Source organism: Sparus aurata, chromosome 17 (genome assembly GCF_900880675.1).
Source record: "Sparus aurata chromosome 17, fSpaAur1.1, whole genome shotgun sequence".
NCBI classification, from domain to species: Eukaryota; Metazoa; Chordata; class Actinopteri; order Spariformes; family Sparidae; genus Sparus; species Sparus aurata.
This window is the reverse complement of record NC_044203.1, coordinates 29,456,886-29,567,405: the sequence shown is the minus strand read 5'-3', so window position 1 is coordinate 29,567,405 and position 110,520 is coordinate 29,456,886. Positions and strand designations below refer to the sequence as shown.

Below are 110,520 nucleotides of genomic sequence, written 5' to 3'. Positions count from 1 at the left end.
GGAGAGTCGGAGCAGCGGCCAATCTTCGTTCCTACCCTCACCTATGGTCATGAGCAATGGGTCATGACCAAAAAAACAAGATCGCGGGTACAAGCGACTGGAATGGGTTTTCTCTGCAGGGTGGCTGGGGTCTCCCTCAGAGATCGAGTGAGAAGCTCAGCCATCCGGGAGGGACTCGGAGCAGAGCCGCGGCTCCTCTGCCTGGAAAGGAGCCCATTGAGGTGGTTCGGGCATCTGACGAGGAGTCCACCAGGGCGCCTTCCTAGGTAGGTGTTCCTGGCACGTACAACTGGGAGGAGACCTAGGGGTAGACCCAGGACCAGGTGGAGGAATAATATCTCTTCTCTGGCCTGGGAGCACCTGGGGATTCCCCAGTCAGAGTAAGCCGACGTGGCCGGGGAAAGGGAAGTCTGGGGCTCGCTGCGGAAGCTGCTGCCCCCGCGACCAGACTATGCATAAGCGATTGACGATGGATGGATGGATGGATGGAAATTACTTCCCTTTTTAATGTGCAGCAGGAATCGAACTGACTCAGTGCTCATTTACTCTTATTGTAACAGGAAACACACTTGTTTGTGTCTGTCAGTTACAACAAAGCCTTTATTTTTTTAGGTACATTCTAATTCTATGTTTGCTGGTTCTGTAGTGAGTGTCTGATATTTAGACACATAGTAACTTGAAAGGATGTCGTCATTGCTGGTTTGTAGATAAAAATAGTTCTAATCTAGCACAATAAAGTGTGAACAGGAAGTTATTAAAAATAATACAGTTTACGCATTTGAGGCAATGTTTCACGGAATAATCAACACAGGGACGTTTCTGAGAAGACTGGATGGAGCCAAAATAGAAAATTAGTATTAAAACAAAGACTTTATTTTTCAATCTGTAGATATTAAATGCACTTGTCTTTTGCATACATGAATAAACTGATCCTTCAACTAATACCTATCTCTGACAAATATTATTTATCTGGCAATGATTGTATGAATAAATAATACAGACTGTTTACATTCATGCACTTCTCAATATACACATAATCAAGTTTAGTTAGTAGATAGAATAGAGACACAAACGGTACTTCCCCTTTCTCAAAGTTTCTCAGTTTCACAGTCATGAAGATAATCTAAACAAAAAAAAAAAAAAAAAAAAAAATCAAGACTTGTTGGATTTTATTATTCGGTGTTAAAGTTGCACATTCTCAACTTGATTTATTGTATAATATACATACTTTACTTGGAGACTTTAGCTCTAAGTTTGGCAGTTTAAGGAGGGCCAGCAGTTTGCAGATAAATGTCCTGGAGGCTTGTTGTAGTGCAAAGAGGTACAAAGAAGAAGTACAAAAAGAGAAGAGAGGAAGAGTCAGTTCAGAGCTGAGACACTCAGCAGAGATCACTGGGGTGAGAAGAGAGCAGGAGAACGAGACACAAAAAGGTACAACACAATACAACTCATTTTTATAATGTCTTGAAACTTAATTTAAATGTAGAAGTCATTCTTATCTAATTTACGTCATTAAGCACTATTTAAAATGATTGGATTTACATTTGATAAGGTGTGCAGTAAATTGGGAAAAGTTTGAGGTTGTGGGACTGAGGGATTTATTGAGAAGCACTTCTAAAAAAAACATTTCAAGGGGACATGAGCATGTTAGCAACACTGAATAATGTGATAACAGAAAAGGTGCAACTTCAGTCTGAGCTGTCAACAACTGAGGTAATTCTGGTCCCTAAACTAAAACCTTTTTAATGTGAAATATGTCTGTGCCTCTGAAAGGACATCTTGGTCCCGTGCACGGACACCGACTGTCTCAAACACTGAATCAGAATGTTTGTTCTCATCTGGGCAGCTCTTCTCTTCTCTGTTAGAGGCAGCAATGCTGGCACAGGTATGCATCTTTATTTCAGTGACATGTTTTCTAACATGCTTCATAGAATTTACCTGCTCACCTGTGGTATTCTTCACATAACCTCTTAACTTTCAGCCTTTAAAATTTGGGTATAGTTATTTAAATGACCTTTTGTAGCCCTTTCCCAGGCTACCGTGAGTTCCTTATACACGAACCACCCGCCTACACACACGCACACATACACCGTGCTGGGGTTTAGGGCTCTTTTATTATTTTAACCCACACAATTATACAGTTACGGGGCCGAACGCGGCTCTTCCTCCTGCCTACCTCTGCCACACTGATGTCAGACTGCTCTCCAGCACATCTCCCACTCCTCTGCCATCCGAGGTCCAGCCGCTACTGCATTTAAAGGGAGTGAGTGATTAGTAACTGGGTGCCAGCTCTGTCAATCACTCACCTGGCTCTGCTCTCCTGAGCGCTCTCCACCTCTCTCTCCCCCTGCAGCCCTGCCCCAACCACGCTCACCTCCACACCTTTTTTTTTTAAACCAAAGATATTTTAGATAAATTAAAAAATTATGTAATTATACAATTCTGTTGCTTCAACGATGCCAGAGTTGACATTGGAAGTTATATAAAACAAATTGTATACATACTGTCTCTCAGGAGTACTGCCTTTCATAATTGATCAATTATGGTATATTGTCAAATGCAAATGTTCTCTCTTGCTGTTTCTGTCATTGTTTGTATTAACAGGTGCCTCAGCAGGAGGGAAAACCTGTCCAAATGGATCCTGTTTCAATCTTTATGGAGGAGAAAAACCAGCAGTGGCCGGACTCTGCGTTGTGATACCGTGTTCTTTCAACCTGACGTCAGACTATAAAACCCAAAATATGACTTGGTTCAAATGTGTTTCATCTAAACCAGGAAAGTGTGATTCAGAAGTGATATTCCACACTAATGAGAAGGAAACAGTTCAGCCTGAGTTTAAAGGACGAGTGTCACTGTTGGAGCCTGATTTGGGTCAGAACAACTGCAGCATCATCATCAATGACCTCACTCAGTCAGACTCTGGACCATATCAACTCAGAGTTGAAGGTTTAGTGGTCAACAAATCAAAGGGATTTACAAGTCGAAGAGTGAAAGTATCTGTTACAGGTATGAAACGCTACAACAAATACATACAATGAAGATGTTCATTGTTGTGCCTTTGGACTGATGGTGTATTTATAGTGTTGATGAAGTATGAAGTAAATGTTTGTGATCTGTCAACCTCTGTGGGCAGACAGTAGGAACTGCAGCAGTTCATGATATAACTTCTTCTTATTGGCCCATTGAAATGTTATACAATACTTTTTGCTTATTTTATCAAAAATGTAAGTAAATGATGACCTTTAGGCAACTCACCTGATTCCACTCATGGACTTTCTACATGTAGATGTGATCCAGAAGCCCACAGTGATGATTCCTCCTCTGACAGAGGGACAGCAGACCACACTGACCTGCACTGCTCCTGGTCTCTGCTCTGGATCTGATCCTACAATCACCTGGACGTGGAGTGGACGCAGAAAAAAGGGTGTTCACATCACAGGACACATCACTGAGTTCAAGAATGTGACTACTGTCACACAGAGGCACAGCTCAACTTTGACCTTTGGCGCTTCAGCTGAACACAACGGCACCAATGTTACCTGTAAGGTCAGCTTCATTAACAACATCACTACAGAGGAGACGGTGACTCTGAATGTGACCTGTGAGTATACTTTACATCATTGCCTTTTATTTTTTGTTTGTTTAGAAAAATGTTGAAAAGTATTCTCTCTTAGCTTCATGTGGATACCCTCAAACTTAACTGTGAATGTCTCAAGTTCATAACATGAAAAGTGAGGTGAAACATTTGGCCGGTGTCTTTTAATTGTTTAGAAATTGCTCACCTAGTCCTGAGATTTTTTTCTAGTGAACAGCTTCTCTTAAATTGAGTGTTGTTATGTCACTGTTGAATATCTCGTCTGTGTGTAGAGGTTTGTGGTTTAGTGCGTGAATGCATTAATCTCAAATCTGAATTGGATCTAAAGCTCTTATTTAAAGAAAATGCTTGCATATCTTCTTTCCCGATGAATTAGCATTTCTGTCGTGGCATACTTTCTCTGATGTTAAGGAACAGAAAAGCAGTGCAGTTACAGCTCTGAAGAAGTGGGATGTTCTGAAATGTACTTGAAAAAACATTTATAGTTCATCATTGCCGTGCGCCTCCTCAAGTTCAATTCCGTTTATCTAGTTTGTTATTGATAGAGATAGATATTGATTTTTTTTTCTTACACATTGTGGTCTTAGCAACATAATCTTTTGATAAAAAGGTCTATTATCTACTGAGATTATTTTTAAGGTTTTTTGGTGTTTTGTGTAATAAATTGTTTTCTAAGACAAAATTCTAATAGTTTGTCTAAAATGTTGTGTTTTAAAGCTTTGAGTAGACCTGAAATCACTGGAGTGACAGAAGTAAAAGAGGGTGATGTTCTAAATCTGACCTGCAGCGTTGAAAGTTTCCGTCCATCTGTTATCACATGGACTAAACCTGGTTCCAACAAAAACCTGCAAAGTGAAACCACGATCCACCTGCAGAACAAGTCTGGAACAGCCACTCTTGTCATCCTTAATGTGACGTCAGAACATTCTGGGCGGTACATCTGTACAGCAGGACACCAGAACGCTACTCTGGCTAAACATGCTGACGTAAATGTGACATGTAAGTAGACTGAATTTATTACTTTGAAAGAAAATCTGTGTTCATATCAGCTTACTGCATGTTTGTTGTGATGTTGGGATTCATTTTGTGTCCCCACAGTTTCTCCAAGGATCTTGGAAAGCTCTTCATGTGAGGTTGAGTCAGAGGTCCTGACCTGTACGTGTATCAGTGAGGGGTTTCCTCCACCCACCATCAAATTCCCAATGTTGGACAATTATAGTGAATACACTGAATATTCTGTCTGTACCACTGTGTCAAGCCACACAGTCAGGGTGACTGTATCTTTAAAACATCACAACTACGCCACTGTTGAGTGTGTCAGCATCAGTGGCCAGGAAGCAAGAAAGAACCTCACGGTCAATATAAAGGAGTTCCAACTAAAGGGTAAGTCTTTTAATGACTAAACCTCTAACGACTCAATTACCTTCTTGACTTAAAGGTGCACTGTTAATAAATATTGAAATGGTTAAAATGACTTGTAAAAACATGTTTTCCTGCTTGTGTGTTGACAGTGTTTTCGAGGATCTTAAAAACTCTGACCTTTTCAGTATTAGTATTAAGACACTTATGTATAATATTTTCCTCTTTAAAAATGAATTATTCATGTAAATTTGTATGTCATTTATTCTAAGTTGTGTCTTTTATCTGGATCCTGAGTCAGTTATAAAATTCAAATTAAATGTATATAAAATTGACAATTTGTTAAGCTGATTCTACAAAATTGTACATGTGGCAAAAGCTGTTTCTCCTTGGCCTTCAGATCTTAATACAAACCCCACCATCAACTATCATTTTAAGATTTCTGGAGAATTTCACACTTGAACAGTTGTACAATCTGAGTTATGTTATTTCTAACAGCAGATCAGCCTGGACCAGGTGCAGTGCTCCCCTGGGTCGTCGCTGCGTTGTCTCTCATTGTCAATGTCATCTTCACAATCTACCTAGTGTTCCTTTGGTACGTTTAGTATCACCATTTATATTATATTATATGGTTATTATTACAGTATATGATTCAATTCTGTGTGAATATAGTGGAGAATTTTAGAAATACACTTTGTCTCACTGTTTCTTCTCTTTAAAGGAACACAAGAAAAAAAGTGAAACCAAATCAAGAGGAGAGAACCTACATGTCGCTGAGGAAAAAGGATCTCTCACCAGAGTATGATGTCATTGGACAACCTCTGAACTGACCGATCGGAACGAGTCAGCTTTAATGAAGTGTAGTGGAAGACTCCATACTCTGATCCATTACATCATGTTTTCAACATGTTTTAAGATTATAAGTGTAGAAATCAGGGATTAAAATAAGTTAGTTCCTGAATAAGAGCAGTAATACATCAGTAAGACATCTAAACTAAAAGTAATTTGGTTTAATAAAGAGGAAAAATGGTTAACTCCGACATTAAGGCTAATTAATCATAAATGAGTGATTGTAAATATGTGGAAGATAAGTCAAAAGGAACAGTAAGGTAAACTGGTTTTACCACGCAGAAGAAGAAAGAGCTTATCAGCTGCATCGCACCCGAGCCACCCACAGGCCTGTCGCCTTTTTGTTGTGTGTGTGGGCCCACTGTGTTTAAAGTGTAGCTAATTAATGTGTCTGAGACGTTGCTATTGTTGTGATTAATGTCTTGAGGATAAAGAAAAGGAAGAAATACCTTTTTCTGAAGTCATATAAACCCATAATTTAAGCTATATTTTGATATCAGCTAATTCATTTTTCGTACTGTTTATTATTTTCTACTTTAGGTAAACAATATTTGTGTTTCCAACTGTTTACCAAGCTAATTTTCTTTTAACGGTATATATTTGGTTTATTTGTGTTTGTATTATGTGAAGAAGGGGTGAATATTATTTGCACACTCATTTCTTACATCTAATCTAAACAAAGCAGCAGTACAATATTTTATTTGACTTAATAAAGGTTCAGGGTCAGTCATTTTAAATGTGTATTTGAGGTAAAGAGATTCAAATGCTAATCTGGTGTCTGCTTATATTAATAGGGCATTGCATCACCCAACATAGGTAAACCTTTGGGTAGCTACTTTTAAAACAACCCGAACCCAAAACACCACATCATCCAAGTCGAAACTGATCCCAGGCACTTAGGCATTTTTGTACAGGGTGGTGGGGAGCTACGTAAGTTATTTGTATTGAACTGTTACATTTTGCTCATACTGTATTCTTTTTTCAGATTTTCACATCATGAACCTTATTGGATTTATGGGGTATGGAAGCAAATCTGTACCATAATCCAAATTGAAATGGATTAAGATATCACGACCAGGACAAACACAACAAGGGTTTGGACTCAATAGTACGACAGACACAGGATGTAGGCCAAGCAATAGTCTTTACGTAAAAAGAACCAACAAGTACAGTTGATCAGTCAAGGCCGGCAAACAATTCCGACAGGGGGCAGGCAGGACAAAGAGTTCGGTACACGTGTAGGCAGTCAGCGGAGGCAAACAAAACAGGCAGGGATCAGGCAGAGGCAGGTCGAAGAGTAAACAGGCGGAGGTCGGTAACAATGATCACTAGAAGGCTTCTTGAAATGAAAGGCTGGGATGCTCATTCTGTGACTTAATTAAAATAAAAAAGAAAAGGACATTTAAGATTTAATTTTCAAAAGATCCTCTAGCAAATAGTAACCGTAATTCAATTTGAAATGTCAAATTTGAAAATTGAAATGCATTAGCAGAAAGGCTTTTTTATTTCAAGGTCATAGCTGCGTTATTTGACTCATAAATGAATTAATAATAGATCATCCAAACTGCATTTTCATTTTCTTCTTCAAGACTGCTCATTTTATGACACGACTAAAAGGAAAACAAAGAGGACATTGCTTTTTCGTTTTCATGCCCACTGCACAAAAAAAGAGTACATAATTCAATTTGAATTGCCAATCCCAAGCGGTGCAGGAGAGTGACATCAGTGGCCTCTCTAACATTTATGGTAATTGTAATGAAACCGCTCTGAAGGGCTGCTGGTAGTAACTGTGGGGCAGTCTGCAGTCTCACAATCAGACCCATGAAACATACGATACTCGTCGATGCGATAACTAGTCATAAGTAAGGGATAACGTATAGAACGGTGGTCACTACCGGGAAAATAAGCCCCGACAGGATGAACTGGATCCAGGCACTTATTACGCGGTTACTTGCCAACACGAAAAAAAAACTTGACACAGTGTGTCTTTTTACAATTTATTTGTTACCATTCATAGTATTTTTCAGTAGAGAAATATAGTTCGCCAAACCGACACCATTTCGCTTCTCCCTCTTTGATGCTTTCCTCTCTTTTTCTTTTCTTGACCGGTGACGACAACTCAGCCTTTTGCCAAGAGTTGAAATCACCGTATTTTCCAAGAATATTAAAGTTTATGTGAAACTCATCCATACTAGTGGCCTACGTTTTTCCGATATGAAGTAGACTCCAGATCAGCTGATGTCGCTTAGCGACCGAAGACGCTGGGGTGAAAAGTGACAAGACTACTTGCGGAGCAAAGATTTTAGATTGCGGAGGGCTATGAAATACGTGAATCGGAGTCAAAAAGGCCACAACGGTCAAATACGCTTAGCAGCAGTCAATAATACGAAAATAATTGACCGCCGAACGTTTGGAAGGTCCATTCAAGTGAATGGAGCATTCTACAGCATTAAGAAGAGCCGTGTAATAATTCCCGGTAATAAACTGAAGGTATCACACATAGACGCATCATTGAACGCTGGACCGCACGTCAACGTCGCCGCCATATTGGATGTGGCAGCTCAGACCCGTGAACTAATACAAGTCAATGGAGTGAACTTTATAAAGTGCCTTCTACAAAGTGCTATAAGTTAATGCCTCTAATTTACAAATTCACACATGTATGGATATAATCAGGAAACAGATAGGAAACAAATACTATGTCTGTAACGTTCTCTGATGATTATAAATGTTAACTACTCCTTATATGTTCAGTATACAGGTCGGCGCCAAACCCACAGATGTTTTTTTCTGATGTTTTTATGAGTGTTTACAGCTACCAATGTATGTAACGATGTTACTGTGATGACACATGACAGCTAGATATTTAATCTGTGTATAATAACCAGATCCTGACATGTAAATGTTACATCTGTCTACCAAACTGTCAACTTCTTTCATTTAATTATCTTTAAATATGGACAACTGACAACATAATATGTTATTCAGAATCAGAAATACTTTATTGATCCCCGACGGGATATTGCAGTGTTACAGCTGCTCTCATTCAAAGTCAAGAATATGCTGAAATAGTAATGATAGTAATGATGACGATGATGATGATGTTAATGATAACTAAATATGGTGCTTATTTATGATAGTAGCCCACTACAACTTTTATTTATTAACATTTTTTAGATGAAATGTTATTGTAAACATTATCATATTTTATAATGTTCTGTCATGGAGTTTATCACTTCACTGCTAAAAGAAAAGAAAGCAGCTCACTGCCAGTTGCAGTTTTGATCTGCAGACTTTGTTAATTTTTTGTCTCCATGATTGTTATTATTAGTACTTATATTATCAAAAATCACTGTATTTATAAAAACAACGTTGGTGCTTTTTATTCACACAGATGTCACATTTACATGTCAGGATCTAGTTATTACAGACAGAGATTCAATATTTAACTGTCATTTATCACCACAGTTACAGCATTAAATGAATTAGCAGCTGTCAAACAACATTAGAAAAAAACATCCGTGGATTTGGTCCCTACCTATATACTGAACAAATAAGGAGTAGTTAACGTTTATAATCATCAGAGAACATTACAGACGTTGTTTTTGGTTCCTATCTGTTTCCTGAATATATATGTACATGTGTGAATGTGTAAATTAGAGACATTTACTTATAGCACTTTGTAGAAGGGCGCTTTATAAAGTTCACTCTATTGACTTGTATTAGTTCACGGGGCAGAGCTGCCACATCCAATTTGGTGGCGACATCAACGTATCGCAGCAGGCCAACCTGCTCAATGAGGCGGCTACGTATGTCTATGCGTAGCATGGTCGGACTGGGGGCTGAAGAAGAAGAGAGGCCACTGGCGTCACTCTCCTGCGCTGCTTGGGATTACGAATTCAAATTGAATGATGGACTTTTTTTGCGCGGTGGGCATGAAAATGAAAAAGCAATGTCCTTGTTTTCTTTTTAGTTGTGTCATAAAATGAGCAGTCTTGAAGAAGAAAATGAAAATGTAGTTTGGATGATCTATTATTAATTTATTTATGAGTCAAATAACGCAGCTATGACCTTGAAATAAAAAAAGTCTTTCTGCTAATGCATTTTAATTTTCACATTTGACATTTCAAATTTTACATACAGATGAGATGAGACACTTCAAATTGACTTTTGGTAACTATTTGCTAGAGGATCTTTTAAAAAATGAAATGTTAAATGTCCTTTTCTTTATCATTTTAATTAAGTCACAGAATGAGCAGTCTTGAAGAAGAAAATGAAAACGCAGTTTGGATGATTTTTTTTTTTCATTTTATTTATGAGTCAAAAAATGCAGCTATATTCTGAGTATGAAAAAGCATTTCTCTTAATCCATTTTAATTTGGATTATGGTACAGATTTGCTTCCATACAAGGGAAGTCTACTGAGCTCGCATCATTTGCAATCATGTGTTCACATTGTCCCACCACACACCTTCACACCTTTGTATAATACACACAAGAGTAATCACAGTCATCCACTGGAACCAGGATTGAAGTGCTTTGCAGATTTCCCATCTAGTCTGATGGTCTGAAGTGGTCACATGCAAGTCGTGTTAGTTTTCAGAATTTGATCACTGTCTGGTTTTTTTTACTTTAATTATTTGAATGCTTTATTTATCCTAGCAAATACAAATTAAGATTTGACACATTAAAAAAAACATTTTTCATTGTATTAAATAGGGATAGATTATCTGCCTGGAAGATTACTTTATAAATATTATTATTATTATTATTTCTTTATTTGAACAGGGACAGTGCACAATAAAACATTAACCCTGTATAAACAAGGAGAGATGCATTGCACCGGTTTCTAGCAGGTTGCTATTTTCCACCCGTAGTCCCTGGGCAGGTAGATGGAACATACAATAAATTAGAAACAATTTATTGTATGTTCATCAAATACACACACACACACACACACACACACACACACACACACACACACACACCTACACACACTCACTCACTCACTCACTGACGCTGATATTTACCATTTTTCTGATTATACGTATCCTGAGCAATGGAACTGTCATCCAAGTTGGAATTCCAAGTCAGGAATTCTATCTGGCCGGTCTTGGTGCAAAATCTGAAAATCTTCCACCTGGAAAGAATTTTCCAAAAGGTCTATTTTCAGTGGCCTAAAACTTCAATTGCGTATGTATAAAAGGTCAAACACATAGAAACAGTTATGTTTTAGGACCTTAAACAATGGTCATTTGATCGTCTTCACTCAACAGTCACATGTACCATAAACTGCATGTGGTGCATTGTTAAAGTGATTGAGGAGCTCATATATATGTCATACAGTCATTTAATTTACTGAAACAAACATACAAAAAACACTTAAGGAGAAGTCAGTGCTTGTACTGGTTTGTCAGTTTGTCAAGACAAAAATAATACCACACATTTATAACTTCCCTTTTCAAAAAGTTTTACACTACTTCACTGTCATGGAGAGGCTCTAAAAACCAAATAGTATGAGCCAACATTAAATTTTTTTTACAATGTCAAAGGTGCAAATTAGATACAAACAGTGGTGTCATGAGATTATAAGTATAGATAATTGGATAAAAACGTGCCAGGTTTAGTAAAAGACAAATAAAGCTTAAAGCTGTTTGGGGAAACTTCCTCAAACCTTGTTTCGCTCAGAGTTAAGAAATAGAAAAGTGAAGGGAGGAAGGGACAGTTCAGAGCAGAAACGCTGTGAAGAGGAAGCAAGCAGGCAAACAAGGCATAAAGAGGTAAAACACGACATTTGATTTTTGATTAAAATGTCTTCCAGTGCTGTAAATGGAAGTTAGTTAATGATTCATGATTATTTTGATTAATGCTTTTTCAACAATCTTGATTTGGTGGTAATGACGGGGTGAACAGATTTAAAGATGTTGGTGTATTCACTAAATGATTTTGGGAGCACAACACTGTAATTGTTAAGTTAATTTGTTGTGCAGCTGATTTAATACAGAACAGAGCTCACAAAGTTCTTTACTCGGGCTGCACAATATGAAAAAACATCAATTTTTTTGACAGATATTTTGATTTCCTTTTGGTCAGTTCCTCGTTGTTTACTTTACTTTCACTGTTAAATGTGTCCTTTAGAAGGAGAGACTCACTGTGTCAGTCATCCAATCAGGATGTTTTTTCTCCTCTGGGTGGCTCTGCTTTTCTCTGTGAGTGGCAGCAGTGCTGACACAGGTATGCATCTTCATTGTAATCTCGTTATGATGCAAAAAGAGATGAATACAATTGTTAGCAATCATTTTTAAAGATAAATGTACTCATTGTTTTTTCTACAAGTTTTTAGTTTTTCCACCTTGAATTTATCAGCTCATTAGTGACCTCCCTTGCAGCATCTACCGTACTGTATTTACCGACCAATTAAATAGTTATTTGAATGACTTTCTTGATTATATGATTGATTAAGAAATATGTTAATGGAATGAGTTAAATGAAAATCTGCCATCTGCTCAAAAAACGGTATATGTGTATATGTGGTTTATCTGTCAGCAGAAGTAGCCTTTCTTTATTTTAAATGTGGTGCGTTGTCACAATTGAAACCTTGAAACCTTGTTGTGTTTCTCCTACTTGTCATAGGTGGATCAGAGAAAAGGCAAACACACTGTTACCATGGATTCTGTATCATTCTTTATGAAGCAGAAATAACAGCAGAGGCTGGACTCTGTGTTGTGATACCATGTTCCTTCAATACTAGTTCTGGCTTTACAACTGAACATATGGTTTGGTACAAATGTGAACGTAAACGAAGATGTGGTGATTCAGACGTGATATTCCACACTAACAAGAACAACAAAAAAGTTCGGCCTCAGTTCGAAGGACGAGTGTCACTGCTGCAGCCTGACGTGAGTCAGAACAACTGCAGCATCATCATCAATGACCTCACTGTGTCAGACTCTGGATCATATCAGCTCAGAGTTAATGGTTTCCGGTATAAGGAGTCAGGTGGTTCCTGGAATGAGGTGCCTGAGGGATTTACATTCTCTCTAAGACCAACTGTCTCTGTTAAAGGTAATGTGGAGTTACAGTAAATATAATCAGTGACATTGTGCATTGTTGTGCCTTTGAACTGCACTAACATGTATTTATAGTCCTTGTTTAGCTTTTGTTGATGTGTGTGGGTAACCAGTCTGATCTGTAGCATTAAATGATGCAAATCCTCCTTATTGTCCCATAAAAAGTCTTAACAGATATCTGTATCTGATTGTTTTAGCTGACATTTAAGTAAATGATGAGCTTCAGGCTCCTCACCTGATTCTACTCATGGACTCTCTCTCCCATTAGATCTGATCCAGAAGCCCACAGTGCTGATTCCTCCTCTGACAGAGGGACAGCAGACCACACTGACCTGCACTGCTCCTGGTCTCTGCTCTGGATCTGATCCTACAATCACCTGGAGGTGGAAAGGGACTGAAGTGAACAACTCTCACATCACAGGAAACATCACTGCTCAGAATCACAGCTCAACTTTGACCTTTAACCCTTCAGCTGAACTCCACGGCACCAATGTTACCTGTAAGGTCAGCTTCACAGGTGACACAACTACAGAGGAGACAGTGACTCTGAATGTAACCTGTGAGTAGAACATCCTGTATTTCATTCTTACATATGGTCTTTTTGTCTAAAATGTTTGCTAAGAAATTTGCTCTGTCATCCCTGATGGTTTTCTGAACTGTGCTGACTTTTAAATCATTAATACACTGTAACATTGTCTATAATGCAGTAAATAATTTGTCTCATAGATTCGAAGGAAATTAAAGTCACTGGACATACAAGTGTGATGGAGGGTGAGACTCTGAATCTGACCTGCAGTGTTGAAAGTTTCCCTCCATCTCTCATCACATGGACTAAATTATCTGAAAAAAACTTGCAAAATGGAACAGAAATTAATATGCAAAATGAGACTTTATCCGACCTGCAGAACGACACTGAAACCTACTTGCAGGCCGACAGAGGGATGAGCACTTTCTCCATCTATAACATGACAGTGGAAGATTCTGGAGAATACATCTGTACAGCAAAACATCTAAACAACACCCTGATGAAAAGAGTTGATGTAACAGTAAAATGTAAGTACACTGTATAATTGTTGATAGAGCACTTCAGTAATAGTTTAATCAGTCATGTGCTTCTATGCACATATTTAGAATAATAAAAACGTGTTGTCTGTTAAAACCACAATGTAGAGTTTGAACCATTGTACTGTGTCGCCCTCTAGTGGTAGCAACAAATGACTCTATACATAAATGTAACGCTTTACTACTCTATGCATGAATACACAAATGTGTACACGCTTAATTTGGATGTATTACGTATATATTATATTAATCATACACTATATCACATTGATATAGATTTTAATTTATTTGTGTGTATGTAATATATATTTAGACACCAATATGCATATATTTTTACAGGCTTAGGGAAACCACATGCACAATGAATGCCTCTGTTTTTTTTATTATCTCAAGAAGTCTAACTTATCTGGACCAATAATATTTTAATGCATGTATATATTTGACAGACATTCCCTCAATTTATTTATATGTTTGATAAATATTGTGATATGAATATTTTAGTGGAAAGTATATAATGACTTCAGGTTATAGATATTAAAGTCATTTAATTTGAGAAATCTTTTTTCATCAGTTTTTTGCTGCTATCCTATTTCAATGTATTTTGTGTAAAATGTGCTTCACAGATATGAAGAAACCTGTAATCACTGGTAATACAACTGTCGAGGTGGGACGAGCTCTGAATCTGACCTGCAGTGTTGAAAGTTTCCCCCCCTCTCATATTACATGGACTAAACTTGGTTCCACCACAGACCTGCACAATGAGCCCAATACTGACCTGCAGGACGATGCTGGCTCTGCAACACTCGTCATCCATAGTGTGACAGCAGAACATTCTGGACAGTACATCTGTACCGCAAAACACCTGGAAACAACTGTGACTGTATTTGCTGATGTAACTGTGATGTGTAAGTAGATTGTACTAATCTTGTTGAAAAGGAAGTTTATGCTCATATTTTACACTAGTAGCATTTTCTTAGTATCTTGTGATTCTGCTTGTGTCTTTACAGCTTTTCCAAAGATCTCAAACTTTGAATGCAAGATTCAAACCGAGGTGCTGACCTGTGTGTGTATCAGCGACGGGCTTCCTGTACCCACCATTAAATGGCCACTGTTGAGGAACTACACTGACTACACTGTTATTAACACCGTCTCAAACCACACAGTGAACTGCACGGTCACCCTAACTGTTAAAGACCACAGCAACACTGCTGCTGAGTGTGTCAGCAGCAATGCAAATGGGGAAGTAAAAAAAAACTTGACCATCCAAAAAGTTGAGACAAAACCAGAACCAGAAGGTACGTGTTTGCAGCTACAGTACTTCTGCTACTGTACACCACTTTATGATATTTTAAGTACCTCTTTTTTTCTTTTCTTTTTTTTTAAATACTGTGACCTCTGCATTTGGACATTGGTTAAGCTGTTTAAAGGAAGTAAGCTATAATTTATTTTTAGTGCTGAGAAGAACATTAACATTGTTGTTCTCCTTGATTGCAGAATGGTTCGAGGACCTATTTAAAACTGTGTCATGGCTGCAACTCATACTTGCCTTTTTGGTTGGGGTATTTCTGTCAGCTGTCATTTGCTGTTTAGCAATGAAATGTCGAAGGTACTCCATTTAATAATTGACTACTGGTAGTGTTTGTTGATAATCTTCATGCATGTATTTTAATCAGTTACAATTTGTTTTTCCCAGAAGAAAACAGAACAAGAGTTCTGGAAAACGGGATGAAACTCTGGAGATGGTGACCAGTCAGGAGGATCCACTGGTAATATAAGTAATATTATATACATCAGTTCAGCCTTTTCCAGACTTGAGAATGATGAAGCCCAATTTGACATTGTAAAATCTTTTGGGGCCCACTCAAACTTTTAATAACAACTCTAGTCCCGTCATTGACTTGTTAAAGAATATGTTTTTATTTTTTCATCATAAATGAACTCTGCAGTACCTTCACGACCCACCAGGGGCTACACCCCCCCAATGGGAATCACTGCATTATTTAAACATCAGTTTTCTTCAGAATTTTTTAATTAGCACTTGAGATGTGTGAAGATGGCTTTCATTGCTCAACATTTTAGTCAGACACTTTTTTCAAGGAAATTACCAAAGCAAATGGTTACACAGTTAGATTTGGCATGAAATATTCTGCTATTTTAGGAAACACTCAAAGAATCTGAGCATCAACAACGAAACTGCTAACGAACATGTGCATGGACATTACAGTTTTTTCATTTCATCAATACTGAAAATGCAACAAATAAAAAGAAGGTTTGGAGCTTCAGCATCAGCGAAGTAATTGCTGAAAGAGTCAGATATTTCTAGACTGCCTTTTCCGTTTGCATGAATGGGACTGGACATCACCAGTTAGCTCGTAGCTACAATAATTTAGCCACCAGTGGTGAATTATGTATGCAGACGTTGTTTTAAGTAAATTTAAGCAAGCACAACTTGTGCGATTTACCCAAACTAAACTCTTTGCTCCCTTTATGTAAATCATCTTGCAAAAAGTTGACACTTTGCCTTCTATGCCTGCTTTAATAGCCAGGCCCTTCTTTGTTACCTTGCAGTGTAGGTGCACTACATGTAACAATACCACATATAACAATGTTCCAATAAGTACAGGAGATGCACTTTGTGATGGATACCAGTATCTGAAATAAGTACAGAACAGTACAGAAATGGAATCTACAATTTTTAAGATGATGGTATAACTTAATTATATATATATAAAAAAATGTTGGTAGTAGTAATGTAGGTAAAACAGACAGTATTCATTCAAATTTGGTACTTGTTTCAGCTGAATGAGTCATATAATTTGCATTGTACCCAACAGATAGATGCTAGTCATGCAGAAACTGAAAAAGGAGAAGCTGTGGCAGCAGAGAATGCAGCCCCTGATCTTAATGTTGGACCAAAAGATGTTGAGTATGCCAGCATTGATTTCTCCGTGTTGAAAAGAAAGAGCCCAAGGAAGACGCACGAGACCACGGAGACGGAGTATGCTGAAATCATGAAAAAAGCTAAAGAGGAAAAAGAAGATAATGGTGGAGAGGAAGGTGAAGCGTTGGAGGGCAAAGAGGAGGAGGAAGTGATAGGGGAAGATGGGGAGACAAAACATAGTGTCCCAGAGGAGGAGGAAGGAGAGGAGGTGGCAGTGTACTCCAATGTGAAGGATATAATGGCTGAGAATTAAGGAATATGTTACATTGTGGAGCTGCTTGAGGATGAATTTTCCTTGTTCATCAGATGTGACAGCTTGAAATAATGGACTGATGATGGATATTCTGTTCAACGGCTGACGGACCTGTTTACCACAGAGCTGTGATCAAACTCCGTTTTCAGCCTGTGGTAAACTTAAATGACTCAGACACTTTACTCGTCTACATGGTGTGGAATGAGCAAACCCATTAATGCAACTCAGGGTGGACTGGAAACTGGACATATTTCCTTCTTCAAGCTCATGAGTTTTCCACTTATGTTAACCTACATCCATGTAAGAGTTGACACCACCATTAGGGCGATGGGTTGCAAAATCAGGGGCCAGAAGTGAAACCACCTGCATCCTCTCTGCTCTGAGAGCCTAAGTGTACTTTTGTTTGATACCTTTATGATAAGCATCGACCCTGAGTGACGTTCCTGGCTCGCCCAAGCGTTTTTGAATGGTCCACATTTCGCCGCGAAAAATGACGTTCGCTGTAACCCTGTTCATGGATGAGGTGTCTCTTTTTTCAGCTTGGCTGTAGGGATGCAGCAGAAGTCTGTACGCTGGTCGGTTTGTCAGATATATGAAAATATCTAACAATGTTTTACTGATGTTATCTCTTCTTCTTCCTGTTTTTATTATTTTTCTTGTCATTATCATCAGTAGTAGCAGCTGTAATAGTAGTTAAGATGACCCTTATAGGAATGAAAAAAATGATTTTTTTTTTTTATTTAAGCTCAATTATAATATTATGTGTATATATGTATTTATATATGTGTGCTAAATAAAACTTCATATAAACTTTATTTTTTTTTTTTTTTAAATACCAGTAATATGGTAGAATTAAATTCTGTAAAGAAGCAAATATACTACGGTTCATACAATGGAATACCTTTAAACCGCTAAGGCCTCTCTACCAGTGAAGCCCAATCCATACAATACACAATGGTGTGTACCATGATTTATGTTCAAAAACCCACAACTTTCTTTTTTGAACCATCAGCTGCACTACTTGCTTCAACTAAAATGGTGAACATGGTAAACATTAAAAAAAATCAGCATGTTAGTGTCATTGTGAGCCTGTGACCACACTGACATTAACAGTTTGCTCAAAGCACAGCAGCAGTTTCACAGAGCTGCCAGTATGTGTGGCTGCTCACAGTCTTGTTCCTTTTTCATTTACTGTGTCAAGTTTTTGTCAGTACAGGTACGACATGGTCATTTGTATTTGGATGAAAGATGGGGGACAACATGTACAGACCAAACTGCATTCTACAGATCGGCCGAGGTTAATAAGATGCTTTAGCAGGACTCAGATAAAATCTTTCGAAGTTACAGTTTGAGTAGTATTCTCTCCTTGTGTTTCCATGGACAATGTTTTCTTGCAGTGGTGGGGCAGCAACACATAGAACAAATTTCACACTCAGAACAGTATTTTCTGTCCTAGATGAATATCCAGAGGATCTCAGAAAGCAAGAACAATTGTGTTAATTGTATAAATAATGTTAAAGAATTGAAGCAACCAACCTGGTGTGGCCAGGTTAGTCTCTGAAGGCCCTAGATTACAAGCCATAGATTACTTCCCTTTTTAATGTGCAGCAGGAATCGAACTGACTCAGTGCTCATTTACTGTTATTGTAACAGGAAACACACTTGTTTGTGTCTGTCAGTTACAACAAAGCCTTTATTTCTTTAGGTACATTCTGCAACGTTTGCCGGTTCTGTAGTGAGTGTCTGATATTTAGACACATAGTAACTTGTAAGGACATCGTTGTTGCTGGTTTGTAGATAAAAATAGTTATAATCTAGCACAATAAAGTGTGAACAGGAAGCTATTCAAAATAATACAGTTTACGCATTTGAGGCAATGTTTCACGGAAGATTCAACACAGGGATGTTTCTGAGAAGACTGGATGGAGCCAAAATTAAAAACTAGGATTAAAACAAAGACTTTATTTTTCAATCTGTAGATATTAAATGCACTTGTCTTTTGCATACATGAGTAAACTGATCCTTCAACTAATACCCATCTCTGAGAAATATCATTTATCTGGTAATGATTGTATGAATAAATAATACAGACTGTTTACATTCATGCACTTCTCAATATACACATAATCAAGTTTAGTTAGTAGATAGAATAGTTGGTTTCTTGAGATTACATTTTCTCTTTTTAAGACACAAACAGTACTTCCCCTTTCTCAAAGTTTCTCAGTTTCACAGTCATGAAGATAATCAAAAAAAAATCAAGACTTGTTGGATTTTATTATTCAGTGTTGAAGCTGCACATTCTCAACTAGATTTATTGTATATACATATGATATGAGGAGACTTTAGCTCTAAGTTTGGCAGTTTAAGGAGGGCCAGCAGTTTGCAGATAAATGTCCTGGAGGCTTGTTGTAGTGTCAAGAGGTACAAAGAAGAAGTACAAAAAGAGAAGAGAGGAAGAGTCAGTTCAGAGCCGAGACACTCAGCAGAGATCACTGGGGTGACAAGAGAGCAGGAGAACGAGACACAAAGAGGTAAAACACAATACAACTCATTTTTAAAATGTCTTTTGAAGCTGTTAATTTAAACGTAAAAGTCATTCTTACCTAATTAATGTAATGAAGCACTATTTAACTAAATGATTAGATTTAATTGTTAAGGTGTGCAGTAAATTAGGAAGAGTTTCAGGTTGTCGGACTGAGGGATTTATTGAGAGGCACTTCATTGCGAAACACACCGATGGACATGAACATGTTAGCAACACTGAATAATGTGACTACAGAAAAGGTGCGACTTCAGTCTGTGCTGCCAGCAACGGAGGTGTTTCTGGTCCCTAAACTGAAACCTTTTAATGAAAAAAATGTCTGTGCTTCTGAAAGGACATGTTGGTCCTGTGCAGCACGGACACCGACTGTCTCAAACACCGAACCAGGATGTTTGTTTTCATCTGGGCAGCTCTTCTCTTCTCTGTTAGAGGCAGAAATGATGGCACAGGTATGCATCTTTATTTCAGTGGTGTAATAATGTAATGATGTAAAAATATCAACAGACTACAAAGCAATAATTTGCCACGATGAATGTCCTTTAAAATGTTTCCCTAACATGCTTCCTCTAATTTCACATCACTTCATAACTTTCTATTTTTAAAATGTTGGTATATTTATTTAAATTATCTTTTTTTTTTTTACCAAAGATATTTTAGATAAATAAGAATTTTTTGTAATTACATAATTTTGTTGCTTCATCTACTGCCGCAGCTGACATTGGAAGTTATATAAAACAAATTGTATACATACTGTCTCTCAGGAGTACTGCCTTTCATAATTGATCAATTATGGTATATTGTCAAATTTAAATGTTCTCTCTTGCTGTTTCTGTTATTGTTTGCATTAACAGGTGCCTCAGCAGGAGTGAAAACCTGTCCAAATGGATCCTGTTTCAATCTTAATGAAGGAGAAAAACCAGCAGTGGCCGGACTCTGTGTTGTGATACCGTGTTCTTTCAACCTGACGTCAGACTATAAAACCCAAAATATGATTTGGTTCAAATGTAATTCATCTAAACCAGGAAAGTGTGATTCAGAAGTGATATTCCACACTAATGAGAAGGAAACAGTTCAGCCTGAGTTTAAAGGACGAGTGTCACTGTTGGAGCCTGATTTGGGTCAGAACAACTGCAGCATCATCATCAATGACCTCACTCAGTCAGACTCTGGACCATATCAGCTCAGAGTTGAAGGTTTAGTGGTCAACAAATCAAAGGGATTTACAAGTCGAAGAGTGAAAGTCTCTGTTACAGGTATGAAATGCTACAACAAATACATACAATGAAGATGTTCATTGTTGTGCCTTTGGACTGATGGTGTATTTATAGTGTTGATGAAGTATGAAGTAAATGTTTGTGTTCTGTCAACCTCTGTGGGCAGACAGTAGGAACTGCAGCAGTTCATGATATAACTTCTTCTTATTGGCCCATTGAAATGTTATACAATACTTTTTGTTTATTTTATCAAAAATGTAAGTAAATGATGACCTTTAGGCAACTCACCTGATTCCACTCATGGACTTTCTCCATGTAGATGTGATCCAGAAGCCCACAGTGATGATTCCTCCTCTGACAGAGGGACAGCAGACCACACTGACCTGCACTGCTCCTGGTCTCTGCTCTGGATCTGATCCTACAATCACCTGGACGTGGAGTGGACACAGAAAAAAGGGTGCTCACATCACAGGACACACCACTGAGTTCAAGACTGAGAATGTGACTTCTGTCACACAGAGGCACAGCTCAACTTTGAACTTTGACGCTTCAGCTGAACACAACGGCACCAATGTTACCTGTAAGGTCAGATTCATTAACAACATCACTACAGAGGAGACGGTGACTCTGAATGTGACCTGTGAGTATACTTTACATCATTATCTTTTATCTTTTGTTTGTTTAGAAAAATGTAAAAGTATGCTCTCTTAGCTTCATGTGGATACCCTCAAACTTAACTGTGAATGTCTCAAGTTCATGACATGAAAAGTGAGGTGAAACATTTGGCTGGTGTCTTTTAATTGTTTAGAAATTGCTCACCTAGTCCTGAGATTTTTTTTCTAGTGAACAGCTTCTCTTAAATTGAGTGTTGTTATGCCACTGTTGGATATCTTGTCTGTGTGTAGAGGTTTGTGGTTTAGTGCGTGAATGCATTAATCTCAAATCTGAATTGGATCTAAAGCTCTAATTTAAAAAAAATGCTTGCATATCTTCTTTCCCGATGAATTAGCATTTCTGTCGTGGCATACTTTCTCTGATGTTAAGGAACAGAAAAGCAGTGCAGTTACGGCTGTGAAGAAGTGGGATGTTCTGAAATGTACTTGAAAAACATTTATAGTTCATCATTGCCATGCGCCTCCTCAAGTTTAATTCAGTTTATCTAGTTTTTTACTGATAGGCATAGATATTGATATTTTTTTCTTACACATTGTGGTCTTAGCAACATAATCTTTTGAAAAAAAAGTCTATTATCTACTGAGATTATTTTTAAGATTTTTAAGTGTTTTGTGTAATAAATTGTTTTCTAAGACAAAATTCTAATAGTTTGTCTAAAATGTTGTGTTTTAAAGCTTTGAGTAGACCTGAAATCACTGGAGTGACAGAAGTAAAAGAGGGTGATGTTCTAAATCTGACCTGCAGCGTTGAAAGTTTCCGTCCATCTGTTATCACATGGACTAAACCTGGTTCCAACAAAAACCTGCAGAATGAAACCACGATCCACCTGCAGAACGAGACTGGAACAGCCACTCTTGTCATCCTTAATGTGACGTCAGAACATTCTGGACGGTACATCTGTACAGCAGGACTCCAGAACGCTACTCTGGCTAAACATGCTGACGTAAATGTGACATGTAAGTAGACTGAATTTATTACTTTGAAAGAAAATCTGTGTTCATATCAGCTTACTGCATGTTTGTTGTGATGTTGGGATTCATTTTGTGTCCCCACAGTTTCTCCAAGGATCTTGGAAAGCTCTTCATGTGAGGTTGAGTCAGAGGTCCTGACCTGTACGTGTATCAGTGAGGGGTTTCCTCCACCCACCATCAAATTCCCGATGTTGGACAATTATAGTGAATACACTGAATATTCTGTCTGTACCACTGTGTCAAGACACACAGTCAGGGTGACTGTATCTTTAAAACATCACAACTACGCCACTGCTGAGTGTGTCAGCATCAGTGGCCAGGAAGCAAGAAAGAACCTCACGGTCAATATAAAGGAGTTCCAACCAAAGGGTAAGTGTTTTAACGACTAAACCTCTTTTTCAATATACAAACTTGGTTTGATGTCATAGCAAAAAGCAGCAGTGATCACAACTTTTTAATGGTTTTATCCAATTCTTTCCTCTCCATTCCAGATCTGTTCCAGGAATTGTTGATAATTGTTCAACAGCCACAGGTCATCATTTCGTTTCTGATTGGGATTCTTCTCTCATCAACCATCTGCTGTTTGGCCAGAATATGTTGCAGGTATCCTTAAAGATGCATCCTTATCTTGACATCCATTCTTGCAATTTCAGGTAAAATGTGTATAATAATCAGTCATTGATGATTACACAGTTTTTCAGCATACTTAAACCATTTTTTAAAATTTGAACCCTGAACATTGTTGCTGTGATGCGACACTGCTGAGCCACTCTGCTACCTAAATGACCTGTCCTTTACTATAACAAAAAATTAAACCAACTGTTGCCTGATACATGGGAAGAACCATTTTAGAAAACAAAGGTAGCCACGATTACCTAATTGAATAAGGGTTATGATAAGTTTTTTCTATATGGAAGTACACATTACAAATCACAGGAGCGATTAATTTTAACCCAATTTCAAAATTCACTGTAATTCAGTAATACTTTGTTGTTGTTCTTCATAATAATATGTTTCCTGTTTAATTATGTTTCTTTCCCAGAAAAAAACAGAAGAGCCCTGAAAAGATGGAAGAGATGCTGGAGATGGTGACTGCTCAAGTGATTCCACTGGTATTTACATTTTATTCATTTAAATGTTCATTTCATCTTTGGTAACTTTAGCAGCGTCAGATCTCTTACTATATATAGACCGATCTGGACTGCACTGCATGAGGACACAACAAGCAACATTAAACTAGCGATAGACAAGGTTTTTGCTTTAAAGTATTATGAAGTAAATGTTGACTGCCAGGTGATGGCTTTAGAATGAAGACACCATCGGCTTTATATTGATTTCCTGTGTAATCGCGTCTGCAACTGGGCACAAAAACTCCCAAAGAAAATGAAGGCTGACTGTCGATCCAGACAAGCTGGCAGCCCGGCACCACTTCTATGTGCTTTCAAGTCTCCATGACTCATAAATTCTGAATGAAATTAATTCCATCATTGTTTTAACAATGACCATTTGTGTCTTTCTAAATATAGAAAGCATAACATCCATTCCATCACTGTGCAAAGTGAAATACTCCATAGTTAATACTAGTTCACATTGGAGGTTTGCCCGTCACTGTTTCTTCCGGTTCAAATATAAACACTGAAACTAGGTTTCTAAATATCACAAGTTTTCCAAAAAAAGACAGACTTCAGTGACCAAAAAAGTCTTTAAGGCCAAAATGCATGGAAAAGCGTAAGGTTAATGAATGTTAATGTACCTGTGGACAGGGCCTGTGTCAAGTTGAGATTTCGGAACTATTAGCTGGGCGCTGTGAGTTGATCCCAAGCAGCCATCGGACTCAAAGGGAGTTGGCAGATCATTAATATAGGCAGCAGTCTGACAATTCAAGACCTTAAAAACAAGTAGTAGAATCTTAGAGTCAGTTTAAAACTACAGCTTTAATCACCCAAATTATAATTTTGACGTATTACCAACAATATCATCAAGTCTTTTCAAGCTGATTTTCCGACCTTATTGAATAAAGTAGAGAGCTATTGGTAGTGAATGTATGGAATAAATGATTTACAGTTAGCAGGAAAATACCACAGTTTCCAGGGCCCCTTTTTTGTGTAATGAGTGTGTAAAATATTAAATGCCACTGCTGGAGAGATTTTGTGCTTAGTTTTATATACTGTACTGGTGTCTGGCTTGTATCAGCTGGCAAATGACATATCATTTCTTGACTGTACATGACAGATGGATGGTGGTCAAGTGGTGGGAAATGGTGGGACCCATGACCAAGAAGCAGATGGAGCCGAGGCTGCTGCACAATCAGTTCCGGAGTGTGACGCTGAACGAAAAGAGGTGGAATACTCGGCCCTTGACTTCTCCGCATGTAAACAGAAGAGTCCCACTGAGGACACACGGGAGACCACAGAGACAGAGTATGCTGAAATTAAGAAGGAAGAAGCAGAGGAGAGACGAGATGATGCTGCGGAGGATGGCGAAATGTTGGTGGGCAACAGAGAGGAGGAGGGGATGATGGGGGAAGATGAGGAGCAGAAACAGTGCATGTCTGAAAAAGAGGAGAAAGGAGAGGACACGGCAGTGTACTCCACTGTAGATGAAGTCATGGCTAATATTTAAGGACGATGTGACTGTTGGAGTCAGTTTCTTTCTCTTGTTTTATTGCTGAAGATGGAACATGACAGGCAATTTAACATAGGAAGATGTGACATAACATTCACACAGTGAAACATTTAGCAATACATCAAATGAGCTTTGCTGTCTAAAATGATTCATTTAAACAATGTCATGTGGAATTAATAGATTTATGTGCTGTAGTGGTTAATTTTTAGGCAATACATTATTTGATAAGTGCATTGAAATTATATGCGAATAGACTGAGATCTGATGTGTCAAGTACTCAGTTAATTAAGTATAGTTTTGTTTTAGCTTTTTCATGAAGCCACTGTGTGTTGCTGACTCACGATGTACTGTTGAGTAGATCAGGGTCATCCAGGAGTTGAAGGGTTTGGCGGTTGAGCCACAGCAACACAGTGAACCTGAAATAGCTCTGGATGGTTAGGTCAGTGTCTTGCACTGTCAGTCATGCCATCAATGAGCCTGAATGGGTGAATGAGAGACAAAGTGCTTCAGATAAATATACATGCCATATAAATGCAGTCAATTTCTGTAAAAAATTACAAACTTTGTACATTCTTCTGGCTGTTGCCTTGCTTTGAACATAAATAAATGCTAACCCTTTGCTCTGAAGAAATGTCCATAGTATTTATTCTTTTAATTTCAAGAGAGTCGCTGTATACAGCACTTTTGTGAAGAAACTTTAAAAAAATACTCTCCTCGTCAGTTTTTATACAGTACAAGTAGTGGATTCCATGTATATTAGGGATCAACTGGAATAAAAATACAGTGAGCAGGGAGTTTGTTGATCAGAAAAAAACAGTTTAAAAAGCCTCTCAGCCTCTGACACTTTATTTCTCCTGCTGGTTCTGCAGTGTGTTTTTCATATTCAGGTGTATGGCCTCTGATCTTGACAGAACTGCGTGCCATTAGCTGAAGATACTGTCTGCTAGTGCAACAGGAAGTTGTTGGTGACACTGAAAATACTGTACGGGGTGCTGTATAAGGAAATGTGTCTTTGACTACTCAGTGACTGTTGACGACACCACCTACAGATATTTCACAATATGAGAATAGAGAAGTGCTTTTAAGAGACTGAAGCTAAAATGGAGAAACGCGATGAATGTAAAAATTCTGCAGGTATTTAAAACATTTATCTGTGTCAAAAGCACTTTTCCCACACATAAATATTCTTCGACCGTTTCTCAAATGGCACTGCATTAATACACTGCCATGGACATCATGCATTTTGTACAGTATGTATTGTGTTTTATTCTAACAAGGAAAATGAAAAGGAAGTGCTGGACCAGTAAGAACATTTCAAGCTTACTCATAAATGCCTGCACAAAGAAAATATACTATTGGTTGCTTGCTTTGTTTCTCAAGATGACTAGATGGCATATTTTGTGCAACTGCCATAAACTTCCCTTTTCTAAATGTTTTGTATCATTCATAGCCATGAACAAGGTACAAAAAACAAGCAACAATTTCTTTTCCTATTTCTTCATTAGTGTTCAATGTAGAAATTCACAAAATAAATACTGTGACACAACTGCATCACATGGAGGCAGTCCAGTAGGAACAGCAATAGTGAGTCTGCCTTTATTTATTTTTTTGCACAAAGAAGGAAGAGGTGCTTAAGTGATGAGGTGGAGTCAGTTTAAGGTGTAGTCACACAAGAGAGAACACTGTGGAGCCCAGAGAGCAGGAGAACAAACGGGTAAAATACAACATTTATCTTACTTTCTTTCTCAGTGAAATCTATTGCAGTGAATGATTCTGCCCCGACCTAACCTCTGACAGTGTTGTGTCAAGTTATTGGCTTTGTTTGTGCATTATGGCCAGCTGAAGTAGGGAAAGGTCTTGGGCCAGACATGGACAGAGGCCCTGGATATGTTACAGGCATTTATTGTGCAGAGCAGCTGCTGAGCTTTGATCAGGGGCCCAACATGGCACCCCTGGGGAAAGTGGTAGTCAAATGTATTCACAGGGATACAGGTTACGTGAACATGCAACTTCCTGTATAAACGTCTGTGCTGTCAGCTGTGGAGCTGTTTCCCGTCCAGTTTGATCAACCAACCTTTGTGAATGCTTATTGCCCATTCTTCAGAGGCAAGATTTCGTCCTATGCAGGCAGAGACCATCTCAATCATCGGATCAGGATGTTTCCTCTTATCTGGATGACCCTGCTCTTCACTGAGAGAAGCAGCTTTGTTAACACAGGTATAGTGTAAAGCCTCTTTGAAGTTTTGGTATGAGACCTTTTTGCACTGATTATCAATGTTTCCTTTCACGCTCCAAAATGTATTCAGTTTTCCTTTTTGGCTTTCGCAGCTTGTTAAAGCTCTCATCCCTTAGCAAAAAGTAGTATACTTGAAGTTCATTTTATTAAGTATGCTTGAGTATAAGTATAAGTATAGCTAGTATACTATGGACCATGTACTTGTAGCATACTAGAAAGTATACTAATCTAATACTTCTTCGGACTAAATTGGAACATTTTAAGTTTATAAAAGTATACTTTAAGTATACTTTATAAGGACATTTTAAGTTTACAGAAGTACACTTTCAAGTATACATCAAGTACACTCATCTATATACTACTAGTGTACTAAGTATATACTTCTAGTCCACATTTTAGTTTATTAACATGTAAGTTGAGGGGTAATACCTCAAAGCAAATGTGTGTAGTGAAAAACATTTTTATTCTGCTAAATTAAATATAAGCACAACTCAATGACTCAACCTTTTTCTGTACTTACATCAAGATATTGTAAGTATTAGCACTTGTAATGTATATCTCTATCAAGAAATTCACCATTTATTAACATACATGCCCACTGCTTAACGGACGGGAAGTCTCTCCCGGAAAACACCCCTTCACTCACGGTGCCAACATTTTTATCATCTTTGTTAATTCGACACAATTTAACCACAGAACAAGGATGTCAATTAACCCGCAACCGTCTTACACATCATCTTATTCACAAACACATTCAGGAACCATAATTACACTAACAACAACAGAATACCCAAGAGTCTTTGCGCCACAGTCCACAGTATACTGAAGTACAAGTATAAGCTTTAGTATTAAAGTATAAGTATTAATGTACTTAGTCTTAGACTATTCTTTATACTTTTCAGTATAAGCCAAGTATACTTTTCTTAAGTATATAAAATGTAGTATATAAAAAATACACTTCAAGTATACTGCCTCAGTTTTAGTATAAAATAAGTATACTTGTAGTACACTTGAATAAACTACTTTTTGCTAAGGGATGTCCCGCAACCTGTTACTGGTTAACATGAATAACAAACTTAAAATTAAATAATGATTCATGTACCAGAGATAAATCTGGAAAAATGTGTAAAAACCTAAAACGTAATGTTTTTGCAGGCATTATTTTCTGTTTCCTGTTCAGATCAGGGAGGAACTTAACACCATGACTGGCTAAACTATATCAGCCGCGTGCATCAGAGACAGATGAATTGTGCACATGCTGCTCCAAATAGCATCGGCCCAAATAGTCTCTCTTCATCAGTTAAAAAAAGTCTGTGCCTAATTTCCTCTTTTTCACTGTTTGTATCAACAGTCGCATCTCCAGGAGATCCCCCTGAAATATCAGCAGTGGCTGGACTCTGTGTTGTGATACCCTGTAATTTAACTGCTGATTCAGGCTTCACTTTGGAAAGTGCAGCTTGGTACAAATGTGAACAGAACTGTACTGATTCTGAATTAAAACTCAGCATGAACAACACCAACTCCAATGCTCAGCCTGGGTTTAGAGGACGAGTGTCGCTGTTGGAGCCTGATCTGGGCAACTGCAGCATCATCATCAATGACCTCACTAGCTCAGACTCTGGATCTTATCAGCTCATCGTCCTGAATGGAACGACGCAAGGGTTCACATTTCACAGAGCTGTGAAAATCACTGTACAAGGTATACAATGCTGTAATGTTTATTCATAGATCTATGAAAAGGTTGTAAACTCTGGGGGCAATCAGTAGGAACGCTGCCATTATGCCTCCTACTTATTGCCCCTTTGAAATATTTAACAGAGAAGATTTCTATGTTTGTCTATAGTACTTGAGTAGAGTGAGTAATAAAGTTCATGTCTGCTCCCCTGATTCTTCTAATTTTCTACTCTACGTTTGCTCCCTCTATAGATCTGACCCAGAAGCCCACAGTGACGATTCCTCCTCTGACAGAGGGACAGCAGACCACACTGACCTGCACTGCTCCTGGTCTCTGCTCTGGATCTGTTCCTGCAATCACCTGGACGTGGAGTGGACGCAGAGAGAAGAGTTCTCACATCGCAGGAAACATCACTGCTTCCAAGACTGAGAATGTGACTGGTGTCACACAGAGACACAGCTCAACTTTGACCTTTAATTCATCAGCTGAACACCACGGCACCAATGTTACCTGTAAGGTCAGCTTCATTAACAACATCACTACAGAGGAGACGGTGACTCTGAATGTGACCTGTGAGTAGCACTTCCTATATTGCGCTCTCTCACAACAGAAAATATTAACACAACAGTTGTGTACGTTCACTGTGCATGTAGAAAGTTTTATAATTGTCAAGTGGTTGAAAAATGTGATCTAGTAATGAGTCCTAAACCCCAGAAATCAGAAGGCATGTTTGCACTTCCTGTTCCCTCGTCTCAAAGTTTTTTGAATTGGTTTTCAGTTAAATGCCTGAAATAAAGTTTGTGGTCACCACAGGCTAAAGATATATACACGTTTTGTTCTACTGCATAAAATACATAATTAGATTACCCTCAGTTGAATTATGAAGCGCGTATGTGTCTCAAAAATATCAGTTGCTAACAACAAGTGGCTAAATGATATGCCATCACATCGAACACAGAGACTCGCTGACTTACTAGTCAGTCTTACCCGGCCGACTTTAGTCACAAATGAAATAGTGATTTCTGGAAGGCTTGTATTGTAATTGTATAGTGAGACGCTTAGTGGTGGTGATGTTCAAGTCATGTGATCGCAGTGTAGTCTGTTTATAGCCTCACATTAGCTTCTTACGTCTAGCAATTTCATTTACGCTTTGAAAATCACAAAAGTGGTGTTCATGTGTGAGAGTATCATAAACTTGTGTTTGTCATGGAGCTTATTTTCTACAGTGATCCAAATTCCAATTAAAAAATCCTTTTTTGTAGGCTAACTTCCAGGTTAGCCTACAAAAACCTTTTTTTAATCGTATTGAATTCATGGTGACTAAAACATGTATGTGTGGCCCTTTCATGGTTTTTCAGATTATGACTTCTTTACTGCTTACAGAAGAATTTAATTTTATATGTCATGAAACTACAGTATAAATTAAAAACTACAGATCTTGCCGCCACCAACTTAATACCTTTTTCACGGCTTTCAGCGTCCAAGTGGGGCCTTGTGTCTAAACTAGACTAGACTAGACTTGACTAGGCTTGACTAAGCCCCCAGAAAGTGCTACAGTAATATGCAATATTAAAGCAACATTATGTAGAAATTGGCATTTTGTGTGATTTGGCAGACCCCACAGTTTCAGAGTGCAACACCACTGTCGTAAATACTAATACCAGCTCTGTAACAATGTATCAGATGTGATGTTGGTGCTACCTATAAAAAAAAAACTCATGGCGTCATAACAATGTTATGTGTTAAAAACCTTGTATGTAGAAGGAAACGTGTGTAACGTTTTGATCCTACACTCTCACTGAAGTTACATAGTGCAGACACAAGTGATAGAGACACCATTCACCCTGTTAGAAGAAACTGTACCATCAACATGATTTTGAAGCTGTTATTTTGAGCTGAAAAAGTTACATAGTGTTGCTTTAAAAATAGATGTTGAAATGCCTGAAGGTTTCTGAGGCTTTTGGGGGATTTAAGCTTCCGATTGAAGCCACGTGTTGAATACGATCACAAATGGCATTATCTAATAAATCCAAATATTTTGTCTCAAAGACGTCAAGAAGCCTGAAATCACTGGAAGGACAACATTAAATCAGGGTGATACTCTGAAACTGACCTGCAGCGCTGAAAGTTTCCCTCCCGCTTCTGTCATTTGGACTCAAGTCCCCTCCAACAAAGACCTGCACAGTCGAAATGAAACTTACCTGCAGAACAACAATGGGACAGCCACACTTGTGTTCTCTAATGTGACAACAGAACATGCCAGACAGTACACCTGCAAAGCCAAACACCTGAGCACGACTTTGACTGTGAATGCCAATGTCACTGTGACTTGTGAGTAGAAAGGAAAATTACTGTCATGTCCTGCAGATGTTGTAATCAACTTGCTGTACACTTCATTCGATGCTCTGATTCTGTTTTTTGCAGTATATCCAAAGATCCTCAGAAGCTCTGGATGCAATCAGTCAGAGTCTCTGGTCTGTATGTGTATCAGTCAGGGGTTTCCTTTACCCAACATCGAATGGCCACTGTTGCAGAACCACTCCAACTACTTTGTCAGTACTGCCGTCTCAAACGACACGATCAACAGCACCATCGTCCTAACTGTAAAAGATCGAAGTAACACTGGTGTTGAGTGTGTCAGCAGCAATAAAAATGGAGAAGTAAAAGAGATACTCATCATGAACCAAGTAGAAAAAAAAGACGAAGGTAACCGCTCACCATTTGAAGTTTGTTTTTGTCTAACCTCCGATCTAAAGTGCTTTTTGTGTTTGTTTCTCTTTAATTCAGGTCAAATCAAGACATTCCTTAGAATTGTGACGAGTTTGGAAATCATCGTTGCGTTTTTGATCGGCGCTCTTCTTTCTGCAATCACTTGCTGTTTCGTGAGGATATGTCACAGGTACACTATGAATTTGCTATTTATGTGTCGTTATTTTTACTTTTTCTTGTTTGTCTGGATTACATGCTCAGTTTTTTCAAATGTAGTTCATAAAAACACATCTTAAATTGTATAGCATGCTTTGTAAAATGGTTAGCAGTGTGGGACAAATCATGCTTAACTTCTAGAGTGATCCTTTCGAGTGAGATTAAAGGAACCGTGGCCCAGAGTTTTTAAAAGGTCAGTCATTATCTACTCACCCCCATGCTGATGGAAAGAGTGAAGTTTCATAAGTCTTGCTTCACTCTGAAACAGTGATGCAGCATTCTCCTCAACAACTGAAGTAGATGGGGACTTGTTTTAAAAGGTCAAAAAAACACCAGTAAATAAAAACATGAAATGGCTCTATGAAGCGTGTCTCTATAGTCTCTATAAGCCCCAAGATCCCCAAAAAAGATGGAAAAGATTTAAAGTTGAGTGATGGATTACACCTGAAGACCTGGTTGGAGCCATTTTATGTTATTTTTTCAGTTGTTTATTATGCTTTAAAACAAGTCCCCATCCACTTCAGTTGTTTAGAAGAATGCTGCATCCATTGGCATTGAGTGTGAGCAGATGACGACTGAATGTAAGTGTTTGGGTGAACTTGGCCTTTAATAATTTAATGTATGTTAACATTTGTCGCTGTGTATAAACATTTCTCCTCAGAAAAAAACGGAGGAAGTATGAAAATCACGCTGACACTCTGGAGATGGCGACAATTCTCGAGAATCAGATGGTATTTATATCAAAACAACTGGACATATGATCCAATAAAAGACTTTTGTGACACTTAGTGGTAGTAAAGACACTGTTAACAGCAGTGCAGGACTTAATGCTGAAAATAAGACAATTGACATTATTCGAGCATTAGATTATCATTTCCACTTGTTGTTGGTGTTGCAGCAGCTGATGAATGACTCTGTGTTGTATCTGACAGATATCTGGTGCAGCAGCGGAAGTGGATCACGCCATCGACCAAGAGACAGCTGAAGCAGGGCAAGCTGGCGCAGTGGGGAAATCAGACGTGGAGTACTCCCACCTTGATTTCTCCCAGATCAAGAGACAGACTCCAGCAGAGGCAGGGGCGACACAAGGGAAGGCAGAGACAGAGTACGCTGAAATTAAAAGAGAAAAAGTAAAGGCGAGACAAGATGCAGAGGGCAAAGTGGAAGAGGAGATGACAGGGAAGGACGAGGAGGCAGAACATGGTGTACGAGATGAGGAGGAAAGTGAGGATGTGGCGGTTTATTCTACAGTGAAGGATGTGATGGATCAGATTGACGATGAATTGAGTGTTTCTTAGTTCTTAGAGGATGAAGTTGCTTCTTGTTGTGGTGCCATAGCTTCTTGCTGTCATGTGTAACTGTCCCATGTACGGTTTCTGCAGTGGCTTTCTTCTGGTAGCCCTTATATGATTGAGATTATGTTTGAACATCATAATGTAGAGCACAAGTTATTTGGTTAACCAGCTCCGTAGCAGCGTTGACCCCTGAACAGTTGTCTATAAAAGGCTGTTTTAGTATAGAAAGCATTTACTTTTTCCTTTCCTTTCTAACTAACTAATGCAGATCAACAAAGGTGGCTGTCATTCCAGTGACATAATATCTTATTACATATTACATGTACAAATCATACATAATGTGCATAGTTTTAAGGGTAACATACCGCGTTACAGTTTGACATTACACAAGATAACGGCAACACCGCGTGAGAAGACATACCACCCCATTCCACCAGGTGGAGGTAGCATGTATTCATGTACTCACTTGGAAAGGAAAACGGATGACTCCGTAATACAGATACACAAACCGTTGTTACAATAAAGCAGCATTTTTTTTCTCTCTCTCTCTCTAAAATAGCAACCTCTAATTGAGAATTTGTCTGATAAAAACTTGGTGAAGAGGCGAAGGTGAAAAAATAGAGCCACCACCCTTAATGAGTGAAATCATGATTAGTTAGGCGACATGCTCAAGGGGCTTTCCCTTTCTTTTCCATTTTTCTTCTGGTGCTTTGATATGCTGAGCTGCTGAGAAGCCAGTAAGAGTGATTTCTCTTACAGACGGGCTATGCTGGTTACTCCAAACGCTCAATTAGACAGACGCTCACCCGATGTCCTAAACATTGGCCGGTGTGTCAGGGCCTTAACTCCCTGTGACCTGTGGGAACATTCACGCTCAAAAGACTAAAAGAAAAGGGGAAAATCTGTTGCAGAAAATCACTTAAAGGACAAATGTTCACACTTTATCTTACATTTCCGCCTACAGTATTGCTTTTAATACGCAGACAGATTTTGTTTATGTTAACGCTGGATGTGTGTATACTGCATTATGTTGAATTAACTGCTGTACATTGCAATTACGAGTATTATTTTACTCTATATATCAGGAAACCAGTAAGTAGAAAGGTGTTTTGAATAGAATTTTATTGTGTCTTCATTTGTGTATAACTGCACGCAATGTAAATAAAGTTTTAAAGCAATAGCAGTTAAATATTTTAGACTAATCGCTTCCTTCCTCAACCACATGTTTAGGGATTGAAGTATGGAGCTAAAGCCAGCAGACAGTTAAGCTTAGCTTAGCTTAGCTTAGCATAAAGGCTGGGAACAGCAGGGGGAAAGCTAGCGGGGCTCTGTGTAAAGTAAAAAAACTAAAACCAAAGTTCAACTCCAGGTTTTAGGATGGTGTGGTGTGACTGGGTGGAGCCAACTGGTTGCCTGACAACCTCACCGTGGCAACGAGAGTATTGCAGTAACAGCTGATTACAGCTGAGGAACTCTGAATGTTTGAGTGAATGCTTTTGTTGTTTTTAAATTGTGTTTAATAAAACAAATACTTGAAAAAAATGATGCATTGAAACTATAGCTGAGTATCAACACGGTGCTTTCTTTGCTTCTCCCTTGAATCTGTAAATCCATCAGCATTACAGAGAAACTGTGATTTACAGGTGAGGCCAACAAATACTTTTACCACCTTTTGTTTTTCAAGAGAAATGACTTTTTATTTGGATTTAATCACGTATTTATCAGTGCAGACAGAACATAAAACTGTAACTTCGACTATAAAACAAGACAGGAAATCATGGTGTGAGAGGATGTGAGCCTAAAATAACATCTGAAACTTCACCACGTGTCAAATGTTTTTGCATCCTGGGTTCCCCTTCAAAGAAACAGCAGCAAAACTCTGCAGTTTGGCTCATAAGGCTCTGACTTACTGTGTGCACATCTTCCTCAACTTACTTTGTTCCTCTTTACTGGTAATGCCTGTTTTATGGTTCACACAGCAGCTTTCACAGTATGTGAAAAGAAAATGAAACTCTTGCTGCTGATTGTGTTTTTTGTGTCAACATAACACCCACATCCACACAAAAAAACAAGTCTTCATACCTCAGTTATAAACTATGTTGAGTCATTTAATTCAATACAAATGAGCATTTTCAGACCTGCCATTGATATAAAGTATGATTCAGACAATTAACAACAGGCTTTGAATTTCATTTTATTCATGTCACAACTTTTTTGGCACTGTTGTTGACTGTTGAAGGAGTAAAGAGACAGGAAACATGAAACAAGAAAGGTCCCCGGCTGGAATTGAACCGTGGGACGTTGTGTTGATGTGGTACACGCCTGAACCATTCGGAAAACAAGGCACCCAGTGTCTTTAACATCGTGGACAGTGAGGAGAAAGACTTTGCATTGTTAATGAATATATTTTTCATGGCCATACCGGTGTGTTTTGGCCATCTTCTCTTGTCTGGATAGCAGTTTCGCTGTTGTTATTAGTAAAGGTTTGCATTTTAATAACACTGTTGTTACTCAAATATATTAATAATTTAAGCTGTTTTAGAAACAAATGTTAATGGATCGTAAATGATGGATCATTTTAAAACATGTGTGCCTTCTTGTGGGCTTGTGCATGAATGCAACTAGATGCACACACACACACACCCCCCACACACACACACATTATGCCTGTGATTTTGGATTAAGGCTGAGCTAACGGGATTAGAATGTTCTGCTGGCTGGACGGACGCCTTAAATAGCTCAGCCTGACGCTGCTGCTGCTTCAGAGCTGCAGAACAATCAACATTTTACAACTGCGAACAAATATTTCAACCACAGCTGTGCTTTTCCTTCACATCCGCTGGTGAGTGTGTGCAGCATTTTGTTGAAATGAAACTTTGCACGTCCTAAAAAAAGACGCAATATTTGATATGTGTGAGACTGAGACTGATATTTGTGCTGTGGCACATTATGATAACTGGCAGCAATGCATTATTTCATTTTAGGATTTTTATTTTTCTATTACTGTTGACCTTGTTAAACCTTCAGTTTAGGTGTAAACTGATTAATTCTCAGTTTTCTTAATTTGAAACTTAACTTGCCTCAGAGAAGCGAAGGTTTCTTTTAGGCCTATGTCACATGATCAATATTGCAAAGCTTCCAGTTGTATTTATTTGTATTTATATTTCAAATGTCATCATGTCTATTGTTACATTTACCAGAATGTTAAAGGAAGATCAGTTTTAAGGCTTTGTTCGACAATAGTATTCATCTTGTATTAAATGGACTTTTTTATCTTTATCTTTTCACAGAAATGGCTGATGTTTTCAGAGGCCTGAACCTCCTTGAAACCCTCAAAGACTCCATAGAGAACAACAAGTTATCAGATGTCAAGGATGCAGTGGAAGATCTTCTGATCAGCAGGATCAACTTAGCTGTGGTGGGAGACCGTGGTGATGAAAAAGCCACCTTCATAAACTCCCTCCGTGGCCTCGGTCCCGGGGACGAAGGAGCTGCTCCGTCTCCGTCCCCTGCTGCTCCGGAGGAAGTGGCAGGCTACCCTAACCCCAGACACCCAGACTTTCGGCTCTGGGATCTGCCACCCGTTCCATCCACCTCCCCGTTTGCACCTGAGAGGTACATGGAGAAAGTCAAGTTCTCACGCTACAATGCCGTCTTCATGACGTTCACTCAGACACTCCAACCCAACAGTGTGGAGGTGTTCCTGGAGGCCCGCTCACTGCAGCAGCATACAGTTTACTTTATTCTCTTCGCTGTAGCGAAAGACACAGAAAAAAGCCTGGAAGAAAAGAGGAAAGCTAGTGTGGGAGTGCTGACATCACAAGGCGTGGCACAGCCTAAAGTCTACGTGGTGCGACCATCAACCCTGGAGAAGTTTGACTTCCCCGGCCTGTTGGAGGACATGGGGAGAGACCTTCCAGAGATCCGAGCCCACGCTCTTCTCTTGGCTCTCCCGACGCTGACCTCCACCCTGGTCACTCAGAAAAAGGATGCATTCAAAGCACTTGTATGGGCAGCCGCCTCACTATCTGGTGGGGTGTCGGCTATTCCTGTTCCCTTTGTGGCCTCCATGGTGGACTCAAGTGTAGCAGTGCGGATTCTAACCAAAGCACAATTATCTCTGTGCCTGGACAATGAATCGGTCGAGGCACTTGCCCGACAGCGAGGCGTGGAACTCTCTAGACTTAAAGGGCTGCGGACTTGCGTACTGTCACTGGAGGTCACCAAAGGTGAAGTGAAAAAGCGGCTGGCGGCGGCAGAAAAGGACTTGGCCACGACTTCGTCGAAGCTGGTGGAGATGGCGATGCCCAGACACGCCCGCTCTGTCAGCCGCTCCTTCACTGCCATGCTGCAAGCCTTAAACGGCGCCATCGATGAAATGGCGGCTGACGCAGAAAAGATACTGGCTGCTGCTCTCGGCGAGGGGAAGTGAAGTCAAATGTTTTTCTCTTTGTGTGCTGCTGATGTGTGGTTCATCTTTACTTTAATGTTTCGATCTGTTAGAGATGCGACTGTTTATTATCCTAATAAATCTTTTGATACGTTTACACCCTTTTTGATGAGCCTGAAGTACTCAAAGACACTGTAAATACTTTCTAATAAATAAATGTCAAGTAGTGTGAGGTGCTGTGTGGCTGGTTTGCCCACCCTGAAGAAGCTTTCATTTTTGACAAAGCATCGAATAGAGGAAGTGAGAGGGAGCTCATCTGTATATGCGCTGTAGCGGGCCAGTTGAAGAAGGAATTACCGTATCAACTTCATCAGTAAAACTATAAAAGATTCTCTCTGGTTTGCATGATTGAACATGCAAATGCTCGAAGATTTTGTGTCAACCGTGAAGACTTCCTTTTTTTAAAGAGTTATTCAAGGAGAGTCTATTTGTGGTACGGACTTTAATAAACGATTTCTCTGAGGTAAGAAAAAGATTAGTTTTGTGTCTTTCAGTCTAAAATGTTTCCTCTATTGAACTTCCTAATTTAAATAGTCATCTCTGTCTGTGAAGGTTCATCTCAGTCATTGAGATGTTTTGCCGTCTCTCCAGAGAGAGGAGACTTTTGAATTCTAAGACAAGACTTCAAACTGCATTAAGTTGTTTGTGATATTCAACTCAATCCATCAAAAGTGAGGAGTTTGTTGAATCCACAAGTTTAAAGTGGCATTTATAAGTCATGTGTATTCTGTTAATGGAGCTTACAAAAACACTTAATTTTTTTTACAATAATATGTTTTAGATTTTCGAAGGACAAATAACTAGATCGCTAAACAATGCATCATACTGTTTACAAAAATAAATATAAATACATATATATATATATATATATATATAGTATATATATTGTGATTATATATATTTAGTGATTATGGGTGTACTTGCATGGCTGGTGACGCAGACAAAAGGGATGTCAGAATATGTCAAATAAAAATGATGTGCACCCAGGCCACATTCAAGGTATTTAAAGAATTCTAACCTCCAACTGGAAGCCTTGAAATACAACAAATCTGGGCTCTGCAAAGACACAATATGTACGACTACTAAAAAAAGAAAAGAGAAAAAAAATGTAGCGGCAGTATTTTGTTATGATGCATTTTTCCTCGCAATCTCTTTTCACTACAACTCGATGAAAATGTTGCCAGTTGTGAAAAAGATGTCCGTAGTGCTGGAGAATCCCCCACTACCTCAAAATGACGGAGAAAACAGACCAGACAGTCGTCAGAAAAAGAAAAAGAAAAAGAGGAAGAAGAAGAAAAAAATCAGACTGGCTGATTTGCATCCCAAAACATAAAAACAAAAAACAAAAAAAACACTTGGTAACATATAGTTTACACTAAATGTATAAAATGTTATGTACACACGTGTATTGGTTGTTTGTTTCAGATTTCTCGCTTTTGTGCCGCATGAAGATGAAAACTCGAACAGTCGTGTGGTTCGTGTTTCTGGTCCTGATGAAATGTGAGAATTTTATCACCTCACTATGATAACAGTGTTTGCTTTTCACAACATGAAGTAACAAACATTATCTGATGTTTCCACTTGTGTTTTCACAGATACAGATCTTTCTTGGACGGAACCAACTTACTTTAAACTAGAAGGCAGTAACCTGACAGCTCAAGAGGGCTCATGCATTGAAATCAACTGCAAAGTGACAAATACTAACACAGATAATTTTCCTAAAACTATTTCATCCTGGTTTTGGATGAAGGATAGTCATTATAATGATGACATTGGAGACTTTAATGCCACAATCATTTACAGTACGGATAATAACTCACGCCCTGTCAGTCCAGACTTTGCAGGCAGAGTGACATATAAAGGGTCACCGTCTCAAAACTGGAAATTTTCATCTTCATATTCGCCTCAGTCTTGCAGTATTTCAATCTGCAACCTGAACAAAACTGACAATGGAAACTATTCTTTCAGAGTTGTAGAAAAGCCTCGAAGATGGGCAACCAAGGAAGTTAACCTCACAGTTACAGGTGAGTACAGAAATCAGAACACTGACAGACATCTTAAGAAAATAGAAAGCAATGTATGCAGACATTGGGGTCTCCCTAAAAACTTCTCTGTAGCATCTCAGTCCATGCGCTTAGTGCTCGTTATTTTCACCTCACATCTACATGCATGGAAAGTGATAATCAGCCTCATCACAGCCTTTTTATGAGATTTTTTTTCTGCCTGAAAACCTTTTGGAAATGTAGGCCTTGAGGTAATGTAGTATAAAACTGCTTTATTACACCTCGCTCAGTCAGTGCTGCTGGTTGAATGTGAGATCTATGCAGGTGGCGAGAGTCTGCATATCGCTTGAAAATATGTTTTATGTGTTACACAATTGGACTTTGGAGTTGCAGTTTGTATTCAAGAAAGTTAATAGCATGGATTAAAATAATGAGTCAACGTTCACTTGTGGTCTCACATGGGAAGAGAACAGCTATTAGGCTTAGACAATATCCCAAATTTTATATCGCTATTTTGACATTTTCCAGTTCAAATATCAGGATAGACGATATTATAGTTGTAACATAAAATATAAATATTTTACTTGTAAATAAAAGACTGAAAAACAGAGATATGCTGTTCACCTTTTTACTTCTCTCTCTGTAAGTGACATAATAATATTAAATTAGAATTAGAATAGCGGACGATATGAGGGGCAGCCAGTCTGTCCAGGTGAGAAATAACACTCACTCTTAATAAAAATTTGAATACAGTCAGACTAGTTCCTCTCAGGTAAAGAATCACACAGCTGGTCGATATCCAACATTTTAATAGATATTGCATATGACAACAAATATTGTGATATTCGATTATATTTAATATCAGCCGCGAGAAGACGAGAATGCACATCAGGTGCACATCTCTGTGTGAAACAGGATGCAGGGCGGCGTTCTTGGCAAAATACCAAGTTTTTAGTGGGGTGAGCTGTTCCGGAAGTAGATATGATTGAACTGGTTTGAGTCAAGATTCAAGAACATAATGAAAGTATCATATTAAGAATACATTTTATAGATAGAGTTAAGAAGGTATTGTACAGTTACAAAAATTTGTTTTGTCCAAACTGTGAAAAAGTCATACTGTGATTTCTATAATAGAATATCAAACATACAGCAGCAGTTTAAGAGCTCAAGGGTCATATTTCGAGTCTCTTGTAATAATTGTACATCATGATAACACCTATTTTATAAAATATATGAAAAAAGAATCACATCATTACACAGCTCACCTGCTCACCCTCTTCTATTTATCAGTGGGCTTCTTATACCAAATTGATGGCAAGAAAAGAGATCTCACACAGTCCCATCAGATCTAGTACAGCTGATCTTCTGATCTTCACACTTGTTATATGTAAACACTCAGAAAATTTAAGTTACACAATGAAAAGCAAACCAATAGCAGTGAATATTTATCTTCCTGACTAACACAACCACCTAAAACATAAGTTCTTACCGCTATATGAATAAGAAGCTCATAATCTCATAATCACGAGATCTGTATCTTACAGTTATGTGGAAACTATCTCATGATTGAGAGCTTTCTTTTCAATCACGCAAGAAAAAGCGTTTAATATCAATCATGACTCCAGATCCGTTTTGCTGGATCTCCACTCTGTGTAGATTACCAGCCTTTCAAGATATGAGTCAGTAATTCACTCAGTATTCATCTTAGTAACGAGTGCATATAACTATGAGCACAGAGAGTTTAAGGAAGATAAAGTATCTGCAAACTCAATAGAAATGTTTTGTTTATAGAGAAAGTGTGATTATATCAAAGTGGCTATTATGTAAATTCACAATCTCTGCTCATATTCTCATTTTCATATTTTCAGAAAACCCATGCCTGATCACTTTTGAGAAACCAGCTGTCGTAAAGGAAAAGGACACAGTAACTCTCACATGCTCCACTTTGAGTTCATGTCCTTCAGACCCACAAATTGAAGATTCGACAGCTTCACCCCCAAAGCCTCTAAAAGGAGATAACAAGCAGAAAACCACCACTATCAAGTTTGAAGCCAACTGGACGGATGATGGGAAGATGTTTTCATGCCAAACACAAGACAACAAGGACGAGCATTTGATTCGAAAAGTCTCCCTAACTGTTGAATGTAAGTTCTTGAATGCAGAGTTTATTTATGTCGCATCTACCATTTGATTGATGGGTCGTTTAATACAGGATCTAACATTGCAGTCTAAACTATCAATGTTTTGTGATGTTATAGTATGATTTGTAAACCCAGCAGTAGAAACAGACCTACATTTAGAGTTCTATTGAGTCCAAACTTTAGCGAACAGTGCCAGTAGATGAATCTCCTTTTCAGATCAGAATAAGCGAGCAGATTATGCTTTTTCGTGGTATTAATAAGATGAAAAAATAAAGCAGATTTTTGGCAGTTGTTCTTAATCACTTCATCGTAGCAGTACATGGTAGCACCAAAGTGTCACGTTACTCAACGACATCACTTTTACGACACAGTTTTCGCACTCTTTTTTTTTTTATCAAACTTTCTTGAGGGGATATTCCAGTATTTTTAGACCTGGACCTTATATTTACATGTTTTAGTGTGTAAATGATTCATGATAACCAAAAGTTTGGGGATCAGTTAAGTAGATCACCTCAGCTGGTAGCTGCGACACAGCTGCACTGGCTGCATCGTAATCCTTCCAGGCAACGTCAGTCGTGTCCATTAGAAATACTTATTTTTGCCTCTGACTGAGGTTGTTATTGTAAGCGTCTGGCAACGTTACGGAAACAATCCTTACAGAGATAGTCCTTTTTATTGAATAATAAGATCCTTTTTGTTACCAGAAACACAAGTCTCCCCCAAAGAGAAGTCTTACTGTGAAATCTTGCGAGGTGACTTGTTAAAGTTGTCGCCTTATCTAGATTGTTAAAATCCCCCGAGCCCTCAGTAAGCGTGTCAGGCTTTGAAGCCAGTTTTTGTAGTGTGATTACATCATCACCTGACGCACTGTGGCCTTAAAAGACTTCCTCCCATAAGTGAATATTGTGAAAGAAAAACATATTTTCAACATCATAACCCTCACAAGACGACTCGTTTCACTATCACAGGTTGATCCATTCGGAATAATACAATTGGGAAAGTCTAGAAGACCTGCATGATTATATAATTTCTATCTCCATTTAGGTAAACCAGGCGCTAAACTGGATGTTAGCCTGCTCGGATGTCTGAATTCTTAGGTCCACACGCTGTAAAGGGCTGCACAACAGGGCGGTCGAGCTTTTTCGGCTTTATATATCACTGACCTGCTTTCATAGAAATGATTGGGGAGCCGCCTCCTACGCTGTATCCATGGTCCCATTAAATAGCCATTGTCCAGATCAGATCAACAAAACAGCTGTAACTTCGGAAATAAATTCTTGCTGGCTTTAAGTAAACTCCAAACTCCTCTCTCCAACTCTGACTCACAAGACTTCTCCTTGAGGTGAGACTTCTGTTTTTGATGACAAAATCGGATCGTATCAGGTACTGATCGTTTCCATAATGTTGTCAGACACTGAGAATTACAACCTCAGATAGTCAGCAGCAACCAATATTGTTTGAATGGATGTCACTTTGATGGTCAGAGTCACCATTGCAGCCATGTCGTGGCTGCTAGCTGAGGCGATCTAGTGAGTAACCGTAGGGCCCAGGTTTTAACAATTGGGTACTCCCATTCAATAATGTCAGAAAAGAACACACAGTTACATGTTTGATTTGCTCTGAACTCATATTATTTGTCAGACCCCCTTTAGAAATCTTTACAGAGACCAACAAACACAGTATGGCTCCATTTTTAGTTCTATTTCATTTTGCGATAACCGTCCACCTATGTGTTCTGTATGAAGACCGATTCCTCCTTACTTGTGTTCTATCTATTGACAGATGCTCCTAAAGAGACACTGGCTAGTGTAAGCTCTAACTTCATCAAGGAGGGAGACACTGTGATTTTCACTTGCTCTGCCAAAGGACGTCCTGATCCTGAATTCACCTGGTTTAGAGATAAACAGAAAGTGGAGCCATGGCCAGGGCCTGGGCCAGAACTGAAGATTGACTCAATTAAAGAATCCGAGGGTGGGAATTACAGTTGTGTAGCTCAAAACGAACATGGAAATGCTACATCGAAACCAGTGAATGTAGATGTTGCATGTGAGTAGTTCCTGAAGTTTACTTGAATTAATTTGGTGATTTGTTTTATTCTTAGCAGTTTTTCCTCCTGACACTGTTGTACTGTTTTGACATTTTGCTGTAACACTTTCATTTAAAGGTCCTGTTTGTAAGAAAAGTTGATTTTTGAGTCTCATTCCCGACTCATCAAAAACTGTTGCTTTGGCGTTGTAGGTTGGGTCGGCTGGCATCCCAAAGCATCAAAGTTGGATGAATTGGAAATGAGACTCAACAATCAACTTTTCTCACAACTCAGATCTTTAATCAGCACTGCTGTATTCTTAACTATTCATTTGTGGATCAAACTTAAGAAATATTTAAATCTTTTGTTACAGATAAGCCTCAAGTTGAGTTAAAGATGTCACAAGACTCTGAAGTTAACGAAGGCACTTATATGACTTTTACTTGTAATGTGATGAAAAGCCGTCCAGAACCTCACACCTACTCTTGGTACAAAGATGAAAAACTGATTCCAGAAAGACAGCAGAAAGTTTGGTCTGTTCAGGAAATCCAGCCTGATGACAGAGGCTCCTACAAATGTGAGGCCACTAACACCGCCGGTACCGGAACATCACAAACACATGAAATCAACGTCCGATGTAAGTTTCACAGCTCCCTGTACTGCATGTTTGTCTAAGTTGATTGTTAAGGAGATAAGTGATTCAATCCACTGACTGTATCATCATAGAAAGCATGCTAAAAGTAATTTCTTCATTCCAGACAGGCCAAGGAAGACCGATATCTCCATCAGAGATTCACAAGTACGAGTCGATACCTCCCTCTATTTCACATGTGAGACTGATGCCTATCCTGCCCCAGAGAGTTACTCCTGGTACCGTTACAGCACAAATAAACGGTTTGAGGCATCACGGTGGCAGTCACTTACAACTGGTAACAACATGCTGAATTTGAAGTCTGTACAAAGAACAGATGAAGCATGCTACACGTGCAATGCAACCAACGACGTCGGTACAGGGTGGAGCAGTGGGGAAAAATGCATAACAGTTCTCTGTAAGTAAATCTGTTACACTGAAAATGCTCTGTGATATTTCAGTTTCTCTGAACTTCAACATAAAGACAAGTTTGACAAAAGTCTGCATTTCCACCTGACCAACGCGATTACCCCCAAAATCACCATCTTTTATTATTAAGCTGGAGCCAGCAGCAGGTTAATGTAGCCTAGCATAAGACTGATACATCTGTCCTGGCTCTGTGCGACTGTGACTAATTCCACCTCCCAGCACCTCTTAAGCTTCCAGTAATGTTGTAGTCAAGACAACCTAGACCAAGTCATGACCAAGATGATAAGACCAAGACATTGCTGGATTGAGGTCAAGTCTAAAATCAAGGCAGGACTCAGCAAATGTCAGCAAAGGGGAAAGTCTTGCCCAAATGGAGTGAAATATGGAAGCGTGTCCCTTGTTCTTGGCACCTGTTACATCCTTTTTGCAGCAGGCACTGTTAATATGACCCCTAGCTGCTGTTATCAGAGTTAACCAGCTAATAGCAACTACGTTTAGCAGAAGTTAACGTTTACTCTGGTGATATTCTGCATTGTTTATTTGGAATATGGAGCTGACAGCTTTCCAAATCTTATATATTGCATCTTTAAGTGTTTAACCTTTAAGGACAGAAGTTGAATTCCTGTTCATTGGATGCTGCTGCAATATAATGCAACATGTTTAAAAATGACTGAATTCTTGTGAAAAACAAACATGCATCTGTTTCCTCTCCACAGATCCTCCCACCAATCTCAAACTGTCTATGGATTCTGAGGTCACAGAGGGTCAACTCATTACAATCAAATGCACTGTTGATAGTGCTCCAGTGTCAGATCTTACCCTGACCACACCCAATTCTCCAGATCGGAGTCTCCCTTATTGTTATCCTCCTGTGCCCCCCAACACTCTTTGCTACTTATTTAATGTAACTTCAAACCACGCAGGCAGTTACACCTGCACTGCCAGGAACGACATAGATTACAAAAGAGTCCAAAGGAAGTTGGTGGTTAAATGTGAGTACATTTTCTTTTTGCTAATCAAACAAATCATGTTCAAACCAGAATGTTCCATCCAAGTTATTCATTTAACCTCAGTAGAAAAGCAACTTGATTTCAAATGGCAAAAGTCAAATCTTCATCATCTATGTTTTTCTATGTGAACTGATGTGAGTCATTATCAGTTTTTTGGTTGATGGGGCGGCACTGATTGACTCATATTGTACAAGGGGGTCGACAGAATGGCTTTAATAAAAGCTTAGTAACTACATTGCTTAAGTACTGTACAGCATACTTATCTAGAATTTTGGGGAACTTTAATTTCAAATTAGAAATATAAAATTGAAAAATATTGCAGTTTCTTGATTAGACTATTATATTGCTGCAGTAAAATTACGAATAAAGTAAGGAGTGTTATAAAGTGTAGCATTATTAATGAGAATTTTACTAGTTCTTCCTACATCGAGTGTAATAAATAATTGTAGGAACTTCAAAGGTGTTTGTTGCAGTAGCTAACGGTGCTAATTCTATGTTAACATTGCTAACACCCAGCTAGCAAATGTCAGGGCAGTACAGTGTGGGCCAATACTGTAGAACTCATCCATTTTTTACAACGTTGTAATACTATCTGCTCATAAACTTTGTCAAAAGCTGGAACCAATCATCAGAATTCTCATACAGAGATAAACAAAACAATCATTTTGAACCCGACAAACATTTGAAAAATTATTGATTCAGTCATAATAATATTTTAGGGAATATAAATACTTTTAGTCTGGTTCTTTCTACCTTTCTAAAAGCTCCGTAGGTTTTTATTATTAAAAAAAAAATCTACATGAAAATATCATCAGAATGACCTTTAAGTTTTAGTTTTCACACTGTGTGATTTAATTCAGCACCACCACAAATAGTGGCCTCAAAAATGACCAAAACATGTGATTCACCCTCTCTCCAATTTGTAAGGCAGTGAAACACTGGAATGTACGATATTTTACAGGTGTGCAATCACATCATCCAACACCTACATGGACAGAGACTTACCTTGAACCTGCCTTATTCAAAATGTTATTTTGCAATGATTGTTCACAACGGTTTCTATATATGAATGTTTGACTCTCCTGTTCTTTTCCCGATATTTTTGGTAAAATTCAGATCGTCCAAAAGATGTGAAAGTTCAAGCCTCGCGTGGTTTTACGGTGACTGAAAACGAAACGTTAAGACTGACATGCAATGCCCACTCCCACCCAGAAACTAAGTCTTACAGGTGGATGAAGATCAATGATGGGAAGAGTGAATTCATGAATCATCGTCAGACTCACACCATCACCATACAGTCTGTCAGTCCTTCTGACAGCGGACTGTACAGCTGTGCAGCCAGTAATGAAATCGGGACCGGAGAGTCACAGCCGGCCGAGGTTCACGTGAAGTGTGAGTAGACAGATGCACCGATTCCTTCCTTCCTTCTTTCCTTCTTGCAGCTGTTAGACTTTACAACCGGCACTGCTCCCAGTAGACCACACACACGCACGCGCACGCACACACACACACACACACACACACACACACACACACACACACACACACACACACACACACACACACACACACACACCAAGATTAACATCAAGCTGTGCAATCTCATTATCCCAATTTCTGCACCATGATGTGCAAAGGTGTAAATATTTTTTTTGTTTCTCATTCATGTTGTTTATATTGCTTATAATTGTACTTATTTATTACTGATGTTTTAATTGATGTTATTCTATTCTATCTATTTTTGCTATCCCCTTTTCTTCTGTAATAATGCAAATGTCCCTGTTGTGGGACTAATAAAGGGTTATCTTATCTTATCTTATTTGCAGTAGAAAGACAATATATTCAACCCAATCTCCAGAATAAATGTTAGCCATGTACATTTCTGCTAAATCACAGATAAGATAGACCTGGACTTTTCTTTAGGTTGCAACTTTCTCTTTCTTTAGGTTTAATTTTCTATTTCTCTTTTGTCAAAAGCTGTATTTATACTCTGTGGCGGTTTAGGCACAAAAAGGCATGTTTGGTTAAGGTTAGCATGGCATCATGGTTTGGCTTAATATACCTGTTTTGCTGCCTCAAACAACCACTAGGGATTTTCAAAAAGGACATTTTCAAACTCAACACAGTGAATACAAGGTAACTTTTTTTTGTGTGTGCTGACATTCATGACATGACATTTACTCCTAAATTTCCCTGCTTAGATGCTCCAAAATATGTAAATGTCACAGCAGCAGCAGAGCAGCAGGAGCCTGATGGGAGGAGTTCGGTGATGCTGACCTGCAGCAGCCACAGCTATCCCCGTGTCAAAAAGTATTCATGGTACAGGAAGATGTCAGCAGAGGACAAAAAGGGCGAAAAGGTTTCTGATTGGTCAAGCTACAAAGTGCCCTCAGACAAACCGGGATACTACTACTGCATCGCAGAAAATGACATAGATAAAAAATCATCTGATCCAGTCCAGCTGTTTGTTCACCGTGAGTGAATTCAAGACCACATGTCCATATGTGTACTATATCACTTTAATGCCAGGAGAGATGTTGAAGACACAAAATACATGTTTGCTGTCTTCACACTGATGTTCTCTTCTCACCACAGGGGGCCTGTTGAGGGCCCTGAAGTTCGTCTTCCTTTCTCTGATTATCCTGCTTGTTATTTTATTTCTTGTCATTCTCTATAGGTAAAGTATAAAAAGTAAACACTTTCAATCAAAAATAAATCCATTTCACAGATGATCATGTGTAACTACTGTCGTGTACCTTTATGTTTCCAGGAGGAAAAAATCAGTTCATCGAGGAACTACAAGCAAACAGCCCTGCTTTGGTTTGCTGGTGATGAATCATTTATGCAAATCATTTTCTGCTTCCTTATTGAACAAATCTGGACAAAAATGACATATCTTCCTGTCAACCCATTCAGGTTCGGTGGAACTTCGCCGGACGGAGGAATCTGATAAGGGAGCCCGTCACAGCAGAGCCTTTCAGGAGCAGAGATGACCTCTTGCCAGACCAGCCGTGCCGTCCGAATGCCCAACGACGCCAGCCTCGTCCAGACAGCACGTAAGAGGGCAGCCGCACACACTGTCCCCACCCAGCACAAGGCACAGTCTGTTGTACATGGAGCTGCATGCTGCTGCTGCTCAAAGCATCTATTTAAGATCCTTCAGACATGAATGACACAATGAGAGTCTGCCCTGTCAATTATTAGAGTTGGTCACTGAGTGTGCATGTTTTTATTCTTATTGCCCATTGTTGTTCCACAGGCCTGCACCCAACGGCAACTTTGTTTACTCTAATGTCAATTTCACAGCTGCGAATCAGGTGAGTCAGGCGATGTAAAGCATGTTTTCACAACAACTTTATTAAGAGAGCAACAAATGAAAACAATTGCATCGGGAGACTTTGCAGAAATCACAATTTAAGATGGATGACTGTCAAGTTATTGGCATTTCTTACATGGACAGTTTACCACTTTTACACCAGCACATCACAGCATTTGAAAACAGTCACATGTAGAATGTCTTCTGTGGCACTTTGAACACACTTCATAGAACTATTACTGCTCGTCTTTCAATAAAATGCCTCTATATGACCTACATAAGTAGATGAGAGTGCTATTTCTGTATAGCAACTGTAGTTCTTCCTACCTGTTTCCGGGTCAGGTAAGTTCTGAATGCTTGAGGGCAAGTGAAGATTTTTTCTTTTGGTGATCCATTTTCTACGTCTGATCTAAACTGTTTTCTCTCCCATGTTTATGACTTGAATAAATCCAGAATATCCAGAATACAAAAAAAAAAAATGGGAGACAATTTTTTATTTATTTTCCCCCTGATTTTTTTTTTTTTGCTTCTGTTGTCAAGAATGGAAAAAAAGGGTTTTGCCAGGATAATGTCTTTTTTAATTGTTTTTTATTTTTCCAGCTGTGAAAACATGTGGGGAAAAAATTTGGACAGAAATAATTTCATGTTAGTTTCTTTTTAAACTAAGAAAAAAGAAAAAAAAACATTTGAAAAAAATGTCACGTAATACCTGGTGTAGAAAAAAAAAAGTTTTCCTTTTTTTTTAAACCAAGTAAATTTTTTTTTTTTTTTTATCGGAGTAAAACTGTTTTTAGGAGAATAACTTTTTTCCTCCGGATTTTTTTTTTTTTTTTTTTTGCTGCCTCTATTTTAACTATTGGGCAAAAAATGAAGAGAATTTGAAAAAGATTATCCTAAAAAAAACTTTTTTTCCCTACCAGCTCTCAAGTCATAAACACAAAAGAAAATTTTTCGGGAGAAAATCTTTTTTTTTCCCCTCCGGATATTTTTTTGTTGCCTCTGTTTTCACAAATGGGAAAACATTTTTAAAAATTGAGAGAATTTGAAAAAGATTATCTTGGAAAAACTTTTTTTCCCACCAGCTCTCAAGTCATAAACACAGAAAAAAAGAAAAACGTTTTTGTTTAGTTTTTTCAGGAAGAAACATTTTGTTTTTAATGTGAAACAGAATTAATTTGTGAAACTAAGAAAAAAGGAAGAAATCAAAAACAGCATCTTTTTCCTCACTTGCCCCTCAGGACTTCCATATAGTTTAGTCATGAAGTGGTAAGAATGAATTTAGGAGTCTTGAGTGCTCTGTAGTCTGTTGGTACCGTCTGGCACTAAAATAAAGATTACTTTTGTTTCACCATCGTTATATAGTTATTAATCTTACATAGCCACACATAGACGGACATGAACTCATCAATATGCATCCTGCAAACAGCTGATTTAAGGAGAAAAAAACGTATTCAATACATATTGCATCTTTTTCACTTGCTTTCAAAACAAATGCACACATTAGCCACATCAATATCTTCGTGCCTGGAGGTCGTGGTGCTCATACCACTTTTGTCCACAGGGGTTGCCAGAGTCAACTAAAGGAAAGTTCCTTGTAGCTGCAAAGGTTACAATTTAAGCAGAAATACTGAATGCTTGTAAAAAAAAAACATTTTAATCGGATTTAAAAGTTAACCAGGATTAACATTTTATTTTAAATGACAATAGCAGAACATCCCAAAGGGCGAAGATACAGGGATCTGAAACAATGCAAAGGATAATCAAAATCATCCACATCTACTGTCAGGGCTTCTGGACCTCCATTACATTTCAGTTTAAGATTAACCAACAAATATTAGTGCTCGTAAAACAACTATGCAGACATCTGGATCAGCCCCACCCGTCTAAAATCAATGTATGTCCAGCTCAAAACAACCGGATGTGTCTTTTCGTGATCAAGCTGTAGCTCTGCTCTGTCCTTACTGTTTGTCACAACACTAATCATTCAGTATTCAGTATTGTGGAGCAATGAATCACCAGAAAAAAAAACCCAAAGCTTTCATTTTTGAGCATGAATGAGCTGATTCAGCTGCTACTGTACATTCACTGATGTCTCCTGTCTGCATCTGCTCAGGGTCCCTCTGCACAAAAGCCAGTCAGACAGCAAGATGCACGCACAGCGGATGAGTCTCTCAACTACGCCACTATACACTTTGGAAATGAGAAGATGTGAGAATTTTTTTTTGTGCACAAATACCAGAGTAAGAACTGCTGTACAACACGGTATAATTTCATAATGATGTTTTTTATTGTAGGAACAAACAGGATAAAGCAGAAGTGACTCCTGTGTACGCTGTGGTGACCAAGCCACCTAAAAAGGTCAGAAACCAACGAGCCACAATGTGTCATGATGAGTTTATTGCATTATATTACTGATAGTGTTGCTTAATGCCTAGATCGTACTACTAGTTGAGCTGTAATGTGCCTGTGGTAATAGTAAAGCTACTTTTCTAATATAGATAAAGCAGAAGTTTGTCCTTCTTAGTACATCTGTGTTCCCACGATACTTAAGCAAAGTACAAATACCTTGTTACTGTAATGAAGTAGATTTTTTAGGTATCTTTTTACTTTTACTTCCTACATTTTAATACAGATATCTGTTCTTTCTTCTCTTTACATTTTCTAAACAGGCTTGTTACTTTAGTTTTTTATGTACTTGCAGTGAATTATCGATATTAGATTTATCCTGCGTCAATGCACACAGCCTTTCCAATATCACACGGCAGATTTCAATCTATGAAGATGAAACGATGTAGAAGACGTGACGGGGTAAAACCAGACAGAGAGGGAGACTGGAATGGGGAGAAAAGGCGTGTTGGTGTCTCGTATCTGCAGAGACCATGCAGCCGTGTGTGTAGCTTTTTCGTATTTTTTCATTATGTTGCTCCTCGGGACGCTTTACAAACCCGAAATACGGCAATTTGAGAATGAGACTCAACGATCAGCTATCTTTCTGACGTGTTTACTAACAGCTCAGGCAAATCCTACTGATTCCACCTTTAAGTTTAACAGTCTTTGAGTAATATGACGTGCAGTTAGCTTTGAACAGAAATTGCCTGTGGAAGTGTCCTTCATTACATTTCAGAGCCTGTACTTTCTAGTTTTTTCTTGAATCCTTTTTTTTAAACAAGTATCTGTATTTCTGATTGAGTAAAGAATAAGTGTACTTTTGCCCACTCTGACTATAACAAACAAAATGATTTCCCTAATGAAAAAGTCGTCATAACCTCACAAGCATCAAACATGTGTTTATATGAAGTTTAGCAAAATCCCAGAAACTGTCAAAATACGACACATTGGATATGGTGAATTTTTCTGTGCATAGAAAGAGCAAGAAGACCGAGACTACGAGAACGTCAGTGCAGGCCTGGCAGCCACATCTCCAAATCCACTGGACTCTGACTCTGACACCAGTGACGGTGAGGTGGAGCTAAATTATTCACAGGTGAGGTTCGAGGTGAAGCCTGGACACCAGAGAGCCGGCAGAGACTCCAGCACGAGCAGTGACTCCAGCACGAGCAGTGACTCCAGCACCTCCGATGAAGAAAACACTCAGTACTCTGACATCAAGATCTGAGTCACGGCTACACCCACGCTGTGCCTGAGCCACACGAAATCATGTCTATAATTAATCAAGTTTTTGTTTATTAAAAACGGCTGTATTATTTTTCTGTTGCATAATTTTTTTAATGAGCTTGCAGGAACAAATACCAAACTGGAGGAGAGAAAGTAAGCTTTGGCACTGACATTGTGGTTCGGTGCTAACAGATTTTTGTTCTAACTGCTGAATTATCAACGAAAGTAAGTGTGGCCAAATGTACATATCTGTAAAAATGCAATGACGTTACTGTGAATTCACATGACATGGTTGTGATGTTGTAATGCTGTTGTTTTACTGAGACTTAATTCTGAAATACGCACGTGTAAACACTGTTATATTCGTAAAGCTCCTACACATAATATGCTTCGACTTCAGTGCAAGAAGAAGGGCTAACGCAAACATATTCATCTATTTTAACAAGAAACAAGCATAGCATATTAATAAAGAGTGGTTTTTACACATGTGCACTCTCTTCTTTCACTCTGGTTTCAAATAAATCTGGAGAATTCTAAGACAAAGGTTCTCATTAAATATTTAAAAAAGCACATAGAAGAATAAAAGTCCTAAGTTTAAAGGGAAAATGTTCTGTTATGGTTGATTGTGGGGAGGTTAAAGGTTCATCCCCAGCACGCAGGTGAGCTCTCACAGCTACAGAGAGGTGAAGTCCCGCCCCTTCCTCTGTGTATCATGGGACACATATGATGCCATTATTTTGAAATTGCAATGTTGGGTATAAAATGTATTCACTTGTCATTTTATCCGTTGAGACATTCACATTTTTTGTCTTTCTGTGATTCTCTTTTTGCACAATTCAAATAGAATGAAAAGTTTTGTGCTGTTCATTACCATACATATTTTTTTTTAAAATAATGTCCCATGATGCTCCACTGGAAGAGGTGTGACTTCGCCCCTCTCTGTCATGCGGAAACTACAGAATATTTACATATATAATCATTAAACATTTCTCAGTACAGGGACACAAGAAGGATAAAAGTTACAGTGACAGAATTTAAAAGCTAACCTTGGAGCCAGTGTGTGGCTTTACTTAATGTTGTCTGCAGACTTTACGAGGTCGCTCTGCTGACTGAAGTGGGACATCATGTAGCTGTTTCGAAGCCCAGAATCCTTTGGTTTTGCAGTTAACATCAGTTCCCCTGAAGTTAAGCCAAAACCTTTTCACTGACCTGTCCTATGAGACCATCAGTGTCTTTCTCTTGACCCAGATGAGTATCAGCAGCTGTCTCTCCATTTGTTGCATCTCCTCCCCTGCGTTCCTTGGGCTTCAAACGGATCTGAGCGTACTCCCCGGTCTTGGAGTCCAGGCCTCGGATCTCGCCCTCACTGAGCTTGCTCTCTGAGTTGGCCTGGAGTTTAGCAAAAGTCACGTTGGCGTAGTGGATAGAGTCCTCGTTAGCTGCAGCTTCCTGTTCTACAATGGCTGCATTGGCATAGATCACATCCACTGGTGAAGAGCTTTTCTGCAGGAAAACAAGTGAGCAATTTGTTTCAGTAATGGAGAAGATCATTTTTCTCTTTTGCCAATTAAATGAGATTCGCAATCAGAATCAATCCATTGTAACTCAAATCAATTTAAGCTTGGCAAAGTTAGGAAACTCAATATCAAAATTTCCTGCAACTTTTACTTACTTTAACGGTACTTTTGATATAATTATTGTGCATGGAGATGAACTCACCCCATTAGCTAAAATGTCCGAAGTGTCCACCGGTCCCTTGTCAGGTGAAAGGCTGCCTTTCCTTTTCCTAAACCCAACACAAAAAGTCATTGTTAAATACAGTCACTTCTGTTTGTTAAAGTCTCTCACTGCATGGTCCTGTTTTGCAGTGTTCATGGGTGACTTGCTGAAATCTACAACAACCCTGGTCACTATCCGATCATGAAGCCAACATGGGAGTGCCAAAAGTTGCAGTTCCTTGAATGGACCGGCTCAAAACCATAACAATCCCCAAAGACCCCAATTTAAAACAGCCAACTTTACAGCAGAAATAAACATGTTTACAGCCCGGGACAAAAAATGGTATCAGTCTCTAGGTTTATTTTCCTCGCTTGGTGCCTTGCAGCGAATTATCAATGCAAGAATCAGACAAATGACATGGCTTGCTGTGCTGTTTATTGTACTAACAGATCAGAATGGATGGACAGACGCTGGTTTTTGGTTTTTACGAGCGACCCTGTTAGTGTTAACCGTCCGACAGTTGATGGAGCTGGAGAGCTGTGAAGGCTGCAGCTGTGTGAAGAGCCCGGTGCCTCTGCAGAAATGAACACCCAGTGCAGAGGAAGTCATAGAGTTCATTTTTTAAACTTCTTGGCCTTAAAGGTGTGTTTATCTTTCACTCTCGCTTTTCTGCAGCAGCAAGCGCAGAGCTGCTGAAATCCTCCTAAATTTACTGTAATTCTCTTTTATTTGACTGCTGAATAGAGAGGAAATGTACTTAACGTAGAGGAAGAGATGGGAAAAGAAAACATGGAACAGAACCACAGTCACATTGGCTTTATCTATTATTCTTGGTAGAATTCACACCCTCCTAACAACAACCTTAAAAAAAGGTAACAGTTAACAGTACTGTATAATGTGTTAGCCGCTGTCTCACCTGCAGTAGAAAAGCAGCAGCGGGACACACACCAGCAGCATCCCCAGAGCTCCTACTGCAGAGCCGATCAACAGAGACACAGTGTGGAGACCTGAAAAGTCCCGACAAACCATTTCATCCATCAGTCAAACCAAGGAGGGGCAGATCACACAGAAGAAAAGCCAAGTGTAAATGCAACACTTCAAACATTCCTCTACCTAGCTGAGTTTCACTGGCGGTCACGTTGAACACAACACTATCAGAGCCCAGCGAGTTGATGCTGACGCAGACGAGAGAGGGCATGTGTTCGTCCAGGCGGTACAAGGTGATGACGCTCCTCATGCTCAGGTCTCCCAGGGGAACTTCCTGGATCGGGATGTCCGCAGAGTGATTGACAGGCTCTCCGGCTAACTCCCAAAGCAGGGAGGGAGGGGGGTTCGCCTGGCTGTCACAGGAACATCGGACCTGGGATAAAATCTTGATGCAGCGGGAGGAAAGCAGGATCTCTGGAGCAACTGAGACAGAGGATGAAGTTGGCTATTTGTACATGCTCGGTTAAACTTCCAGGTAAAATCAAAGGCTTGCAGTTCAGTAAAATGATCAATTAATCTCACATGTGACGTCGAAACTGGCAGGCTCTGAGAGTTCAGCTCCGTGGACGTTCAGAGCTTCGCAGTAAAACTGATCCTCTGAGAGTTTGGTCACGTTGAAGGTGAAGTCTCGCTCAGAGCCCACCGGCTCATTTTCTCTGCCCACCACTCGGAACCAGGTGAAGTTAACCGCTGCTGGATTGGCGACGGTTGTGCAGGTCAGAGTCACAGAGCTGCCGTCCTGCACTGGACCGGGGGGCTCGACGGAAACTGAGGTGTTCTTAGGGGGATCTGGAAAAGAAAGAGATGGTGTTTATTCGTTGGGAATGCTCACAGGGCCACATTCAAGAAATGTAACTGACCATATGTGATCTTGAAGTTTACTTATAGACGTTTCCGCAAAAGTAGGAGGATGCCAAATTTATACAGCCGGGCACATCTATCCACTAGCACAGCAACACACCTTCAGTGTTGGCCCTTCGTGGCTCATAATCACAAATCATCTGCTGTGTTTCATTCACTAGCCCCTCCTGACTGAAATACTTCTGTGATGTACATTAAAGGAACGTTATAATGAAAAAAAATATATTTTCTGCAATTTGGCATCCCTCAATGTTTCTGCAGCGCGGCACCACTGTCGTAAATACAGATCTCAGGTCTGTAGCAATTTGTCAGATGTAATGTAGGTGCTAACTACAAACAAAACTGACACCCTTCACCCCAGAGTCTTGCACGGGTTCGGGTACCCGCGGGTACGATGGGTGACCCGCACAATTTGGATGAAACAGGTGAAAAATAATGTCCTGTGTCGGACACGGGTGCGGATCGGGTCGGACACCTAGAGAGCGCGGGTCGGGTTTTGCGATTGTCATTTTCATGGCGTCAGGTGCAAAAAAAAAAAATAAATCATTAGCGACACATCTACAAAAATATGCCTGCATTTCAAAATTATAAGCATGTACCGGTATATTTCATATGAGCTCATTCATGCGTGCTTGCGCCCTCCCAGAACTCCCATTCCCCACGCTGGCTTACTTTCTTTTTTAAAAATTGCGTCTAATTTTGCTTCGGGTGCGGGTCGGGCGTTGGTATTAAGTATGACGGGTACGGGCGGGTGCGGGTTTGCAAAATAAGACCCGTGCAGGACTCTGCTTCACCCTGCTACAAGACACTGAACCATCAAACTGATGTCAAAGATCAAAGAGTGACACAATGTTGCTTTAAATGAATTCTTCATTTTCTTCTGGTTGGAAATGACGTCTCAACACGGACAGAAACCAAACAAAACATCTTCACATAAATTAACTCACTGGCACACATGTGGACCCACAACAGAGCTCAGTGATGATGGGCCACTGACACAGAAAAAGGATTCTGAGGTTGTCACGCTATGCCACAATAAGTTACTGTGCACGCTCCAGACACAGCGACTGAGACTTGGCTCCGGCTCATGTTTGGGTGACCACAGCTGGATATACAGCAGAGCCATATTCTGCATATGAACACACTGGAAACATACAGCTGTGTTGTGTTCAGTGTAAATCAATGTATTCACTGTGTGAGATCAACTTACACTGAATGTCCAGCTGAACGGCAGCTGAAACGTCCTCCCCCTCCGCATTTTTTGCAGCACAGTGGTAGCCGCCGCTGTGGCTAGGGTCGACGGCGTTTATAACCAAGGTGGAGCCAGGCTCCTCATCCTCTTCATCATCTTTGTACCAGGTGTAGTTGGTCACAGGTGGGTTGGCTCTGCTCTTACAGAACAGGCTAACAGAGCTGCCCTCCAGTATTGGACCATCAGGGTCGACGACTACTGCCGTTTCTTTGGGAGAAACTTAAAAAAACAAATACAGGTTTCAGTTCGTGCTGCTGGACCTTATTTATCATCTGCGATTCTGTTTCAATCTGACTTACAGTGCACGTCGATCTGAGTGACGGATGAGTTCTGGGCTCCGTATTTGTTTGCGGCTTCGCAGTAAAACTGGCTGTTGACTTCCGTGACAGTAATCGAGAGCCTGTACTTATATCCCACTGCTGTCACCTGATCTCCATTCACTCTGTACCAGGTGTAGCTGTCCACAGCTGGGTATCCGTTGGTGTTGCAGGTCAGAGTCACTAAGCTGCCCTCTTTCACAGGACTGGAGTAACTGACAGATGTGTTATTTGGAGGATCTGGAAGATAATTTTTGAAATGTAATATGTGAAATAGATGCTTCTGAAACGACAGCCAGACATAAAAAATACATACTCAAACATACTCACAAAAAACATGGAGGGTCAAACTTTTTTTATACTGAATATCTTCATTGCCAGCTTGTCGGTTGTAGAGAACAGTGCACAAGAACTTCTCTTCATTGTGGAGGTAAGAAGCAGTGAAGTTCATCACAGAGGTCACAGATTTGGCGTCCATGCTCTCTTCAATGTCACCTGCACTGGGGGTCCACGTCAGAACTGCAGGAAGAACTGGACAGGCAGAGAGAGCCGAGCAGTTCAGCCTCACTGGAGTCCCTTCCTCCACCTCCAGGCTGGGTGGAGTTATGGTGGGTTTGGGCAGTGAATCTGAGAAGTAAAGTGAGGTAATAGTGAGGAGAGACATCAAAAGATGTGGTTTACATGAATAAGCGCAGGGGCAGAGAGGGAAGTGAAGACACTTTATCTCCATCTGAAATGGTTTTCTCTTTTGTGTTTATGACTGGAGAACTGCTAGGGGAAAAGGTTTGCCAGATAATCTATTCTAGTTTCTTTTCTTTTTTTCATTCTGTGAAAACTTGAAATTTCTTTTGTGAAAAAAATAAAATAAAAAATGTCATGTGTGAAACTGAGTGAAAAAAGGAGTTAGACATAATAGACAAAAAAATATATAATTTCTTTTTTTGCTGGTCTCACAAATTAAATTTTTTCACTGGTTTTACACAGAAAAAAAATCCCCAAAACATTATTTTCACATTTTAACAAATGTAAACAAATTCTCATACAAAACGTTTTTTGCTGGTTTCCCACAGAATTTTTTTTTTTCACTATTCTCACAAATGTAAAAAAAATTATAATAACATTTCTTTTTTGACTGGTTTCACAAACCAGAAAAAAAAAATGCTGGTTTCATACCGAAAAATCTAGTTTGATTTCTTTCACTTGTTCACACAAATACGGAGCCCCTAAAAGGACATGGGGGAAAAAAAAACCAAAACAAACTTTTCTCGGTCTCACGAGAAAAGTTTCTCGTGCTCATGAGAAAAGTATCTCGTGAGCACAAGAAACTTTTCTCGTGAGACCGAGAAAAGTTTTTTTTTTTTTTTTCCCCCCCATGTCCCTTTAGGGGCTCCGTACGTCTTCTTCCTTGATTTAAAAAAAAAAATCAATTAGACTCGGCATTTATTTGGAACTGGGCGGTTATTTACCAAACTATACACCTGCACCCGGCGTTTAAAGGGGACCCTGCAGTTAATTTAAACCCGGCTATTATTTGGTAATTTACCGTAATTAATAATTAGTTCTGGGCTACAACAGCAAAATGAATAGAGAATTAATGGAATTATTCTGCCGCAACATCTTTGATGGCCTATGTATCTGCCTGACTGAGCTTAAAGGTTTTTTTTTTTCCTAGCTTCCCCATATGTCCTGCCCTAGCGCCACCTATGGTTTTCACTGGTTTGAAAAATTTTACTAAATTCTCCTAAAATCTTACTTTTCACTGGTTTGCCACACAAAGAAAAAATCTCCAAAAAATGATTTTTCACTGGTTTCACACAACAAAATTCTCAAAGAATTCTATAAACTGGTTTCACCAATTTTAAAAATAATGCCATAAAAATGTTTTTTTCATTGGTTTCAGGATTATTAGGGTTCTTTTGTTTGTTTGTTTTTTTAAAATTCCATTTTCCATTTTTTTTTTCTAAAAAAAGATTTATTTTTCACTGGCTCACAATTATCCTAGAATCTTTTCTTTTCACTGTTTTGATCAGAAAAAAATTCTCCAAATATTTTTGTCGCTGGTTTCTCTGGTTTCACATATTAAACAAATTAAACCAAAAAAATGTTCCACTGAATTCATGAATTTGAAAAACATAGTGGTTTTACACACACAAGAAAATGTTCAAACATTTTTTTTAATGGTTTCAAAACCATAACCAAATTGTTTTGTTGTAAGAAGAAGATGGATCACCAGAAAAAAATACAAAAAAACTTTGCTTGCCCCCCCGCTTCTGTAGGAAGTAACACAAACCTTTAGTGGAGATTGTGACGTGTGTATGCTGAAAGTTGTACTTCAGATCGTTGTCACACTCCAGTCTGAAGCGATAGGTGTCTTCATGGTTCGATGGCATGTTGTTGAAGATTGTGGTGCAGTCCTTCTTAAGCAGGTCCCCTGTTAGGTTTCCTTGGCGGATGTTTACGCTCGCGCTGTCTCCAGTGAGGCTGGAATCAAACACCGGCGTTAGCTTCCTGCCTTGTCTCCAAATGGCCTTACAGGTATCATCCAGGTATTGATCAAAATCCGAGGGCAGCGTGAAGGAGCAGGGGATGATCACACAGGAGCCACTCAGTCCCTCTACTCTCTCAGGCATGAAGGAGGCCCACTGTTGGCATGAGCTACCTGAGGTGAAACATCATAAATATCAGCAAAGGTTAACACCAAAGTTGTATTACAACAAGTAGTGTGTGTCGCCATACAAAACACCTCGAGAATTATGTACTGTCATTACTGAAGCGGAAACTAAACAGTGTTGAAGGGAAGTGAATTATATATAATTAAAGAAGTAGTTTAACTGCCTTTGGAAGTAGCTCGATGGAAGTTCAACAACAGTTATTTTTTCTGTAGTTTAATAAGTTACCCCTTCTTTTAAAATGTAAGACAACAAGATTTTTTCTTTTTAATGTATTTGTTCTTGAAAGATAATTAAAAATCCTGATTTCTTTACCTAAAAAATATAAATTACACTGCTAACAGTTTTGTCCTCGTGAAAAACCCAAATGGTTTTGGGTCAGCTCACCTGCAAAAAATGAGCAGGCCATAATTTTTTTAATGTTCTGAGTCTGAATTTTGTTGAGTTAAACTTGAACACATTAGCTTTCAAACAGTTGTATGTACAGAGTATTGCTATTTATGAATAAATATTAACTTTATTCATTAAGCACATTTTAAAATGACAAAAATGTTTAATACAACCAAATTAAACAATAAACTAAAGAAAAACTTACTACCCCCAAAAAACAGGATGTCCTAAAGCAGACAAAATCACCGAAAACCAATTTTTAAGAAGTGGGTTATTCAAAGTATCTGGAGAAGTTGTGGCTATTTGAGATGTTGCCTGGGCAGCTACCTCTGGTCTGAAACTAGTAACAGCGGACTTCTAAGATACGTGATTGTTGAGAAGATGCAAAACATCTATAAAGCATTCAAATGTGTAACAGCCTACCTTGAAGTAGACAGCATACAAGGAGAGCCTTTACAGCACCTGTCATGCTTTTTGTCAGGTTGATGATCCTACAGAGGGGTTCTACACACACACACACACACACACACACACACACACACACACACACACACACACACACACACACACACACACACACACACACACACACAATTAATGCTTATATCTTGGTTATCCTCAATTATTATAAATCAGTCATGATAAAATTCTATCCTCAGGCTCGTGGTTTTTGCTGCTGAAAGTGATCCACATAATGGTTTGTACTGTTTTCAAGCTTGTAGCAGTGGAGCAGCACTAGTTAAAGTAGTTTATGAGAGAAAATATATCAATATCACAGTGGAATATTACTCCACCTAACAAATATAAGGCAGTCAGAGTTGAATTTAGGTTGTTTTTTGGGTCTAGAATTTAAAGAAAGATTAAAAATTAAGAGAATTTATTGAATGAAAATGTTCTCTTTACATTATCGCATTAATAATGTGAAGATTAAGTGCTTTTCTACAGTATATTGAATAAGGAAGGTTAAGAACACAAACATGAGACGTTCACTGCTGACAATAAAACTGCTGTTACACTGAAAAATAACCTATGATACAGGCGTATGTCATTGTGTTCGAGTGTGTAACCGTATTAAAGATTTTGCATATGTTTTGCAAAACTGTACTTTGGACAGCAATAAATAGCAACAACCAACAAAGCAATGGAGCAGTAAGGAAGTATTAATTATTAAAGTATTGAAGTCTGGCAAATGATAATGTTTAATGTAATGCACCAGTATTTTTTCTTTTTTAGAATTATTTAAACAGACTTGAATTAAAGATTAAGAGAGAAGTTTGTGACGAAGAAATAAGAATGAATCTCTGTTTACCTTACAGCCAAGAATGATGTTCAGCATACGGTGTCTTTGTTTTCTGGAAAATAAAATAAAGAGATCATATTTTAAATTTAAACACACACCTCCCGGCCGGATTTTGAAGTCAAAGTAAAAACTGTACAGACAATTTCATTTTTAAAAGTGATGAAAAAAAAAAAGAAGTGGAAGGTTTTACCAGCATTGAAGGGTCAGTGGTAATAATACAACTACTGAGTCATGTCACACTGGTCTCAGCTCTTCATAGAGTTGTCGGGGGAGTGGCATTTGGCACAGTAAAGTGGTCTGACTCTCTCGATACTGCAGTCGCCCGAGTCTCTTCAGTCTCTGACCTTAATTCAGTGTTTTATGATTCAAGTTATTAATTATAGACAGAAAGGAAGAAGTGAAAAGAGGAAGAAACAAAACAAAAACACAGTAACACAACCTGGCTACCTGCATATAGAAGTTTCCTTCATGAAAGAAAGCTTGAATACTTTAAAAGTAACACAAGTGATGCTCATATTTAATTAAAATTAAAGGAGATGTATTATGCTCATTTTCGGGTTCATCGTTTCATTTCATTTTCATTTTACATCAGTTTTCTCATACTGTCCAGTGCCGCAGCTCTGAAACGCTCCTGTCTCTTTAAGGATCCCCAGTCTGCTCTGATTGGTCAGCTCACACACGCCTGTCTTCGGTCGGCTTTGTCAAAGTGTTTAGCACATAGACGGAGCAGCTGTGCTTGCTAGTTACAAATAATACAAATATCTCACACGGTGACTGAGTGTGATGTCACAAAGTCACAGAATTAAAGGCGGGGCTACTGACGAGGCGTTTCAAGAGCAGTGTTTGTTTTCTGTGGGAGAGAGGAGCTTCTGTTGGTGTAGAGTTTGACCTTTTTAACTTTAAGGTGTTTTACATGATCAAGACACTAAAACACACTGAAGGAAAGGGGAAACCAGTGGCCATTCTGACTGGATTTCTGAGCCCTCAGCACCCACCATGGTGTTCATGAGAAATGTTGAAAGCAGACAGACAAGTGTTAGCTAAGAGGTGAAAAAGAAATTGAATGTGACAGCTGTGCAAGTTTCTATGGTTGGCTTTTACCACAAGCACTTCAAACACGAGGAGGAAGTGTTTAAGTGATTTCAAAACTGTCGTGAGAAAAACTGGCAGAATGAAAGACAGTACAGTTATGGTTTGTATTAAAATTAGTAGTAGACTCCATGTCAATTGCAGCAGAATGTTTCAATTTGAGATCCCAAACTAATCTGAAAAGCCATCACTGACACCTTAGCATTATTACACCTGGTTTATTTCTTTTAAAAGACGTAACAGTGAATGTTTTTGACTTGTGCTCTGAGATCTTGGGGCTTCTGGAGACCTGGATTACACCAAAAAAGCCGTATGAAGCCATTTCATGTTTTTCAGTTGTTTAAAACACGTTCCAATATACTTGAAAATTTTTAGAATAATGCTGCAGCGCTGTTTTACTGTGAAGCTCCAGAAACGTTTTGCGGACTACAAAACTTTACCTGACTTTCCATCGGTGCAAGCACGAGTAGGTAATGACTGAATGAATGAATTTTTTTGATTTTGGGTGCAGTGTTCCTTTAAAAAGGTTTCTTGTAGTTTAATGTTGGATATGAAGATTGAAGTGAGGAAGAAAAAGAGGAGACTGAAGCAAACGTTTTATGAACAAACATTTAATAGTGCGTTCATAACGGGGTATACCTTCATTTATTTGCATATCAAACCCATAGAAATTTCGAAATAATAACTTAATTCATGAAAATGTAATTTATGAAAACATAGACACAGGATATGGACAGATTGGTAGAAACCCTTGACAATATAAATCAATCCAACAGCACAAAAAAGAGCTCTCTTAGTACTGAGCTGTTATATTTGACTGCATTATAAATTTGCAAGTGTTCCTATTATTGTGTCCACCCCCTGCCGGTATGTGCTGTAGTGTACTGCAGTCCTGTAATGCTGGACTGTGGCCAGCAGGGGGGGGGCCAGGCTCAAAGAGTGAAACCTCCCAGTAACAGACAGCCAGTGTGCAGGCTGGTGTGATCAGCTGTTAGTGGTTTGCAGATGGTTCAGCGGTGAACCTCCGTCACCACAAGTGTCAATCTCTCAGTAACAGATTCCTCCACCGAGCTCGAGCACATCTGTCCAGCAGCCTGAACCACTGCCCCTCCGTGTCTATTATTCATCCACAGATCCCTGAGTCCAGGTACAGAATCAGTCCCTGAGGTGGATCTCAGCCTCACCGGCCGCCTTACACAGCGGGAAAACAGCTCCGTCCACGCAGTAGCTTCACCTGAGGGTTTTTTTACAGTCTGCGTATACGAAGAGGTCAATAACGGCTGTGCTCGTCTGTTGCCGTGACGATGACGTCCATCCAGATCCGCATGGACACTGAATTGGAGGCCACCAGAAAGAAGAGACGGTCGTAGGTCTTCACACAGAAGGTCATGCTGGGCCGCGGAGACTGAGTGGAAGGCAGACAAAGTGATAATGCGATGAGTCACGATGAAGAAGAAGCTTTCTGACAGGCCTGAGTGGTTTTTAACATCACGCTGATTAACTTGTTCACGATCTCTTGGATCTGACTGGAGAGATTTACACTCTCGCAGCTGAACCTGAAACTTATCACATCTTCTGTCGCAGTTCTGTCTTTACTTTTCTGAGAAGCAACAGAAGAGGCTTCTTTGCTTTACCTTATTTTGTTCAAAGGGTAACTCCACCAAAATTACACATTGAAGTGTGTTTACAGGTCTGAGGGAGAGTATAACTGCAATATGTGAAAAAGTAGTTAAAGTCTGTTGTGGCTCCAGAGGAAGTTACATGTAATCTAACAAACTGCCTCCAGTAATGTCACTCAGTGGCTAAATTGCATTGTGGGTAATGTAGGCACAAGGTTTGGATAAACAGTTCATGGTCTTGGATTAGACTCCTGTAACACTGTTGAACCCACTGGACTGTTTAAAAAACAAATAATCCAGATCGATGCAGCAGAACCGGAGATATTACCTTTTTATGCCACATATTCTTCTTCCTTTTCAAAACCTAAAGCCTACATTACCCACAATGCAACTTTTTGTAAAACACTAGTTAAATCTTTAACAGTGTATTATAAATCATAGGATTATCATGTATTTTAACATAAAATCTCAATCTCATGACCACAGGCTCATAACATCACTGAAGTACTGTACATCTTTTGTTTTGATCAAACGTAAAAAGAAAGTTTCATTCACAAGTAGAAAGCAGCATGAAGAACTGAACAACTGTCCTGAGGGTAAATTGTTCAGTTGTTTCATCTGAGTAGCTACACAAACGCTTTATGCTGACGGACATAAATAATAGGACTTCTCATGGTAATTGTACTGCAATTATAAACCCACAGTGTCACTTGACACTTTACTTAAGACCTGAGACTTTCCAGAAGCAAATGAAGCTCAGCTTTATAACTCAGCAGCACCAGTGTTACCCGACACCCGCCTCTGATTTCTAATACACTGATTGCAGAGATCATCTTTGATCCTCAAATCTGCCACGTCTATTTGGAGAAGGAGCAACCTCAAATCATTAAAACAAACTTTATGTCATGTGAATAAACACAGACCTGAGGAGTAAATTCCTTAAATCACATGAGATCACGACCCGAGGCTATTCTAGTGCAGTTGAAATAGAGCTGTAACTAAGATTCATACTCCAGGCTACAGACCCTCACAGAAGTCCAGTTTAAACGTTTTAAATCCTGAGATTTAGCCGCAGACTCTCAGTCGGAAACACTCTACAGACTTTGATAGACGTCAGTTGTTGTTGTGTGTGAGGACTCACAGAAGTGGCTGTTCGTAGATGGTCGTAGTAAACTTCTTCTATGGCCTGGAAGTAGATGACTCCCTTTAGCTTCCTCTCGTCACAGTCTGGAAGAAGGAAGAAGGAAGAAAAACATCAGAAAGATTATTGGACCAGTCAGGACTAAATTGGGCTACTGCAGGTTTCAACTGGTGAGATTAAGACTTATTTATTGGATCTTCAGTGTAACAAGTATTTATGTAATACATAAATGAACGTAACCTCATAAAAGAAACACAAAATTCATAAGTCAACCATTTTTTTAAAGACACTTTAAGGCATTTTAAGTCTAAAATGTAGATTACTGAATATCAAACTTTTTTTTAAAGGTGCACTATGTAGTTTGGGGAAGATATTTTAATCAGAAGAGAAAGATCTTCATTGACTGACTTTTCTGTGACTGAATAAACTGAGTAACAAACTGATCTTAAAGGACACAGTTTCACACTGTTTAACTTTGTGAACATGTGGCGGACCCTGCCACATTTCTAGCTTCAAACAGTGTTCTGTGGACCTTATTTTCCTCTGAGAACAGCTTATTTATTCAGTTATAGAAAAAAATCTATATTTTAGTTTGTATTATTACCTCTTTAATATGGCAAACATCACAATTCAGAGTTTGAATTTACTCACTGAAAACTTCACAGCACCCCTTTAATGACCCGCAGAAACCATGAAAAAAAAAGTTGTAATAATCTGCAGCTTAACTATGAAGTAAAAACCTACAATAAAATAATGATCTTAAGCTTTCTTTATTTCGACTGGAAAATACAAAGAATGTACAGTAAAACAAACAGAGGATGGCAGCTGGAAAACAACATTACTGATGCAATAGTGTTTTACATCACGCCTGACTTCCTTTCAGTGACACACAGAAGGCTTTCACTCATGCAAACACTCAACATGCACACACACACACAGACACACACACACACACCACTCTCCGAGCCGGTCTGACCTGTATAGTAGGCTAGTCGTCTGTGGTCCATGTCAAACAGGAACCATCTTTTCTTCCAAGTCTTGACCCTCCCCCCTCGTTTGGTCAGGAAGCCCGCACAGCGCCGAGGCGTCAGGCGCAGGTCCGTGCAGCCAGACACGCCGTGACCCAGAGACTCCAAGTGGGCCCGCAGGTCAAAGTTGGGGGAGAGGAAGAGGGGCAGGCTGTGCTGCTGGAGGAACAGCTGGAGTTTAGATATTGTTGTAAGAGTCCCACAAACAGTGGTGGACAGTAACGGAGTAAATTTACTTGAGTACTGTACTTAAGTACATATCCAGAGGATTTGTGCTTTACTTGAGTATTAGATTTCTTTGGTACTTATTACTCTTACTTGAATACATTTCCAAGACAAATATTTTTACTTTTACTCGAGTTAATTTCTAGGAAGGCTGAAAAGTACTCGTTTCTTTCAGGTCTGCTCTTTTTTTTTTTTTTTCTAAAATACTATTGGACACAAGCTGTGTTTGTCAAAGAAGGAAACCTATCACAGTGCACGCTCTCCACTGGGATCTACATAAAAGCGGAAATACGTCATCCCTCCCCGTACGGATACCACCGAAGTAGCCACGCTCTCGACTGCGTTTGTCAACACAAAACTGCGACAATGGCTGCATCAGATGTAGTTTTTTGTAAAGCAGTGATTCTCCACCAGTGGTCTGGGGACAACATTGGTCTTTGAGGGGGTTCCAGTTCCCAACTTAGCTAAATGATAGAGAGTTAGTTGGACGGTGCAGGTTCATTTGGTTACAGTTGTAATGATTGTTAATAAACATCTGCATCTGCAACATCTGCTGTCCTCCTGTGATCCCATTCATTTGATTTGTTTTTATAGGTGTTTCTGCAGGCTTTATATAACATTGTGGTTCTAAAAGCAGGCACATCAGTGCAGGTGGTTTCAAAGAGCTAATTCTCAGAAAAAAGATTTAAAAGGTCCTTAAATTCATTTAGAAAAAATTATAGTAATTCATTGATGTGAAAAATAAGAAATGTACTCTTACTCTTACTTTTACTTAAAGTAAATTTAAAAGCATGTACTTTTGGATACCTAATTACTTTTAAAAGCAAGTACTTTTTTACTCTTACTCGAGTAACATGTAGACTGAGCTACTTTTACTTGTAACGGAGTAAATTTTGACCAGTAGTATTTGTACTCTTACTCAAGTACTGGGGTCGAGTACTCTGTCCATCTCTGCCCACAAATAACACCAATAACATTCAGAGCACCTTTATTATGGCTTCACTTGTTTTTTAAGAGTCTGAAATGACTTCTTGGACTCTGAAATATACTTTTATAAACAGAAATGGATGTTGACAGAACGTTTGGAAAATGTGGGTTTTACCACACGGTGCAAATCTTACGACAGATCATACAGTTGCATTTTGGGAAATGTAGGATCCAATATTCAGATCAAGTGATCTCGACCTAAACATGAGGATACCTCTGCCTCTTCTGCAGCTTTTTCATGATGTGATTTAATGTTTCCACATATTGCGTGACAAGCACGACCTGAGAATCGATCTCAACCATCAACTATCTTTAACCACAATCGCTGAATAGCAAAAATAAAAACTGTGTTGTAAAATTCCATCGTTGAGTGAAGCTTCTACCTACTCGCTAGTTGCTGATGAGAAAGAAGAATATGTGGGAGACAATATCTCTGCGTTTGCTGTTTTTTATCACAGTCTATCTCTCAGACGAAAGAGTCGACTGAGAAAACACATTTTCAAGGGAGCTGTCCTTTCACACATACCGGGGACTTTGGGGGAGAGCTGAGGATCCGTTGCTCCTTTGGTTCTGGTTCTGGCCTTTGTGAGGTGTCTGAATCCGACGGTTCTGTTCTGGGAGAGTTCAGCTCTCTCTGCCTTCTCTCCTCCAACAACAACCGCCTTCGCTCTTCCTGTGTGCACAAATGTATCATTGTTAATCAGAAGACACAAATAACTCGCTCTAACACGGCTGTATTTGCTAAGGATTCCTTGATATATGCTTTAAAAATAAAACAGCAATCAGAACATAAACGTTCCCCTCCACATCTCAGACATGCATTACAAACATCCACACATCTGCTGGCTGGTTTCTTGGCGCATCATGTGCGAGCCGAGTGGGTGTCAGTGATCAGACGGCCGTGTCTAACGCTGCATGTCCCGGGTGATTATAAGGTGTCAGCCAGTGTTTTCCCACGGCAGGTGACTCACCCTCTCTCTGAGCAGCTTCTCTCTCTCCGCCTTGGCTTCCCTCAGCTTCTTCTCGATCTCCACGACATCCAGCAGGGACGGGCTGTGAGGGGATTAAAATTCATCAGAAATCAGAATAACAGAAGGTGAAGATACGGAGTGTGCAACACGGAAATTCAGCTGGTTATTAATTCAATTGAAGTTCTGCTCCGGAGAAACAAACATGCCACTGAGAAAAAAATTCACAGACCATAACCGAAACCTTAACTTCTCTCATAACTGCAGTTGTCGATGTGTCAATTCCTTTTCTGTGCTGTAGTGGCGTAGTGTTGGTGTTGGTGATGTACAGCATACGTAGCGTGACGATGTGGTCCACTGATCGGTTTCACACAAAACTAAATGGTATTTTACTTTTTAAAATAAAATGGGTCTTTAAGTTGAAAAATTAACTGTTAAATTTACAATCATAATATGTGTGATTCACGGCACAACCCAAATGGGATAAATAAATGTGTTTGTTCCTCAACATTGACTGCTGTAGGTCCCATGTTGCACTCTGCACTGGGTGTGACTTCACCTCTTTATACAGTACTTACAAATTAAAAATGTACCTGTATATCTAAAGATTTACTGAGCAGCAGCATCACACACCGTAGTATCACTTGTTTAATTGCGTATTTTGTGTGTACTGATATTTTTTTACACATTCACTCTAAATATACACTATACTATTCCCATGCATTAATGATCACAAATAAACCTTTAGGAAGGGAGTTTTTTAAGGCGCTATAAATAACACGACTAACTAACTGAACTGCTGCTGAGCTTTGCACTCTGCTTCCGCCTGTTATCATAACACACTACAGTACACCTGCTGTAACTGCTGCTGTGTTAGCTGTTGACACAGATAACCGGTCACGCTGAGAGAGTCCACAGTCAAAGTCCTCGTTGCCTTATTGATATTTTCTTGTCACCGGGCCAGAAATGTCTAAAATTCCTTTGAAGGATTATTGTGGTTGGTCTATTTTTGTAGTTTTGCCATCCTTTCTATCCGTGATGGTAACACTGCACTTATCAGGATGAGATCTGGAATGAGGTCAACCCATGCTGAGAAGACATGGGGTGAGGAGCATGACCAGTCACACGATCATTCAGGTTTTTTAAGAAAACTCCTCAGTTCTTCGAAAGGAAAATGAAAGCTCACATTTAAGATTTTCCGACAAACCCTCCAATGTTTGACCTACTTTAACTCACCATTACTATCTATCACACTGGCATTATTACAGACATTTCTGTTGTGCTCACTTTCAGTTTTACCTCCAAACAAAGCCCTCCAGATAATCTAGTTGAACTCCTCAGTTATTCAAACCTGCTCGGAAAGGAAAATGAAAGTGAACGGTCAAGTTATTACCCAAATTGTCTGATATTTGACCTGCTTGAACAGCGTTTCTGTTTCTCTCTAACAGCAACGTTATCCGCCTTCTTCATCAGCCGTACGTTTTTCATGAAGACACACCTCGCGTTTTGGGATTTTTTTCACCTGCCACTGTCATAGCGGCAGGTGAGCCGCGTGTGGCTTGTTGTAAATTATGTAACCGATCAAAACCAGCGTGCACTGATCAGCATTAGTAGGTGAGGTCACGTCACAGTCATTGGGTTTACAGGAGGGATGTAACACCAGAGAACGTGACTGACAGTAGATGGGAGGGGGAGTTAGTCCACAAATTGATTGATGGTGGATAACGTCGATGGATACAAAAACTAAAGTTAAAAATAGGCTAATTAAATTCTAAAATGGGTCGCCATATGTACCTGGGTGGACCTGCCAAGTAAGGCCAAACACTGTTGAACTTTGATCTAGCTGATCTACATTATTAAAGACATTTTAGTGTGCAGACTTTTACTTTGACTGTCAAATAAAGTGCTTTACATTATCTGGTTCAACTGTTGGATTGTTTACCAGCTATCTGATCCTCCTGCAGCTCATGTTTGTTGGTTTGTTGTAACGACATCGTCATGTTCCCAGAGATCAACAATTACTGTGTCGAGTACGATGTTATTATAAGACAAAAGGGTTTAATAAACTGGAATTATATTTTATGGTAGCTGCACCGTATCTCCACACACTCTCCCATCCTGTAAATTCAGCTTCTAACAGCACATCAAAAAGCCGGTCTTTACACCCATCAAACGAGCGAGCGAGGTAACCGACCTGGCAGCGCGAGAGCTTGTCGTGCTGTTGCACGGAGTGAGGAGCCCGCCGCCGTTGCTGGTCCCAGGTCTGTGCCCGCTGCTGTGGCCGTTGCTGAGCCTATGGGAGGGCAGCGGGGACGTGAACGCCCCGGGGGACTGGCTGTCTGGAAGCGTCCTCAACAACCCTGAGAGAGGAAGGTGATGGGGAACGACACAGGGGAACAACACGCATCGGTCAGCGCCAATGGCTTTATATAAGATGTGGCGTGAGAAGATTTGTGCCTCAGAAGGAATTACAGTAGATCAAGAAAGTTCAGTTACAAAACAAACACCTGGCAAGACGAGACATGACCTTGTCAATCAGGCTAATCTTCACACTCTTTACTATTTGAGGACAGATAGGTGTGTGTGTGAAAAATGGATACTACTGAGGAGACCTGAGGCTTAATGCACTTCTCTGGCTCATCCGGTCTGTTCAGGTAAATCCTGCTCTCTGCCTACGTAATAACAACCTGCCGCCTCCACAGACACACCTTCAATTTGACTACAAGGGAGGGAACTGAGCAAACAGTCAGATAAAATGAGGACGGGAGGGCAGAGAGAGTGTGTATTGTTCTATATCATGGCGCTCTCAGCCTAAGCAAATCCGGAGCACAATGGTGAGAGAAAACAGAACAAGAGGGGTTGGTCACCGCTCACCCTGAGATGAGAGCGGCCGGTCGCTGAGTTTGCGATGCGAGCTCCGTCGTCGGGGCAAACTGACGGACTCGGCACACGGCTCCTACAAAATAAAACGACACAATGCAAGTATGAGACGTGAGACAAGCATAACGACTTCATCTTTTAACTGTCAGGTGATGAAATGATCAATCTACATTGAAAAGGCTGTACGCTGTGAAGCTTTGGTACCAGTGCTTAGAAAAAAAAGACTTAGAGGAAAAGTTCACCCAAAAAATGAACAGCTCATCTAGTGTCTAGAAGACCCATAATCCCAAATTGACTTGAGAAGCAGAGCTACCCGTCGAGCTTTAAGACCCCACTACAGACGGGGTGTGTGCTAAAGCTCTTAGCTGAGCAGCTACAGTGAAGACTTCGGCTTTAAAAGGGTGTAAGTAACTTCACCCCATTTTCCATCTGCATGGTGGTGAGGAGATAATGACTGACTTTTCATTTATGGGTGAACTTTTCCTTTAAGTCTTCACAGCCTGCAGCCTCTAAACCTTGAACATCTGCTTGTTTTCTTCAAAATCTATCACAATAAACAGAGAATCTTTGAGTTTTGGCCTGTTGGTTGGACAAAACTAAACATTTTAAGTGTTCACATCTGTTTCCCTTTAAGAAAATAAAAGGCAAATTAGCTGATCATTTAAATTGATTAGCCTTTATTGTAAGCAGGCTGTATCCACGGTGACACGCTGCGTACCTGAGGAGGCTTGTGTACGGTCAGAGGGGAGAGCGACATCATGCAGGGGGCTGAGCCAGTGATGTTCGACCAATCCGTCAGCGGCTTCTTCTCTTTGAGAACCTGCAGGACCAGACTGAATGTCATCAGTAACTCATCTGATGGATGTCAGACTGTGGCAAATTTGGCACAAACAGACTGTCATCGTCTCGCGTCACGCCGACTCATTTAAACAAAGACAGTGACTGATGAAAGCTGCGGCGCCTCACATAACACATGTGGCTGAGAATGAGAGCTCGTCTTCCAGGGGGAGATCGTAATGAGTTAAAACATTATCATTCCCTCAGTATCTTCGCCTCCAACCCTCCCTCCCGGCTTGACTCACAAACACATGAGCAATTCAGTCGCCACATGCAGTCCACAGTTTAACCCTTATCTGTCTCTTTCATTACCCCACATCAACAGGAAATGTTTGGACGGTTACAGATCTTAAGTTGCTGTCTTCTTCTAACACTGTGTAAACATTCAAGAGTAAAATCGATTACCAGTGCCTCTTATGATCCTCGTTACATCACTTGATACAATCTGACTAATTCTTTAAAGCCAACCGACTCCAATAATCTGCTTTCTCTCAGACGCAACTATCCACATCCAGCATGCAGTCGTATCTCAGCCACACACACTTGGTCATGCTGTCTTGTCCCTCTCTCCTCCTCTGTGCTGCCACTCCCTTCTGCCCTCCCTCCCTCCAGCTGTTCCCCTTCTCTTCACTTTAGAAGAGCCGAACAGCTAAACATGACGGTAGCTTTCTGACAAACATCGCTCTAACGCCTCTCAGCCATGCAGATCAATTCAAGCGCTTATTTTCTTCTTTTTTTTTTGTAGCTTACCGCCCGCTGCGAGGATGTGAAACTTCTCCCAGCTCGCCTTCTCTCCTTCTCACACATCCACACACATGTACACACACATTCAGAAACGCCGCTCCCTCCCTCACACTGCTCACTCCTCCCCTCTCTTGTTCTTCCCCTCCCTACAGCTTGAGTTAAGCTCTCTCTCTCTCTCTCTGTCTCTCTCTCTCTCTCTCTCTCTCTCTCTCCATGTCTGATTTGCTTTTTCCTTGTGCGGCTCTCCTCATTTCAGCCGGCGCTGCCATAAGTCTGATCAAAGGCGAACCGCTGGCTGCGTGATAAAGTCACAGCGCAGCTTAATTAGTGACTGAGTAAATCACACACTTTGGAACAGTGAGTATTCATAATAAACACGGATAACACGTGGTGGTGTGAGCTGTCGTCCAAATGTTAGCCAACTGTTTTTAAAAAAGGAAAAACTAACACCCTGCACCTGAGTCTGATATCAATTATTATTCACAATACAGGGAAATAATGTAAAGGAATATCATAAGAAGAACTGACATCTGATGCACACACAAGTTCTGGTCACTGTTCAGATCATTCGTCTCTTCCAGCAGCTACCTAACATGAAAACTTTTCTTCCCCCCATCTGCACCGTGAATCGTGGGAAACACGTCTCGGGTCGTGGTCATTGATTGCCCTCTACTTTTTACAAGGCAGGAGTCTGTTTAAAATGAGATGTTTTAAAAAGTTTTATCATGTAAACAATAAAATGTGTTCCATTTTACAATGTAGGGTCAAATAACTCCCAGCCGACATTTGGAAAATGCTACAAAATGGAAAACAGACAGAGACTGTTAATAAAAAAGCAGAATCATGGTACGACAGCTGGGCGACACGGCCTTAAAATAATATTGCAACATTTTTATAGACTATATCGTGAAACACAATATAGATCACAAGATGCTGACGATCAAATATCACAATAGTTTTTGACCAAATACCTCTAAAACAATATTTCAGTGATAATTATTGGTACTTTTACAAATTATGAACACAATGAAATGGGAAAATGGGAAGTAGAAGTCTGTTAAGTTCAGAAAATGACATCGCTTGGCTGTAATGCAGCCTTTAAAACCAGGAGACAACACTTATCTGTGCACATCAGAAACGTAAGATAATATATAGTCTCATATCACTATAACAACATAACTGATATATCCCCCAGCCCCACATCATGCAAGTTTCTGTATATTACTCATTATAACCTATAAACAATAAGTAGTCGACTCTTTAAACCCACATTTTCTGATTTTCTGGCCACTTGAGGGCAGTGCAACAAGCTTTAAAGGAGAACTTCGATCGATTTAAACATGCAGCTTCATTGCTCAAGCTACCCTTGACTTGCCAGTACCGAAGACGCGAACAAATTTGGTCCAGCCATTACAGAGCTCCGTGAACGGAGACTTAGCATTGAACGCTTACAGCATGGGGTCAGAACTTTACACTGTGTTTTAAGCGTCTTAACATGCTCCACATCTAACACCAAAAGTTATGCAACATCAGCAGACACCATAGCACACAGCACTGTAGCGTGTATGACTCAAACTGAATAAAAAAGTAGTTAAAACAGTGTGTTTGTGCAAGGAGCTACTTACCTGTTTGTTGACATCAGTGTCTTCCGGTAGCTAGACCAAACTGGTCGATCCGTCGAGCGTGCACTTACTCCCTCACTGGCGGAGACGGAAACGTAATCCAGCATTTTCGTGTTTATGTTCATAATGTACATGTCCATGTTACAGCCTGTCATGAGCCATGAGCCTTACAATAGCCTGTTAAGTCTGTTAAGTGCACACTCGATGGATATGCTAGTTTGGTCTAGCTACCGGAACACACGGATGTCAACAAACAGGTAAGTAGCTCCTTGCACAAACACACTATTTTTACCACTTTTTTATTCATTTTGAGTCATACACGCTACAGTGCTGTGTTGTAAGGTGTCTGCTGATGTTGCATAACTTTTGGTGTGAGATGTGGAGCATGTTAAGACGCTTAAAACACAGTGTAAAGTTCTGACCCCATGCTGTTAGCGTTCAATGCTAAGTCTTCGTTCACGGAGCTCTGTAATGGTTGGACCAAATTTGTTCGCGTCTTCGGTACTGGCAAGTCAAGGGTAGCTTAAGCAATGAAGCTGCATGTTTAAATCGACCGAAGTTCTCCTTTAAATGCAACATGAACATAATATCACCCTTTAAAATTAACAATCCTCTCTTTACAAGGTACAAAGTGATCTGTTTATCATTACACAACACAGCATAACAAAATAAAAGCCGTCAACTACTCAAATGACACATTCAGCAGACACAGAGCAACATTATCACTTATTTAGTTTTGTGTTTTGGGCTGTCTAATACATAAATTAAAGTCTGACGTTCAATAATGTCAAACATGATGATTCTGATTCAGAGCGGCATCTCACTCAAGCTGTTATTTTCTTTAGTCTGAAAGTGTTGTTATTATATGAAAGCATCAAACATGCATTTTAAAAGGGGTCTAAACACTTTTAAATTGTGTCTGAACTATGTAATTGCTCACCCAAAGAACATTGTGATTGGTTCAATAGTAAATACAGATTTTAGACACTGCATTTGTAAATGTATAAAGTGTTTTCCACTAGTTGGTTGTTGGAAATTTACATATTTAACAGTACATTGACACAATTACTGTATCTAATGTGAACTAGCAACGTATTTGGTTGCATTCTGGCGATTTCTGAGAGCAGAACACGTTTATAAATTTTAGATTTTGAATCCAGACAATCAACTAAAGTGCAAAGGAATCCACAGCTGCTAGCTTTAGTTACATGTGTTGGTTTCCATCTTCTACAGCAATTTGAATGTCAAACATGTTTAAGGCTTCGAAGACAGACTAATGAAAGAACCACCAGAATCAAATATTACTGTGTGTCTTTGAGTAGCAGAGGTGATGGTGACAGTGCCCAGTTTCATGAATCCCTCTTACCGTTTGATTCGTGTGGACCAGGTCTCTCTTCTCTTTCCTCAAGGCGTTCAGCTCCCTCTCCTTCTCCCTCTCCATCTCCTTCAGCTGTCTCTCCAACTGCTGCACTCGCTCCTGACAATTCACAACATAATTCCCATCAGCGTGGACCGACACGCGACCTCTTCTCCTCAGAAGAAGTCTCGTTTGCTGTATCTGATTCATCTGGCTGGTCTGGATTTACTTAATCTTCATTATGAGGTGACATCATGCTGGGTAAATATCGCTGCTTGCTGTGTGAGCAAACGTAGAGTGGGATTGATCCCCTCGGCCGAGACACAATGCAAATCAAACATCTAAATTTGCAAGTTAATGAGCGGCACGAGAGGGACACGTGACAACAGGGCTGAGAGTAACTCGGAGAAACGATGGACTGAAGCAGGGAGCTGATGTGACACAGTGAGAGACGGACAGACGCTGCAGAGCTGAACCGTCATCTGCAGCTGAGTCAACCACCATCGCTCTCGCACAATCCCCCTCTTCATCCTCTCGCTCTGCACTCCTCCTCTTACATACTCCAGCTAACTGAGGAACAAGTCTTTATTATTTCCACCGTCTGTCTATTGTCCGTACTCATATGTTCTTGTGGAATTTGAAACTTCCTGTGTGAGGATGTAAACAAACATCCATCCTGAAAAAGGTTATACAGTTGTTCTCAGAGAATCTTTGGACATAGTGAAGGCTTTAGAAATCGTTTCCATACGTGAGTTTCATAGGATGTTTTACTGAATGACTTTCATTAAAGCACCACCACGAGGTTGACATTTGTGGTTTTGAGAGAAATATCTCGACAGCTTTTGGATGGATCGACATCTCATGGGATCCCAGCTGCAGCTCGAACAAAGAGTCAATCGAAAGAAACTTAATTGCCAACTACTTTGATTCTTCTCCAAACGTCACTCAAAGATAATAATTATAAATCACCCCAAACACTGTTTTCTGCACAACATGTACACCGATACTGATAGATCTGGGATAGGCCAATATCAGCCGATCACACCAGCCGACTGATACAAACTTGATCCTCTGATTTTTATTCCAGCACCATCATCAAGTCAAAAACCAACCACCCAACAAACGGACACAGGTGAGAACACGACCCGCTTGGCAGAAGTAACAACTTTCGGGTCAATGAATCACTATCGAATACAAAAGACACACTAGAGCGCCAGTTTCTCAACAGTTGGCGCCATCGGTGCGGTTTGAATCTAAGATTCATCCTGCGCGTCCGGACAAGTTCCAGGACTCTTCAGATGATCGTGTGAATCCTTATCTGAAGAGTTCCCATATCTGCCCCATGTCTCCATTACAAAACTGCAGAGTGAAGTAATAAAATGTAAGGCGAGAAGTGCTTCCCAGTCGGGTTTTGAGTTTGTTGGAGGCACACTTTGGATAAGACAATGTAGACAAAAAAAAAAATCAAAAATCATGAGAAAACTCCAAGACATTTTCTTTAATTATTCAATACATGTTTGCAATTTGCACATCATGCTCGTGTTAGACCTTAAAAACAAATGTGACACGATTCGGTATCGAGCAGTCGCCACGGAGCAGCGAGCTGCCACTACGAAGGCTCGATGTCGAAACACGTCCAACTCATGATGAAATGTATCGATGAAATGAGAGTGCCTTTGAGTTTTCTTGAGATTTTTATTTCTGCAGAATGAACTGTTCAAAAATGTCAATCATTAACTTGGCTTATAAACATCACCGGGCGCTCTGCTGTCTCTCTGCTTTCTGGCACGTCCAATCAAGCCTGCTCTATTCAAACGTTAACTGTCTGGCCAATCACAGGCCTCGTTCATGCACGCTGCTCCTCTAAACAGGTTTTAGGCTTAATGTGAAATCCCAGAGAAATCCTTTTCATTTGGCTACATGATATGGTGGCATTATCGTTGGTTTAGACCTAAACTGTAGTTGGGAAGACACACCTATTTCGTGTGTTTCTGTGAGTAACTTAATAAAAATGTTTAATCTCTTTATTGAACAAAATAACCCTGATTACAGTATCATGAGCCATGACAACGTAGCCTCGCTCCAAAACCTTCCAAATCCCCTCATAGATCTTATCTTCCCATCTTATCCACTGTGTCTTTGCTGCTCTGCGTTCCCTCTGACTTATCTTTGATTTCTCTCTCTCATGGTGGCCTCTGATGTAATTAAGCTTGCTGTATACAGTCATGTGATGGTGGGAGTCAGGTTAAGAGTTCATGTCTGGTGTTTGCAGCGGGGGGGGGGGGGGGCACAAGTCTCAACCTGCAATGGCATATATGGACTGTGACGGGATGGGAGAGTGTGCGTACGTCGTGCAAAATAGCATCCGAGCAATATTTGTTTGATCAATGCCACCGACTCTGTGATTAGTGAAGGAGGAGCTCAGAGTTGTGGCCTCACAGCTCACTCTCTGGTCTGCGCTTTCCTTATTTTAACCCTGAAAAGAAGAAAAATTAATTTCAGGAGCTCACAGCTGGAGGACGGCGGCAAACATTTCAGTCACAAACGGAAGAGAAAAAAAGCAGCTGCAAACATCTGCTCTGACGGCTCGTCTTACTCTTTACAGTGGTGAACATACAGATTTCTTCGTCAGTTTCTGGTCTAGAAGAAGAGCGGAGGCTGAGAGAGACAATTAATCACTGATGAAGGTTGTTGTTACTGTTATGTTTTATGTTACTGAAAAGGCCAGTCCACCCCAAAATCAAATACACATCATCTTCCTCTTACTTGTAGCGGCACTTATCCATCCAGATTATATTTTGTGAGTTGCAGAGTTTTGATGATTTTACATGATGGCGCATGGACGATGCAGCGACCCGTAGCTCTTCCAAAGTTCATACCATCAAGCAACCCTGTATTGTAATGACCCATAATTTACCTTGTACCTTGTGTACCTTGTTCCCTCCAATATAGTGGCACTAACATGGCACTCGGCTTGTGGTGCTCAAAGCACAACGAAAATATGGCGTATTACCCTGCAAAATGTAGCACGAATCTATTCATGGACGAAAGGCGGGAGCTCGTGACTGCATAGGACATAAATGTCTGCAACTCCCTGAACCTTTAGCTTGCCTCGTGTCCATGAGCAGTCGGTCACTTCCTTCTGCAGTGACACAGAAAAAAAATAGTTCAAACCTAAACCTGCTCACAACCAGTTCTGTGGATCATCTTGAGTAAACTGGTCTTGAATTTTAGAAAGGACATTGTTGTTCAGTTTTTTAAAATGTATTTTTTTTGGCACTCTGAGCACCACAAGCTGAGTGCCATCTAGTTCCATTATATTTAAGAGAAGGCAGAAATCCCAAAAACGTCAAAACAATCTAAATAGTTAAATAACACTTTGTGTAAGAGGAAAAATACCTATTATTATTTTTGGGGTGAACTGTCCCTTTAACGCTAAAACAGTATCATTGGTTCTTAAATTAAAAATCAAAAGTTTTAGATGAAATGAACATTTACACATTTAAGGCCAATTACTATATTTCATGGCAGTGTATGTGTGTCCAGAGGGTGGACTAAATAACAGGAACACTATATAACACCTAATAATGTGAAACAAATGCACCACTTGTCTCTGACACCTCAAGGGCTTTTTGGTTCATGTAGATGTTTTTCGCACTTTTTGCATTCCATTCTACTGGACTGTGACTTTTCCTGTTATTCTGTCCACCTGCCCCGTTCACAAGCCTGACGTCATAAATCTGTACTAAGGGGAAGTTTTGTGCGCGGGGTTAATCCCACGCTCGCCTGCAGCATGAAGCACATGACACACAGATAAGCCGCAGAAACCCGTATAGCTCGACAGGAGCAGCTGTGAAATTCTCAGGAAAGATTCCTTCTGAGACTTCTTGTTTACCTGCGCAGCGTTGACCACATGCTGCTGACATGAGATTTCCTTCTCCACCTCCCCTTCGCTCCCTCCCTCCGTCTCTTTGTCCGCCACGCTCTCGTCCTCCTCGTCGATGCCGGCCTCCTTCTCCAGAACACTAAACTCCCAGTCCTCGAAGGCCCGAACTGCCGCTTCCATCACCTCCTTCTCCTGCAATGAAGACAGAGAAATCAGACTAAAATAACAGCAGCTGATTAGACTTTATTTGTATGATTTAAGTGCTGAGATAAACTGCTCTCTGAGTTTGTCACGTTAGTAATTCTCTTGTCTCAGTTTGTTTTTCAACTATTTTCTCAAAGACAAGACTGTAGTTAAAGCAACAAAAATCATTTTAGAGAGTACAGTTGTTTTGATGTGCAAACCAGCTTTTGCACACCTTAAGATCATCAGGTTGAGCAGGAGAAGATAGAAGGCCGACAAAATCAGCATAAAGTCTCCTGCACACTGTCCACTTCACTTGCAATTACGTTTAATGAGAGCAACGTTTCGGTACTTAGACCTTCGTTAGGTTATCTGATAAGCTGATGAAGGTCTAAGTACCGAAACGCTGCTGTCATTAAAATTAACTGAAAGTGAAGTGGACAGTGTGCGGGAGTCTTTTTTTTTTTTTTTTTTTACAAAATGGTGCACACTCCAGGCTAGTTCCTTTATTTGCTGAACCAAAATTATAAAAAAGTAAATTTCTTCCACAAATTGGTTATAGTAGTTTTCCATTTTGTTGTTTCTGCCCGCCCCTGTGGACAAAAATGAGCATCACTGCCTCCTGCCGTACAGATCTTCTGATCTAGCTATTTCGAAATGCATGGCCGCGAGGTAATGTGTCTGTCGTACGATCTTCTCACTGATTGTTTTATTTATTTTGTAGGTCATATAGGAGGCGTCAGTGTCAAAATGAGACGCTTTCATAACCAGATACAAGTTCTATTTACGTTAACGACAGCTGCTATTTCAAAGGAAAACTCCAGATGTTTCTTTTTTTAACTTCCTTGCCAGGTGAGTTTCTCTGCCGTAAGATGCAGATTCTTCCTCATGACAGAAGATATAAGAATCAAAGACTTCAGAAAATAACTTTGTGCAATATGTATTTTTTATTATTTTGTCAAGATAAGCACTTTTTTATGCTTCAATGCGAAAATTAACTTGAATGAACATTTCCTAAATGTACAAGTGCAGATGAGGGAAAAAAACTTTTACAGCCTCGTTGCTACATAACCAAAATACCTGTTCTCCTCTTCTTGTTCAGTGTGTATTCAGGTCTTAGGTTAACTCTGTGTGTTTGTCTCTGTGCCAAACCAGTTTCTAAAAGACCTCTTCGAATAAATCTGACATGTCGCAACATAAAGTGACGACCAGCCTCTGGACTGCACCAAACCTGTCCTCAAACATAATGTATGCTTTGTGTGCTTGTGTGTGTGTGTGTGTCTTTGTGTGCTTGTATGTCATCTCCTGACACACTGACATATCAGGTCGAACAGGTACCGAACAATCACACTTTGTGCAACCAAAAAGACAAAAACAACATTACGTATAGGAGTCAGGAGACAACGGAGGTATCATTTGCGGTTTTATCCGTCACTGCCAAGAACAAATAACAATTTATTAGATTGGCAGTCATTCCTTAGCAAGCAAGTTCAGCGAGACTTTAGAGCCGTCCTCGAAATGTTCAGTAACATCCGTGTGGCCACGTTTCATAATGCAAGATTCACAACCTGCACCGTCTCCAAAGCAGGACATAGACACAGGCTATTTTTGTGCTGGTTTTAGCAGTTAACTGAAACGTTTAAAATCTGATAGATTTTCTATGTAGATAACATCATCTAGATAGTTTTATAACCAGGAGTTCGTGGTAGCATATCTGTCAGATTACAGCTGTACTGGCTGTCTGTGTTGTCGGGATTTCTGGCACAACGTCATTTAGACTTACTAATGATGGTGTGTGAGACAGAGAGTAAAACTGCCTGATGAAGTGAATTTTATGTATTCTGTATCTTATTTTACGATTCCTGATGGCTCCACTCTGGCCTGGCAGCACGGAAACAGAGGCCTAATGCAGGATATTGTTTTATGAGAGCTTTTAACCCGTCACACACAAAGATAGAATAGATTTTATAGACTTATCTGACATGAGAAGACTCCCAACAACAACAACTTTCTTTCACAGTGTTTCAAAAGGAGGAGTACGATTCTTTCTCTTTCACACTACAGGTTTTCTTTCACCTTTGTGCTGCTGCAGACTCACTCAGTTCAGACTTGTTGCCACATCTAGCGAGACTGCTTCAGTGATTTTCTTTAGTTGAAGTGACCAATGTTGAATGTTGAGTCTATCCTCAGCCGCTCACCTGCTGCAGCTGCAGTTTTAGCTGTTCTCTCTGGCTCTCTGGCTGACCGGGGATCAGTTTCTCCTTCTCCTCACACGTCGTCTTCAGCGCCTCCACCCTGCGTCTCTCCTCCTCCAGGCGCTCTCGCTCCTGCAGTCACACACATGGCAAGAAAAGGGGTGAAGCAAGAGCAGGTCATCAGCTAACATTCAAAACAAAAACCTTTTCCGAGTGGACAAAAATACGTCAACAACAGATCAGATTCACAACCATATCATTAACAGATCTGGTTCTTAACAACCGCAGACATCAAATTCAAACTGGTTCTACTCCAACAATCCCTGCACGGGAAGTGACTTATCATCGACATGATCTTGTGTTGATGTTTGTGGAACATTACTGAGCCCACACCTTTCTTCTTGTGAAACCCCTCAGGCCAGCTTCTTCTGTTGTGACTGTCATATTCCCGTTACACCATTTGAATGTTAAATCAACACTTTTAGTCTTCACTGTCTCCAAGGAAAGGAGTAATTCAGTTGGTCGTGATTCATTACAGAACACCGCAAATCATCGCATCAAACATCACAAATGCAGATGATACAATGTTCAACCACTGTAAAACCAAACAGATTTATCTCATTACACAATACCTTTCCTCTGTCGGTGTGTGTGCGCCTCTCCGTCCGTCTGCTCTCCAGCTGTAGAGCCTGAAGCCTCTGTGTGTGTCTGTGCAGCTGCTTCTTCTCCGTCTGCAGCTCACCCTGCAGCAGGGCGATCTCCAGCTGCAGCTGGAAGGACAGCAGACGCAGCCGAGCTGATTCATATTGACCAGATGTTGAGCAAGTCACAGATATGCATTCCTCCACCGTGACCGAGTCGGTGTTTGGAAAGATTTAAATGTGCGGACCTCAGCAGAGACAATAGAAATTGTTTTAGTATTTTCTTGCTAATTTGCTGCAGCTTCAGTGGAACCAGAACAACCTGATGGGCAACAGATGGTGAAGATACCTTACTTATTAATACATTCCTGAGCTGCAACTTTCCATATCAATTCATCTGCAGATTATTTTTCAATGAATCGATTAATCATCAATTTATTCATGAAACGTCACAAAATAATGACGAGAGCTTCCCAAGTTCAGTTTTCTTATTCATTTAATTTCACAAGGGCAAGAGCAAATAAACCTATGACAATATGATGTCATACATAAACGTCTATGAACAAAAGACATTAAGCATCCTGGGAACGCGGGAGTTAAATCTACGTGACTCAGACAGACGTGGTCACAGACGATGTCATGTTTTAAAGTTTTGTTCACATTATGTTTAGACTCATTCGCTGACTTCACTCCGCACTCTCTCCCAGAAGTTATAGCGACAGACGACTAAACAAATGCATCATCACTTACAGATTTTACAGATTTTTCTGGGTTTGAAAATTTGCTAGAAATATTTCCAATAGTTTACGTTAACTAGTCCTTTTAGACATTTTAATGCAGAGCTGTTACATCATTTATCTTTAAATGTGTTGTGGCCACATTCGTCTAACATGCTCACCTCTATCTTCAGCTCCTCCTTCTTTTGGTCGATATCTGTGATTCGCCGTTGGAGCATTGAGACTGACGGCAGAACCCTCAGTGAACCCGATTCCAGCTTTTTAATGCAGGTCTGACAGAAACGGGAGGAAAAAGGAGACCAAGTCACCACAGACAGGCTTTTACAACAGTCAACAGTCTAGAAATGCGGGATGATGATTCACTGGTGCAACATTTCTTTCTTCTTACCACCACTGCTTTGTTTAGCATTACAGAGCCAACTCACTCCACCATCACCAGCTTCATCTCCCTCACTCACCTTCTCGCTCTCCGTGCTGCTGCTCTCCGTATCCGACTCCGCCCCCGAGGAGGCGGGACTTTGCCCTCCAGCCACTCTGCTGATCCACGGCGGCCGCATCCCCTGCTGCCACTGGCTCCTGGTGCTCTCCATGTTGTGTTGGGGCATTTCTGAAGGCCGAGACAGGGGAGGCAGTTAATGAAAGCTACACGGCGGGGGGACTTTGGTGATTATTGTGGTAATCTAATCTGCTGCACGGCTGAAGGCGCATCACGGATCAGGTGACAGTTCACAGCTGAGTAGTACTGAAAAACACAGAAATCCCCCCCGCGGCCCGGCTTCCAGACAGCGGTGTGTGATGTAGAAAACACCCAGCAGTGAAGAGGAAGCAATAGTGAAAGAGAAGGGAGAGTTCGGGATGTGGTGCGATGGTTTGTGGTTGTGTTTCAGGGACGCTCTCCTAGTGATGGACTCAGTGAGGACACAAGCGTGATAAATAATAGTCTTTTCTGTCGGAGGTTTTTGATGAGGTGAATAGAACCAGAACAATCAAGACAAAGCACCCACAAAAATGAAAGTTGGAGCACATCATAACAGACTTTGAAGTACTTTCATGTTGTACTTTTTTTGTTCCGTCTGTCACATTTACACGGACATATATCATCACATAGTGTTTACCCTGCTTTACATCAAAGGCTACCCAACATCTGGGAACAAGTCGACCTAAAGGCCGACATTATCATGGTCCCTTTATTCTATGTTGTCCTTTAGTCCTCTACTGTGTGGCCTCTTTTTAAAAAACACACATGCTTACAGAACCACACAGACCAAAACCAATTTGTGGGAAAATACTTTTCACTCCTATTGTCCAACCTTTTTCCCACCATCTTCCCCTCGCCCTCCGTGCCCTCCCTCTCTCTTTGTAGCCGGACCTTATTAGGCTGCAGGGAATGCAGCGCAGGGAGATAAATATACAGCCGAGATATGAGCGAGGGCTTCCGAACAGCGACTGGCACACTGACATCGAGGGGGAGCTGGACGAGGGGGAGGCATGGATGGGTGGACGGACGGAGGAAAGAGAAAATCGACAGGAAATGGGGTGTGAAGATGTCAAAGGCCTGTGTGTTGTTACCAGAAATGCACTAAAAATGTGCAACAAGGAGCCTCAAAGTTCACAGAGGAGAAAAGTTTAACCATTTCTCATCATGAAGATATTTTAAATACAACTGCATCATAATCACAAGTGGCGAAGAAATGTTTCACTATTGGAAAAAAAGTCAAATCTAGATCGGATCCTAATGAGACTTTCATAACAGGCTTTTAATACTCTAAATGACTGATGATGAAATAGATACAAAGAATAAAACTTTACCTGAATCAAGTTAACAACCAAGATAAAGAGTTAAATAAAACACTAAAGTTTAAATTGCACTTTCACTTTCAGGACTGACGAGTACGTCACAGATGTGAAAGGAAAGAAAATAACCGTATCTGTGGTCCATGACTCATGCAATGTTCCATCTCCCATACAGTAACGTTTATGACACAGATACACAGGGTCCCATGACAGGAAAGCACACAGTTTTATTTTCATCAGAGTAGGCCAAACTTTTGACGTCAGAGGGCCAAAAATGAAGCTTAACTTGTAATTCATCTTATTTAGGGCTGTCACAATATCAGAATTTCCCCAAACGATTTTCATGGCCAAATTTATTCATTTTACAATATAATTTCGCTGTCTACAGAAAGTGTAGGGAGGTGGAGAGAGTCTGAAACCACTTTTTAAGGAAAGTCTATCAACCTCTCCGTTACTAGTGAACAGGCAAGCGGATGAGCTCGTAAAGAATAATGCACAATAAAATAATTCCTTTCATGCCGTCACTGCCTAATGATGTTCTTCAAGTTTCACTGAATGTTATAAATGTGGAAAATGTTGAAGACTACGATTGATTTCTCCCGTTCTCCCGCTGTCCAGTAAAAGCTCTCCACTTCCAGGAAAAACATTAAAGAGAGAGCTTCCCACTCAGTGACTTTATCATCCGAACATCAGCACAAATGTTTGCAGTGTGACCTCCAGCTAAAGTCCACGCAGATACACTATCAACGCTGTGGAGCCGAGAGAGAGACAGAAAAGAGAGCTGACACACAGTCAGGGAGTAAAGTTCAGGTTTTCATGTTAGGACAGCAGTTTGTCAAATGCAACAAACAAAAGGTTCTCTCAACAAGAGAGACTGAGACAGACAGAAGAGCTCAAACTGTGGACGTGAGCCGTGACGATAAGTCGACCGGAAGAACCTAGTTACCAACTATTTTAATAATGATCATTTTCCAGGCCAAAATGTCAAACGCTAGCTGGTTCCAGCTTCTTAAATGTGATGATCTGCTGCTTAACTTTCTCATTTATAATCGTAAATAAGGAGTCTTTGGGTTCTGAACTAGAGCCCAAATGATACTCGATGTTTGGGGCCGATACCGATACAATTTTTATGAAGCAAAGAATTACGATAGATACATCAGCCGATGAAAAACACATTTTTTTGCAGTGATCCCTCAAATGATGTTATCAGGAACTTATTTTAACTTGACCGTCTGTAAAATGGCTGTAACATGAAACTTTACTGGGAACCTAATCATTAAAAAAGATCCCAAGCATCTTTAACTGCATTATAATCTATTACAACACAGCAAATACACTGATATTGATTAACAAAGGCAGAGATCATCCTCCAGTTTATACATCGGTCGGGCTTTATTATGGACTGCTGGTTGGACAAAAGAAAAGCAATCTAAAGACGTCACTTTGGGCTCTGGGAAATTGTGATGAGACATTTAAAACGATTAATTGTGAAAATAATCAGCAGATAAATCATTAAACAAAATAACCCTTAGCGACAGCCGTACTATGGAAAACAATATAAGTAGATACAGAGAAATGAAAGAAAAAAGCCGGAGTTCAGCCCGAGGGCCAGATCAAAGAACAAAACACAGTTCTGTTCCCGAAATAATTGGACTTGATTGCGGGGAGGGGATCGCCTCTGGAGAATAAGATAGCGGAGGGGGAGCGAACAGAGACGCACTTCAGTATCGAGCGTGCTTGTGTTTGTGTGGGTGTATTTGTGTGCGAGTTATGTAATGACTACCCAGAGGTAACTCAATACTCAACTCCCAACTCCCAACTCTCAAACTGATCCTAGAAGACTTCAGGACTCTCAGTCTACAACACCGGTATCAGCAATATCCACGAACAGCTGATTCACCATAACACACACACACACACACACACACACACACACACACACACACACACACACACACACACACACACACACACACACAGTCAGACCAGTGTGAGGCTCATGTATGTTCAGCAGCACGACACAATGATTCACGTGTCATATTGTCTCGTCATGTGCTCAAACCAGCAAAGGTCTTCACACTTCCTTTAACTCTGAGGGGCCACTGAACTCTCAGTTCCATTAATATCACTTGTTTGCTCTCAAATAATCCACAGAGTTCAGTAAATCAGCAGTTTGGATTTAGTGACGCAGAACACAAAAAAGAAGACTTTCAACACTGGTGCTTCATTTTTAAAAGCAAAGATAACTAACTTTCAACAGTGACAGTTTGTCCACTGAGTGGTCAGAAACACATTAACGGATTTTATCCAGAACATTTCATAAGCTAAGCTAAGATACAGAAAAAGCTGACTTTTCAATAATCCTCTGTAGCTCTGGAGGAACCTATAGTCAAGATTATGACAATTTTTCTCACTCATTTATAAAGAAAAGCCAGAGCAACAGATGCTCAAGATATTACTTCAAACCCCTGACATATACCAGTGAAATCAGCCGGCATGTATTAAAGGGAAATATGTAGTTAAAAAAGCTCCAGTGTGCAGGATTTAAGGGAATATAAATGGTAGAAATGGAATAAAACAGTCATGATTATTTTTCACTACTGTATAATCACCCGAAACTAAGAACAGTGTTCGTTACGTCAGAATAAGACTTTTATATTTACAGAAGGAGTGGGTCCTCTTCCACAGAGTCCTCCTTGTTGCACCACCATGTTTCTACAGTAGCCATGAAAGGACAAACTAAACACTGACAAGGGAGGAGCTTTCGCCTTTTTCACATTTTCACAGCCAACAAAGTTTCTCCAACATGTTTTGGGGAAGGGGAAGGTGCAACCTCACCCCTAGATGCCAATAAGTCTTCCACACTGGACCTTTAACATTAAAATAACGTCCTAAAAGGGCATCACAACTCCTCGAAATGACTCGTTTCACTACCTGATTTGAACCGTTTGGTCCGATAACATTTGGAAACTCTAAAAGAGCCCAATCATTACAATATCTTATTCATATTTAAAGTTAGCCGGGCACTAAACCCTAAGTTTGGTCGGCAGAATTCTCTCTTGCAAATCAGCCCCCCAACGAGGATAATCTGGTTAATTTTATGGTCTAACTTTCTTAGCTTAATGTGCCACTAATTGTATCCAGATTTTAATTGTAAATCCATGCCACGCCCTCAGCCTCAACTGACGCTGACTCAGAGGACATAACGTGAGGTATTTTATCCGTGCAGCTCTCAATAAGCTCAAGAGGCTTTTACAACCATTATTTACACATCAGAGTCTGTTTATAGCTCATGGGAAATACTACTGTATGTGTGAGTTCAGAGGAGTTCCCTGTTAAGTCAGTAGAGCGATTTTCTTTTTTCGAACTTCCTCTTTCATAACCACTTAAGACATTAAAACAACTGTTTTCACAGACTGAATAGTATTCACTGTGGTGAGTAGACTGAACACAACATGCTAGTATGTCAGTATGTCTCTTGCCCACTGGCACCAAGCATATTTAAAGTTTGACTTATCTGCTGCTCAAAGTGAAAAGCAGAATATACAGCAGCTTCCAAACAATGCAAACACCACACAGTACCCCTCTGAAATGACCTTGTCCCTGCCAGGACCCCTCATCCGTGGGTGGCTAAAAGGAAAAGTGGGGCTAAGCATTGTGTGCACAAAAACCATAAAGTCAACAATGACAACAGCTATATTCCACCAGCAACACGCAGGACAAAGGGGCTCTGACGGTGGCATGCTCTGTGTGGGTGTGAATGCCGTTTACAGCCTGTCACTATGCGTTCAACGCACGGGCAGTATAGGAAAAACATGTCACACGTGGAGCATGTGAGCTGGAGTGCCCTGTAAAGAGGGGAGCGCTGTACAATGCTGAATTAATCCGCACAGGCCGAGCTCGGAGTCACTCTGAGTTCACTCAAATCGACTGCTGACTGATGACAAACCATTTACAACTTATCATTATAGACATTTTTGTGGATACAATATAAATAAATGTCAGAATAATAGCAGCTCCAAATGCAAACTGAGGCAAGAAACAAACAGGAAGCCAAGATAAAAAGTTAAAGATGCAATCGGTAAGAATTGAAGATAAAAACATTAAAAAAATGTATTAAAATGATAAAAAGAATGTGCAGAAATAACAGTTTTGATCATGATGTCATTGCAGAGATATCTACTGATGTTAGCATGCTAACCAGTGAGCCCCAGCCTGTCCCGATCCAAAGCTCCCGTGCTAGCTGTATGACCACCGACACTACCCTGGTCCCCAGCTTGCAGTCCAGACGGCTAGCTGCGCAGCTAACTGAGCAAAGGCAGCTACACTTAGAGGCAGTAAGCGGTAACTATGGTGATATGCTGCCCCCCATTTATTTATTTAGAGTATGAATTCAACAGGTGGCAGATTACACCTTTGAAATACTGAAAAAAATTAATTCAAATTGAGTAAAACCTTAAAATAAAATCAAAGAAAGTCACATTTAAAACAGATGACTCAGCAGTCCACAATAAAACTTGATTTCAAGTTCAGTAAAGCAGCCGGGACCCGTAACATAATCAAACATAATCCTGAGGTACGTTGTTCCATATGAGCCACATAAGGAGACAGTAGCAAACTTATTCAATGGGGTTAAAACACAGCAAAGATCTTCACACTGTAACCCAGAATTACAGAATAATATATCAATACAAAAAGGTCGATTACAACTTTTTCATCTTCTAATGAATGACTGGAAAAAAACTGCTTTGAAGAGATTGTGAAGTGACCCAGTTCTGACACGGACTAATCTCTGGGTTACTGTGCACTGCAATGTAAACAGTGGACAGGTGATGTGTGTTAGCTCTGTGGGCTGAAGCAGAATGTCCAATATGGCACAATGTGAGGGGGACTGACCTCGACACAGACTTAATTTTCCTTAAAGCACTTATTTTTCGAAAGAGACTGAAAAGTAAAAGATTAAAGTCTACTTCACCTGACTGTCATGTTAGGTTAACAGACTTGAAATATTTCCAGAGGATTAGTAAGTTGTGAAACCAGTCACGCTCACAACGACATACATTCACTGCATTGTACTGTACAAGTGCTGCATTGCCTTTGACACAGTGGCGTGACACAGACCAGAAGAGCTTCGACGATCAAGACGACAAAATGCTTCTTTGGTTACTGTACGTGGTGTCCTCACATCTGCAGAAGGCAAAAGATCAAAACCAGCCATTAGGCTTTGTGACCTCGTAGGACAATTCACATGTTCTTTTTATTGACCGCAATTGCAGACTGTGGCTTCCATCAGACCAAATCTCCAGTCTTTTAAACTCTCGTGTTTAATAGCAGGCCTGACATCATCACATTGTCATCTCAGGCACACAGATTTTCCAGAGAGCAGAAGTAATTTTCCTATTTTTATTGTGAAAATGGAGATGCTGAAGTTCTTTGCTCTGGCACCGCCGCATATTGGCTCTCACCAAAGAAAAAACACATGGTGTGTTGAATGAAGTTTGGTTGAAAAACACCCTTTATATGTATGCATGCGTACATGTGGTTAAGTATGTATGTGCACTCATTTACAACAGAAGCTGACATTTTTATGGACCTGTCCTACATTGGGGCAAAGAGCGTGCTGTCACTTGATGGATGAAATGCTGTGGACTCCCCAGCAGCGACCTCTGGACCTGCCGTGTGTGGCTCCTGCCGGCTCGGCGTCGAGGACCAGGAAGCTGTCGTCACAGCACAAGTTTGTGAGCAAGAAAAGCAGGTGAGATGAGGGTGGTTTGTCACCCAGCTGTCAATGTGAGAAAAGTGACAAGCTCTGCCTGTCACATGGGTGGTAACGCATTACGAGAGAAAGCACTCATGCAGCCATATGAGCTCAGAGTCACATGTAGGAAAACGCAGACAGCGCAGGCCTACAGTTTGCAGTTTCCTGCATCAAGATCAACAAGTTAAACCACTTCAGCACTGTAAAACAAACACATTGTGGTATTGGGGTCATTTCTGCGCTCGTTCTGTTGTTTCGTGGCGGTTTTTATTTTTTACATTCCTGTGGAAAATTGGCTGACGAGCTGATGTCAGTATGAAACGCTGTGCAGCGACTACGATGGCAGCTGTGTGCGTGGAAGATTTCTGAGCCATTTAAAACATCAGCAGTACATGTCAGGTTATGTTCAGTCCCACAGAGTCTAATGTCAGACTGTTCTCCAGATCTAAGCTTAAAGATCATCATCATCTCTTCACCTCCTTGCCGATGGAAGGACGAGTTAAGTTTTACTGGTGCACAAAACATTTCTGGAACTACCCAGCAGAGCAGCATTTTCCTGAACAACTGCAGCAGCCGAGGACCAAAAAACATAAAATGGCCTCATACAGCTCGTCCAGGGTAAAGTCTCCAGAAACCCTGAGATCACAAATTGATTTGAAAAGAGGTTATTTATACCCTCGACCCGCAGTTGACCTGACAGGTTGCACACTAAAGCTTCTAGCTTAACAGTTACAGTGAAGATTTTAACTTAACAATCGTTTAAATAACGTCTTTTTGGGATCAATTTGGGATCTCTTGGATTCCGGAGACTTGAATTATACTGAAGTCCTCGTCTGCTCCGGATGTTTAGGAGAATGCTTTAATGCCTTTTGCTGTAAAGCTCCATTAATGACTTATGATTGTGAAACTATGCCCAACTTTCCATTGGCATGCCAGTGAGCGGACTTAATAATAGCTTAATTTTCATGTTGGTTGAACTTGTCCTTTAAAAGGCAAATTCTAAAGCGGATGAAGCCGATACACCGGTTTGTGCACCAGCAGACGCCAAACCTGGGCATTGTTTCAAAAAGTGACGCAGCAACAGCTGTTGAAGAGCTTTGGTTGAAAAAAATCTGAAGTCGTCTAAAAGAAATAAATCAACAAGATTATGAGTCTGAGCAGACATTTGATGCTTTCAGTGAACAAATCAGCATCTTGTACCGCGCGTCTTCTTCTCACTTCAAATTAAATGCAAAACGTTCTCGTCAAAATGAAAGGCATTCTGGGAAATGTAGGAAGGAAAGTGGGTAAATAAAAATAAAAAAAACACAAAAAAAGAAAATGTCAATGCTCATTTAAAGCAAGCAATAACACAAATCTTTTTTAATTTGTTAATAAAAGCCACCAAGGCTGCCAAACACAACGAGTCACATTACTGGATATCTTTAACGCACACCTGTGGATATTTCTTGATGCGCGGCGACAAACATCGGCATTTTTTACAGGAAGTCGTGATAACGGTGACCAAAACAGCCAAACTGTGATGTTGTGAACATTAAAAAAAAAACATTCAGCTCCAACTTCTCTGTAACTGTGCAGAAACGTTCTCGGTGAACATTTATTCTGGGGGGTTTGTGTTTGCTTTTTCGACATCTTTATGCAGAAATGTTACATAATATACCTTTAAACAGTTAAAGAAAAGCACAGGTGTAGATAATAACATTAATGATGGCTAGATTTGATTTAGTTCAGGGTGTCACGCATGCTGGTTCACCATCACGGCACACTCAGACACTCAAATACCTTTGCTGTCATACACGAAAACATCTGCTGTCTGCAATAAATAACACAACCAGGGAGGTTTGAGGGACAGAGAGGTGTCCATTAAGCTTTACCTACATCTACCTGTCGGCTTTAACTCTCCCTACACATCAGAAAATCTACTTAAACCAAGAAATGTAAATGTACACAGCGAGAAAATCCATTATCAACTCCCATTATGCTACTGTGTGCAGCTCCTGGCACCGCTACAGGTTCGACTGCACCGACAGAGATTCCTTTGGCCTGAGTAACTCTCTGGGAAATGTGATGCAAGAAAACAGTGATCCATTAATGACAGCTCAGGATGTCGGGCTCAGACACAGATTTGTACAGAGCAGGTCAAAACAAGGTGCGTGTAAGAGAGAGGAAGAGAGAGAGGGGGACAGGGAACAACTAAAGGCAGAACAAACCCTAGAAAGACAGAACAAACCCTCAATCTACCCCTCGACCTACACTCCCACCCTCTCTGTTTACCCTGTAATGTGCTGATGGAGGGATAAAAAGCTCAGATATCTGGCGGTCACTGTAAACAAAGAGGAGGGGGACTCGTGTAAACTGAGGTTAGGTTTTTAGCTGAGAAAGTCTCACAGATAAGATGAATAATCTTAATCATTGTGGTGTGTGTGTGTGTGTGTGTGTGTGTGTTCAGGCTGAAGGGTGGGACACAACATAAGAAATCTGACTCAATGAATCATGAGTATCTTTACAGATGCAGCCACAGACAAGTCTCAAGCATGAAGGTGGTTTTAGGTGGTGCATTCAACATCACCAGGAAGCTTTCTGCTGATTCCTCTTTTGTTATAAAAAAAGGTGCAGGGTGATTAATAATTAAATCAAATTAAGTCTAATCAAGGTAATTTAAAGTTCAAGTGTTACGAAGCTTCACATTAAAGTCACATATACCATTTAAGGATATTTTTGTGAACATTTTCTCTCGCATTGGAGGTTTCTGTCCGATATTTAGCGCACACCAGGAAACAGCAGCAGGGCACAAAGCGTGTGTGTGTGTTGTGAGAGGTGGAAACTCTCTCTGCAGACACAACAAGACAACAAAGGCGGCGAGTCTTACCTGGAGGAACGAAGACACTTGTAGGAGCTCAAACTTCACAACATGCTGACGACGCCGGGTTGAAACCAAACAGGAACAAAATCCACACGTCACTTTTTTCTTTCACTTTAAGTTTCTTCGAGCTCACCAGCTGGTTTTCCCCCCCCCCCCTCTCTCAAAGTCTCACAACCACCTTAACTCCACTTTTCTGTTGGTGTTTTTCTTTATTTCACCTGCAGTTGGTTTGATTCAGTCCCTCCCGGGAGACATGACAGGTCGGTGTGAGCTGCTGTCGGCGTCAACAGGTGAGGCTGGGCTGGAGGCACGCGCAGGAGGAGGAGGAGGAGGAGGAGGAAGAGGCGGGAGTCGACATATACAAGTGTCATGAACAAACATGAAACAAGGTAATATATCCTCTCAGTCCAAACTCACCGCCGGCTCCTGTGCTGCAGTTCACCAGCAGCAGCAGCAGCAGCAGTGAAAGTCCCGTTCGAGTTCCGCACCGAAATGGGATTTTCTATTCTGGGAACTGACGGGGCTTTCTCATTGTGGAGCGGCTCAACTAAAAGAGTCACCAGGGCAGGCTGCCAAGCGCACAGCGAAGTTAAAAAGGCCACTTAAATACTCTTCATGACAGCCTCCCCCGTGGGAGTAGTTTTAATAATACAGTGATAAAGAGCAGGAGAGTGAACTAATGCGGTCAGTGTAGAGGAGGGGAACTCAGGTCGATCACAGAGGAGCAGAATACATCTGGTGTGACCACAAGTTAAAAATTCACAGAGAAACACGAAAATATCAACTAATAACTAGTTTTGAGCAGGTAATATAAAAAGTAAGAGGCGGACTCAGGCTTTCTGAGGACCGGGGGCCGAATTATAAAAAAGGGCACCAGCTGCATTTGGTGGGGCACCAACACGGAGACAGTTGTGAAGCATTTAAACCCTGTTATTACACGGCTCTTTAATGCTGTAGAATGCTCCATTCACTTGAATGGGCCTTCCCAACGTTTGGCGGTCAATTATTTTCGTATAATTGACCGCTGCTAAGCATATTTGACTGTTGTCAATGAAAGTGGCCTTTTTGCCTCTGATTCATGTATTTCGTATCACTCCACGCTCTTGAATCTTTGCTCCGCAGGTAGTCAGGCTGAGTCAGATTTAAAGTAAAATAACAGCACCAACAATATGAACTATTTAAAACTTTAGGTTCAGTGTCCACATTGCGTTTTTATGCGGAGAGCTGTGATGAAGTGTTGTGTGTCAACAGAGAAAAGGCTGCACGCTCGTTTTTGATTACATTAGCTATCGATATGGTAACAGAGGGCTGACCAAACAGCTAATAACAAGCTCACAACACAAAGGATTGATAAAAGCAATCATCAACATTCAGCGTACAGACAATCTGCTGACACAAACAGACATTTCTGTTTCTGTTACAAGAGTTTACATAAGTTCAGGATCAGGCCTCGGAGGAGAGTGCCGCTTGGCTTTGCTTCCAAATCTGGCATGGTGGCCATTCACGGTACTGCAGCTGAAAAAAAATCTCCTGTGGCACAAAAAGTATTTTCCCTATTCATACTTGTCAGTCACGTGACCCGTACACTGACCTGGAGGGAAAAACTGTAGACCTGGACAGCAGCTCATACCTGACTTTGCGTAGAGACCCAGCAAAAAATGGAAAATTTCCCCCTTGCACAGTTCTTTAAATCACCGTAGAAAAGGAACAATATAGACATGAACTGCAAGTGTTGGGCATTTGCGATCCCTCACCCTATACTGCTGCCAGAATGAAAGCTTATAAAAGTACAGTCAGTTATATGTTTTTCCAATTTGGATAGGTAAAGTATGCCACTGTGGTAAACTGAGCCACTTTCTGATTTTTATTGCGCCTCAACTAGAGTAAACAGGGTAAACATGGTCCTAGAGCAAAGTGAAGGTCCTAAAAGATACATACAGCCGACGTACTTTTGCTGATGTGTTCTTTATGAAGATTGAACATTCTCCTCATTTAATCAGTTTTATTTTACAGATCGTTTATCAGACGAATCCAAGTGATCCAAGTGTTTACTCTGATGTTCTCCTTGATGGTATTAAACCCAGTTATTCCCACTGCACCTGTTTGTTGAAATTTCACATTAAAACACTCTCTTGGCTCAGTGGGGCGTCTGCTGTGTTTGTTTATCCTGTTTGTTTGGGGGGCTTTATAGGAGTGGGCTTTTATTTTATTTAGTTTTTGTGTTGGTTGTTAATAGTTATTGTGGTCAGTAACTCCAAATATCATCTCCTATCATGCCCGAAATCTTGAAATATTGTACATGGATTGCTTGAATTTTGAATTTATGGTCAAAACCAAGTCAAAAGATCTTTTATGTTATTCTGACTTTGACCTTTCACCAAACTAATTCCTTCATAGGTTGGTTCTTCATCATCATTCCATCTCCTCCCTGATGTCTTACTCTATCACAGGTACACATTTGGTTCCATTTCACTGCAGCAAAGAGAAATCACACCTCAAAATCACATAAAAAAAGGAAAACACTCTATTTATACTATTCTAACCATTGACCTTACGTCAAATCAATTCCTCCATAGGTTAGATCATCATTGTCTTTGCATCTTCTTCTTTACTCTATCACAGGTACACATTATATTTTGCTGCAGCAATGTGAAGTAATCTGTATCACTGTAAAGCGATTTAGAAATCTGTAACATCATCACAATGTAAAGTCTATAGGCCCATAGGGGAAACTCTACTGCAAATATTCAATTGGCCACATAACCAGCAAGTAAATGCGTAAGCCAGAAAAACAGCCACCATCTTTTCCATCAGAAATATGTGACTGGTTGGCTAACAAAAACAAAAAAAAAAACCAGTGGTGATGCCACCAACTCCGTTCTGAAAATTTGTGAGAAAAGACCCTGATGCTCAGAGAAAGATACTACAGTATGTGTAGACAGGCCCCTCAGAGCCTTTAGAGGCACATTATTGCATTTTTACCTACATACAGGGGCATTTAATAACCCGTTTATACTGGACAAAAAAACAACTAGCACTCACTCACACCTGGCTTCTGTTTTTACTGATAATTGTTTTAAATTGGCACACACATGAATCAAATGTCTCTACGGTAGTCATGGATATTTAAGGTCTCCAGCTCTGATTGACTGTGATTAAAGCACAACTATCAGCTTTCTGGTGTGATGCTATAGACTTGAGATAGAGACTGATATAACAGTTATTTAAAAAGTAAACAGCATTACTTTGTCATTGGTTGATAGGTATTGCACGCGCCCAGCTCTCAGCATAGATGGGAAAGAAGCGAGATGTCTCCTTAGCTCATACTCACCAACCATCAGGGGCGGTTCTGGGGGGGGGGGGGGGGGGCAACAGGGGCCAGTGCCCCCGTAACTCTGAGTCCGGACCCCCCTGTGGCCCCCCCGACAGGGAGTCCGCATCAATAATACAATGACAGATTTCTTGCAGGTATTTTATACTGAAGGAAAAGGCGGAAATCAAAATTGTTGAAATTGTAATCACTGTTTTAAGCCCCATTTATCCCTCGTTTGAATGAGGGATTTGTCTTTTTTTCCCGGGTTGTATGTGTCCCCGAACAAAAAAGCCGGCCCAAACCTGGCCCCCCTATTCAAACTGGTCTAGGACCACCACTGCCAACCATCACGATTCTCTGGAAGTAACAAGTGCAACGTTTTTACTATAGAATACAACAAACTAACCAAAAGTCCTAACAGGATATTAAAGGAACTCAATATATCAATTTGAAGCAATTCACAGGTATTAATCTCTTTTTTACTGTGTGTGTGAGTGTTATGTGACGAGAAAATATGAGACCTTCTTTGTCTCTCTCGGTTGCCTATCAGCCTTTGTATAAGTTGTTTAATGCTGCTGGTTGTGGATTTCTTTGTGATGACTTCATGCACAATCTTGATTGCCTCACTGCTCAGCATACGGGATTAACAGTAGTACACATTTGTTTTGAAATGGGGTCTGCTAACGAGAGCAAACGACCGGCTTCCAGCACAACACAGACGTTCAACAGCGCCCCTTTAACGTGGTAATATGATGAAAACTACTATCAGATATCCCAGAACCATCTCAGCAGTGTGACTTACCACTGTTAGAAATCCCATGACCTGGTTGACTATGTACACATACAAAGAGCACTTCCTGTTTAGTGACACCGACAAAGAGCAAGTGCCTATAGCGGCCTTGTTTTGATCCCAGCGGAGATTTAAATACCGCAAAGTATTAGACGGTCGCTGTGAGGTACCACAGCCATGTGAATTCCAGAAGCAAATGTTAGTGAAACAATGAAAGATTTAAGGACAGCAATAACTCCACGCTTACTGACATTTTGAAACAATTACAAGACCACTCTGAGCTCAATACTGAGAACAACAGATACACTTTAAGTCCCTATAGGAGGGTTCTCTTTAGGTTCTGTTGGGTAGAGCTGCTCTTCACTCTGAGGGCTTTTATCGCCCTGACTGGCCTCTTTACAGCTCTTTCTGAATGAGCTGATAGTGTAATAGATTCTTTCCAGTGACATGTGGCCGGTGTGAGAGAGAATGGGCAGTCGGTTCACGGTGGCACAGAGCGAGTGGTGTGAGCGAGGGGGCTGAAAGAGGGGCTGGCAGATGGGTGACACAGACTGGGTGAAAGGACAGCTGGCACCTTCGCTTCCCCGCAGCAGAGAAGGCAGGTTAAAGAGAATAGGAGCATTTTTACAAACGACCGTTCCGCCGGAGCCACATATCTTGTAGCTCGACGCACGTCCTGTTTTGGATTAAATAACAATGCCGGTGTCTGTCAGCGGGGACACAAGGTGGGGCAGAGGCGGCCCAATAATGTTGTTTGTCTCAGGTGCTGACAGAGACAGCTGGTAGATGGTGTGTGTGTGTCTGTGTGTCTGTGTGTGTGCTGACAGTATTAACTTCCATCAGGCCAGCCAACAGATATCACCCACCCTTTTCTCTATCCGACACTTCTTTCTATTCTTTCACAAGTCTTCTTTATTACAATAGTTGCCGCGCATCTCGCAGGCGTTTCACTCCCGAAACATCAAAGATATGCATGTCATGACCACAATAACAAGTGCAGCGGAAAGGGAATGGATTGGATTTAAGGAGTTGGAGTTATTGGCCCGTTTTTCCTAAATTTTAAACCTTTATACGTCAATGTGTGACACTCAGAAGAGCCACTTTGGTATTAGATGACATGAGGTCTCGGATTGTTGCTCTAGAAACTGATTCTGTGAACATACCGGTAATTGAGCGAGCAAAAGCTGGGTTTTCTTTTGGTCACAACATTGTCAAAAATAACTGTATTCAATGTGGATTGGTCGAATCATGGTTGATACCTGATCTGCTTTATAAGGCCTTCTGCGATGAATCAGATCTGTGCATCCCCGTTTCTGAGTAAACAGGGTCCACAAGTTTGTTGCTATGATGTTGGATCCTCCCAAACCATTATTACCAGAACACCGGGAATACATGATGTTTTCTGCTTTTGCTTTTTACTTTGCATAGCAGCTTAATAAAATAGAGGTCTTTGTCTTTTAAACTAATTCAATGGGCTGCTGTGAACCATTCTAGTTTCCTGTAAAAAAAAAAAAAAAAAGGGATATTCCAATACTTCTATTAAGAAGTGAATGTAAGGCAGAACAGTCAAAACCTGTGCAGCAGAGGCAGCGCTGTCTTCACTTTTAGCCCCTTGTAAAATGTTAAAACTCGCAAATGTTAAACTTACACTTCAAGTAATGAAAATCTAATCTTTTGTCAGACCCTTTGTAGCCTGACTGCCTGCCAGGCATCATTCTGCTCTCCTTCACTATCTATGTGTTACTGTTTCCAGAATCCACCTCATTCACCTCATACAACGCGTTAACCTACTACTAACCTGGTCACAGAGCTGTTAGCTTGTCTAGCAAGAAGGCAACAGCACGTGCAAACAAGATCCCCCTGACACTACGGTGTCACCATCACTTTATTCTGGTTTAGTGCCACTCAAGAAGACTGTTATTGGTTCAAATAAACACAAACAAGCCAGAGTTTTTTCCCCTTGTACCAGCATGAGAGCTGGTGCCGCCCGACATTCTCCAGCGCTGACACAGCGCTGTGGAGATAAGCCTGGCCGGTCAACCCTCACGCCTTTAAAACACCCCCGTTTTGAACTCTCAAGCTCAAACTTGTAGCCTTCAAACCCAAGCTGTGATAACCTCTATCTCATTAGATGTTGTTGTTTTTCAATACTTTTTTTTTAAAGCTTCCTGCAAAGCCAAATCGGAAATTATACAACTATTATCACATGGAGAAGACGAGTCTTTTGTTAAAATCTGTTAATTACATTAGTGATGATAATTAACCCTAACCTCTAAATCTTGAAAGAGTAAAAATCAGGAGGAACACATGAAAACAGCTCAATAGAAACATTCTGATACTCGTAAACGCTCGCAATCAGTCCCGATTTTCACACAGCATACAATCACATGTGCACATTTCTCTGGCAGACGCATGCGGCTGAGTCAGAGGCCGACACTCCCAAACAAACCTGTCTCACTGCTGGTGATCTGTTAAACACAGGCTGAGAGCAGCTAATATTGAGCATCTGGAAATCCAGAGGAGTTCACTGCGTTGATACTGGGCAAGGAAACTCTTCGTCATACCTTACTGAGATAATGACACACATTTCTATAGACAATTAGACATCTACAGGAACAGATGAGTGTTGAAAGCAAAAACACATGGTTAATAACATGTTGTCAATGGAAACTTGGTCCTCAGATTGTAAATGCAAATAACATAGTTTTCTTCCTGCTATGCAAAAAGGCCGTGGCTGGCAACACTGTGAGCGGTGTGTGTGCCCGAAGCCTCGGCTAAAGGAGCCCGGATCACTGGAAAAGGCCATGTGGAAGGACTCGATTGTTCCAGCTAAGCATTCATGAATACTAAACCAAACATTGAATGGAACATTCCCATCGGAGCTCTCCTCGTAAATGTCCCCCCAGATTCATAAAAACACAGCCGAATAAAGAATTGCCATATTTAAATTTAGTTAATACAAAAATACCAAGAGTGGTTTTCCCTCATGTACAGATCTGGAGCACTCATTTAATCATACAATGGAACCGATTGCATTTCTATTTCAAGCATGATCACCAGGACATGAATAATATACAATCTTCACATTTACATAAATACACGTCTGTGTTGGGCCCATCGTAACAATGTGATTTTAAAAGCCCCCCAGAAAGGGCAAAGAAAGGGTAGTGTGTTCCCTCACAGTTGCCTTAAGGCAGGATTGTTGCTGTTTGTGACACTAAAGTTACATTTCCATGTCGTGTTTATTATTTTCTGCTTGGTGGCTGTGTTTTATTTGCTGCAGGCCACTGTTAGTGGGTTTTTGTATTCAATCTTAGTCAAAGTGCAGGCAGCCTGTTACGTTTGCTTCTAAAAGGCACACATCTCTATTTCTGAGCGTGTGTACTTAAAAATGTGTACATATACATACACAATGTCGTCACATATTATTGCTTTTATGTACTTTTACATTAGTAAAAAAAATAACTTCGTATATTTAGGTCCTTTATATATTTATTCTTATTTGCTCTTTGTTGTATAATCTTTCACTAGTTCAATCTTGTTTATATCCACAGTGATTAAATTAAAGTATTTCTGATTCAGATTCATTATTTGCGCTTTCTTCGCTAAGGTTTCTCAGTATAGCTAACTTTGTTTCAGACTTCTGAGGCTGAACACAACTAAGAGACAGATATGTTGTGTGGAGACAAAACCCTTTAAAGCCGAGCACATGGGTGTATGTCAGACATCCTTCGCTGATGATTGGAGATGGTTATCTCTGCTGGGTGAGACAATCAGAGGTTGCCACCAAAGTGACAGTAGGAAACAGCAGTGACAATATGGTGGACACTGTTCAACCCTAATACACATAATAAAGCACTTCATGGGAATCAGTTTTATGTTAATCCTGCTCGGATAAAAACATGTAGATGTTGATTATTTTGCTGTGATGTGGTTGACTTGATTAAAATCCTCCCTTCTGTCAGACATTCAGACTTGGTGAACTCCACAAACCAGATTTGCAGGCACTGAAACATCTGCAACGGAAGAAGAAAAACAAACTGTTCTCAGAAATGGAAGTATGGTCACAAGTAAGACATTTAAATTATCTTGGTGTTAGTGTGCACTGAGGTGATACAAACTTGACATTGGACATTTCTGGCCAAGGAATTATACTAAAGTATACCAACAACAGAGCGTGTGAGGTGATCAGAAAAAGTTTTTTGATACCTATTTTCTTTGGCTTGGGGAGATTCAGGTTGTTCATGATGTTCACAAACTCCGCCAGGCTCTTAGTCAACCGTGGGTTAAACTTGCGCTCCTCACCGACAGAAGACACCGTCTGACCTGATGCACAAACACACACAAACTGCCAAATATATTATCTATGGCTACTGTGGTCGTAACGATTACCGGATGCTGAACCTCACAGATCAATCAAATGAAATATAATGTTCAGTCATTGTGGCGAAATCACATGGTGCTGGCAGATGTGCAAACAGGAGATGCAGTGTAAACACGATGTGACACATGTACACGGATACATCAGCGTTCAGATGGCGTCCGTTTTAAATTATTATGAATGAAATGGCATTTTTCTGACTTGTTTTCACTTTATATAAATATCACAGTAGCAATACAAAAAATATTAAAGTTGTTATTACACGACACAGTGATCAGTTTTAGTTGCTTTACAATACTATGCATAAAATCAGACTATGTGTATGACGATGACGTGTGACATAACATTTAAGATGTGCGAGTTTTCAGCCAACCTAAGTAGTCATGTGCTGGGTAGACGAGGCACTGTTCAGGCAGAGTGAAGATCTTCTGATGGACTGAGTTGTAGAGCTTCTCAGGGCAGCCTGAATAAGAGAGAGAACATCTTGCTGATAAGACGATCCACAGGAAAACGGATGCAATACTGCCCTCTTGTGTTCCTCTAGCAGTATTACAAAAATAAATGCTTTCTGTCTGGGGCTGTGATGAAGGAATGATTTGGGATTATGAGGACGGATAAAAGTGAATGTCTACCCTGCTGGAAGTCGGTCCTGCCACAGCCTCTGATGAGCAGAGCGTCCCCAGTGAAAACCATGCTCTGATCCCCCGACACCAGCGCCACACACCCGTCAGTGTGGCCCGGTGTCTCTCTCACTGTCAGACACTAGAGCAAAGCAGAGACAAAGGTCAACTCAATTATCTTAACAAGTAGTTTTGACCAAGCAACAGATGATATGGATCAAAAGAATGTGTTGGGCGTGTATTATGAAATACACTGGGAGTGAGACACTGAAAAGACTTCTACTATATTTCAGTTTACATTTTGATACATCCAAACACAATCAACCTCTGTAAAATGAGGGTTGTAAAGACAGAGTTTATGCAGTGAAACAAGTAATATTCTTACATGTTTTCCAAAGGAGATCTTGTCTCCCTCTGACAGGAGGATATCTGCAGAGGCACCGCTGAATTTGGAGATTGCGCTCTTCAGCCCAACCAGTCTTTTCTTCATCAGCCCTGTGCTTGTGATGTGGTCCGCATGGCAGTGGGTGTTCACTATCACAAAAAGAAAACAGCATGGATCACCACAGGGTTTGGCAATAATGCAGTATTACCATAGAAAAGTTTTTGGAATAGTTTTATAATATGCAAGTTATGCTATAGCTCCTGTCTGCCAAAGTAATGACTGCACATTCTAATTAAAATTACATTTTGTCTTTTCAATTGAATTTTTTTGTTTTTTGATAGGGCTGGTATTGGCCTACACCAGATATGTCAGTATTGATCTGTATTGACATATGTGAACATTTCATTTTTTTTGTATTAGATAATGCATAAAGATGTTTGAGGTGCATTATAATTATAAAATTCCCAGTGAGGATATTTCAGTGCACCGATGTCATTTTGGGCAATAAAGTTTATTGGTTAACTGTAAAATATCCTGCTCCCCTTACATATGGAAATGTGTAACGGATCATTGCAAAAAATGTGTGTTTATTTATAAATTCTGCGTTAATATTTACTGTACCTAAAAATATTGGCCAACACTGATATTACAATGTTTTTACTCTCTAATATCCGCATTGCACCCAAAATCTAGTATCAGTCGAGTTCTGGGTTTCCTAATTTTTAATGTACTCTTGCATACAATTTTACATTTTACATGTAGCAAGATTGGGAAAATATTTTTATGAATATTGTGATGTTCATTCCAACATATTTTCCTGCCCTAATAGTCTTTTGTCAGGAGTAACCTACAAGCTTTTAGCGTACAATGGTCTGTGAGCCTGGCCTAATGGAGGTCAGAGCCTCAATTACCGCAGAATTAGCGACAGAATCTGAGAAGTTTTGAATTGAAAATGAGCATAAATCAACAAATGAGAGGGTTGTACTGGACGATGGCAAAGATGGGACACCTATATTTAAGAGTTTTCTGAATTGATAGCCCAGCCCCATATGGTTAGCTACCTGCCACTTTCAGATTGAGCCCCAGTTCATGTACGAGCTTCAGGTCCCTGTCAATAGTCTCCAGTACAGGATCGATGAGGATCGCGTCTTTGGTTTCCGTGTCTGCCAGCAGATACGTGTAGGTGCTGCTCTCCGACTCAAACAGCTAAACAGAGAAAACAGGTGAGGGCACATGAGTGACTCAGCAATAAGATACAAAGGATGGTAAAGATATGTCCGCCCCGTCCTCCTCTGACACCGTGTGTGTCTGTATGTGTGAGATACAGAGATAGAAAGAAAGAGATAGAAGAGATTACTATGTGAAGCTACTTGTTTACGCAAAATAATAATCATGTTTTTTTTTTTTTATATGGCACCTTTCAAGACAAAGTTACAAAGTGCATTACAGTGAAAAAATGTGATGAAACAATCAAACAAACTTAGCAATAAATGAGATAAAAATAAAAAAAATGACAACAAATGAAAATAAAAGTGAGGTTAAAGAGGGTTTTGAAGAAGCCAGACCATTCAAGGCCTTAAAAAACAAGCAATAAAATCTGAAAATCAAATTTAAAAACTCACAGGTAACCAGTCAGGGGTAACAAGGACCGGAGTTATGTGGTCTCTTGTCTCAGCATGTGTTAAAATATCTGAATTTGTGAAGTGTTGTCATGAATATATATTTAGTGTTTATAACCAAAGAAACCTGTAATTAAAACAAGAGATACTAAGGTAACAGTGCAGTCTCAACTCGAAAACTCAAACTCAAACTTTCCTTGATATGGATAGTGGAAAAAAAAAAAGAAAGCTGTAGGGAAGAAAGGGGACTTTGAGTTGAGATTGTTTTTTTTTACTTTTGCTTCCAAGGTCAACAATAAACTGGCAACTCATATGCTCTCTCTCCACTGCTTTAAATGTGCACTATGAGTTTTAGGTAAGAAATGTTAATCAGAAGACAAAGATCTACATTGACTGATTTTTTAACGGCTAAATAAACAAACTCTCTTTGTTTTCATGACTGAATAAACAAACTGACCTTAAAGGACAACACACTTTGTTTACATGTGGCGGACCCTGCCACCTTTTATAGTTTCAAACAGTGTTTTGGGGACTTTATTTTCCTCCGAGAACAGCTTTTTTATTCAGTTACGGAAAAAATAAAATATCTCTGTGTGTGTATTTACACCTCACTTAAAATTCTGAGTGTTAATTTCTTCTCCAAACTTCAGAGTGATCCATCCTTTAAGCTTAACCTTTCTCTGGACTTCCTGTTCAGTACAGTGTCCCCATGTTTCAGCTCCTAACATAAACGTTACTGTACAAACTGTTATCAGGCTCTCGGAGGGTGTGTGAGGGATGTGTTAGCCTGTAAATATCACGATCACAATCCACAACGACGAATGCAATAACTTAGTTTGACTCAATTTTAAACAAACTGCAACTCTGAACGCAATCTAACAGCAAGATAATTAAGCTAACGGCTAATACGGTTAGCTTACTTCCTACCAACGTTAGCTAGCTGAGCATTATTATTTACAAACAGCTGCCTTGTGTGAATATGTCAGAACTGGAGATGAACTAAAGCGAAGCAAAACGACATATTCACATGAACCCACCTGTCTGAAGAGCAGTCCATCGGTCAGCGCCATTCTGGAGCAGTACGACCTCCTGGTGTCTCGAAGCGGGTCAACACGAGTACTGAAGCCGGGACAGAAGCGCCTGCTCTCGGATGCCGCGTACCTCGAGCCCTCGGTGTTCGCTTTGAGGCGAAGCGTGACAGCCAGAGCCCGTTGAACCGGTCCAACCCTGCTTATTACCGAGCACATTGTCGTTTGCTGGTAATTTCTTGACTGCACTTATCAGCTTGTTATCTAACTCGGAAATATGTCTTCTTTACGACCAGCAGCTGTCCTGTAGTCAGGAGAGGAGCTGCGGCTGTGTCTCTCTAACGTATCCGCGTTATTCCTCAAGATTATGGAGGATAAAGTCAAATTCCTTGCAAGAAAACTCCGAGTACAAAGTCGTTTTGAGGCTCGGCTGTCACCTCGAATGAACCCAGAGATAATAGTGGTGTTACAGTGAATCTCACAGTGTTTACAGCGGCTGTAACCGGGGCCATAACCTGTGTTTGGAAGTGGGTTCGTCTCAGGTCACTGCAGTTAAAGGAGCAATGTGTAGTTTTGTGGAAGAAATCTTATTCTCATCAGAGAAGAGAAAGAGCTTCACAATTAAACAGACTATCTGTGTTTTCAATGAATAAAGTGACCAAACAAACGGACTTTAAAGAACAACACAACTTCATACTGTTTTTTCTTTGTGTATATGTGGCGGACCCTGCCACCTTTCTGGCTTCAAATCATATTTTTCCTCTGAGAACAGCTTGTTTACTTCACATCAACCTTCAAATATTCTTGGTTATTTAAATATAAAAGTGCACAATTCATCCAGAGTCGCAGCCAAAAACAGACTCTGTGAGGCACATAACTTTAGATTGTCATGGTTATGTCATGTGTTTATCAGAATCAGAATCCAAAATCCTTTAATGTCCCGCAGACGGGGAAATTTGTTTGTCCCAGCAGCAACAGAATATTACAGAATATTACAAGAATAACGAACAAAGACCAATCGCAAAAATGACAATATAATTAAAAAGGGAAAAAACAGAATAGATGTATATACATATTTACATGATGACAAAACAAACAAATACACAAAAACAATAGTCTGAACACAGTTTCAGAAATCCTCTTCAGCTATCAACTCTACATTTTTTTCCTATGACTGACCCAACTAAATAGTTTGACAACTGAATAAACAAACTGATTTTAAAGGACATCCAGTTATTACTTTGTTTAAATGTGGCGGACCCTGCCACCTTTGCTAGCTCTTCTACGGACCTTATTTTCCTCTAAGAACAGCTTGTTTATTCACATAGGGAAATATTGAATATTTCTGAGTTTGTGTTATTTCCTCATTAATATTGTAAATGTTAAAATTATTTTCCAAAACTATACAGGGCCCCTTTAAGTTAAGGCTGTCTGTTGCAGTGCATGAGCACCACCCATTTACATTCGTGAGACTCGGTAGCAGCAGTGGCCTACGTGACTGTTGACATACATCAGCAGATAGTCTTGCACCACCCAAAATAAAGCTGGTTACAACACCGTATAAAAGGTGGTTTACTTTTTACTGGGCTTCTCTCAGCACACAGGATTTTATTACTGTCCAACCTTTGCTGGGTTTTGTGACAAACACCAATCTTAACATTTGAGAACTGATGACTGACATAGATAAACATGTCCAGACTAGTATTGTTTTTGTGTTAACGCTCTCCTCATGACATAGACATGACGATATAAAGTCATCTGTTATCTGCTTCGACTATGGATAGATGCATTTTCTCTCTTTTTTTTAGATAACTAGAAATATTTGAAAATGAAGATTCATTTGAAGTAAATAGTTGCGGTCAAGATCAGTAATCGAGTGTAAATAGGTAGATTTCGAAAGAAGTAGGTCACTTAAGAACAATGTTGAGGTTCTTGTGTTTTACTTGAATATTCTACATTTTTTTTTTGTCATATGTCATCACTCGACTGCATTTCTGGGATAAATATTGTACTTTTTTACTCACTACGTTTATTTGTTAACTTCAGTTATTAGTTACTTTGCAGATTGCAAACAAAAAGACACAGGTAATCGTACAATTTATACATGTTGATTGATTGATTTGAGTTGAAATAATGGCTGTTAAATGCATTTTATGAAAATTACAAAGGTGCCAAATAGAATCATATCCGTTGAAAAACACATAGCACACAAATGCTCAGACATAGCTTATATTAGTATAAAAACGTGCAAAAAAGTGTGATAGTTAATTGTGATAATCAGTGATTTGATTCATCACCGAGGCACCACAATTAAATGTAAGACAAAATATATGTGCTGAGCTGGACACTTTATAAGCATATGACCACAATATTATAATTATTTGTGTTTTTTTAAATTTGACGACAAACATCACAAACAAGCAGACACAGATGATTTGCTTCTTTATTGTTTAAGTGTCAGGTTTTAGTGAGGTGTCGGTCGTGGCTGTTGAGGTCTCTCCCGAAACCCTCAGTTTGTCCTGCAACAAAAAGTGAAAATGCCAACATCAACATGAAATATAGCTTTATACATATTTCCTCGATGGCAGTTAATTAGATTATAATGCTTTGTATGATTAGGATGCTGCTTCCAATAAAGAATACAACAATATCTGAGAAGCTATCGCCGGCCCTCTGAATGTATAAAACATGCCATTCAGTACCTTCATCCAATATGCCATATTGAGCCAATACGTTTATTTACTGTCATTATTTATTGATTTGTATGCTCATTATTTGTTACTTAGGAAACCATTTTTGTCCTTTCTTAAAGATAATAAAGTGGCCATATCAAGAAGGAGGACTACCCCAAAGATGGTGCCTTCTCATTTAAAAAACCCCCCAAACATTGAGTCTTATATGACAATGACAAGAGGTATGTGGGCATCCAGTGTTATCGCTCAGGTTTATTTTACAGGAGAACACGTGATAGATACTCAGATGTCACCATGACACATTCATACAGTGGATATCCCTTTATGCAGTACCTCTACGTATCTTTCAACCCAGTGGATCAGTTGGGTTACTCTGCTGTAGACGCCCGGCTTGTTGCGCCGTCCGCAGCCCTCTCCCCAGCTCACCACCCCTGCCAGCCTCCATTCCCCACCGGCTGTCTCACACACCAGGGGTCCCCCGCTGTCCCCCTTCAAACAGGAACCAACCATTAAGGTGACATGGCAGATCAAGTTTTTTGCTGTTATCTACCACTACTACTACTATAAAGTTGAGACATGTTCTTCATCAAAACCGTTTCAGGTAGGTTTATATTCAGATTTCATATACCTGGGTGTGTACCTGGCAGGAGTCCACTCCTCCGTCCATGGTGCCAGCACAAATCATTTGTGGGGTTATGTACGTGCCGTAGACGCTCGATGGATTGGGCTATGACC

General features: G+C 40.0%; 10 protein-coding genes across 13 annotated transcripts in view; 6 read left to right on the top strand and 4 right to left on the bottom strand.

The window, feature by feature from the left end:
• The first annotated feature begins 1,382 nt into the window (after positions 1-1,382).
• LOC115567685 (sialic acid-binding Ig-like lectin 14) lies at positions 1,383-6,609 on the top strand. Its single transcript, XM_030394511.1, has 8 exons — positions 1,383-1,431; positions 1,774-1,885; positions 2,605-3,006; positions 3,287-3,601; positions 4,313-4,594; positions 4,694-4,978; positions 5,453-5,549; positions 5,676-6,609. The coding sequence occupies exons 2-8, from the start codon at positions 1,825-1,827 to the stop codon at positions 5,782-5,784; spliced, it is 1,551 nt and encodes a 516-aa protein (XP_030250371.1). The 5' UTR covers positions 1,383-1,431; positions 1,774-1,824; the 3' UTR covers positions 5,785-6,609.
• A 4,921-nt stretch (positions 6,610-11,530) lies between these two features.
• On the top strand, positions 11,531-17,867 carry LOC115566897 (sialic acid-binding Ig-like lectin 10). The gene is made up of 10 exons (XM_030392954.1): positions 11,531-11,582; positions 11,941-12,036; positions 12,436-12,867; positions 13,141-13,431; positions 13,599-13,925; positions 14,558-14,839; positions 14,942-15,229; positions 15,429-15,540; positions 15,628-15,700; positions 16,769-17,867. Exons 2-10 carry the CDS (start codon positions 11,976-11,978, stop codon positions 17,126-17,128), a joined length of 2,226 nt encoding a protein of 741 aa, XP_030248814.1. The 5' UTR covers positions 11,531-11,582; positions 11,941-11,975; the 3' UTR covers positions 17,129-17,867.
• A 1,688-nt stretch (positions 17,868-19,555) lies between these two features.
• Positions 19,556-25,802, top strand: LOC115566899 (sialic acid-binding Ig-like lectin 5). The gene is made up of 9 exons (XM_030392957.1): positions 19,556-19,659; positions 20,005-20,119; positions 20,522-20,923; positions 21,204-21,524; positions 22,234-22,515; positions 22,615-22,899; positions 23,022-23,133; positions 23,573-23,642; positions 24,763-25,802. The coding sequence occupies exons 2-9, from the start codon at positions 20,008-20,010 to the stop codon at positions 25,150-25,152; spliced, it is 1,974 nt and encodes a 657-aa protein (XP_030248817.1). The 5' UTR covers positions 19,556-19,659; positions 20,005-20,007; the 3' UTR covers positions 25,153-25,802.
• A 999-nt stretch (positions 25,803-26,801) lies between these two features.
• Positions 26,802-34,824, top strand: LOC115566902 (sialic acid-binding Ig-like lectin 5). Its single transcript, XM_030392961.1, has 9 exons — positions 26,802-26,869; positions 27,260-27,372; positions 28,743-29,090; positions 29,318-29,638; positions 31,116-31,397; positions 31,491-31,772; positions 31,854-31,965; positions 32,653-32,722; positions 32,924-34,824. Exons 2-9 carry the CDS (start codon positions 27,312-27,314, stop codon positions 33,287-33,289), a joined length of 1,842 nt encoding a protein of 613 aa, XP_030248821.1. The 5' UTR covers positions 26,802-26,869; positions 27,260-27,311; the 3' UTR covers positions 33,290-34,824.
• A 1,192-nt stretch (positions 34,825-36,016) lies between these two features.
• Positions 36,017-37,747, top strand: irgq2 (immunity-related GTPase family, q2). The gene is made up of 2 exons (XM_030392972.1): positions 36,017-36,128; positions 36,577-37,747. The coding sequence occupies exon 2, from the start codon at positions 36,579-36,581 to the stop codon at positions 37,716-37,718; it is 1,140 nt and encodes a 379-aa protein (XP_030248832.1). The 5' UTR covers positions 36,017-36,128; positions 36,577-36,578; the 3' UTR covers positions 37,719-37,747.
• A 322-nt stretch (positions 37,748-38,069) lies between these two features.
• LOC115566893 (B-cell receptor CD22) lies at positions 38,070-53,389 on the top strand. Its single transcript, XM_030392947.1, has 17 exons — positions 38,070-38,199; positions 39,162-39,236; positions 39,332-39,760; positions 41,608-41,883; positions 43,663-43,926; positions 44,280-44,543; positions 44,665-44,955; positions 45,683-45,958; positions 47,093-47,368; positions 48,178-48,450; positions 48,572-48,653; positions 48,747-48,804; positions 48,893-49,032; positions 49,236-49,293; positions 51,406-51,500; positions 51,587-51,650; positions 52,657-53,389. Exons 2-17 carry the CDS (start codon positions 39,182-39,184, stop codon positions 52,906-52,908), a joined length of 3,153 nt encoding a protein of 1,050 aa, XP_030248807.1. The 5' UTR covers positions 38,070-38,199; positions 39,162-39,181; the 3' UTR covers positions 52,909-53,389.
• Positions 47,414-62,617, bottom strand: LOC115566896 (B-cell receptor CD22-like). 2 transcript variants are annotated; one of them, XM_030392953.1, is made up of 13 exons: positions 62,593-62,617; positions 62,412-62,454; positions 61,526-61,606; positions 60,334-60,702; positions 58,374-58,670; positions 58,026-58,283; positions 57,685-57,945; positions 56,136-56,402; positions 55,740-56,036; positions 55,543-55,633; positions 54,627-54,693; positions 54,117-54,410; positions 47,414-47,440 (listed from the first exon to the last, which is right to left on the bottom strand). In XM_030392953.1, exons 3-13 carry the CDS (start codon positions 61,569-61,571, stop codon positions 47,429-47,431), a joined length of 2,259 nt encoding a protein of 752 aa, XP_030248813.1. In that variant the 5' UTR covers positions 61,572-61,606; positions 62,412-62,454; positions 62,593-62,617; the 3' UTR covers positions 47,414-47,428. The 2 variants fall into 2 exon arrangements, with proteins under 2 accessions (XP_030248813.1, XP_030248812.1); XM_030392952.1 differs by lacking the exon at positions 47,414-47,440 and having other exon boundaries at positions 53,486-54,410.
• A 1,465-nt stretch (positions 62,618-64,082) lies between these two features.
• Positions 64,083-95,504, bottom strand: phldb3 (pleckstrin homology-like domain, family B, member 3). Of its 3 annotated transcripts, none has more exons than XM_030392963.1 (15): positions 94,963-95,504; positions 85,000-85,148; positions 84,703-84,813; positions 83,796-83,933; positions 83,167-83,295; positions 80,795-80,977; positions 76,909-77,019; positions 73,058-73,159; positions 72,334-72,415; positions 71,654-71,819; positions 69,463-69,544; positions 69,018-69,164; positions 67,228-67,435; positions 66,252-66,337; positions 64,083-64,896 (listed from the first exon to the last, which is right to left on the bottom strand). In XM_030392963.1, exons 2-15 carry the CDS (start codon positions 85,144-85,146, stop codon positions 64,762-64,764), a joined length of 1,827 nt encoding a protein of 608 aa, XP_030248823.1. In that variant the 5' UTR covers positions 85,147-85,148; positions 94,963-95,504; the 3' UTR covers positions 64,083-64,761. The 3 variants fall into 3 exon arrangements, with proteins under 3 accessions (XP_030248823.1, XP_030248822.1, XP_030248824.1); XM_030392962.1 differs by having other exon boundaries at positions 67,228-67,438; positions 94,963-95,503; XM_030392964.1 differs by lacking the exons at positions 85,000-85,148; positions 94,963-95,504 and adding an exon at positions 84,930-84,981 and having other exon boundaries at positions 67,228-67,438.
• Positions 95,505-101,986: 6,482 nt separating this feature from the next.
• On the bottom strand, positions 101,987-107,636 carry ethe1 (ETHE1 persulfide dioxygenase). Its single transcript, XM_030392981.1, has 7 exons — positions 107,102-107,636; positions 105,507-105,651; positions 104,446-104,594; positions 104,073-104,202; positions 103,814-103,903; positions 103,269-103,385; positions 101,987-103,075 (listed from the first exon to the last, which is right to left on the bottom strand). Exons 1-7 carry the CDS (start codon positions 107,309-107,311, stop codon positions 103,029-103,031), a joined length of 888 nt encoding a protein of 295 aa, XP_030248841.1. The 5' UTR covers positions 107,312-107,636; the 3' UTR covers positions 101,987-103,028.
• Positions 107,637-109,502: 1,866 nt separating this feature from the next.
• The window catches only part of LOC115566904 (serine protease 55), an 11,775-nt gene continuing 10,757 nt past the window's right edge, over positions 109,503-110,520 (bottom strand). The window contains exons 9-10 of the mRNA XM_030392966.1: positions 110,119-110,274; positions 109,503-109,611 (exon numbers count right to left, since the gene is read on the bottom strand). Of these exons, the coding sequence (XP_030248826.1) occupies positions 109,543-109,611; positions 110,119-110,274 (225 nt within the window). The 3' untranslated portion in view covers positions 109,503-109,542. The remainder of the gene's footprint in view (positions 109,612-110,118; positions 110,275-110,520) is intronic.

Bases quoted from the DNA above. Each gene is read 5' to 3' on its own strand.
- LOC115567685 (XM_030394511.1), top strand. From the start codon at position 1,825: ATGTTTGTTCTCATCTGGGCAGCTCTTCTCTTCTCTGTTAGAGGCAGC. The intron at 3,602-4,312 runs GTGAGTATACTT...TGTGTTTTAAAG, and splicing joins GGTGACTCTGAATGTGACCT to CTTTGAGTAGACCTGAAATC. The intron at 4,979-5,452 runs GTAAGTCTTTTA...TATTTCTAACAG, and splicing joins AAAGGAGTTCCAACTAAAGG to CAGATCAGCCTGGACCAGGT.
- LOC115566897 (XM_030392954.1), top strand. From the start codon at position 11,976: ATGTTTTTTCTCCTCTGGGTGGCTCTGCTTTTCTCTGTGAGTGGCAGC. The intron at 13,432-13,598 runs GTGAGTAGAACA...TTTGTCTCATAG, and splicing joins AGTGACTCTGAATGTAACCT to ATTCGAAGGAAATTAAAGTC. The intron at 13,926-14,557 runs GTAAGTACACTG...TGTGCTTCACAG, and splicing joins AGTTGATGTAACAGTAAAAT to ATATGAAGAAACCTGTAATC.
- LOC115566899 (XM_030392957.1), top strand. From the start codon at position 20,008: ATGTTGGTCCTGTGCAGCACGGACACCGACTGTCTCAAACACCGAACC. The intron at 20,120-20,521 runs GTATGCATCTTT...TTGCATTAACAG, and splicing joins AGGCAGAAATGATGGCACAG to GTGCCTCAGCAGGAGTGAAA. The intron at 20,924-21,203 runs GTATGAAATGCT...TTCTCCATGTAG, and splicing joins AGTGAAAGTCTCTGTTACAG to ATGTGATCCAGAAGCCCACA.
- LOC115566902 (XM_030392961.1), top strand. From the start codon at position 27,312: ATGTTTCCTCTTATCTGGATGACCCTGCTCTTCACTGAGAGAAGCAGC. The intron at 27,373-28,742 runs GTATAGTGTAAA...TTGTATCAACAG, and splicing joins AAGCAGCTTTGTTAACACAG to TCGCATCTCCAGGAGATCCC. The intron at 31,773-31,853 runs GTAACCGCTCAC...TCTTTAATTCAG, and splicing joins AGTAGAAAAAAAAGACGAAG to GTCAAATCAAGACATTCCTT.
- irgq2 (XM_030392972.1), top strand. From the start codon at position 36,579: ATGGCTGATGTTTTCAGAGGCCTGAACCTCCTTGAAACCCTCAAAGAC.
- LOC115566893 (XM_030392947.1), top strand. From the start codon at position 39,182: ATGAAGATGAAAACTCGAACAGTCGTGTGGTTCGTGTTTCTGGTCCTG. The intron at 43,927-44,279 runs GTGAGTAGTTCC...CTTTTGTTACAG, and splicing joins AGTGAATGTAGATGTTGCAT to ATAAGCCTCAAGTTGAGTTA. The intron at 48,805-48,892 runs GTGATGAATCAT...CAACCCATTCAG, and splicing joins AGCCCTGCTTTGGTTTGCTG to GTTCGGTGGAACTTCGCCGG.
- LOC115566896 (XM_030392952.1), bottom strand. From the start codon at position 61,571: ATGACAGGTGCTGTAAAGGCTCTCCTTGTATGCTGTCTACTTCAAG. The intron at 58,284-58,373 runs GTGAGTATGTTT...ATTATCTTCCAG, and splicing joins TTTGACCCTCCATGTTTTTT to ATCCTCCAAATAACACATCT. The intron at 55,634-55,739 runs GTAGAGGAATGT...GGGACTTTTCAG, and splicing joins CGCCAGTGAAACTCAGCTAG to GTCTCCACACTGTGTCTCTG.
- phldb3 (XM_030392962.1), bottom strand. From the start codon at position 85,146: ATGCCCCAACACAACATGGAGAGCACCAGGAGCCAGTGGCAGCAGGGG. The intron at 69,545-71,653 runs GTCGGTTACCTC...ATCCCCTCACAG, and splicing joins ACAAGCTCTCGCGCTGCCAG to CCCGTCCCTGCTGGATGTCG. The intron at 67,439-69,017 runs GTATGTGTGAAA...CTGTTCCTCCAG, and splicing joins GCTCTCCCCCAAAGTCCCCG to CAGCACAGCCTGCCCCTCTT.
- ethe1 (XM_030392981.1), bottom strand. From the start codon at position 107,311: ATGTGCTCGGTAATAAGCAGGGTTGGACCGGTTCAACGGGCTCTGGCT. The intron at 105,652-107,101 runs GTGGGTTCATGT...TTCTCTGTTTAG, and splicing joins ATGGACTGCTCTTCAGACAG to CTGTTTGAGTCGGAGAGCAG. The intron at 104,595-105,506 runs GTAGCTAACCAT...TTTTTGTGATAG, and splicing joins GCTCAATCTGAAAGTGGCAG to TGAACACCCACTGCCATGCG.